General features: G+C 48.4%; 9 protein-coding genes, 1 long non-coding RNA gene and 1 other non-coding gene across 16 annotated transcripts; 5 read left to right on the forward strand and 6 right to left on the reverse strand.

Moving 5' to 3' along the window:
* Positions 1–291: 291 nt before the first annotated feature.
* LOC106488063 (uncharacterized) lies at positions 292–2,070 on the forward strand. The gene is made up of 3 exons (XR_001293149.2): positions 292–540; positions 734–833; positions 1,691–2,070. It is a non-coding gene; the product is annotated as an uncharacterized lncRNA (long non-coding RNA).
* LOC136993395 (small nucleolar RNA SNORA74) lies at positions 1,318–1,521 on the forward strand. The gene has a single exon (XR_010885664.1). It is a non-coding gene; the product is annotated as a small nucleolar RNA SNORA74 (small nucleolar RNA).
* A 3,118-nt stretch (positions 2,071–5,188) lies between the features above and the next one.
* Positions 5,189–34,068, forward strand: MATR3 (matrin 3). 4 transcript variants are annotated; one of them, XM_067304972.1, is made up of 15 exons: positions 5,802–5,843; positions 14,645–15,703; positions 20,489–20,550; positions 21,183–21,224; positions 21,563–21,666; positions 22,950–23,002; positions 23,505–23,630; positions 24,289–24,414; positions 24,648–24,818; positions 26,018–26,149; positions 27,626–27,669; positions 28,121–28,511; positions 30,205–30,598; positions 31,241–31,362; positions 33,002–34,068. In XM_067304972.1, the coding sequence occupies exons 2-15, from the start codon at positions 14,813–14,815 to the stop codon at positions 33,050–33,052; spliced, it is 2,709 nt and encodes a 902-aa protein (XP_067161073.1). In that variant the 5' UTR covers positions 5,802–5,843; positions 14,645–14,812; the 3' UTR covers positions 33,053–34,068. The 4 variants fall into 4 exon arrangements, with proteins under 4 accessions (XP_013802364.2, XP_067161073.1, XP_067161072.1 ...); XM_067304971.1 differs by lacking the exon at positions 5,802–5,843 and adding an exon at positions 6,172–6,257; XM_013946910.2 differs by lacking the exons at positions 5,802–5,843; positions 14,645–15,703 and adding an exon at positions 5,189–5,227.
* Positions 34,069–38,859: 4,791 nt separating this feature from the next.
* PAIP2 (poly(A) binding protein interacting protein 2) lies at positions 38,860–48,854 on the forward strand. Of its 2 annotated transcripts, none has more exons than XM_067305044.1 (4): positions 38,860–38,940; positions 43,663–43,822; positions 46,294–46,473; positions 47,781–48,854. In XM_067305044.1, the coding sequence occupies exons 2-4, from the start codon at positions 43,685–43,687 to the stop codon at positions 47,835–47,837; spliced, it is 375 nt and encodes a 124-aa protein (XP_067161145.1). In that variant the 5' UTR covers positions 38,860–38,940; positions 43,663–43,684; the 3' UTR covers positions 47,838–48,854. The 2 variants fall into 2 exon arrangements, with proteins under 2 accessions (XP_067161145.1, XP_013802370.1); XM_013946916.2 differs by lacking the exon at positions 38,860–38,940 and adding an exon at positions 42,678–42,891.
* SLC23A1 (solute carrier family 23 member 1) lies at positions 46,480–58,446 on the reverse strand. Of its 2 annotated transcripts, XR_010885659.1 has the most exons (16): positions 58,345–58,446; positions 57,552–57,629; positions 57,353–57,463; positions 57,093–57,250; positions 56,928–57,016; positions 56,772–56,839; positions 56,473–56,654; positions 55,699–55,819; positions 55,380–55,536; positions 55,030–55,177; positions 54,626–54,731; positions 53,943–54,072; positions 53,023–53,166; positions 52,190–52,285; positions 49,299–51,500; positions 46,480–46,601 (listed from the first exon to the last, which is right to left on the reverse strand). XR_010885659.1 is itself a non-coding variant. In XM_067305042.1 (15 exons), exons 1-15 carry the CDS (start codon positions 58,378–58,380, stop codon positions 51,253–51,255), a joined length of 1,872 nt encoding a protein of 623 aa, XP_067161143.1. In that variant the 5' UTR covers positions 58,381–58,446; the 3' UTR covers positions 48,940–51,252. The 2 variants fall into 2 exon arrangements, 1 of the variants encoding a protein (XP_067161143.1); XM_067305042.1 differs by lacking the exon at positions 46,480–46,601 and having other exon boundaries at positions 48,940–51,500.
* A 1,190-nt stretch (positions 58,447–59,636) lies between these two features.
* On the reverse strand, positions 59,637–61,497 carry MZB1 (marginal zone B and B1 cell specific protein). Its single transcript, XM_067304928.1, has 4 exons — positions 61,300–61,497; positions 60,430–60,551; positions 60,036–60,140; positions 59,637–59,823 (listed from the first exon to the last, which is right to left on the reverse strand). The coding sequence occupies exons 1-4, from the start codon at positions 61,495–61,497 to the stop codon at positions 59,637–59,639; spliced, it is 612 nt and encodes a 203-aa protein (XP_067161029.1).
* A 2,449-nt stretch (positions 61,498–63,946) lies between these two features.
* PROB1 (proline rich basic protein 1) lies at positions 63,947–68,416 on the reverse strand. Its single transcript, XM_067305087.1, has 3 exons — positions 68,085–68,416; positions 67,553–68,027; positions 63,947–67,486 (listed from the first exon to the last, which is right to left on the reverse strand). The coding sequence occupies exons 1-3, from the start codon at positions 68,414–68,416 to the stop codon at positions 63,947–63,949; spliced, it is 4,347 nt and encodes a 1,448-aa protein (XP_067161188.1).
* A 2,130-nt stretch (positions 68,417–70,546) lies between these two features.
* SPATA24 (spermatogenesis associated 24) lies at positions 70,547–75,372 on the reverse strand. The gene is made up of 6 exons (XM_067305088.1): positions 75,274–75,372; positions 74,833–74,898; positions 74,052–74,182; positions 73,063–73,133; positions 71,821–71,923; positions 70,547–71,167 (listed from the first exon to the last, which is right to left on the reverse strand). The coding sequence occupies exons 1-6, from the start codon at positions 75,370–75,372 to the stop codon at positions 71,077–71,079; spliced, it is 561 nt and encodes a 186-aa protein (XP_067161189.1). The 3' UTR covers positions 70,547–71,076.
* Positions 75,373–79,165: 3,793 nt separating this feature from the next.
* On the reverse strand, positions 79,166–92,443 carry DNAJC18 (DnaJ heat shock protein family (Hsp40) member C18). The gene is made up of 7 exons (XM_067304530.1): positions 92,305–92,443; positions 91,905–92,050; positions 90,535–90,720; positions 87,427–87,539; positions 85,957–86,066; positions 83,827–83,999; positions 79,166–79,700 (listed from the first exon to the last, which is right to left on the reverse strand). Exons 1-7 carry the CDS (start codon positions 92,340–92,342, stop codon positions 79,576–79,578), a joined length of 891 nt encoding a protein of 296 aa, XP_067160631.1. The 5' UTR covers positions 92,343–92,443; the 3' UTR covers positions 79,166–79,575.
* Positions 92,444–96,314: 3,871 nt separating this feature from the next.
* On the reverse strand, positions 96,315–120,841 carry ECSCR (endothelial cell surface expressed chemotaxis and apoptosis regulator). The gene is made up of 11 exons (XM_013946897.2): positions 120,728–120,841; positions 107,589–107,630; positions 106,888–106,938; positions 104,599–104,718; positions 104,001–104,048; positions 101,858–101,905; positions 101,148–101,246; positions 99,781–99,879; positions 98,923–98,959; positions 97,516–97,615; positions 96,315–96,971 (listed from the first exon to the last, which is right to left on the reverse strand). The coding sequence occupies exons 1-11, from the start codon at positions 120,783–120,785 to the stop codon at positions 96,963–96,965; spliced, it is 711 nt and encodes a 236-aa protein (XP_013802351.1). The 5' UTR covers positions 120,786–120,841; the 3' UTR covers positions 96,315–96,962.
* A 4,056-nt stretch (positions 120,842–124,897) lies between these two features.
* On the forward strand, positions 124,898–126,989 carry SMIM33 (small integral membrane protein 33). The gene is made up of 2 exons (XM_067304984.1): positions 124,898–124,913; positions 126,350–126,989. The coding sequence occupies exon 2, from the start codon at positions 126,366–126,368 to the stop codon at positions 126,786–126,788; it is 423 nt and encodes a 140-aa protein (XP_067161085.1). The 5' UTR covers positions 124,898–124,913; positions 126,350–126,365; the 3' UTR covers positions 126,789–126,989.
* Positions 126,990–136,748: the final 9,759 nt, after the last annotated feature.

Below are 136,748 nucleotides of genomic sequence, written 5' to 3' on the forward strand. Positions count from 1 at the left end.
AGCTCCCCCCGGAGCCCCCGGGGGCTGGCGGCACCGCGGCGGGGCCCAGAGCCGCGCGGGGGGAGAAGCCGCGAGCGGGGCCCCCGGGGCGGCGGCGGCGCAGCCTCGCCGCGGCCCCGCTCCTCCCCGCCCCGCCTCTGCCGCCCTTTCCGCCCCGCCGGGCGCCCGGCAAACGCGGCTCCTCCGCGGCGCCGCCCCCCCGAGGGGCGAGGCCGGGGCGGCGCCTGCCCGGCCACCTCGGCGGCCCGCCGGGGCGCGGCCTCTCTCGGGGCCGGCAGCCGCTGGGGGCGGCCGCGCCGCGCCGCGCCAGGCCCCGCCGCCATGAGGCGCGCCGCGCTGCCGGCCGCCATGAGGCGCGGCGCGGGGCCCCCGCGGGGTTTGGGCACAGGCGGCTCGGGGGCCTGAGCGCCTCGCCGCCTGCCTGGGCTCCTCGGGCAGTGGAAAACCCCCCTCGAGACGTTACTGTTATTAATAATGGCTGGAGCGCTAAAATCCCCGCGCAGCTGTTGCACGGCGGCCTGTGCGCCGCTCTGATAACCGGTGAGGCCGCGGGGTTGGAGGGGGGAGTAATTCGTCCAGGCTGTGCCCTTTAAAAGTAATTTCTCAGCCTGCTATTCGGTTTGATATATGTATTTCCCCCCCACAAGCCTGATCCCAGCTTTTAGCAATCTGATGAGATTAATACCGGCTTAATTGAGTATTGGAAGTGATGTTTCTCTTATGCTCTCTTTAGAGCTTCAGGCTGAAACACGGCTTAAGCATCTGCGAAGGGATCGCTGCACGTCCAAGGTCTCGGGTGGCAGAGAGCTCCCTGGAAGATGAAGCCTTTCCAGGTAACTCTTCTTCCCTTCCGAAGGCTCCCGAGTTTTGCCAGCTGTGGAGGCGGCCAAAGGAGGCGTGTGCGGCTCTGCCGAAGGAAACGCTGCTCTTGTGGCTGTGCCTTGGGAAGGGTCTCCCGGGCAGAGCGGCGGGGATGTGAATCATAAGCTGCACATCTGGGATGTGGAAAGCGTAGAAGCTCTTAAGATTTTATGGGTGAGCTTTCCACAAGCAAAAAGTGGAGAGGGGCAAAAAGACTATTTATTTGGCAGTATTTAGTAACTAAATGGCATCCGCTGGCCTATGAATGAGCTCCTTTAGCAGCCTTTGGTGCTCCATGGTGGAAATAATAATGCTAATTCTTCTAACGAAGCAGGCAGTGCATCCAGTTGTTACAGAGGAGGTGTTGGTACCAAGGCCTGCGTAACCACACGGACGTACTTTGGGGCCTCTACTTCCTTCTGCGCTTCCTGCAGTTCCTAATGGACCTTTATTCAATCCAGCAGTAGTCAGCTACCCATTGCTGTTCAGTGCCTGTGATAGTGTTATGCTGCTGGGAGAGCAATGTGCTGGCAAGTCGCTCCTGGTACCACTGGTGCTGTTCTAGTGCTAGATGGTGCCAGGTTTTGGCAGCACTCTGCATACTTGAGAGTGGAGTAACTCTTTCTCAGTAGAGTTAATCCTAGATTGGATGCAGACAACGCATAGTCAGAAAATTAAGGAAAAAAAAAAGTCTTGCAGACATTTTGTTTAACATTGGGTCTCTCATAAAACTGAAGGTCAGGTAATTTATTGGTCAATCTTAAGGGATGAATTTGGGGTCTTTAGGGACATTGCTGTTAATTTTTTTTTATTATTATTTTTATTACAGGCAAATGGATTTGCAGTTTTCACTGCGGGCAGGGGCTTGCTGGGGCAGCAGCTGTAGTTGTCTGAAGAAAAGGAATAAGCTGTTGGTGCTGCTTTGAAGATCCCCATTTGAAAGAGATTTGAGGAGATGGAAACTCATAATCCACAATTTAAATGGGACCACTTCTAGAGAGTGTTTGTTTTCAGGATTTGGATATAGTAACTCGAAACAGCAAAGGTAGTTGGGGGGCAAGATATAACAGGAATTGTATATACAATTTGTTAGTTGTATGTTAATCCCCTCCCACTGCTTGCTTCAAGTTGTGGATTTTTTTAAATGAACTATTTATTAACTCTATTTATTAAATTTATATTTATTAAATCTATTTATATTTAAACTTGCTTATTCTGTTTTTTATTATACCATAAATCTACCTGGTTGAAGTTACTTGTTCTAGAAATTGTATTTTGACTGCACTGCAGTCTACTCGCCACAAGCGTTTTTTAACAATGTTACCTTTCCTCCTGCACTTTGAAGGAGATTAGATGCTTAAAGTTTTCCATGTAGGAAATAAGGTCTGGAATTCTTATTTCTGCTGTGACAAAGATTATACAGCCTGTACAATTTCACAGGGTAACCTTTTTATACTTCAGTTCCTGACTTGAAAGGATTTTCTAATTATCTCCATTCCCTGGGCCTGGAGGAAGGAGAAAGGCCCCAAAACTAGAGGAGTTAGAAAAGGCTGCCAAATACATAAAATAAATTGAAACTGGTAGGGAGGGGAAAGAAGACCATCCTGGCTTCAGACAAAATTCTGTCAAATATTTTAACTCGAGTGATTCCTGTTGTCTGTGTAAAGGAATATATTGCTCTTGCCAAGGTGCCTGACCCATTTGGATTCGATACAGTCTTCTAGAAAAAACCCATGTTCTCTGAAATGTTTGGGGAATGATCCAAACTTGGAGGGTTTTTTAGGCTGAAACTTCTCTTTAGTTTTCAGCTTTTAAAAAATTATGTAATGGTCTTCAGGCAAACTATATTACAACAGTTGCCCTACATATGTCCTACTATAGCTATGGTGCTTGTCTATATTCAAATTAAACTCAGAAAAGCATTGATACTAGACTGCTGTTGTACACCATGCTGAAGTATAACAATGTATCTAGGTTGTCAGTGATAGGAGTTGGATACAACTCAGGCAGGTTTTTGATAAGAGAAAAAACAGCACATCGCAAGTTAGTATCATTGTTATTCATGGTTTATATCTAGGTAGGCGCTTCAGCCACATAGTTAGTTCTATATAAATAGATTACTTAATTTTTTTTTAAGGACTCTCCTAATTTTTAAATGGCCCTGACATGACTCAATTGTCTGTTAACCCTTCTGCCCCTCTGAAAAACAGTGATCTTTGAATATGTATCTGATATTCTCTATACAAAAATATTGATAGAAATATTCAAACAGCATTGAAAAAATGCTTTTCCTCAGTTGACGTATATGACATATATGATTCCAATTTGACTGGCTATATATGAATAAGTCCCACATGCAAAACTAATAACCTGTTTTCCCATGGATTTACATTTTGTGTCCAGTACTTTTTTTCCTTGATACTCACAGCATCCTCGCACCGCTTCAGTGAGCGAGAAGCAAGAACCGGGAGGGAAACTATGGGTGCACTTAGGCTGTCTGGCTGCCTGCTGCCCTCTGGGTGGACGTGGGTTTGAGTTCTCACTGCAAACTTCCATTCTGCTCTGTATCTACCCACTGGTTGCCAAAACCCAAACTTCCCCTGTCAGGGATCTCTACTTCTGTGTCAGATATTTCAAATTAGGATTAAAAGTCATGAAAAAGTCATGATTTCCTTAGTAGGCTAAAACACAACACATGTACTACTGTCAGTCATAATGTATGTGCTATACAGGCTCCAAATACATTCTGATGGGCGTGCTTCCTTGAAAACCTGTTTCTGTCATAAAGCTCTAGTATGTTCTTCTCAGAGCTGAACCCAAGACTTCTAGGACTGCTTGTACTATAACAAAAAGACAGTGAAAAAGGACAGAGAAAGTCTGTGTTGGGGTAGCCTCAAAACACAGCTGCTGCTGCTGGTGCTGATTACCTCATCCCAGTGACCTTGGGCAGGCTGCAGAGCTCTTCTCACTACACGTGCTTTACACACCATGAGACCTCTTGTCAGGCCCTGCAGTTCTCAGCCTCAGGCCTGCTCTCTCCTTTTTCACCCCATTTGAGGGGCAACGCTCTTTTCCCAGGTCCACGAGGCTTTGTCCACATATTGGAAAAGAGAACGCAGGAAAGCATCAGAAAAATATTCTGCGATGACCAACAAGAGTACAGGCTTACAGAGCTGGGGGCAAGAAAGAGTTTCCGAAGAAGCCACTGGAGTTTTGCATGTTACCTTGGTAGCTGTGTTAGCTAGGCAGTGGCAATCAGTGCTGTATGGCTCGTTTTGCCGTGCAAACACAGTCGATAAAGGTCAAAATCATTCACCTCACTGCCAGTTTGGTGCCTTGACCTAAGGGCATAAAAGGAAATAGAGAGAGAACCCATGTGGTATAAGAGGAACAAAATACTGGAGTTGAAATAAAGCCAGGAAAATGGAGTAAGGTCGTCTTCTGCGCTCAGGGAATGCTAGTGCGATTTATGGTTGTTTATTTAGCACTGTACGTTTATGATAATGCTGCAGAGAGATGTTTCCTATCCTAAAGATTTTGATGTCTAAATACAATTTTTACTGGGCAAAAGTGGATGGATTGCTTTACATTTCATCTAGCTTTGCTCTGCTTTCATTGCTCTGCAGCACCGCAGCACAGAAAGTATTATTAACTTGGATTGTTGTGTTTGTTTTTGAGGATTTAATTGATTTTTATTCTAAGCTTGATAAGAGAGCTGCATTTTGCGTGAATGCTCTCTGAGCACTTTCATATTATTTCAACATGTATTTTGCATCAATCCTGTTTTTTTTTTAATACCTCTGTGTTACTGTTTCATTGTGCTTCTCAGCCACATACAGGGAAGAAAAATCAGCCTGTGATGAATTCAAAAGGGAGATTTTTCTTTTCCCCTGGAGAGTGCATTCAGGTACACCCCTTCCCCTTAATAAAGCTGCCAGAACATAGCAGATTCGAAGATGTTGGAGAAACTGATTGTTTGGCTACAAAATTAAATGGGGAAGAAAGATACTGACCCCGAAGTAATTTTAAATCATAAATCTTCTTTGCCCAATTCTGCAAATTTTGGTCATAAAATAGAGCAAAGGAAAGGTGAACTTTCCTCATGCGAGCACAAGGTGGCAATACAGGCTTAGATAAAAGGGAACAGCTTGCACAGAAGCTGAGGGGTTTTTGCCAGAATCTTCTAATGAACCTAACAGTCATTGAGGGCCCATTGTCTTAAATAATTTAGGGATGGTAACATCTTCGTTCCGCTGAGGAAAGCGGCCCTTAGGTCTGAGCTGGCAGAGGACGCCTGCATGGGCTGCCAGCAGCCCGGCCGGGGAGCTGCAGGGAGGGAAGCATGCGGGTCTGCCCCGGCACGAAGGTAACGCCGCGGGCTCAGGACGGCCAAGCGGCAGCGCTGAGCCCTCGTCGTCCTGGGCGGATGCGTGCGGAAGCGCTCGGCCGGCGCGACCGGGCCGGACCCGTTTCCAGGCCCAGCCGCGGCGGTTGGGCACTTGGGGGCAGAGGGGAGCTCCCGGGGCAGGGCAGGGCCGGGCCGGCAGCGGGGCCTGGCGCGCAGCCTGGCAGGGGACAGGCCGCTTCGCCTCCAAGGGGCCGGGGGGTGTTTCTTCCTGCGGGCCAGGAGCTGGGGGCGCGGGCCCACGGGCCGGCGAGTCGGGGGAGGCGGCGGGGGCCGCGCTCCGGGCCTCAGGGCCCTCGGGAGCGGCTCGCTTTCCTCGTACGCGGCGGCAAATCAGGATTTTTCCTGCTCCCCTCAGCAGAGGCCGGAGGCGGCCGCGAACCGGCGGCTCAGCCCGCGCGAGGGGCGGGGACATGCAAACCACCGCGAGGCCCCGCCCCTGCGAGCCCTTCCCGGCCGCCCCCGCGGGCGCGCGCAGACAATGGGCGGGGGGGGGCCGCCGGGCGGGTACCGCGAGACTGCGGCGCAACGGCTCGGCAGGGGCAGCGCGGCGCGGCGGGCCTCTCGCGAGAGCACGGTGAGCTGGCGGCGGCGGCGGCGGCGGCGGCGGGCGGGGGGGGGGAGGAGGAGGAGGAGGAGGAGGAGGAGGCTCGGCCCTTGTGTCTCGCGAGACCCGGGGCGGCGGCCGCCTCCTCCACCCGTCCACATCCCCACACGGAGGGCGGGGCGGGGCGCCGTCGCCAGCGAGCCGCGCGGAGCGGAGCAGAGCCGAGCGGAGCCGAGCGGAGCGGGCGGCCGCCGCGCGCGGGCACGTGAGCGGGCGGGCCGCGGGCGGGCGAGCTCTCGCGAGCGCTGGGTGAGACGTGCGGCGCGGTCGCGCGTGAGGCTCGCGCAGCCGCCTCCCTCCCCCCGCCCCCCGCCGTGCGGAGCCGTTGGTGCGACAGCGAACGGGAGGCGCGGCGGCCCCTTCCCTGCAGCCGCGGGCCCGGAGGTAGGAGCGGCGCTGGGGTCCGCCCCCGTCCCGCCGCCATGTTAGGACGCGGCCTCGGCGGCCGCCGCTCCGCAGAAGGGGGGCGGGGAGGGGCCGTTAGGAGCCGCCGCCGCGGGGCCTGCGCTGCCTACGGCCGCGCTCCGCTCCGCGCGGGCGCGGCGGGCCCGGTGCGCGGCCGCAGCGCGCATGCGGGCCCGGCCGGTGCCGCGGGCGGCCCGCGAGGCCCGGCGGGGCGCGGGCAGCGAGCGCCCCCGCCCGCCGCCTGGCGGTGCCGCGGCGGCGCGGGGCCGCGCGGCCTCGGCCGGCCGCGAACAAAGCGCCGGGGCGCCGCGCCCGGCCGGCGCCCCCCTCGCTGCCCGCCCCGCCGCGGCGCCGGCTTGCGGCCGCGGCCCGGCGGGGGAGGCGGCGGCGCGCGGCCCGCGGCGGCTGCCCGCTCCCGGCCGCGGCGGCCCCGCGCTGCCATGTGGTCGGCGCGCCCTGGCTGGCGGTTGCATGCGGAGGATAAGGGAGCGATTTTCCCGGCGGCTCTTTGGTTTTTAGGCGTGTAAAACGCGTCCTCAGCGGTGCCCCCCGCCAAGTGCACGCTTACCTTCCTGATTGAGGCTGCGTGGCTGCCCGGCCGTCCTTGCTGGTCCCGGTTTAGGCCTCGTGTAAAGTCAGCACCTTTCTTCCCCGATGCGATCGTTTGCCAGCCTCGCAGACGTCCCTTCAGAAGCTAAACAGCACGTTAGTACGTGGGCCCTGTTAACGTCTCCGAAGCTGTTGCTTTTGAAAGCTCGCATTTGTGATATTTATCCAGCATAATGAATTAAGCGTTAGGAATACTGACAGTGAAAGCATCAATTTGATTCCCCTTTCTACTCAGTTTCACTTTCATATAATTTGGGCTGTGGTTACAAGTCATGCTGCAGGGATTTTTTTTTTCTCCTGTGGTGAATTAATAACGTACTGCACTTCTTCTGTACATATTTTGTATCCAGAATCAAAGTAATGATATAGAAATTCATCTAGGCTTAGGGTAAAGTGAAATTAAGAAGATCTCTCTGGTTACCTTAGGGATTGCTTTGTTTAAATAAATGAAACATTTATGACACAGAAAGAAAGCTGAAAATCCCTCTTTAGTGTCTTAAATGTATGTCTCTTCTTATCCACAAAGCATACTTTTGGGGAAAAATTAGCTAATATTTTTAAACAGTTAGCTAGTCTCCCTTTTTTACTCATCTTAAAATTCTTCAAATTTTTTTGAACTGTAGATGAAATAGGTGGTCTTGAGGTCTTAAAGAAAGATAAATAGTGGGCAACTCCTGTTCAAAACTGGACAGTCATATTTAAAACAGAATCTGTGTTCTGTGCCTCAGAAGACAGAAAGGTTGTGTCTTCTGATCTTTGTTTCTGAAGATTCTGTTGAAATGCAGTAATACATTAAAAAATGTTATATTAAAACATATATTTAATATATGTTTAATATATGTTAATAAATTAAGGTTTGAATGTATTACCCAGAAATTAATAAACTTCTGTCTTCAGTTTGATTTAAAAACACAGAAATAATTCATTACTTAATTACATAGAATAATTAAAATCAGTTTAGGGTATTGGCAGTTAAGCCTTATGCATATGCTTGTTCAGCGATCACCCAATATCTGTACTTCCATAGTGGACTAGTATAGTCAAGGCAGTGAAATCTGAATAGCAAATTCAAGAGCTTTGATCGCTTACTCATGATTCTGGTTAGGCTCAGAATGTCATGAGGCTTTTGAGTGCATTTGTTTTCGAGAAGTTATCTGAAGTTACTGTTTATTGAAAACTTTACAATTTCTGGTATTTTGAAATTATCCAGGTGCTATATGCATCCCAGCATGAAGGATGGGAGGAATAACTAACAGAAATTAAGTTAAGAAATTCCTAAATGGATCCTTAGAATGTGAATATGCATGTTCCTAAAGGTAAAAACTAAATAAATAAAGGGGAGGGAAAAATCAGTCTTTGAGACTCCAAACTAAATTAAGGAAATGGGTTATCCTGATCCATGTAACTAAAATACCTTTGCCACCTAGCTTGTTCAGGACTGTACTTAAATAAAAAGGCTCATTAACTTGGAGGAGGAGAAGTAAGTGTTGTCTAATCCCCTTCTCTGAGATACACGCACATCTGTATTGAGAATTTTGTTGAAATAGTTGCTGAATGCTAAGATATTTGTGGTGCAACATTTGACAGTGTTCTGGGTAGTTCATCAAATCTGGGGAGAAACTGTTGTGAGCAAATCTGGAAGGAAATGACTTCTGTACAGTTTATTTGTGAGTTTATTCTATTAGTGTGTCTGTGTAGCCTTTGTGCTACTTGTATTCTTCCTTAACTTTCTGTAAGTCAGCCAACAAGTCTTGAAAACAAATGCAACTCTCTTACAGTATTTCTGAACTAACTTAGCTTGCAGGTGTTTAAGTACAGCATTGTGTAGTCATAACTTAAACAAGGCAGCTTTTACTTTGGGTACTAAAACAGTCAAACAGTCCATTGATTCTTCTCTGCAGCTAGAACACATGTTGACAAACTCATGAGCAAGATTTCAGTCAGGAAGGAACGTTTTTTTATCCCAGCTCTAGAAATGCCTGGAGGCAGACTTGTATTTACTGGTTAGTCAGAAGGCTTTTAATCACTTACCACATCATGATACAGAAGACAAAAAATGAAGTAAAATTGTTTCTGTATTACACTGGTACATTCTCTGATTTAGTCTATTTTTGGATCACTTTGTGTATGAACATTTATTTAAAAAAATATAATTATGGTATGTTCTGTGCTTTTGTAAAAGTTCCAGTTCCTGTAAGACTATTCATCCCCAAATGTGAATTGTGAATGAATAGTGATTGTCTCCTCACTTTGGCAAGTGCGTGAGCATGTGGCGTTATTACAAGAGCTTCCAGTCTAAGATCCTAAATCATTCTGCAAGGTCTTTGTTGCTGGCAGACACTTTCTATTGTACAAAGTCTTAAAGGCTTCCTGGAACTTTGCATAGGTACAGGAATCTGTATGCGTGCATCTTACTGTAGGTGTGGAGCCTGAGGTTAGTCATAAGGAGTGGATTTACATATAGTAGGAAGGAGTTCATGGAAGCTGTAGATGTAGTTGGATTAGAGACCATTAGAGTCAATACACATGACTCTGTGTGTGTGTATAAAAATACATATATTTCTGGTCGCTTACATTTTCACTTTCTAAAAATACACGTTTTCTCCCTCTACTCTTTCTGTACTGTTCCTAGGATCCTTGGGTTTTTTAACTGTTGTTTCTGTAAAGGAATAAATAATTTTTTACATACAACTATGTCACAAAAAGAAGAGATGTTTGAATGTATTAAAATATATAATGTGTAAAAAATAGGAAGTCAGCACCTTATTTTTATAGTGCTCCTTTAGGCATTCAAATATTGAACATTGTGTAAATTTTTGTAATATTCTTAATTGCTAAACTAGTTATCTTCTTATTTGTAAATACCAGTCTTTGTAACATGTAATGTTTAGGTGTTTCGAAGCAATCTTCAGTTACAGTAATTTCAAATCTGAACTTGTGATGAGCTTCTCCGATCAAGCAAGTCACTGAGGTGAAGCTAAATATAATTCTCAGAAATCAAACTCTTAGTTTTGCAAGGCCTAAAAGTGATTGTCTAATCTGTGCATTAAAAGAAGCATCCCTCGGGTTTGACACTGGCAGGTTCTGGTTACGTTTTTCAAGTTGTGACTGTTGAAGATCGTAAATTGAACACGATGAGTTGTCTTTTTACGTGTAAAACAGCAATATTAAATATTGTGCTCCGAAGAAATAGGTGACAATCTGCATTTTCTGAATGCAGGGTTGCTTGATGATTTGATCTTGCTCCTTTGCCTTCAGAAAAACAGCAGCCTTTTCAGTACTGTGCAAGTTAAAGCGATCCCACGGACTTGAAATCCAGTACATTTGTGTGTTCAGCAGCTAGATAACATCTGCTCCTAATTTCCTTGCAAGTTCTTGCCTTTTTACTGCCATTATTTCTCAGAGCCGTACAGGGAGTCATCTATATTTGTCATATGGATTCTTCAGTAGCAAAATAAATTGCTGCAAAATGAATTGGCGCGCTGAGAATAACTCACAAGGGTAGGAGAAGAGAAATCGGTGGATTGTTACCCAGAAAGCAGAGACTGGGGATGTGAAACCGTTGTGAGGCGTTCGTTGCAAGGGTGTACGGTCTTCAAGAGTTGTATGCCCTTACAACTAAGGGAGTATTTTTTCAGCTTGTTGATTACTGTATTTCCTGTCTCTGTAATAACTGTTTGGATTAACTTGATTAAATTTAACGTGTTTTGAGCAATTTGGTTTTTGAAGTGAAAGTGAAACTGACTAGAAAGTGAAAACTTGGTTCTTTCTCATGCTTGAGACTTGTGAGTAGTGGAAGAGAAACATATAAAAGATGAGCTGTTATAAAACAAGCTATTAAAGATCTAATATGTATACACAGGTAAAGAAACTGAGGGTGGTGGAAGGAATAGGAAACAAAAATATTTTCAGCCTACTGATGTTCCATAAAGGGTGGTAATTTAAGATTATTATGGCCAACGTGATCAATATATCCCAAGAATTTTCTGAATTAAACTGTTTTCCGAAACAAAACTGATATTTACACAGCGCTTCCTCTGAGAGTGAATGGCATGATGTGTTTGTTAACACATTTCTAAACATATTCAGGAGTTGTATCTGTTTTATTAAAAACAATTTATTATCCCCTTTATATAAAAGAAAATCCTTCTGTAGTGTTTGAAATTCAGCATTATTTTTGCCTTTATTTGGCAGCTGTATATTCTGTAGGATTCAAATTTCTTATTATGTTGTCTGCCTTTACAGAAAACTCTCATGCAACTTCTAGAAATAAAGTGTTTTTTTCATTGTTCACATTTGTCTGTAAATCTAGTAACATTTTAACTTTCAACTTATTTCGAAATAGCTTTTTATTGTATATTTTCAAATCTTAATATGGCCAAATTTCTGACCACAGATCTTAAAAATGTATATCTGAAAGCCTGTCTGTTCCCAGTATAGCTGAAATTATATGAAGAATGTTTAGCATGACGCTTTCAACTGAGCTAAATCATATCTGGATCTTTAGACTGCTTTGTTCAGTCATAGTCATCTTGTTGCTGTGACTCAGTTGATGGCACATTTGCTTAAAAGCCAGCAGACTTTGGTCCGTGGGAACCTGTCTCTATCAGATACTGACATCAAATTACAATGTTTCATAAGAAATGTGATCTTAGAGTTACATATTAAACCTGACCATGTGGAAGTTAAAAATTCTTTGGTACGATTTTAGAGCTCTTCCCTCCACACCCCCCCCCCCTTGTTTTGTTGTCTTCTTGATCTGATCTTAAAGAATGGGGAGATTTGGGGGTAGCAATCGCAACATGGCAGTGATATGACAGATGGGGAATTTCTGAAGATAACCATCCAGAAACTGAACTTCACTAAGTACGCTATTCAGATACCTAATTAGGCGCAGGGCAGCTTAGCAGTTGGTGTACTAACCAGTAAGATAACACTTTGTCATCATCATTTGAATGCATTACTGTCCCCCTTCATGCTTTTTTGTAAGGTTGTCCCTATTTGTCCCTCTGTCTTGTTTCCCGCCCCTCCCCCCCAATCTCTTGTTTTTATTTTTTCCTGACTTACTCCTTTCTTCTCCCAGGATTTGCGGCAGTGTGGTAACACTGTGTAAGTGGAGTTGAACCATAGTGTGTAATCGGTTTCTCTGCAGCACAGTTCCCTGCGAGACCGGGGTGTGTTGGGTTTTGTTCTGTGATAATCTCACCGAAGCAGCGGACAATGAATTGCCAACTGAAAGACTGACAGGAGGATTAGTGAGCATCTGTTCTGAGAGAAATGGTATTTTTGAAGTGTAGAGAACTTTCCTGATTTATCGAAAACTTGAATAGTGCAGGTCCTCGCATTAACAGCGGCACGCACCGTGCCTTTCCTGATCACGTGGTTGTCTGCTGAGCCACTGGCAGGGTCTGGTTTGTAAAGCCCTCTGGTATATCTGAGCTTATAAAGGACCTAGTAAACCCAGCTTCAAACCATTCTGCAAGTGTGTGAATGAACTAGAAGGAAATTTATACATACAAATGGAGTAAGACGAGCTTGTAAAACTGTTCATAAAGTACTTTGAAGACTGCTGAATATATGTAAGATTAAAAAAAAAAAGAAAGATAAAAACATTGTACCCAGGTGAATATGAATGTTTCTCTCATGTTTGAACTTGAGTGAGCCTTCATTTTACAGTATAGTTCTTAAATGCTTTCTATTTAAAAGCTCTTTAGTGTTCCGTTTGTCCTTGATATCTCGCTTAGTAATTGCCTCCTCTGCTCTCCCTGTATTCTTGTCTCCCTGACTGTTCTCCTCTGAAGCTTTCTGCAGCACTTCTGTCTTCTGCCTTGGATACTTTTAAACCTGCTTTTGTTCCCATGTTTCTCAATCTCTTACTCTTAACCAAATGCTACTCAATTAAATTTGCTTTAAATGACCCCCAAATATGTATTTTAAAAGTGTAGATGAAATACGAGTTTAGAATGTACTGATAACAGAATACATAGAAAACTACATAAGGCAGTTATCTGTTGAAGATGGACTTCTGCGTGGGTTTTGTGCACTTTATACATCTCTTAGAGAATCCATATTTTTTCTGACTATGAATGTAATGTTGTAACACCTTGCTGTCCTTACAAGCAATATATGGGATCTTTCATCCTAGAGAATACCAAAGTGCTTTACAAATTACAAAAAGTGGAAAAAACCTCTCTGCTTTATGCACCCTGGAAACAGGGCTTTGGATTTGGTAGGCAGTTGGGAAATATATACACTCATAACCCTGGCCCTTTTTCCTCTGTTTCCAGGCAAGAGAAGCTGTTCTTGCCACAGGTGGTCTCTTCGAGGAGAGATCCTTGCTTCCATTTTGTCCCTTTTCCATTCTTCCCCAGATGTCCCTGTTCTCTTAGAAGTTGATTTTGTTTTGAGCTGTGCAGTTTGTGCCTGTTTCTTTCGCAAGCCAGTGTGTGTTCTGTGTGCATCCGAGTGGCAGCGCTGGAGAAGCAAAACAGGCCTGCAGAGTTTTGAAAGGGCTTTACTGCATCCGGGAGCCCAAACCAGCCTGTTCCTGGTGCAGTGTTTCTGTGTGTGCTGAACTGCTTTTCATTTTGTGTATCCCAAGGCTGAAGGAGTATGGAGGAGGCGTATTACAGTTTATTTCCCATCTGCACAAAAAAGTGAACTTTTTTTGAAGTATGTCCATTCTACTGTGAAAACAAATACTGTGGGCGCTGATGTATTGTTTAGTTAAAACTTTGAGTAAACGCAGTTGGGCCAAGTATTTAAATACTAGGTTAGGATTTATGTGGGACGCAGGCCTGATACCCATCTCTTGTGAGTATTGTTTTAGGATCTTTAACTACCACATGTGGTCACGGTGTCAGAGTCAAGTCAAACAAGGAAACGGTATGCTGGTAAGAGACATGAATACTGCTGTCTTGCAGAACTGGCTGGGGGGCACAGTGCCATCTACTGACTTACTAGTACCTCTTTCTGCAGCAGTAAGGTTTTCCTTGGTTTCCCATCTGAGTACTGACTAAGCCTGACTTTGTTTAGCTTGAGGTCTGAAAGTACAGGCTGATGTCCGAGCTGCCATATAATGGAATAAAGATTCACTTCATATGTGGTATTATCCATATAACTGCAATTTGAGCAAGAGGTCTTATTTACTTCCTGCAAATTTAAAACTTATTTTTCTTGTTCACATCTGTCTTCACATCAGTAATTTGATTTTACTGCATAAAGATTGAATATTATGTTTGGTCTTATTTACCAGATCTTACAGCAGACACTTGTTGCCCAAACTTCAGTTACTTTTAACTTCCTTTCGTCCTATTCTGTGGTGGTATAGGTTTCATTTTCAAATATGTATTATATGCCAAAGTCATCTTGGATTCTGTGAACTTATGTTTTTTGTGGTCTTCTCCTAGAATGTAGTCTAGTAATGTAGGGTATATACAAAATCATTAACCAGAGATCGAGGCTTATATACTAGTAAACTTTAGATGCTTTCAGACATCCCAAACTTCTGAAATTCACTTGTCTTCGGTATGAAAGTAGCTTTTTGTAGAAGAAGAGTAGTATGCATAGGAAACACTGCTGTATTTTTATCTGAAATAATATATGTAGGTTCTGGGTACATCTTGAGTCTGTTAAGTTATGTAATAAAAGCCTTGTAAGATTGAGATCTTTAATGTTTTTAGATCAACATGATGCATAAGTTTAAAACGGCATCTGTGTAAAGGGATTTATGACTAAAACTGCTTGTTTTTCTACAGAATTGTCTGGTGTTTCTCAGCTTGAAGAAGATCTGCAGTCATTATTGATCCTCTTTCTTGGCGTTACCATTTTCGAAGTGAAGTTTGCCTAGCTTTCTAGTGTGAGCTTTCTTTTCAGCCATCTTTAAAAAATTTTGATCCGTAAAGTAGACAAGCTATAGCTCTACAATGTCCAAGTCATTCCAGCAGTCATCTCTAAGTAGGGATTCACAAGGTCATGGGCGTGACCTCTCTGCAGGAATAGGCCTTCTTGCTGCTGCTACCCAGTCTTTAAATATGCCAGCATCTCTTGGAAGGATGAACCAGGGTACTGCACGCCTTGCTAGCTTAATGAATCTTGGAATGAGTTCTTCATTGAACCAACAAGGATCTCATAGTGCACTGTCTTCTGGTAGTACCTCTTCCCATAATTTGCAGTCTATATTTAACATTGGAAGTAGAGGTCCACTCCCTTTGTCTTCTCAGCACCGTGGAGATGCAGACCAGGCCACTAATATTTTGGCCAGCTTTGGTCTGTCTGCTAGAGACTTAGATGAACTGAGTCGCTATCCCGAGGACAAGATTACTCCTGAAAACTTGCCTCAGATCCTTCTACAACTTAAAAGGAGGAGAGCTGAAGAAGGTTATGGTAGAGATGGCAGATCATCCACACGGGAACCACCGTACAGAGTACCTAGGGATGATTGGGAAGAAAAAAGGCATTTTAGAAGAGATAGTTTTGATGATCGTGGTCCTAGTCTCAACCCGGTGGTTGACTATGACCATGGAAGTCGTTCTCAAGAATCTGGTTATTATGACAGAATGGATTATGAAGATGACAGATTAAGAGATGGAGAAAGGTGTAGGGATGAATCTTTTTATGGTGAAACTTCGCATAACTATCATAAATTTGACAGTGAGTATGAGAGAATGGGTCGTGGTCCTGGTCCCGAGAGATCTCTCTTTGAGAAAAAGAGAGGTGCTCCTCCAAATAGCAATATTGAAGACTTCCATGGATTCTTACCGAAGGGTTATCCCCATCTGTGCTCTATATGTGATATGCCAGTTCATTCTAATAAGGTGAGTTATGCACCAGATACTTCTATTTTCCTTTACGTTGTAGTATCTGTTCTGTTTTTACCTTTTTCTTTAATTATTTCTATATCCTGGTTGCTTTTAAAATGATCTGAAAGTTTGTTTGAGAGTGAAAAAGGCGCTTGGTTTATATACAAGGTAATTGTTAACAAACATTTTAAACCAGGGCTTTACATTAATGGTTTTTTTTTTTTGCCCAGATTGCTTAACTTCAGGTCAAACAGCTATCATCTACTGGGATATCTTATTTATATTTTACATCTACATGTTCTCTTAACCACAAACATCTGGCATTTAAGTAGTTTTTTGGTGGGTTTTTTATTTTTTGTTGGTTTGGGTTTTTTCTTTTTTTTGTGGGGTGGGGTTTTTTTGCAGTGTATCTACTGTGCTATTCAGGAAGCTAGTTTCAGCTCTCCTCCACATCTGTCTTGATTGCGGATTTATATGTAGTTAAGATGCATTCTTGCACAGTTCTGCTTTTTCCCTGTCCAAAGGGAAAGAGTTAATGTAGAGCCCTGGAACTTGTTTGCAAAAGTTAAATTCACGTTTTAGATTAGCTCATTCTTGCCTTTTTAATTTCACTTTAACACTCTATCTCATACTATGGCTGAAATTTGTCGTCATTTTTCTCCTTTTTCACAACTTTCTTAGACACTTCAGACTCACTTTTTATTGTCACATGTTGCATCTATCCCTATAGAATCTCCAAAAAAATCAGTCTGCTGCTGCAGTATCCTGCTCTGTGTTCCTAGTAGCGTTCTTTACTCGGCTCGCAAGTAGAGTGGATCTTCTGGAATATTCAGTTATGCTGAGACTTCCCTCTTAGTTTGTTCATAATTAGCTCAATTCTCTGAAAAGGGAGCAGTTTACTCAAAATGGCGTATTTACTTAGACGTTATTTTCAGAGCCTTCTCACTTTCAGCCTTTTCAATTTTACTCATCTTGCTGATTTTTAGTATACTAGGCAATTTAGCTTTAAAATTGGCTAATAACAGTGCCCCTCTCGTCACAGTTAGTGACTTATTAGCTTGAAGGCCTTCAAATGAAAAATATAATACATGTTACTGTAAAATTGACACAATTTGGAATTATTGTTACTAACCATTTCTTTACAGTTACCTCTCAAAGTTCTGGTTCTATATCTCTAATCTTTTTGAAACATATGAAAGCAGTGTTCAGTCCTTAAAAATAATCTATCAAAACAGCTTTAGAACATATGTGCTATATTATACCAACTGGTCTGACAGTTTATAACTTGTGTTGCTTTAACCACTTTTATATAAATTAATCACAGTAATTCAGGTTTCTTGTCTCCTATATTTTTGAAGTTTATTTTCATAAAAGGTTTAAGTATTAAATTAGATGCCACGCTCAGTTCTGTAAAAGGACTTCATTTGGTTAGATTGAAAACATTAACTTCTGAGGCCCTTGAAGATGGCAACCAGTAATCCTGTAAGTAGGGTTCTTTTTAGCACTTTATTTAAAAACCTTGCTGTTCTTAGTTTGCTTTGGTATGAAGATGTGTTTGAAGGATATCAGACCTGAAATATCTTTCCAAATATGAGAAATATCAAATTCTTTTGACAGCATACTTCTTCTGTAACATTTTAAACCATCTTTTTTAGAATCATGCTTTGACTTAAACTGCTGGTACACCATAAAATATTTGAGACTAGATCTTGTTTCTTATGACCCAAGTTTGGGCTTTGCTTCTAATTTTAGAGATCATGTCACAGTGGGAATTTTTCTCTTCCTCTCCTTTTTTCCTCTGCTTTGCATACCTAACAGTTACAGAATCTCCTATTCTGTATCCTGCCAAACCGAATCAAGTAGAACTTCTAAAGTTAATCTGATTAGAACCAAAATTTATGGAAAGCAGAAAGGGAATGCTTTTCTTAGCTGGGACGATGTAAACTTATTACTGCAGTATCAAAATCTCCTTTTCCCCATTCCCAAATAAAAACATCATAGAAGATAGGAAAAACAAAAAAGTGTATAAATAAAGCATTTAAGCCCAAACAAGGGGAAAAACACTCTTAATGTGACTTAAACAACCTGGCAGACAACCCCTCTATTTTTTTTTCTTTTCTAACAATGTTCTTAATTGCTTCTTTGATTTGATGTGCAATATTTTTGACCCAGTTTTTCTGTCTAATTATGCAGTAAATTCTACCCAAATTTTCTTAGGCATTTTGTCAATCTCGATCCCTTCCTTAACCAAGGAATGAGCCATTAAAGGTATAGGGATTGTTCTCCCTGCCAAAGAAAAAGGCTGATGCAACATGAGCGGCTGAATTTGGAGGTTAAACACTTGAGAAACTGTGATATACCTCAAAGGAAAAACATGGCTGTGTCTCTAATGAAGGGATATCTAAAATTAGGTGCTCAAGTTTGGCCTGATTTTCTAAAGAACAGTGTGTCCTCTCACTTGCATCAATTGAAGCGAAAGGTAATCTTAGTTTTAAGAAACTCAATTCAGAATTTCTTCAGGAGCTTAACTTTGGGCATCCTTGTTAATTAGTGTCTGTAAATATCTAGTGCCCTGAAACCTCAGAAGTGACGCTTCAGACTGGGGAGAGGAAGGGACTAACGGGAAGCCTAGAATAAGAATTGTTTTTAACAAAAAGTTAATGAACAAAGTAAACAAGCCATTGTTGTTTTGAGAACTTTTTCTGGGAAAAAACTCCTTGTTTATACATCAGATCTCCTTTTTGCCAACTTAAAGGCGTTTGAAGTATTATGAGAATCAGATCCCCAAACTTTGGCTCTAGTTTGCAGATGACTTCAAATTCAGTTTGCAATAATTTTAAAGTATGTGTTAAGACAGCTTCAAGTGCATGTTGTATCCAGCAGAATCAGCCATTGAGGCTTCACAGATTCTGTACTAAAATTTAGAGCTTTTTCAGTTTTTAAAGGGCTGCTTTCTGTATTGCTGTGATAAAACCTGTTAGCAGCACCTTTTAAACTGGAGATAACTTTGTTTTTCTTGAAATATTGGCTATTTTGTAGCTGAATTTTTTTCCTCTTAATCACCAGTGTATTTATTAATTGTAGAGCCTACATCTTAAGCAGTTAACAAGAAAAAAGTGGTGCCCTCATTTTACATTCACTTGATAAAATGAGTGAGGGTTTCATCCTTCTCCGTGTTACATTTTGTGTATCATGGAAGAACACTATAGTCTAGGTTAGTGACAGTACTGTATGGGAGACTTCAAATCCATTTTTTTACTCTTTTGTAGAAAAACCGAGATAGACATTTAGTATATGGCACACTACAGAAAGCTTCAGGAATGCCTCACTTAGCCAGGAGGATAGCTATAGCACTGCTGAAATTAAAAATTGGGAAAGATCAGGGGTTAGGAAAAATCATTTGCCAGTGTCGAGTAGAAAATATACATGAAATACGAGATGTATAAAACAGGCAGCCTATGCAGTACACGTGTTCACATTGGAAAGTACAGCTGATTAGAAGAAGAACCACCAGTTGCCAAAAGCCCTCCCTGAAAGGTTTGTAATTACTTTCCCCTTCGTTTCCCTCTGTGAACCCAAAGCTAACTTGTTCCATGTTGTCTGCTGCTGATCATCTGCTTGCTGAATAGCAGAAGAGTGGAAATAAGACTGTGGCTCACAACTGTGTAGCAGTAAAACTTCAGAAGTCGTGTCACTTCCTCCCATGCCCTTTACAAATGTGAATATAAGCACAAACTAACGCTGCTTTTCATAAGGATGTGAGACTATTAAGATCAGGCACTCAGTACCTTGATAAAGGAGGAGTTGTCCCCTAGCCTGCTCCTCTCATTAAATGTATTGGGAGGTGAACCCCTTCGCAGTCAAAATAGTGTGCAAAGAAAGAGGAGAAGGGAAGATTTGAAGGACCTCATTCCTTTCTAGCAGTAGAGCCAGATCCGGAAGGAAGTGTACACTTATTAGATGTTGAGCCTTGGGCTGATCAGAAGGATGGAGCTCAGGTAGCTTGCAGGGAGCAGTTACAGTCCTTTCTCATGAGCTGAGGAACTGGCTCTTCTGCAGTTGCTTCTGAACTCGCCCCGTGCACCCTCTGTGCTACTGACCACTCCAACTCCACTTAGTCCATTCTGTGTGCGATGGATCTTTCCGTTATGAACTTCACTCTGATACTGAGGTAATTTGGTTTAATTCCATTATTCCTCCTCTGTGCCATCTTGAACAGATCTCCTTTTCTTCTTGATACTTGCTCCCCTCAAATGCTCATACATTTTATATTTCATGTGTGTAATTGTAGTTTGTCCTAGCTACATGCTTTCATTTCTTCTAGTCTTTCCTTTCTGAATTCCTTGCAATTTCTTGGCTTCTTTCTGGCTCTAAAACCACGAGTGTTTAGTGCATATTAATCTTTGAAAATCTGAGGAATGAAGTAGAGAGAGTAGAGGAAATTCCAAAATTATTGAAGAAAAAGAAAAATCTCAGCATCCTGTTCTAAAATCTGAAATCAAGCCGATACGCATGTATACTGTAGCAGTTTTCCCTGGTAAGCTTTGCATATCTGAGGTAGGATCAAGCCCCTAGATCGCAGAACATTTTTCATCAGACACTTTTTCACCCAGGTTGTAAGTTGAGAGGTTGGTCCAATTTCAGTTTCTCATTAAAGTGCTACAAACAGTTTCAGTATCTGTATGCATCTTAGATACTTCAGCTTAGAAGAGAAGATATTGCGCTATACAACAACATTGTTTTGTTAAAGATGGTTTACCATACGTGGCTGTTAATTTTTAATTGTTTACTTTGCTGCAGGAGTGGAACCACCATATCAATGGAGCGACTCACAGCCGGCGTTGTCAACTGCTGCTTGAAATGTATGAATTTGAAATACGTTAAGCATTCTTGTGGCATGAGGGCACATACAACCAAATGTGAATTACATTGCATGGAGCAGGTTTAAAAACATGCTGTGCGTTGTAGGGAATAAAAACAGGCAACTTAAAAGAGCATCTTCAGGAGAAAAAAGGGATATTAGTTTAGATTATGGGTAGAAAAGCAGTTCATAACTTCTGAATTCTACTGATTTATATGTAAAGTTTTAAAGAGATTCAGCTCTTAAGAATTGAGGATCTGATGTATTTTTACAACACCCTAATAAGACTTGTGCTAGCATCTATACTTTTTTAATAAAAACCAAACTACTTGTGTGCAAATTATGTTACAAATTGCTGGATGTGTTATATTTAGTGTAGGAAGTTTCTCACTAAGGATAACACTCCCTTTTACTCTAATTGTCATTAGATTCTTCTCATTTTTCTTGTGGTGCTCCTGTAGTGGACAGTGTTACTATATGTGTTATATTTGTGTAATATGTAAAGGTATTGCTGCTTGTATGGAAAAACAGGTATGCAAATTATTATGTATATAGAGAATCAGAATTAGAAAGATGGTATTTTATTTTTCTTACCACTTTCTTTTTTTTATTTGTATTTTTTATTTTTTTAAGATACCCAGAATGGAATCCTGATAGTGATTCAGGACATGGAATGTAAGTAACAATGAATGATAGAAAATACAGATTGTATTACTGTTCTTCCAGTTTGAACAATACAGTTATTCTAATTCAAAATTTTGGTTGACATTTAATCGATACTTTACCTATAGTTTTTTCATTTGAAGGAGAGGAAGTTGTTAGCATTTGATATAAAACAGCACACCTCCCTGTCTTTAAATGGATAAGTCCCTTTGTTTTCTGCTAGCTGAAGAGCAACAGTAAAAGTAACGAAAATGGTTGTCTTACTGGATACTGTGCAGGAATTACATTTTTGGAGAATGAAGACTTCACAGGTTTTATTTAAAATTTGTTTGTTTGTTTTCTCTTTCTAGGGGTGATCCTTTTATGTTGCAGCAATCCACAAACCCTGCACCAGGCATTTTGGGACCCCCACCGCCTCCATTTCACCTTGGCGGACCCCCTGTTGGGCCAAGAGGTAATACGAACAGGCATTCTCAGTGTCCTTTTCTTAAATTTCTGCTCACACGAAGTATTAGAGTCCAGTAAATTGTGTTCCTAAGTATTTTAATACATCGTATATGAGTTAAAGTAGCTAGACAGTGGGTGGTCCCACAAGCAACACCAGCCTTTCCTTGTTACCCTTGGGGGTTTAGTTCCCCCCCCCCCCCCCGGCCTCGCGTTATAATAACAAAACAAAATGTGCAGTGTTCAAAGCAGCGGAACTGAAGTATTTCTTTTTCCATAAGTACTTATACTCTTATTTGCGCACTGCCACCCTTTCCTATCCCCTAACTACCAGCCACATTATTATGGCTGGTTTTTAAGCTGTGTTTGATTAATCAGCACATATTTGGGGGCCTTTCTGTGTGGTGGGAAAAAAAACATTTTTCTGCATCTGTCTTCTATTTAGCTATGTGTTGGTGGGGATTTTTTGTGAAAATTCAGTCTCCTGAGTCTCTCCCTCTTAGTTAACTTCAAATGAATTTGACAAATAGATTTGGATGTTGACTGAGAAATGGGAAGATAGATCATGTCATAGGAAGGCAGGCAAAAATCTAGTTCTTGCCTGAAGTTTTTTCTTCCTCCCTCTTTAGTTTTGCTCTTTCAGTCACTCAAACTATTAACTCATTTATCTAGGTATCCTGACAGAATGCAAGCTTTTCAGACACTTCCGAAGGAATTTTAAAAGTGATAAATGCTTTCTTAGTTAATTTCTTTAAAATACTGCTGTTAATATTTCAAAATGTCTCAAACTTAATTTTGAACTAATCTGAAAGCTTTTTTTTAAGGAATTCCCTAGTAAAACAGGCATTATGATAGAACTAGAGGAATTCTAGAACTGTAATTTAGATTCGTCTTGTGCACATATAACCTGAATTGTAAGAAGCATACCTTCTTAGTGAGAGATTTCTACTATAAAACAGGAGAATGGTTTTGTTTTGTTTTTTAAGTGGGTTTTACTTATTCTCTGGTATTTCTGTACATCAGGAAATACAGATCTTTGCACATATTCTTGTAATGCTGAATTGAACAGGATGCTCAGGAAGGACCTCAAGTTGCAAGAGCTCTTGAATACCCAAATTGACTTCCTTTTCAGTTGTTCAAAAATGAAATAATTAAAGCAGTTCTTAAAGCTTGATGTCATTTCATTTTGGTATTACAAGAGACTTTTATCGCTGAGGAGCTTCTAAAGGGAGGCATGTTAATAGGAGTCTTACAGGTTGAACTAAGCTTGCTTATTCTTTTAATTTCTTAAAGGAGCTGGAAATGGAAATATGCAAGGACCGAGACACATGCAAAAAGGCAGAGTGGTTAGTATTAAAAATTTCTTTCAAGAAACATCTCTGAAGGACATGAGTGTTTTTGTGCAAATATACTTTTTGTCTATTTTTGTGATTTTTTTTTTAAGTGAATGGAATATTTTTTAAATAGTGAGATTTTTAGGATTTATTTGTATGGGAACATTGAGGTGTTTTGGAGTAAGACTGGGGTTTCACTGTGTCGAATACTGTACAAAATACTTATTCCAAAACTGTACAGACCCTGCTTAAACATTCTATTATGATGAAGCCGTGGGGCAAGAACATAGAGAGGAGGCTTAGGCACAGCAGACATCTTCCTCTGTGAGCGTCCTTAGAGATTCTGTGCCTTTTCTATATGCATCTACTGTAAGTTACTGCTGAAGAAGTTAAAAAAACAAAAACAAAACAAAACTAATAGAAGTAGAGCAGGGCCTTGAAAGGCTTTCCTTTGAAGCTAGCCAATACACATTTTGCTTTTGTGCTGTATATACATACCTTCTGTCTTCAACAGGAAACCAGCAGAGTTGTTCACATCATGGATTTCCAGAGAGGGAAGAACTTGAGATATCAGCTGCTTCAGCTTGTTGAACCATTTGGAATAATTACAAATCACCTGATTCTAAACAAAATCAATGAGGTAAGATTAGGCCCTTTAGTAGTGTAGCTGGTACCAGTTGGTGTCTAGTATGCTTACTGTCTGAGCTTAAATTTTTGTAAAAGAACTTGCTTGACTTTTAAGTAGTTTGTCACCAAGACTACACGCTTGGAAGGAAGAGTAACTTGTGTGTTTCTCTTCACAAATGTTGTAATACTTCATTTTAACTTTAAAAGATTGTTAAAAACTATTCTTGTCAGCTCATAGCTTTCTTCGAAATACACCACACTTGCAAATAATGTTCTTGTTTTGATATTCTCTGGAAACTTATTCGGTTGTAGTTCGTACGGGGTGTCATATTTTGAAGTGTGAAGAAAGCCAGTACATAAAGGAGAGAGAACTTAAAAGGACGGAAGGAAACTATTGAATGTTTTGAATCCAAGCATGAGTGTGATGTAGCCAAACCTATAACCTGAACTCATTTTGAATGTGCTGTGATGGTTCTATTTGTGCATCTAAATATGTATGTGCAATTTAAGACTTAATTCTACAGATCAGTTAATTTTGTAATCAAAACTTCATTTTGATTCCATTTCTGATGCAAATACTTAGAGCAAAGCAAGGAAGAGCTTGAGATTCTAAACAAAATACTGATTTTTTGAAAGAGTAGTGACTAAATTCTTTTTCTGTATGATTTCAGGCATTTATTGAAATGTCAACCACTGAAGATGCCCAGGCTGCAGTAGAATACTATTCAACAACACCAGCACTAGTGTTTGGCAAACCAGTAAGAGTCCACTTATCACAGAAATACAAAAGAATAAAGGTAAATCGCTCTTGCTCTTAACATTGCCTTATTTTAAGCTGGGACAGTCAGTGTTATGAGGCTGTTGCATTAACATTATTGTTATTCCTTAATTTTATGTACATTTCAGCTGTACCAAATTAATCACAGGAAGGATGTCCATATAATTTATTTACTTGCTTTAAGCGGTACAGTGTTAAGTATATTTTATGTAGTATGTACCTAAAACACCCTTCATTAACTCTTCATTTTAGAAACCCGAAGGGAAACCTGACCAAAAAACTGAGCCACCAAAACCAGAACTTGGTCGTGTGATTCACCTCAGCAATTTACCTCATTCAGGATACTCGGACAATGCAGTACTCAAACTAGCCGAACCATATGGAAAAATAAAGAACTATATACTCATGCGAATGAAGAGTCAGGTAACTGACCCTAGAAACATATCTAACTACCGGAAATGCAAATATTTGAAACTCATGTTTTTAACTCTGAAGAAATACCATACATTCAATAAGTGTATCTGTAGACTTTCTGCTCTAGTATAGAAATTATGTAGGTGGTGTTTTGCTGTCTAGCTTACCTTGAAATGTAAATCTCTAGATGTTTTGGACTTGGTTTTAAAAAGCTAAAAAACACTGACTGAAAACAAATATATTCTAGTATTAAACATATTTCTGTCATTTACCTTTTCAAACACTCTTTTTGTTCTTGAAACCAAATATGATATTGCTGTTGCTCTCTGTGGCTTTTAAATAATGTTTGAAAAACATATTGTACGTGTATAGTAAAACACTTCACTATTTGTGTACATGATTTGTATGAATACATAAGAATTTTAAATATTTAGCACATAAGATTTTTTTTTCCAACTTTGCTGTCCCAGTTTGTTGTTAAATAAGAAATTCCAAGGCTTTTCAGAGATCAGTGCCAGAATCCCATAATGCCACGCTTGTGTGTGGAATTAAAAATGACTAGAATCTATTGTGTGACCTGTAAGAAGTTCTCCCTGACCTTATTTCAGTGGGAAAATACAAAACCTTTCCCTCTGGGTTTGGTGCAGAAACAGCTCTGATTTTATCTGCTGATGATACTGTAGCCCAAATGTGTTTTCAAAGGTTTGTTCAGCAGACTTAGTGTGTCATAGAGACTCGATTTTTGGAGAAGCATTTCACGAAGCACTGCTTTTGGACCAGCAGTTGCTGCCTTCCTCTTTCAGACCCCTTTTTCTCCTTTCTCTCTCTCAAAAAAAGGAGTATTTCAAAATTACCCCAGAATTCCTCGAATCTTAGCACCGAATAACTGATAAGAGTTTCATATTCAAGATGCTCTTTATTTGAAATCATATGTCACCTTAGGGTGATGTTTTTTGCAGATTATTTAAATACCTGTTATTTAATTTCAGAACTTTCTACAGGACAGACATTACTTAATTCAAAACCTAGGGACTTTAGAGCACTTTGGTAAATATTAAAACACAATTAGTTTGGAGAGGATGGATAGAGCTGAACCTCGTAATTTGGTTTCGGCATTTCAGAATGTTACGTTCTGAGTTAAATAGCGTTGCCCGTGGAAGTGCTGTGTATATAATAGGGATTTTGAATGTGTATTTTAATCTTTTCAGGCTTTCATTGAAATGGAGACCAGAGAAGATGCTTTAGCTATGGTTGAGCATTGTGCCAACAAAGCTCTTTGGTTCCAAGGCAGATGTGTGAAGGTGGATTTGTCTGAAAAATACAAGAAACTGGTGTTACGGGTAAGTAGGTCTTTTTAGTTAGAAACTGATGTTTTTAATTGTAGTTGAATGTATAAAGTGAATTAAAAGGCAACTGTCACTTCCTGGTTCAAAGCCACTTGTAGAATAAAAGTATTCGGTTTAATATTATCTGGCTCTTTAAATGCAGTTATTTAGCATGAGTGTGGTGTTCTGAGCCCTAGAATAAAATAAAAGGATTTTCCTTTCAGATTTCTTAAATTTTAGAATTCAGATTACAGAGTAATCAGACAGTGCAAATTTTAATTTAAAAATTTCTCTGTGTAGAACATCCTGTAATGTGGATTTTTCCCACCCTCTTCTGAAGATGATTTATGATAAAATCAGAAGCTGGGTGGCAGGACTATATACTTATCCACTTGTACACTTAATTCTTGACTTCCTTCTTCCTTTTCACAGTAGGTGACTGGCTTGTCCATTTTGTTGTACACTTATTCCTGTTTAAAGACAAAAGCATTATTAGGGATTTCTAAACTATGAAGTATTATAACAGAATGTGTGTATTTTGTGTTGGATATGATCCAAAACTTTTGTACCAGAAAGCTCTTTAATCACTGGTGGTGTTGCCGTTAACCCCAGCTACCTAGATAGGTATTTATTCTCACAATTTAATTTCTAAGAATATGCTTTGTCAAAATTTATGATGTAACTGCACTTTTGTGTGTGTCATTCATTTTCTATACCAAGGAGAAGGGTTGGCTGAATTATTTTAACTTACAATTATCATTTTGTTATGGCGTAGCCTGCTTTCATTTGAAGGCTAACACTATTGCAATTGTAAGACTTTTCCTCCATTGGACTAAGGCACTTAAGGTAGAAAAGTGGGAGAGATCTGAATTGTCAAGCTGTCTCATCAACCACAATTTAAAAGAAAAAAAGCTTTCTATTGGGGAGTATGGAGAATCCTTATTATTGCACATTATCATGCACCAAAACCAAATAGTTTGTGGCAAGTTCAAATACTTAACACCAATGCGTGAACTTGTTTTCCATGTTAATACTTTGTATAAATGAAAGTTCCTATTCTGTAATTCCTAATTAAGTGAAATGTCCTAAGTCTTTAGAAGCTTTCCTTGTAGCCTGCCCTTCATGGTAAGGAGAAGAGTATAGTTTAAGATTAGGTTTGTGCCATTATTTGCACCACATTGAATCAGTTTATAAACAAAAGATTTGTTGTATGTGACTTTCTGCTGCAGGATATCCCATTTATTTTTGTATTGGGTAACTGCTAATTTTGGTGAAGAAAGAGTGGGGATTTCTAGGTTAGTAAGGCTTGAGACAGCTTAGCAATGAATTATTTGGTTGGTAGTGGGCACAGTATAATAGTGCTTGTGGAATAACATAATTGGAAGAGCTCGGCTAGAGTGTGCTGTCCTGTCTGAATTCATGCTGTAACACTTGTATAAATAATACTCTACTGTGAATTATGAAAGCTATTTATTTATCTCTTTATTTTAGATTCCAAACAAAGGAGTTGAACTACTGAAAAAGGATAAAACTAGGTAATTCCTATTATTATTAAAACAGTGTTGTTTAAAAGAAACATGAAAATACCTTATCCAGAGCGCAGAAATTACAGAAAAGAGGTCTGGCAAGCTCTGGGATCATCTTGTCCATTGTTTTGTGCCCTGAGATGTGGCCTACCCTCTTCCTCTAGTGATGGAGATTTCAGAGCCTCTTCAGCCTCCTCAAGAAATCTGTTCCAGCCCTTAATTAGCCTTGCCTTCCTGCAATTTAAACCCACCAGCAGTTGTTCTGTCCTGTAAGGACAGTTCCTCCTCGCAGCAGCCTTTTGCATATTTGAAGAATGGTATCCTATTTCCCTCAGCCATCCCTTTTCTAAACTTAAACAAACACAGTGTTGTCAGACCTGACTAGAAAACGTGCCCTACTTTTTTCAGTTGTTCCTGGGCTCTCTTCTGATTTACAGCAAGTATTTTTTCTTCTTTACAGAAAGAGAACGTATTCTCCAGACAGCAAAGATTCTCCAAGCGATAAGAAGTCTAAAACAGATGGTACTCAGAAACCTGAAAGTGGCGGTGCAGAAGACAAAGTGAAAGAGGAGAAACCAGAGGATGCTGCTGAGACATCGGGCACTAAAAGTAGTGAACAGGCAGACCAAGATGAGCCTAGTTTACTCCTTGAATCTGAAGATGAGCTGCTAGTGGATGAGGAGGAAGCAGCAGCACTGTTGGAAAGTGGTAGCTCGGCAGGAGATGATGCAGATGTTGCCAATTTAGCTGATGTGACTACTGAAGAAAAAAAGGACACAGCTGATGATGTGACCATAAAAACAGAAGGCAATGTTGTGGCAAATCCAGCCGCAAAGAAGAAGCTTAAAAAGGTAATCGTATGGCAAGGTACCCGAGTTTGGGAAAACAGTCTAACTTGAATAATTTGCCACAGTGTTCTATTTCAGATCTTTTTCTGCGGGTCTTTAAAACACATGCATGTCACGCTTACCTGAAGAGAAACAGGTGTTAAACTTCCTGTGAAGAAAATGAAAGATCCCATTGGCTGCAACTTGCAAATGAAATCATATATAAATCAGTCTTTCTGTTTTGACAGAAACTAATATAATTGGGCTTCCACTCACGTCACTTCCCTGGCTGTTTTGGGTTTTGTTTTGCTCCTTGTTGGACTAATACTAAGCAGCAGCCAGGAACTATTTTCTCCCTAGCAGTTTCTCATGAGACTGGAGGTAGTTGGCCTTTTGAGCACAAAGCAGAACGATGACATTTAAAAAATGATTTATTTGAGACTGCAGACTGTGTTAGACTGGACAAAATCATAGGTATGTCTAGCCTTAGCTAGCTAGAAACCTCGATAAGTACATTTTGGGTTAGCCAAGACCCATTTTCAAATGAAAAAAATTAGTTTCAAGGTGTTTCCAGTCATGTGCTATTTACCATAATCTTCCTTTTTTTCTCACCAAATGTTCACATACACACTGTCATGGTTGTTTATCTCCTACCAGCTGCTTTTTTTGTTTCAAGCATACTTGCTGTGTGGAATAGCATGCAAAATGGCCAGTATGCAGTGTCAGTAACTTTAAATATTGACTGGAATATTGTTTTGTAAAAGAAGTAAGGCACAGTCCTTACTCTAATGAATGCAGTGTGCATGGCTTTCAATTTTGGGGATCCCTTTATTGGGAAGCTAGTTACGTGAAGTTGGGATTAACACTGCCTGGTGAGACTGCAGTGGTTGTTTCTTGCTGTGCGGGTATCCTTTTTGATAAACTGCCTCAAACCCAAACTTTTTTCCTCAAAGACCTACGTTCTTAGAGCATAGTTTTAAAGCTAGTGCTACTTCTGCCATGTCTATTCATGATTACTGTTATACATGTGAAGTATTGATGTCTGTCCATATCAGCAGGAATGCTGAAAAAATCAGATTTTAGACTCATCCACTATCTTTTATCGAAGTTGGATTTTAAGAGACCTGCACGGTTTTTATGGTGGTGAGGTTGGTTTGGGGGGAGTGGCTTTTTTTTTTTTATGGGTGAGGAAAAATCCAAATGGCTGAAAAGAGTTTCCTATATTTTCTTTTATAAACTTTCATTTTATTAAGTTGGAACAGAAATGTTCTGGTAAGGTTTGACCTTTTATTTGAGTTTGAATTTGAGGATCTCTTAGACTGGTCAGGAAAAAAACCCAAAACTTCTGCATTCCAAAATGACATGCACTTAAATTAAAAAACTCATGTTTGGATTTACAAAGTAAGGAGAGACCAAATGTACTGAAACTTTCAATTTGAGTATCACATGTTGACATAGTAAAAGAGTGGGCATACTAATGGTACTGAAATATTTACTCTGATTTGAATGTCCGCTTCCTGGACAGGGGGTACCTTTAAAACGAACTTGTTGCACTTCTGCATGTTTGAATAGCATTTAGAATGAGTGAGGTAAGTCTTGAGGGAAGAATTTTAGGATTTTTCCAGGGAGTTTAGAGATGTTTCTCTGCTGCAATTTAAGCCAGTTTGAGGGAAGCATTTAAGAATAAGCTGACATAAAGAAAACATTTTCTCAACAGCGCTACGTGGGTGGCTTTCCACGGAGCATGGAAGGTTTTGTCACTCTAGATGAGGTTGGTGATGAAGAAGACTCAGATCATCAAAAACTTCGCAAGTCAGGTTTGGCAGTAAAATCTGCTGGCAAAAACGATGATAGCTTGGCAGAAATCAAGGTAGACAAGATTGAGGAGCCAGAGCAGGAAAATGAAACGTTAGAAAATGGAACCAAAACTGAAGATAATTTGAAGACCGAAACTGTTGAAGCTTCTGATACCACAACACCACAGGATACTGAGAAAAACACCCATGAAAACACAGACACTCAGGATGAACAGGAAACAAAGAATATCCAGGAGAAATCTGTTATCCCAGATGAATTTAGGATTGGGCCATACCAACCAAACATTCCTGTCGGTAAGGCTGTTTCCGTTTCTTTTCAAATACATCTCTGTGCATTGCACTAGCATTTCTCATTTCATTTAACTTTTGTTTCTGGCAGTGCATTGGCTCTGAGCATTTGAAGCAAGGGCAAGGCTTACCATTTCATTTTAGGGCTTCCCACTCTTCTCCCCTTCTTCACTCCTCCCCTGCCCCTAGTATTTTCTTTTTTCTTTTTTTTTTTTTTATTTTATTTTCATACAGTTTTCCATAACACTTTCCTTAGCCAGAATTTAAACTGGAAGAGGTATATTTTTAGCAACACAAGTCCAATTAATAGCACAAATCGCAGTAGTGGTATTAGTTTAGATTCATACTAAATATACAAAACTCAAACTAATCACAGAACATTGTTAGTTCTCTTGAAGAAACTGATAAAATGGACCCTTAATCTGAAAGGTTGATTAAAAAAATAAAAATAATAATCTGCGCATATTTAGTTATTACTAGGTCCCTGGCTTGAGTAGACTAAAACAAGGACATTCAAAGAGAAAGCAGCTTTTAATGTAAAGTGAATTATGGTTTTAAGATTTAGCTTGAAATGACATATGACATTTAAAAAAAAAAAATGATGTAGAGTAGATCTCTTAGTTTATTTTGTGGTGTTTACTTCTCTAGGTGTGAATTATGTGGTACCCAAAACAGGGTTTTATTGCAAATTGTGTTCCCTGTTCTACACAAATGAAGATGTTGCAAAAAAGACCCATTGCAGCAGCCTTCCTCATTATCAAAAGTTGAAGGTAAGGCAAAAACTTGTTCATTTTAACTGGCGTGATTCTTTCCTGGGGAATAGATCTGAATGAGACTGGACTGAAAAAGAAAAAAAAAAAAAAAGTTTTCAGGCAGTGGAAATTGGCTTATTCTATAATTTTTAGTTCAAGCTCTCCAAAATTTCATTTTTTGAAAATAATATACAAGATAGACATTTTAAAAGATGGGCTCCAGGATTTTTTTCATAAATTTGGATTCGAGAGGGCATTCTGATTTGAGTAGAGGCCAGCCTTAGAATTAGTGGTGCAGAGTAAATACAAATGACTCAACTCTCTTCCATTTGTCCCTTTGAGGGTATTTTTAATCAGTCAACAGCACTTAAGCTGAAACCTTACATATTTATCTATTTTTTAAAAAATCATATTTGCAACTTCTGATTTTGTGAGCATGTTTTACAGTTTCTAACTGGATGAGGTATCACATGATTGCATGGCATGAATGATTATGCTGCTGCTGCATTTTTGTGTATTGCGAGCTGCTTTTAAATATCACCTTTGAGAAAGGGAAATCCTAAACAAAACTCTAATAATGCATTGTTCACATCAGCTGATTTCATATCAGTTGATTGCTGAGCTGCCAGCTAGGCCTGGGGGCTCCACAGAAAGGAAGAAGCAGGCATCTCAGGCTTGAAAATTTGCTTTCTTTTTGCAATAGTGAAGCCTGAAACAAACACAGGGCCCCTGAAAGCAGATGGCACAAATGATTGTCACAAAGGAAAAAACATCAGCAAGGAGGGACTAGATCAGAAAATCAACTAGCACGCAGAACCTCGTAGTAAAAAAACCACCTCATCCATCACCCATAGCTTTTTTTTTTTTCTTTTTTCCATTGAGGTGTACCTGGTTACGGGACTTGAAATACTTGATGTAAACAGGGGAAGGGGGGGGAAATGATCCAGAGAGTTGTTAGCAATTTATTAGTTTTATCACTTAAATGAAACGTGATTTGCTTTGCTTTTTCCATGGCACAGGTGACTGGTAACATTAGTAGTATGTTTGTAGAATCGGGGGAGGAATGGGAGAAATCCAGCTTTTGTTTCACAAGGGCAAGGCATTTCTCTATCTGGCAATCCATTTTGGCTCACTCTGAGAGCAATAAGATAAACAGATGACTTGGTATCACTATCGGATATTATTAAAGCTATTACAAATTCCTCTAATTTCTACAATGACCCTTCTAAGGGAGGGGAGTGTTTTGTCCCTGGCTGTATAGATGGCAAACTTGGACCAGGTAAGTGGCACAACCACTGTCAAAAGTCCATGACAGAATGGAAAGTGATTTCTCTTAGCTTGCCAGGTCACGCAGCCTCCTAGCAGAGCATTAATGGCAGGGCCAGGTAAACGCTTGTAGAGGCTGCTGTTTTGGTGTTTACCATTGGTAAGCGGCACGTTCAATGACTTAAGGATAAGCCTGATGTTTCAGAGGAGTTCCATGTCATTTCTGTATGTGGACCGTGGAGAAGTGCCAGTCTTGTTTAAGACCTTTGCAGTTAATATTCACGGGTTTTAAAGCCATCAATTTAAAATTGGATTTATGTTTGAAGTGTTAATGTTGCGACTGCAAGAGACTGCTTAATGTATCCAAAATATGGTTGTTTTCTTTCGACAGAAAATTCTGGATAAAATGGCAGAAGACCACAGACAAAAGAAAGAAGCTTAAAAGGAAAGAAGGATGTGAGGAAAACAGTGGCTTTGTTTTTAATGTTAATCTTTTTTAAAAGCAGTACAAGTAGTAGATGAAGATACTGTATTCTTTTTTTTGTTTTGTTTTAGTGAAATACAGTAGGCGTTATAGGTCTGTTCATGTGTTAAATGTTGTAGCAAAAAGCATATGCAGTTAAGTTAATGACAAAAATTTGTTCTTAATGTGGGAATGGCAACAAGTTTTCGTTTTGACACTTCAAGCTATTAAAGAAAAAATCTTGCACCCTTGTGAAAAGCTCATTTATGAAAAGTAAACTTCATTTAAGTGAAATTTACTACTTTCAAGCTTCAAAAATTGTCTTTCAGTCCCATTCTCAATAAAAAATAAAAAGTAACATTGTATTTTTATTTCATCTAGAACATTCCATATCTCAGTCTGAGCCTAGCAGATATTTAATTTGGAGTGTAAGGCTGTCATTGCATTTCACTTTTGAAGTCTTTAAATGTAAGTTGCATTTTTAAATGTTGAATTGCAGTTTCTTTTAATGTCATTGCTGTTATCTAGCATATAGGAAAATTAGTGATTAGTCAGCTTTATAACTTTGTGATTTTTTTCTAAGCTCTTGATAGACTTTCCTATTCAGCTATTCTGTGTATTTTTAGTGAAAAGTAAATGCCCATTCTCCTCTGACCAGTATTATTTCCTTGAGCTCTTCCTGCTTTTACTTGAATCTTGTAGCTGTCGTACATCTCTGGTATATTCAAAAGCAGCATTTGAGTCCTGAAATGTAAAAAGGTATCTTTATATTCTTCACATGTAATTTTCATACCTGCATTTTAAAATTGTTTTTGTTAAAATCTGGTTTCGTCAGAATCTTTAGAACTGTGCTCTTAATGTACCTGCACATGTGACATGTGAACAGGAATTTGCATGTGTAACCTGTGTTTATCTGTAGTTTTTGTTATTTACTGCTTATTTGTGAATTCAGGTTACTAAAGTGATTTACCAATAAACAAAGCTAGGCAAAGTAATTTGTTCTAGATGTTTGGCATGTTAACCAATGTGTTCACTGAACTTCTGACTCCTGTGTTCATGGTACCACACTGAAAGTCTAGCTCTCTTTTTAAAATTTGCATGTTTTAACACCTATGATTTGGCGGCTTACTACGTAACTTTTCTTTCTCTTTTCTAAAACCTCTTCCATTTCCAGACAAATTAAAATACCACTTGTTCAACCAGCTAGGTATATTCTGCTGATGGTTTTATCTTTGTAGATTTCATGGCATTTTCATCTAAGCTGAAGTTCTGTCGGACAAAAATAATTTGGGACAGTAGTTTCACCCTGACCCTTTTTGCCTAACAATGAGTCTTCGGTGCTAAGAAGGGTTTACAAAGGAGGAGTCTGAATCCTGATGAAGTTGAGTCATTGAAACAAGCAGATACATCTAGCAGACACAAGATGGTGTATTTTGTAAAAGGACAGTCCTAATAACTTGACTCCACACTATGTTACTTTTGTTGTTACATCTTCAGAAAAAGAAGGGATACAATCGCTCTTAGGTGAGAATTAAGTAAAAATGTAAACATTTTCTACACTGATTGTAGCAGTTGCTCTGGGGACTAACTGTATATAGTGGTGAAATGCTAATCAACTAATGCGCAGGTTTTTATTTAAACAGCATATCCAGATTTTTAAACTAAAACTTTTAATATGCAATGATTCATTCCTGCACTACTTCTAACAAAATAAGTTCCTGCTTTATACATGGCATTCATTAATATGTAAAGTATTGGTTGTGTTTTTACAAAACCGATGAACAACGTAACAATTAAACATAATGTGGTGAAGGTGTTTAGTCTTAGAATACTCTACTGCTTATCCAGGCCTCGAAAAGAAATTTACAGTGCATGCAACAGAAGTCTTGCAGTAGGACAATTTTGACCATAAGTCACAAGGAGGTACTTGGACCAGCTTGCCTATACTGGCACTTCTCATTCATCCATCTCCAAGAGGCTGTTTAGTTTATCAGTCAAGCAGAGGACTTGACATCAAAGCATTTATTTAATCTTTGGCAGTCATCCCACTTCTCTAAAGATGGTAGATAAGAATTTATTTTGAAGGGGAAAGGCAGAATTACAAGGTTCCCTTTCTCTCCCTCCCCCTGACATTTTAACATTTCCTTACAACATGTGCATTTAAGATTAATATATTAAAATACTACTAAAGCTCTGTATGCTTTATTTTTAAAGTAGCCTTTACTTACCTATTACACACATCTTATAGCTACGCAGTTCAGTGATCTTGCATCTGGTGTCCTCAGTCTGTGGTAAACTTTAACCTGTGTAACTGTCAGGGATTAAACTGTAGTAAGATGTTGCATCATGTTAAGTGTCTAAACATAAAGAAGCCATAGGCATAAAGTAATTATGGCATAGTCTGAATTCAGAGATCAAAAATCCTTTGCTTGCTTCAACCCTCAGTTTCTGAAATCACTGGAAGTTAGATGCCCATCATGTGCACTTTCAAAACCTTAACAGGCTGCATATAAAAGCCTTCACAGCTATACACATGTAAGATGACATTTGCATACATAAGGAAAAAATAAGTCACAACAATTAGACTGCTGATACGTGTCTTCTGCTTACACGTTAAGGACATGGAATGAATGTATGCATTACACTTCTTTCTGATGACAAGAAGGCTTCAGCAGAACTTAAGCTGGAGGGCCGATGCCAGGAACACCCTTAGATGGCAGAGTGGTATGCAGCCTTGCCATGGACTCCCTAATCTTTGGAAATTACTGTATCAGTTTGCACCTTTAAAGGGGTGGGGGGAAACTGAGTAGAACATGAGCCTTCAGCATCAAATATTAGATGTTGGCTGCGTAATTTAGATGCCATTTCAGCTTAGAAAAATAACTCTAGATGCTGTCACCTCTTTGTGTAGAGCGTATTTCAGCAGAGATGCAACTAGGCCCTGGGCCTGCTGAGTACTGGGGGAAATTAATAGAAAAAGAAGGCTCCACTATAGATCAAAAAGCCAATATGTAGGTGGACATTGTGGGAATAAGAACAGAGTGGCTTTGATTTTTAGAGAGGATACCTGCAGGGGTGTTTGAAGGTCGTACTTGGCTAGAAGGCAAGCATTTAGCGAGCGTAAGAATGATAGGCTGTAGACAAAGCTCTCAGGCAGGCTCTGTTAAAGAAGTTGCTAACGGTGACTGAAGGACAGTGAAATCGGTATAAATGTTTGATCCGAGGGAGAAATTTAATCTACAGAAAATCTGAGAAACCCCAAATTTTAAATCCACTCTGGGAGGCCAAGTATTTATGTAGAATTGGTTATTCCTTGCTAAAATTTGGAAGGGAGGAAGTAAGGGGCAGAGCAGAGGAAAGATAATGAAATTCCGTTATTCTCAAGCAGCCTCTTTCCTCCTTAAAAAGCAGCCTACATGAATGTTTTGATAGCACAAGAGGCTTTCCAGCCTAACAGGTGGTAATGCAAAGAGCTAAATTTATCAAGCTGGTCTGTACATTGCTAGCTCACTAAATGTTCTTGCTGCCTGAAAAATTCTGTTCACATTTGGTAACTTTTTAACCACTTTAATGGCAATTTTCCTGTTAGTGCAGAATGACTTTGTAGTTTCTCTGCAACTTAGTCCTCAGTTACATACACTTTTGGGCTTTGCTGTTGTGAGCAGAAATGTTCTCTGCCACGTATTTCCTAATTTGCTGTTGGACAGGTATTTTGCTCTTTATGGCAGTTAGCTTATGAGCCTGCAGTAACAGAACTGATGTGAGTGGAGATTGTTTTCCTGCATTGCATTTTGATTCCAGATCAAGTCAGAGTATACTGTGTTTATCAGTGGCTTGAACGGCAGTCTTAACGTTGGAACCAAGAGTCTTTAACTCAGTTGGTGGTCGTCTTTGATCTTGAAGAGATTGTGCAGGCTAGAGGACAGCAAAAGCCTCTACTGTAAAGGGTGGGGAACACCACTAGCAGCACAGCATGGCTCTGATCTTTGTTGAAACCTCTGTGTCCTCTGTAAGCGGGAAGTGTCTGAAGGAGAGAGTCATTTCCTACTGCAGAAAGTTTGCCACCTACCTTTAAAAAAGGGGGGGAGGGTTGAAGTTCAGGCGCTTAATGGAGGTTCCAGAAAAAAGATCTCTGATGAAGTTGATTATCTCCTAGGGCCTTAAAACTCATGACTCTTGTGCAGAAAGATTGGTTTTAAAAACAGCCATCATGTTAAAAATTGTTAGTATTAAATTCCTCTGCCCTCTGTGAAACCCAGGGACCAGTTCTTTGCTGACGTAGCCTGATGCCCCCAGTGAGACTGAAAAGGGGTTGAGAATACTTAAGCTGCAACCCGGCAACTTTTTCTAATTAACGCTCCCCCAAAGCCTTTTCCCACTCCTGCTCTTTCAGAATACATGAGCTCTATGCTTAGCCAGACGGGGATGCAAAATTGCAGAAGCCAAGCGTTGCATATGGCCAGCTGTATTTGCTTAAGCCGCTGCGTTTCCCTCTCTGTATAGCAACACCGTACTAGGCCCCTTGCAATCAGAGCAGCTTGGCAGGTTTGCCCTGAACTGGAAGAGTTTTTAAGGACTATTCATTTCTTAGTGTGATTGATACCAGATTAGATCCTCGGTGCTTGTCTAGACAGTTACAGGATTTTCCTTCTCAGCAACGTCTCATCTTTCAGGCAGTAATAGGAGCTGTAGTTACTTACAGTAAGGAGCAACAGAGCAGCATGCGCTAAACCAGTCCAAGGCGGCTGCGCCTTGCCTGGGCGATTAAACTTGAGACAGGAGGCAGCCAGCCAAATTCTGCTCTAGCAAAACTGCAGCGATAGGAAAGGCGATCCTGCAGCCTCTGAGGCGTGAGGATCCCGCGACCAGCCGCGATTTCACACGGTCTCGGGCACTGAGCGCACACCTGGAGCCCGGGCAGAGGCAGCCCAGCTCGCGTGAGCTGCGCCCTGCCGCTGCTGGCTGCGCGTGCAAGGCTGCCTCCGGCGGAGGGTCGGCTTCGTAATGCTCCGCTTGTAGCGTAGGCCGAAACATGGAGAAAAGCATTCCTGCCTGGCACGGTGCCCTGGGATGGAAGATTCCTTAGGCACAAGGTGCTTTTGCGCACGCTTCTCTGGGAATGTTTCTGCTCCAAAATTTATTTTAGAAAAACAGGTCCACGAGGATCATTAAAGATCAAGGCAGAGTCTCTATAGTAGAAATAAATTTTAGATGGAAGTCCTGACTTTGTATTTTATTATACCTTAGCAGTGCAAGGTTCGTGCAAAGCCGGTGTGCGGGCAAGCTGACAACGGCAGCTGTTCAGGCCAAGCCTGTAGCGGCCGCCTGCCTTCGGGACCGTGTGCGGCAGCCGGGCCTGCACCGCGCGTCGCCTCCATCCCAGCCTGGCGCTACAAGATGGAGGCTTGCCGTCCTCCTCTGGGACTACGAGCCCCGGCATGCCCCACGCCAACGCGCAAAATGGCAGGTCGCGCCGCCGGCCGCTCCCCAGGAACTACGAGGTCCGGCATGCAGCGCGGCCCTGCCTTCGCGACCAGCCCGGAATTCCCAAGATGGCGGCACCGCTCGCCACGGACTACAGCTCCCGGCGTGCAGTGCGCCACCTCCCGGCCCGCCCCAGGCTGGAGGCTGGGCGCTCCGCACGCTCTGCTGGCCGGCTTCTCTCCTCCGTCTGGTTCCGGGGGAGCAGGGGGCGGGGCTTGTGCGGTCACACAGGTAGCGGAAGTGACTTCACGTCCGGCCGGGCTGTTGTGTTTGGACAGGGAGCGGGGTGGAGGGAGCGGAGCCCGAGCGAGAGCGGCGACGAGGCGGCGGCAGAGCAGCTCGGAGCCGGCGTGCGCACCCGCGGCCCTTCGCTCTCCGCGCAGGTAGGCCCGAGCGGCGGCGGGGCGCGCTGGGGGCCGGGCGGCGGCGCGGGGCGGCCCCTCCTCGGCGGCAGCGGCGGCGAGGGGCGGGCGGCGCCGCGGCGCGGCGGGGGCGGCCCCGCTCGGCGACGGGCCGCGCGCCTGGGCCGCCCCGCGCGCCCGCCTCCATTGTCTCCAGTCTCCATCCGGGTCCTCGGGGGGGGGGGGGCTGGCAGCCGCGGGGGCCGACGGGATAGCACCCCCCGCCGCGGCGCGGGGGCGGGCGCTGCTGGCGAACAAAGCGGGGGGGCGGCCCCGGCCCCGGGCCTGGCCCCGCCGCCGCCGCCGCCACCGGCCCCGGTGCTCCCCCGCCGGGGCTCGCCGCTGCGGGCGCCCTGGGGCGCGACGGGCCACGCTCGGCGCGGCCGAGCCGTGAGCTGCGCGGGGAGGGCGCCCGGGCCTGCGGCGGCGGCGCTGGGGGAGCGCCCTGCGCCCGCGGGGTGCCCGCGACAGCCCTCCGCCCGCCCCACCCGCTCGTGGAGGTGCTATCCGCGCAAAGGCGGCTGGCGAGCTCAGCGTACCCCCACGCCAAAAAGCAGGTTTTCCCTGTTCCAGCTTAGGCGGGGAGATGCCATTAATGCCGTTGCTCAACGGTATCTGGCAGCGTAGGCACTGGGAGCGGCGCTCGGCGTTTTGGGAAGTGAACTTTCTCCACCTGCAAGAGATTTCCTTAATTGAGTCGATTGGCCAGTTCTCCGCAGAGCTCTTCGTCCCTGCGACAGCTGTGCTGTTCACGGCCAGCTTGGTTTTGGTCTTAGTACTAGCGTACTGTGAAATGAATGGACTTAAGTGCAGAGCTTTCAAGTGTGTGTTTGTATGAGGTGGTGTTGGCATCCTTCATGAAGTTGATTAAGAAGCCTATTAAACACAGTATAATCAGTTTGCTTGATAACTGCCTGTTGCTAATCTAATTAGATAACGAGAAACTTGGCCAGCACTCCTGAGTCAGAAGAATATTCACCACTGAATAAACAAATAACACTTATCTTCTGCAGAAGTATAAAGTATTCCCTACTCTACTAATACATCTTTTTTTAAAACTTCATCTGCTACTAAAACCTGAATGTGCTGCTTGCTGTTCTGCATTGCTTTTGGATGCTTGTGGGGAATTTCTTGTTTTTTTTTCTTTTTAAGGGCATGGAGACCTAGGTTTTGCCGAATGGAGTTAGACCGATTGACCTTACCTTCTAAAGGAGGTGTTAATCATCCTCTTCTGTGGTTGGCATTTAAACACCAAGTGTTCAATCACAAAGCTTTGTGTATTAATGGTGGTTGGTCTAGATCTTTTCATTGCTATAAACACAGCAAAATTCAGAAAAGCAGATTAACAGACCTTAACGATGTTCTGGAGTAATAGGTTCCTGCCTTTATTTTGTGCAGAGAGCAGTTTTCCTTTAGTTCATTCACTAAAAGTGCTGTTGCTATGGGTGTGGGACACTTAGTTTCTGACTCCTTTCCTAAGATAAATCCTGTTTTTTTTTTTCAGTCTTTCATTATACACTCTTTTTTTTTTTCCCTGCTCTCTCCCTTCATGCCTCATTCTCCCCCTCCCCCCCCCCCTTGAATTCTGGAATAATTTGAGACTGAGTGAGCACCAAATGCCAGGTCAGTGTTCAGAAGGAGGATATTGTTATGGTAGTATATTTTCTCCATATCCTCTCTTTGCCAGCACTGCTAATGTTATATTGCTTGTTTTACTGTAAGGAACCTTGAGGCTGTCTACTCTCCACCTAGTCACAGACTGAAAATTGATTATTTTTATTCTTGATCATCGTGTTGCCTTTCACTGTGTTTTATTTTCCGCAGCAACCTTCGTTTGGGATTGTGACTTGTTGCAAGACTAAACTGGCCTTTGGCTCTCCGTCTTTAGAATTGCCTGTAGCTCATCACTAAAAGGACTGTATCAAATGCTGGTGAAACAGCTGAGACTAATTTTGTTCTCACAAATGAGCATAGAAGGCCAACTGATTTGTACCTTGAAATGGTGAAATGAAAAGTTCCATATGCAGTGTATTTTATTATGAGTTGCAGAAAATCAAATTACAAGGAGTGCTGTGACTAATGCGCTGGCCTGGGGCTTGCTTACTATTAATGCAGAATAAATGTTTGTTTACACATTGTCCTATAGAAAACATTAGCAGGCTTAGGGTTTCATCAGATATCTTTCTGGTGGCATAACATATATTCAGGTTAAAGCCTCATATCTTTCTCAAAAATAACCATCAACATCGTTCTTGAGCAGTAATGGAAAAACTTGTTTCAGTCAGAAAGTGAAATACTGCACTTCCCCTCCCTTCCTTATAAATCAAATAGGTTGTGTTCTGTTTTAATGTCTAGGAATTTGGAGAACTAGCCCATGATTCAACAAATCAGCCTTTTAAGCTTTTACAAAAACAAGGCTTTGTCACCCTTTTGGAATTGTCTGGGTGCAGTGTTCTTTGTACAGACCTTCCCTGCAGCTGGGCCTGAGTACTTTGCTCTGTTAATGCAAAGTTGATCACCTGTGGTGTAAATTGTTGATGTGCAGAGAGCCCTGTGGAATATTAATATCAATATTCCCTCCACAAAAGAAAACGTGAAAACACTTGCCAGTAAAAGAAGAAATTAATTAGGCATTTTAGACTTTGATGTCTTTTTCATTTAGGCCTGTTATCTGCAGTTGTTTAAAACAGTTTCATGCTTGAACTGGGGTGTTAAATGCAATGTCTCTTCCTGTTTTATGTTAAATGATGTCTGTACTCCTTTGCAAGCTTGTTTTGAAAGAACATCAAAAATAACCTGTTTTCTGTTGCTAGAGTTGTCTAGTTTCTGGTCTCATTTGTGGTATTTCCTAGGGAGTTAAACTGATTTCCGTACTTGGCTTTGCCTTTGATTAAAAACCTTAAATAGAATAAACCAGGAAAGTTCCTTTTTTTCTTCCCTCTGCTTTTCTTAACTGATCATTTGGATGTAGCAGGTCTTTGACTTGGTGTTATCAAGGACAAGGTATTGAGCCAAAACTTAAATTCATCCTATAGCTAATAGGATCAATCGGAATATGAAGAGAAAACATGAGCTGCCGTGCATTAAGCTCTGGTATTGTAGTAACAATGGAGGCTGTATTTTGATATCCTCTTCTACTGCATTTGGACATGCCGAGTAATAGCTAAAAAGTTGACTGGGTGATGAAACAAAAATATTTTTGCTTACTGCTGCATTATCTCATTGCAAATTTTTAGCAGTCTTCGGTCCTAAATTTGAAATTGCTGTCAGTTGCAAATGAGTAATGTTACAGAACAAACTTGACCTCATGAATACAGGTCGCAGGAGAAGTTGGGCTGCTGGAAGTTGGCACAGCCTCCCCCCCTCCCCTCCCACTTAGAATATACCAAAAGATATGAGAAATGTTTGAGTTTGTTGGGCTTCTTTGTTTTTTGGGCTTTTTGGATATCGTTGCCTCACATCTTGCTTACTCTGGTCAAAATATTCAGCATCTCCAATATTAGTGTCTGTACTTAAACATGGTGTGGGAGGGAAAAAAACAGGGCTATCTCACTTGGATCACAACACAAAGGGGATTTTTTATTTTTATACATGTGTGTATGTTTATATACATATATGTATATATACACATGTATGCACTTGTGTGTATGTACATATATATAATATATATAAAAAAAACTTGGATATGAAGAGGCTTGGGTATCTGAACTTGTATTGCTTACCAGCCTTATGGAAAGGCTTCAATATCGTCGTTCTGACAAAGATTCAGACTGCAATTGAGACTTGTCCTGGTTTGTTTTAGCTGTGGTTAGGTGGAACTCTACCTTCGTTCCTCGAGTTCAGGACGTTGTGATATCATGTACTGTGGACACGCAGAAAAGTTGAGCGCTCTCCAGATGTGACTCAATCCACATTAATGAAGTGGGATGAGAGGCAAGCATGTACTGTCTTCTGGTTCATTCTGATGTTGTCTTTATCTGAAATGTCTCAATCGGGGGCTTTTGCTAATGGACTAGCTACAAAACCTGTAATGCCAAATTGCCTCTCTGAAGAATTGGTGCATCATAGCTTCTGCCTCTGAGGGCTTGCAGGATTTCTGAGCAATGAAATGTCCGTGCAAGTTGGTTCATGCAATCACATGTAAGCTCTTGCAACTGGACTTGGGTAGTCTAAAAGTTGCACTGAAGTTTTTCCCAATCATGTATTTCCTTGGAAATTCCCCCGAAGTGTTGCATGCTGTCTCTGTAACAGTATGGACACTGGGCAGTTTATTTCCAGGGAAGCTTGCTAAAACGCAGGTGAGAGTTTTAAATGTATTTTGAAAAGCAAATTTTCCTTTGTTCCCTGAATGTTGCCTCAGATACTCTCCTCCTATTGGCAAGTATGCATCCTTTCTATTTTTTCTGCCACTTTTCATCAGCCTTGGTGCTTGGCTCTTGCTGATTTGGTGAGGTTTAATTTGGGGAAGTCGCTCTAATCTGTACACAATAAAAACCGAGCTTATGATGTTCTTCCACTTGTTATGATGGTTGGCTTATTAGCAGAACTCAATTTCGTGTGGTTTTTACTCACTCTGCTACTGCCATGTCAAGGCTACCTGGAGCCCTGAAATACAGGTGCAGCTTTCCCTTGGGCGGCGTCTGTGCAGAAGCAGGGTGATGAGTGAATCTGCACATCTTTAATTACTGCATTTCTTAATTGTAGACGTCAAAACAAAGACGCAGCCATGAAGGATCCAAGTCGCAGCAGTACTAGCCCAAGCATCATCAATGAAGATGTGATTATAAATGGTCATTCTCATGAAGATGACAATCCCTTTGCGGAGTACATGTGGATGGAAAACGAAGAGGAATTTAACAGGCAGGCAAGTTGTTTCCCTGTGTAGATGTGTTGTGATGTGCCTTGCTATTTTCTAGCTTAAGGGAGAGGTGCTGCGGCCTAACAACCAGTGTACAGGACTGGGAATCCTTTAGAGCCAGGGTTTCTAGGTAGGCTTGCTAGAATGATTCTGGGGGACGGATATAGTTTCTCTAACAATAAATATTTGTTTTCTATGAAATTGTTGGAAAATATAGGAAGTGCAGAATGTTTTCATGCATCCATTAATTCCATACTTCTTCAGGATGGAGGAAAAAAAATATAGTCGACAGGCTTAACATGTGGCATGTTGGAAAGCACTGATCTTGCTAGGGCACTGAGCTGTTATGATTTTTAGCTTGGGCAAGCGTGCCAGGTGTGGTCGTTTCAAATTGGATAAGTTCAGGTGCAAATGTGCCTTATCAACAGGGCTGTTAGTAAGGGAGTTGGTGGACATAGTTGTTGAGTGACAGTTCTGTTTGGGTTGCTTAATACTTTAAAGCTGGTCCTTGCAACCTCATTGGAAGGAAGCTTTGATTTCATCTTCCCCCTTCTATCTGGATGCAGTTTTCCCTCCAGCGGAGGTTGGGGAGAGCCCCCTCTTTCCATTCCCCTTTTCATAATAATCATTGCTTCATCTTGTTGCTCAGATTGCTGCTTTCTCTGTACTGCAAAAGCGTGGCAGTGCTGAAGGCTCAGAAGTGTAAGCTTATGAAATGTAAGTCTCCTGCTCTCTCTTTAGAGCTCTTTATTGGGTGCAAGTAGGTACAAAGCTAGTTTCAAATTCAGGTTGCTCGCACAATCTATGTTCTCTTGTGCATACGCCAGGATGGTCTCAACGTTGTTTCCTGTTTGGTGGGTTTCTTCCTCCTCAGGGACTCGACTCTAGTTAGCATACAGGATGTGCAGTGCTTGGGGTATGAGCTGAGTTGTGCAGTGAATTAACTATTTATCAGATACAGACTCCATTTTAAGAGAACAGGGATGGGAGCCTGAGAGGAGAACGCTTTTATTCAGGCAGGCAAATACCGTGTGAGATCCTGTTCCCTTGCCCCTGTAGGCACATCTCTCTGTGAAGCTGAACGAGTCAAAACTTCGGCTGGGAATACAAACTGTGGCAATATTAATTTCAAGCCATTTGGGTAATTAAACTTTACTTAGGACTCTTGGAACCTCCATTGGAGGCACCTGTAGGTGTGCAGCAATGTAACAAAACACCTGGAGTTGGGCAACAGCTGTTGTAATATTAACTTGTGACTGTGCCCACGGTTTCCTTTACCCCCACACAGGAAGGAGACGGTGCCTCAAAAGAAGGATTGGAAACTGGAGCACTAATCTGCCTGTGCTGGGGTGCTTTGCACTGGGTTTTCTGAAGAAATTAGTAAGTCACTGCTTCATGCAGGGCTTGAATTGTCTGGACAGTCACTTAAAGCGTATGGTAACGAGTCCCTGTCCCCCAAGAGCTGCGTACTGTGTATCTTAAGTACTAAGGGAGCTGGTGAGTGCGCTTGCCGCAAGGATAGGGGGCCTAGATTTTATGGGAATCCTGAACTCTGATGCTAACTTTTTTGACTTTTTCTGGTGTGTAACTATTTCCATCTCAGGATCTAGTGCATGTTTGATTTTCAGGGTGAAGGATAGATGGGAAAACTTGCTGAAGCTTCCATTAAATGCACTTAATCTGTTCTGATCTTTTTTTTTTTCCCCCCTCCTCCCTTATGTCTGGCAAATCATTCATGTCATCATCTGTTTCCATGCTTTCCACTCTAAGTACTGTGACGCAGGACACAGAAAACCTGTCAGGATCAACTCCTTCAAAACTTGTTTACTGAACAACCAAGCAAAACTTTCCTTTAATCTATGTTCCTCAATGCATGTCAGTTCTGCGTCAGCTGATTTGTACTGCAGGTCAGTGGTCTTAATGACTGCTGTGATTGTGTGGAGTTTCTTACGAGAACTACGTTGTGTGAAAATGTAATCTGTGGCCTAGGAGATGCTTGTTATTCCCTGCTCCACGTGACAGGCAGTAATTTTTTAAGTCTTATGGGGCATTTTTCTATTGAGTGTACATGTTGCACGGCTGCACACATCATCCCTGGTTCCCTTCCTCGTACTTTACCTAGGTTAAATGGTGGGTTCGGTCCAGACTAGGTGGCACAGCTGAGATTTTGACTTAGAACCTATGTTCTCCTTCTCCTTGAGCTGGTAACAAGTTCTCTGCTGTAAGCATGTGGACCAGACAGCTAGGACTGATGGGTTGTCCTGCCATTCTCATCTTACCGCAACCTGAGTTCCTGGGACAATGCGCTTTTCCGTGCGAAAGAATCAAAGCTGCTTGCCTTCCTACAGCAGAAATAGGGTGTTCTGCCAGAAGTCCTAGTGCAAGTGCTAGAAAGATGGTCAGCTGGGTGCACAAACCTGAAATAAAGGCCCAACCTCTCAATAGCTTTGATAAAGCCATTTCTTCTCATTGTGTAGATTGAAGAGGAATTGTGGGAAGAAGAATTTATTGAGCGCTGTTTCCAAGAGATGCTGGAAGAAGAGGAGGAGCACGAATGGTTTATTCCAGCCCGTGATCTCCCACAAACAATGGATCAAATCCAGGACCAGTTCAATGACCTTGTTATCAGTGACAGCTCATCACTGGAGGATCTGGTGGTAAATTCAGTTTCTCACCATATTTCTAAAACTTGACAGCTCTCCTTGTGCAAGGCTGGTTTCTGCTTCTGGTAGTGGCAGTAGAAAATCCTTTGTAGGTAGGCCAGCGACTCTCACACCGTGCATAGCTATGGTGGAGGGGGAAATACGGAACAGTTGGGTAAGGTCTGTTTCCTCAGATGACATGACCAGTTCGGTGGTTTTGTTCATAACTGCATGGTGCCTTTCCTAGGCCATGGCATAAATTCACGTGTGTTTGGGTGCGTGTGCTATATTATGAATGAAGGGCAAAGAGCGAATCGTGCTGACTTCATGAAGTGCAATTCAGTGGCAGGACTGCAAAACTTTAATCCAGCAACTTTCAACGCTTACACGTACTGGGTAGGTGCAAGTCATGTTCTAAGATCCGATTTGGATTGTGTGAACTACAGCAGATCTTTTTGTAGAAATTCTAGGAAGAGGAAACCAGCTAAACTGTGATTGTTATTTCCCTGGTTCTTGTGTACGGCTTCTCAGTCCAGAGCTCGACTAAAAGGAAAGGGCAGTCTGTACGTTTTTGCTTAACAGAATATGTAATGGAGTTATTGGTAGTACAAAACCCACACAGATAAGCCACATAATTCTGTAAAAATTCAGATGCAGAACTCTATATTTTCCAAGCTTAAGGAGATGAAGGCAGCAGTTTCTAACCCAGCTAAGAACATATAAGCCTAATCCTCCTTTTCGTTCCTAACAATAAATAGCTCATTCTGGAGATGCTGGTTGCCCACCTGTATCTGCTACCAAAATAACTGCAGAAGACTGTAGAGCAGCTGCTTGCCAGCTGGGTGGAAAGGGCACTCGCGGGCATAGGAGGATTTAACATGAGAGCATTGTATTTGTTTTAATTGCCAGAAGTGGCTTAACTTCCTTGAACGAATCTCTTCTTGCTCAAATAAGCAAGATCTAAAAACCTTGTGACACACTTAACAGTTCAACCTCAGGAAAGGCCTTCAGCAATAATCAGAGTTGCTGTGTTTGATGTGTATATCCGTGTTCTTGTTTCTTATTCACTGAGCCCTCATCAGATTGAAACCTCCAGGTGGTGCTAATGAAGGATGAATAGTGCAGTTAGTAGCATAGAGTGGGCTTTTTGATGAGTATAGAGACAGTACATGTAAAACCCTGTTATATGCCTCAATGTTATTCTAAATCTGTAAAAAACAAAAAATTTTGTTTTACTGGTGGTGTCCACCTAGAATTGTATTCAGCTTAAAAGTGGAAGATGAAAATGATTCAACTAGACTTCTGTTTTTTCCCTTCCTTAGGTCAAGAGTAATCTGAATCCAAACGCAAAGGAGTTTGTTCCTGGGGTGAAGTACTAAATATTTGAGTAGACTGGGCCCTCTTTTGGTGGATGTAGCACAATTTCCACACTGTGAAGCCAGTATTAGAAGATTTAATTGTAAAAGCTCTCTTCTTGTCACTGTGTTACACTTATGCATTGCCAAAGTTTTGTTAGTCTTGCATGCTCAATAAAAGTGCTGAGACTGTTATTAAGTAAATCTGTCAAAAGTTTAATGGAAACATAATTGGACCCTGGCTCTTTGCAAAGGAGACAGTGAGGTAAGAAGCACCAGTCAAGTTGAGACAAAGTACCACATATAAAAACTTCCGCAGACTCTGTCTTTTTAATAGGACTTGGAATTTGCTAAGGATGGTCTGTTTTTAGCTAAAGATGTGTTAACTGGTGCTGCTTTGCACCTGATAATGCCTTAACTTTAAAATGAAAGCAAGGTTATCTGATTGTTATGCAAATTAGCTAACTTTCCTTTGAAATATCAGTATTGTTACTAATGTTAATTTTTCCCCTTAAAAAAACTTCATGCTGCTTAAAAGCAGCATGAGCTTTAACGGAAGTCTTACAGACCTGTACAGAGTCCTAGATCTCAGCTACTGAACTAACATCCAAGTGATTGGAAGGAAGAAATTTCCTATATTTACAGTATGTTATCATGTTAGAAATGTTTCACTTCCTAATTACATTAAAGGAGATGTGAGTTTCATCACAATTTCTTCCAAGAACCCAGATACATAGCACTGTCTATGTAACTTTTAGCATACAACTTTAATATAGCTGGATTTAACCAAGAAAACCCTAGCATTAGTGATTTGAGTGGTGCTTTTCCCTTGCTTTGTTTAATCATCACTACACAATAGTCTACAGCACAACAACTTTTTTCTTTTAATAAAGCTAGAACAGTTTTGGCTTCTTAAACTTCATATTTGGGTAGGTTAAGCTGCCATACGTGTTCAGTGTGAATAGTGTTTAAGTTGAAAATATTGTAAAAAAATTATATTTTTTCAAAAATATTTAAAAAAATAAATAATAGTAGAACTGACTTGTGACCGTCTCATGAATATGCATCTTTACATGGTAACCCTCATTTGGCAACACGAGATAAGGGGTAACGTTAACACTTCATGTCAGATATGGTGCCTGTAGTACTGCTTGTAACAAGCTCATCCGAAATAGCGGTCTGAGGTTGGGCTCTTGACTACTCCTTTTTCCTCCTATGAAGCCTTACTGCTTTATGTGTTTCCCTGAGCCTGTTTTGCTGAAATGTTCCTTCTCACTGCTGCTAATGCTAGTTCAGCTCCACTGCTCCTGGCAGCACGGGAAGTCCTAGTTAACAGCTGATGGCACTATATAAAGCCCACAGCCTGCAACGTGCTTTCAGGGGCTTTGGCACGGTAGCTCTTGGAGCTGGGGCACTCTGAATGACTGTTCTTGCCTGCGTAAACTTGACAGAGCTGCAGGGAGATGTGTCCAACATGCAACTTACCCACATTCAATGGCCCCCAGCAGTCCCTAGATGCAAGTTCGATCTGCTCCTCCTTCATAGTTTTGCCGCGCCTCACTGTTAGTGTGTTCTGTTTAGCTCTGGGTAAACCAAATGGAAACACTTCAGAAACGACGTGGTGCTGTAGTACAGGAAGACTGAGATGATGCCTTTACGCAGATGGTAGTCTGCAACGTACTGCTTTGTTTTGGCAGTCTTCTTTGGAATGGAAACCTCTAGGTCTTCCTAGAAGCAGCCAAACTATTCTGGTGTTTCTGCTGGCTTTGATGTAGTTTAAACGCAAGCACCTTGAGACTGGAGATCAGGAAATGACATACTACCATGTTACAGCTTATTCTTAGCTGGAGGGGGAGTCTTACCAGGGGTTCCCCTGTCCTGCTGCCATCAGTTCTTGCAGCCTTGGCCCTTGCAGTGAACTTCCTCTTGGGGTTTTTGGCCCAGATGCGATTAACTTGGGATGACTGGCAACTAAATACCTTAGCTAGGAGACGGCTCGTTGTGAAACAGCCGAACTTCTCTCACTTTTCTCCTGTGCTAATCTAGCTAACCATATAATATGGAGAGGTTTATTAAAGAGGTGAACTTACTGAGAGCGATGGTGATGCCTACAAAGAACTCCTGCGTAGGTCACAAATAAGATGTTAAATAGGAAGGTGCCTTTCTTCCGCAGTCTACTTAATGAGGTGTTTTGCATGATCCCTTGCTAGGTATCTGTGCCTGTACCGGAATCAGTGCAGTAAAACCAGAGCAGTGAGCACTTTGCTTTTTAGGGGTTCCTAGGTATGACTTGTTTCCTGCCTAGTGCTTGCAGACTAGGACAGGGTAATACAGTGCTTGTTTCAGCTTTGGGGTTTGTTGCTAACCCCCACACATCAGAGCCACTGCAGAAAATGGGCTTGATTCTGTTAGCCCTTGTGTTGAGGCCATCAGCTGTCTTGTGCACGCTACTGAAAACTGTCCAGCTGCTCAAGTCATGAGGCAGCGCTTAACTGGAACAGCTGGGGATCAAGCCAACTTTCTGGCATCCTCAGCAGCAGAACTGGTTTGCCAGAAGCTCTTGCTTTCCACCTCAGTCTCTGGATCAGAGTTCAGAGGGAAGCTCACTGAATAACAAGGGTCAGCTAGAACTGAACAAACTTCAGCTGTGTTGGGTGTCTGGTTTTTTGGCAGTCTAGAAGAGGATGTCTGCTGTGAGCTACTCTGTGCAGCGGTCCCCATCTGTAAGCTTCTGAAGCCTTCAGAAATGCAGAAGGGATGAGGAAATGATCCAGGAGAAACCAGTGAAAACAAATGTGGCAAATAGGCTTTTTTTTTAATGCATAATCTTAAAGTAGACAATACTAGTGCTCTATAGTGGTTGGTCTGAATACTGTGCTCTGCACAGAGCCAACTTAATCCACAGAGTAACCTTGCTGAAGTCAAGGGTATTGCATGAAAATTCTTGGCCCTGGGTGGCTATTCGTTATTCTGGCTGGTACTAGTGGCCTTGCAAGTTCTAGCTAGCTCTGACCATAGTTAATGAGCTTCGTCAAAGCTTTGACCAAATCTTAAACCAATTTAAGCTTGAGTTAGAAATTACACAGTGGGTGGCTTGTTCTGAAGCCGGTATCTGGGGAGCACTACTGTTTGTAGGAGTTCTCATTGTGGAGTTTGTGCTCTGTTTTAGCTTAAAAACAGGCTAACGATGTTCCTGAGAGGCAACTGAATGTCCCTAGCCTTGTTTTGGAGACAAGCAGAAGCAACCTTGGCTTTGGACTTGATGGGTTCTAGAAACCCTGCAGCAGTGCTGCTCTGATGTGACCTGGGGGGAGCCCTACCCTGGCCCCTCTCAGGAGTTTGGCTTGGCCTTTCTAACCTGGCCTTCCTTTAGCAATCTGTGGGAGAACTGAGATGCGAGTCTAGTGGCAGTCCAGCAGGAGTTCATCCTACCCTGTGTTCAGACCTTCGTGCATACGGAGAGGTTGTCTGTGTTGTCTTGTATGTTTTCAGTTGAATCACAATTTCTGTTTGTTCTTGAGTTAAATCCTCGGAAGACTGGGCAAATTGGCACGTACTTCAGCCACCAGATTCGTCTCACAACGTTCATCCCAAAAGGAAAATCGTAGCTTTTCAAGCTTGCCGTTGTTGTGCTGTCTGAGTGCGCTCCGGCCTTCCACTGAACCAGGCCCCGCTCCTCTTGTGTCCCTGCAAGGGGAGACAGAGCTTTGGCTGCACAGCACCGCTGCCAGTGCTGGGGCAGGACAGCAAAATAGGTTCTTGTGAAGTAATCAGCTCCTGGCTGCCCCTCAAGTCCCTTACAAAGGCACAACTGTGGGGACAGGATTTTCCCCTTCCAGAGCTGAATGCCGATGTGTTTGCAAGGCTGCATTTGATGAGCAGCCTCAACAACTAGTGTTTATAAATGCATCATCTTCCTTAAAAGAATAAAAAATTCTGTCGTGGCAGTGACCCAAACGACCTGTGGTAGTGACCTGCTAATGCTTGGCCATCTGCTGCGATTGCAAAGATCTCCGTTACTTGCTACAAACCCTAGTGCTGTTTCGCTTAGTGACCTCTGGTTGTCCCAGTGCAAGGGCTTAGAGCAGGGAACGATAGTTAGCAAAAATCTAGTTAGTGGGGATGCTCTCTGGAAACCCACCCTTACTTACACCTGCCGAAGCGTGGCTGTTAGGGTCTCTGGGGTAGGGCTTTGCTAACTCTGAAGGTACCTGCAGCCTCGCAATAGTCTCTTGCAGCATTTAAAACAAACAAAAGAGCTGGCTCCAAGTACTTTAGAAGGGAGGGGACCTGGATGCCAGCTGGTCTGGCAACAGCTGTTAGTGCACTATAAAACCCTCCTGTTTTGTCCCTATGGCTTGGGGGGGGGGGGTTACCTGGAATGGTGTTGTCCAGTATGAAAGCGATGGTCCCCCCAACAAACATCTCCGTTGTTAATAGCACCGTCAATATTTGGTCCAGTTCGGGGACACCTACAAGAGTTCAGACAGGTTGTTTACTGCAGAGCGTGGGAGGAGAAGGAGGAGGAGGAGGAGGAGGAGGCAGAGGCGGTGGCACTGTCTAAAAGGGAGAAAAGAGAAACAGGGCTTTGCAGAGAGGCCTGGCTGCTCCTGAGTGCTCGGCCTCATTGACACTGTTAGGGTCCTCACCAAGACATGTTCATGGTTAGTCCCAAGTCAATCAAATGATTTTTAAAGATGTCATCATCTACTTGCAAGAGCTTCCTTACCACTTGTATTAGATGAGTTTGCAGGCGCAATAATTCACTGTAAACCTTACCTTGTAGCTGTTGTCCCAATTTAACTCACATTCTGCTTTATAAATGTTCTTAAAAGTGTAGTTTACTGAGCATGGCCTTTGCTGAAGTGGCCAGGGCTGTTTAAGGCAGGCATCAAAGCAGGAGGAAGCCAACAGCTGCAAACGAAAACCATCTAACGAGGGCTTAGATCTAATATTGGCCATGGCAAGAGCTTTAAATCCCCATGGTGTTCCCATGGAAGCTGTGTGTTATTCCTAAAGTCATTCTATAGTAATTAAGATTTGCCTTATTAATCATTGCTTACCCAGGGTGCTCTCATAGTGCCTGAGAGATCTGTGCTCCTCTCTCGCTAAACATTATCGAACCAAGAATTTGGTAGAGGAGGTGATTCCTGCGGTGGCAACAGAAAGCGTAAAATACGTTCTGAGGCTTTTAGCGGAGGGGGTGTACCTGTGTTAATGGCGTTGGGGTGAGAATCCAAGTAGTTCGGCAGCGTCAGCCCAAAAAACATCGCAAATCCCAGAACAAAAAGGTTGCGGGAGGAGTTCATGTCAACGAACTGCAGGTTGGAAAGGCCAACAGCTGTGATCATGCCTGCAAGCAGAGGAAACGCAGTCGCGTAGCGGCCGCGTGAGGCAGGGCAGAGCAGGCCTCCCAGAGGAGGCCGATGCGGCTGCCTACTGATCCGTTGAGACCGGAGCCTGCCTCCGTCTCTGAGGTTGTGCCGAGTGCAACGAGGCTGCGGTTGGGCAGTTGTTGCAGAAACAGCTTATAGTCGTGGCCTGCTCCCCTCCACGGCTGTGTCACCGGCTCTCCGCTGGAGGTGAGCGTGCCGTGGTGGTTCTGGCAGCCAGACAAGCCAGTGCTCCTTGTCTGCTCCAGTACAAAGGCGGCAAAGTTCGTTCTGAGCCTGGCGGGCGCCCTGATCCCAGCTCAGGGTGCCGTCCCCTCTGCCTGCGGGTATTGCCTCGAGCCACGTGTGTGGTGCAGCAGCACGGCAACAAAAACCGGCTTCCGCTAATGAGAATGTCTCTGAAGTCAGGAGATAAACTTGAGCGGAGTGATACGTGTGGACCTACCTGCCCTTGCCTATCCCGAGGGGGAACAGCGGTTCTGCAGAGCAGTTTCAGTGACTGACGAGGGAAGGCAACAGCTCACCCTAAGACCCTCCCTGACAGTTTGAATGGGTGCCAGATGGCCAAATCTCAAATGCAGGTTTACATGTCTCAGGTTTGTTGTACGAGGCTGCTCCATCACTTACCAGTGTGGCCCAGCAGTGCCTGAATCCCAGGGGAAATGACCCGTCAGAGCACTGGGATTTAATGGTGGTTTGGGTTTGACGTACAAACAGGTACTTGTGGAGAGGTTACCAAATAACGTGCAGAACATCCCTCCGAGGATCGGGTCTGGGAGCGAGGCAAACAGAGCGGTGAACTTGCCGATGGTTCCTAAAACCAGCATGATCCCGGCTCCGTACTGTATCACTCTTCTGCTTCCCACCTGCACAGAAGAACCTGCAGTGAACTGAGGCGAGCTGGCTGCTGGCCATCCACACTTCATCACTGCAGCTGGCTCCTGCGGACCACTGATGATCCCTGGATTTCAAAGCACTCTGCGAAGAAAGGTCTTGTAGAAAGGCATCGGCTGGGGTCATGGTGCTCGGTGTTTGCTGCCCCTTTAGCGTGTGAGCGAGCATGCAGAGGGCTGTCGTATCGTGGCTTCTCTGACGTCCTTCAAATAGGAAGAGCCTGGCGCTCGGAGAGCAGGCAGCTCCTCTCTGGGCCGGCCGAGCCCCCATGCCGCTCTGGGTGAGAAAGGACCTAAACCCTCCTGACAACGTAAAGAGGAGCAGCAGCAACGGGCCAGCCCTAGGGAGGACTGCGTCTACCAAAGCAGACACGTGGGAAGGGGCTTACAGCCACAGCGCCCCGGTGCCGAGCGGGAAGCAGCCCCTGCCCTGGGGAGCTGAGCTCTGAGTGAGCGCCCTGCGGCAACCCCTCCTCCCTGGGGCGTCCCTGGGGGGACGCAGCGGCTGCCCGGGCCCCGGCGCTACCTTCGTGATGCCCAGGACGCCGATGTTGGGGCTGGAGGAGGTGGAGCCGTTGCCTGTTCCCAGCAGCCCAGCTATGATGCAGGAGATCCCTTCTGTGAAAATGCCCCTGGAAAACAGATCCAACAGGCGGGTCCATGCCGCTGTTTTGCCACGGCACAAGCAATGGCGACGGACGCGTTTGAGGGCTGGTGGGGAGGTGGCCAAGGACGCGGCTCTGGCCGAGCTCGTGGGTGGCTGCGCTTGCTGAGCGCCTCCAGCCAGGCTTGCTCGGGCACCGGCCAGGCCCTGACCATCCGGAGACGAGACCCAGGCGTCCTGCTCCCGGAGCGGTGCCCTGCCGCGGAGCAAAGCACCGTGTCCCCATCCCCGCGGGGAGCGCAGGCCGGAGGGGCGCTTGCCCGTACCTGTTAATGGCGTGCACAGGAGGGGCCGGCGCTCCCGCCAGCCGTGCGCAGGAGTAGTAATCCCCGATGGACTCGATGATGCCTGCCAGGGTGGCGCTGAACATGCCCAGCACGGCCGCGGCGGTCACCGTGGGCAGCCCCCACTGACCTGGCGGGGGAGCAGAGCCGTGAGCCGGGGGGCTCATGGTCGCCGCTGGGGTCCCCGTGTCCTAGAGCAGCTCCTGCTGCCGCGGGGACCCCCGTGGGCGCCCCCGAGCCCAGGCCGTGGGGACTCCCACACGGGGCTCGTTCCCGCGGCCGGGCAGGGCAGGGGTGGCGGGAGAGCGGGGCGCCCGCGGGCCGGCACTCACACGGGTAGGGGACGCGGAACCAGGGCGCCACGGACAGGATCTCCCCCCGCGCGTCCGTCCGCGCCTTGTAGCCGTACGCCTCGGGCTGGCTGGGGAAGACGTCGGCGCGCGTCAGCAGGTAGCAGAGCAGCCACACCACCATGATGGCCAGGATGATCTGCGGGGGGAGGCTGGGGCTGAGCGGCTCCGCGGTGGGCACCCTCACCGGCCGGCCCCGGGAGGCAGCCGGCATCGCTTGGTGCTGGGCCACCGCGTGCCGGGGCGCCGTGGGCACCGCCGAGCCATCGAGTCCCCGGCTGGGCCAGGCGACGTCCCCTACCGGGAACATCTTGAAGATCTGTACGCGGAGCAGCACGAAGCCCCTGCCCCAGCGGTAGCCGGGCAGGCGGAGGGTGATGTTTCGCAGGTACTGGGCAAACAGCACGATCAGAAAGATGGACCTGGGGAGAGAAGAGGTCCCTGAGGGCTGCCCGGCTGCCACCTCGGCGCGGAGCGGGTGCTGGTGGGATGCTTTTGCAGCGGGACCAGGATTGTGCCTAAATCTAGAGTCAAACTCAGGGAAGAGTTTCAGCAGGAAAAGCTGGGCCAAAACAAGGGGAATCTGTCCCCTTCCGTGCGCTGTTTATTTAAACAAGTCTCATTTGATGATCTCTGCCCAGTTTTCATCGCCAACTGCAGCGTTAGCGGAAGGAAAAAAGGGTTAAAAAAACGCCAGGAAAACAAAACCTGTTTGGAGCGGCTGGAAATGAAGTTGTTTGCGCCGGTTGCTGCAGCAGCACGAACGGACGTGCTCAAACATGCGCGCGCAAGACGCGGGGAAACGCGCCTGCCTCCCGCCGGGGCCGGGGCGCGGGGAGCCGTGGCACGGGCCGGCCCTCGCACCCGCCGCTCCGGGGCCCCGCGCGGCATGGACGGCAGCGCCTCTTCCCGCGCGGGGCCGGCTCCTCCTGATTTCCCGCGAGCTGCTTTTTCGCAGGGAGGTTGTGGTTTCTGTGCGCGCCGAGCGAGCGCCTCGCACCCCTTTGCCTGCTCGCGGCGGGGCCCCGCCAGCCCCGCGCCCGCCCGCCCGCCCGCCCGGGAGAGCCCCGCGTACAGCGCCGCGATGCCCCAGTGCGATCCTGCCCGCTCGCCGGCCGCCTGGAAGACCGAGAGCCCGATGAGCGACACCGTGGGGGTGACGGTGAGCGGCCCGATGTAGCTGAGCAGCGCCCCGGGGAGCCCCAGCAGCCCGATGGCCACCTCCACCAGGCTGGACACGATGATGGCCCCTTGGATCTGGCGTGCGGAGGGACAGAGAGAGACGGGGCGGTCAGGCGGCCGGGGCGCCCTGGTGCCGGGGGCGGCCCGGGCCCGATGGGGGCGGCAGCGGCGGCGGCGGCGGCGCGGCCCTACCTCTCTCATGCGCGGCTGCCAGATGTGGGAGGTGTTGAGCGGCAAGGCCCAGTTGCCGTAGATCTGCTCTGGGGACCAAGGCGGCGAGGTGAGCGCCCGGCCCCAACGCCACCGCCACGGCCCCCCGGCACCCGCGAGCCCGCCGGCTCAGCTCACCCTCCGGCGGGCACTTCCACTTCTCCAGGGCCAGGATGGATTTGGCGGGCACGAGGAAGGCCAGAGCGCTCGCCTGGAACAGGGGCAGCCTGGGGAGGCGAGAGGGGAAGCCACGCGCCCCCGGCCCCGGCCCCGGCCCCGCGCCGCCTCCTCGCCTGGCCCTACCTGATGCCCACGGTGGTCTGCACGAGCGTGGTGATGCCGACGCAGGTGAAGATGGTGCCGATGAGCTGGCTGACGGTGAACTGGTCCTTGCCCACGCACAGGCTCTCGGCCAGCAGGAAGGGCACGGCGATGGTGCCGCTGAAGCAGGTCAGGTAGTGCTGGGGATGGCGGGGCAGCTGAGCGGGGGCAGCGGGGATGGGGACGGGGACGGGGGTGCTGCTTTTGGGGACTGCCCGAGGCACCTCCCAGCCCGGCCTTACCTGGAAGCCGAGCAAAATGCAGAGGTACCAGGGGGGCACGTCCTCGATCTTGTAGATCATGTCGAAGCCCTTCTGCCCCGTCGCGGGGCGGCCGTCGGCCATCGCGGGGCCCTGGGCGCGCAGGGGCAGGGCTCAGCCCCGGGGACGGCGGCGGAGCTGCCCCCGGTTCCGGCCCCGCAGCGGGCAGCGCCGTACTCACCCTGGGCGCCGGCGGCAGCTCCTTCCCGCGGGGATGCTCACGGCTGGCCAGGGTGCCGGCGGGAGCCGTGTCGCCGTTCTGGTGCCGGGGGAGAGGCGGGAGCCTGAGCCGGTGTTGTGCCGGGCGCGCTATGGGAACGGGGCCGGGCTCTCCCGCGCTCGCCCTCCGCGGGCCCCGGTGACACCCGCGCCGCCGGCCCGGCCCCCTCGCTGGCGGCGGGGCTGTGGTGCCGGGCCACGTCTGGGCCCCTGCATGGTGACACCGGGGCGCTGGGGCCGTGGCGCCGAGCTGGACCGCCAGTCCCGTGGCAGGGAGGCTGTGCACGTGCCCCCGGCCCGCGCGGTGCCGCCGTCGCGGCTCGCTGCCAAACCCTGCGCCCCCGCGCGGCGCCCAGCCCGCCCCAGGACGCCCCGCGCAGCCGCAGCACGTGTGGCCGCGTGGCGCAGGCAGCCGGCCTGCTGCCGCCGCACGTGGGGACACAGCCCCAGTGCCGGCACCGGCCCACGGCAGCTCCCACGTCCCTGGAGGTGCCACCAGCCTCCAGCCCCGTGGCCCCGGTGGTGGCGCCTCCCTGGAGACACCTCACTACTTCTGGCCGCTTAATTCAGCAGTGCCTTTAATTTGGGGCTGATGCCCCGCTTTCTGCCCTCGGCTGCCTGCCTCCCTGCCCACCGCCTCCGCGGAGATGCCCTCCCGCCCCGTCCCGAGGCGCCTGGCGATGGGCAGGCGGATGTGGGCGAGGAGGAGCAGACGGGGACAGGGCTGGGGACGGGGACGGGCGCGCCGGGGTCACCTGGGGCTGCGGCAGGTCTCCCGAGCTGGTCCCCATCCTCCGGCAGAGCGGCCCGGGCCGGGGGATGTCGCCGAATGGCGGGTTTTATGGCCGCGTGGAGGACTTTAGTCAACGCCTCGGACATGGACCGCGATCTGGAGCGCGGCCATTGGCTGCCGGTTGTGAAAGAGGGCGAGCTCTGCCTCTCGGGAAGATCAGCTATTAACTCCTTTAATTAGGCCTGGCATCACCCGGGGGGCCGGAGCTCTCCAGCGCTTCGCAGCACATTCGTAAAACATTAGAGCGGCTGGTTAACACGGTGGTTACGGGATCGATGGGCCAGGGGTGCTCGTCTGCGGGTGGCCACGGTGGGGCCGCGGTGGCCAGTGCCGGGCGCGAGGGAGGCGAAGGGCCCGCGGCTCCTCTCCGGGCGCCGTCGCAGACCTGGCGGTGCCGTGCCGGGGCCGGGGAACGAGCCCATCCTCCCGGGCCTGGCTCCGGAGCGAGTGGGGAACGGCGGCTGCGGGAGCTGCTGGAAAGGTGCCCACCGCCCGCGCACCTCCCCGCGCCCGGCCCCGCTCGCACGTGTCCTCGCCCCTCGGTGACAACGCTGGCTCCAAAGGTCGCTGGGGCATTAAGCATTAACCGCGCTGGCAGAGGCGCCGGCACGCTCGCCCCGGGGGTGAGACGCCCCGGCGCTTGGTGCCTGGCACGGGCAGGAACGCGGCGCCGGCGGAGGCCGAGGGGCGGCCCGGGAGCTGCCGCCGCATCCGGGATGCTGAGGGCAGCGGGGGCGGCCCCGACAGCAGTGTGGGGCCACGGGGCGCCCACGGGACCCCGCGTTCCTGGCGCCCTGCTCCCCGGCGCTTGGCGCCCACCAAAGCGAGCGGGGCACGCGGCTCGGGCAGCTGAGCCTGGCGGGCACCAAGGCTGCAGGTTTCCCCAAACCACCCGGGAGAAAACGCTGCCGGCACGGCCGCTGGCTGGGTGCTGCTGCTGAAACGCCCTTCAGGCCGGGGCGATGGCACTGGGACACGGCAGGGACATGGCAGGGGCAGGGACATGGCCGAGGCCGTTGGCAAGCGAGGGGTGCGGGATGGCGCGGGGGGCCCCGCTTTGCCAGCTGGCCCAGGACGACTCCCGGAGCCCCCCGGACTTCCCTGGAGCGGCGCTGAGCCCTGGCACTTCCGAAAGAGCCACACGTTGACCGAGGGAACAAGGAAACCTTTGTTTTCCAGGGTGCCCCCCCCGCGCGGTGGTGGCGGCGGCGGCGGCGGCGGCGCGCTGGGACCCCCCTCGCCGGGGCCGCGGGGCTACAGCTCGTTCTGCAGCGCCTTGGCGGGGGCCGGCGCCCGGCCCTTGGCGCCGCGCAGCCCGGCGCAGGCGCCCTTGGCGCCGTGGCAGAGCAGCTCCTCCAGCACGGCGGGCCCGCTGCGGTGCGCCCAGTAGAGCTGCTCCTCGCCCAGCTCGCCCACGTAGCTGTGGCACATCTTGTGCAACCTGCGGGGGGGGGGGTGAGGTGAGCGCCGGAGCGCCGTGCCGCGCCGCCCCGCGGGGGCCGGCCGCCCGCGCGCATCCCGCGGCTGCGGGGCCACGTGAGCCGGCGGCAGCGGCGGGCGCCGGCGGTGGAGCCGCCTGCGGGCCGGCACCCGGCCAGCCCGGCACGGAGCGGAGCGGTGCGCGTGGCACCCCGCGCCGTCGCCCCGTCTTACCTGCCCGGCCACGGTCCCCCCATCATCATCACGCTCATGGGCTCCTGGCTCGGCAGCCCCGGCCCCGCGAGGCGCTTCACCCCGTTCACCTCCAGCACGCCGTAGCTGCGGAGAGACGCGGCGTTGGCGTCCGGCCGCCCCGAGGGAGTCTGAGCCCGAATGGGCAGGGCCCGGTCCCGCGGCTCAGCCCGGCCCTGCTCCCTGCGGCTCCGCTCTGCAGGCCGCCATGGGGCCGAGCGCTCCGGCCTCGCTCTCCTCCCGGCCCTGCCGGGTGCCGGGGCCGCGGGGACCCAGGAGCCCGGCGGTGGGAGGCAGCTCGCCGGCGCGTCCGTGCAGCGCAGGATGGCCGCGGCCGGGCGCCACCAGGGCAGGCGGGCGCCCTTCGGTGACTCACCCGTCCCAGCTCTGCGAGCAGCTCTTCTCCAGCGCCTCCATGTACTCGGACTCGCGCAGCTCGACGCTCGCCTTCTTGCTGGGCGACCGCTTGGACTCGGCCTTGCTCAGGTGCTCCCGGATCTTGGGCACCAACGAGAGAGAAAGCGGTCGACGAAGGCCGCGGGGGCCCCCAGGTGCTGCCGCCCGCGGCGCTGCCCAGCTCCCGGGGGTGCACCCGCGCCCCTTCTTCCCACCCGCCCCGCTCGGCCGGCCGTGCCCCCGGGACTCACCGCCGGGAGGCGCAGGGGGTTCGCACGGCGCCGGGGAGCGCCCGGGAGCTGGGCGGCGGGAGCCGAAGGGGTGCGCGCGTCCCACGCTTTCCCATCATTAGGTGCCGGGCCACTTTGCTGACCCAAAACCCTCCCGGTTTCCCCCCATGCTGGCAGCGGCAGCTCCTGCCCGGCTGGCCCCGCTCCGACCATCACCGCGCCACTCTGGCGCCCTCGGACCAGGCAGCTCCAGTCCCACTGGCGTACGCCAAGGGCAGCCCGCGGCCCGCCGAGACGCCAGCGGCAGGAACCGGAGGAGGCCCAGGAGCCAGCAGGGCTCGCTGGAGAGCCGGCGAGGCCACCGGCGGCCAGGGCTTTTCGGGACGGCCGTGCACCTGCAGGCCCCGGCCCCGCTGCTTTGCATGATCCATTTTTACTCTCTAGCGGGAGGCAGCTGGGCGCCTCCGGCGGCGCCTCCCCGGGGTGCCCCGTCCGCCCGTGCCACGGCCCCGGACCAGGCTGGACGTGGCGGCGGGTGTCCCTATGGCGTCCCCTCCCCACCAGGACCCGGTCCGGGGGCGCGTGGGGCTCCCCCTCGCCCGCCGCGGCGCGGAGCCCACCTGAAAGGCGATGGCGCGGCAGGCGTCGCAGCGCAGGTGCTCGGGCATGTGGGCCGAGTGGGTCTCCTCGGCGCTGAGCCGTGGTGAGGACGCCGAGCGGGCCGGCTCCGCGGGCGCCGGGGGGCCGCCGCACATGCCCTCGGCCTTCCTCCCCGCGAGGAGGCTCAGGGCCACGCAGGCCGCCAGCAGCGGCCTCATCCTGCCTGCCGAGGAGCCCGCGAGTGGCTGCGAAAGTGCCGGGGGCAGGCGCGCCGCGGCTATAAAGCCCCGCGGGGCCGGCGAGCAGGCGCCGATGCGCGGCCGTGGCACCTGCATCCGGCCGCCCGGCCCGCGCTCCTCCCCGGCGGGTCCCAGGGCGCCGTGCCGGGGGCGTTCGTCCCCGCGCGCCGGCCCGCCGAGGTGCGGGGGCGAGGGCAGGCGGCGGCGCCCCGCTCCAGCGCCGCGGACCACCCCCCAAACCAGGGGCTGCCGCTCTGCGTCTGGGCACCTTATCCGCCTGCCAGCTGCCTTCCCTCTCCGGAAGGTTTTTGGTTTAATTCAATCCCGCAATGCCTACTCGCGGCCTCGTGGCTGGCGGGATCCGGCCCTCCCGGGGGACCGCGCTGCTGGGGCCACGCGCTCGTGCTGCAGGGCTCAAGGTGCTGAAGACAGACAGCACCTGCCCCAGGGACCCCCTGAAGGGAACGAGGGACGAGGTGACCCCGTGCTCCCTCCTTTACGGACAACACAGACACGTGCTGAATAACATCTTTCAAAGTTATCACATCTCATCACTTTTATTGCTTTTTTTTAAAAGTCTGCGTTTTATCTGTGGTGGAGAAAGGTGCCTGTGTTCGAAGAAGCTGGCGGTGGCATCGATGCCGCCGTGCCATCGCAGTCCCTGTGTAGCTTTGGCGTTACAAAGCAAACGCCGGCACAGCGTTGCTGCCTGGCTGATGGTCTGAAGCGCGTTCACCTTTCCCGGCGGTACGGGCATTTCCTCCGCGCACGAGAAAAGGGCAGCGCAGACGGAGCCAGGGAAGGGTTTTGCCCAGCTAAGTGGCGTGTTCGATGCCCCGCTCGCAGGCCGAGCCCCTCTCTCGGCTCGCCCAGCCCTCCCTGCCTGCGCTGCCCCCAGCCGCTCTCCCCAGCCCTGCGGAGGTCCCAGGGAGTCCTGGGGGAGCGTGTCCAAGTAATTGGGAACGGGGGGAAGAGAGCAGCAAAATGAGCACAGCGGGGAGGGAGGAGAACAGCAGCACTGAGCGGGGCGAGAGCCTGCCACGTCCAGGGGCTGTGCACCCTCGGGGTCGCGGGAGACCTGCAGGCCCCCGGCTCGCCCCATCCCTCTGCCCCCCAAAAGACAGCCCTGGGAGGCGCCCAGCTGCCCGGCCGGGGGCTGGCGAGCCAAGCTGAGCTTTCCCCCGCGGCTTTGCAGCGGTTTTGCAAGCGGACTCCTCGCAAGGGAGTTCAGGGCTGAGCTGCGTTAGAGGTGAAGCTCTGCCGAGCTCCCTGGGAGCAGGCATTTCCTTGCCTAACGCAATGAACTGGCGAAGGGAGGCTGTAAGGCTGCTTCTCCCGGGACGTGCTTTCTGCCTTCCCTCCTCCCGTGCACCCCCTTGCTGAGCTCTGTGATGCACTTCCAAATACTCATGCATGTTTTCCCCAGCAAGCCACCGGGCCTCCTCCCGGAGCGTCTCTTAGCAGGCAGCAAGCAAACACGCAGCACCCAGCCACCCCCTTACCCTGCCTGGCCCTGGCCCTGGCCCCCACCCATGGGTGCTGAGCCTGCAGCGCTCGGCCCATGGCCATCAGCACCTCCCAGACCAGCCCGACGTGGAGCGTCCTTGAAGGGGGTCACAGCCTGGGGTGTCCTTGGGAGGGGATCACAGCCTGGGATGCCCTTGGGAAGAGGTCACATCCTGGGGTGCCCTAGGGAGGGGATCACAGCCTGGGGTGCCCTTGGGAGGGGGGGTCACAGCCCTGGGGGTGCCCTAGGGAGGGGATCACAGCCTGGGGAGCCCTAGGGAGGGGATCACAGCCTGGGGTGTCCTTGGGAGGGGATCACAGCCTGGGGTGCCCTTGGGAAGAGGTCACATCCTGGGGTGCCCTAGGGAGGGGATCACAGCCTGGGGTGCCCTTGGGAGGGGGGTCACAGCCCTGGGGGTGCCCTAGGGAGGGGATCACAGCCTGGGGAGCCCTAGGGAGGGGATCACAGCCTGGGGTGTCCTTGGGAGGGGATCACAGTCCTGGGGGTGCCCTAGGGAGGGGATCACAGCCTGGGACGCCCTTGGGAAGAGGTCACAGCCTGGGGTGCCCTTGGGACAAGGCGGCTGTACGGAGGAAAGCGGGTGCCATGCATCCTGGTCCCTTTGCTGGCAGCAGCCGAGCTCCCGCGACTTCAGGACCCCCAGGGCTGCCGGGTGCTCATGCTGTAATAGATTGGAAAAATACCTTTTTTTCCCCGTTCTGCTTAGAAATCGGTCAGGTCCAGCTGGTGGCCTGCGCCCCCGCGGGTGTGCTGCGAGCTCAGGCATGGGCAGGGGGTTTCTCCCTCCAGGGCATTTCCAACCACAGCTTGGGGACAGATGCTGACTTGCATCAGGTTCAGGTTTTAAAGTACAGGCACTTGAGGGTTAGCGTGCCACGTCCGTCCCAGAGGCACAGGCCGTCACATCCGGAGCAGCTTCTCGGGCCCGGCCGGGCTGCCACTGGTGGTGGGCTGGCCGGGGCCGGGGCTGGCCCGCATCCCCGTGGGGATGTAATACAGGCTGTCCAGGTAGCCGCAGTCGGGGCCCGCCGCAGCTGGGGGCCCCTCGCCCTTGGGTGCCGGGCTGAAGGCCACGGGGAAGGCGGTGTTTTCGGCTGCTGACGGCTGGCTCTGTGGGTCGGGGTATGCTGGGGAGGCGGTGGCAGGCGGTGGGGGTGCCGGGAGCCCTGGGAAGCCGGCGTAGGGCACATAGGGTGGCCCGTAGACCCCTGATGTCATGACCAGCGGGTTGAAAGGAGCCTGGTAGAGCCCGGCGTGGGACGCCAGGGGCACTGGTGGGATCAGTACCTCGAGGTACTGCCCTGTCTCAGGGTCGTAGAGAGTTTTCAGCTGGGGCTGCCTCGGTGGCTCCACGTAGTAGCATTTCCCGCTGTCAGGATCAACGAGCATTTTTCGGTGTGTGGACAGATGGGGAGCAAAGGGCCTGGTTGGGCTTGGCGTGCTCTTACTGCTCGGCGATGCACCGTCGGTCCTCCTTAGGAAATGGGGAGCATCCTCAAGGTGAGGCTGGGACTGGACCCCAAGACGTTCTGCAGTGGCCTGACCTTTGGGGGCCTGGGGCAGGGGTGGCTCAGGGCTGGGTTTGCTCCCTGGGGCTTCCCCACCAGGCAGGAGGGACACACCACCCACTGATGGAGGGCTGGTTGGGTTAGGGGCCAAAGGGGACCCAAAGGAAGCAATGGTGGGGTTAGGGACCAAAGGGGACCCAAATGAAGAGCTGACTGGGTTAGAGACTGATGGGTGCCCAAGGGAAGTGGGGACTGGGTTTGTGACCAAGGGGATCCCAAAGGATGTACTGGATGGGTTGGGCACCAAGGGGGTCCCAAAGGATGTGCTGGATGGGTTGGGCACCAAGGGAGATCCAAAGGAAGCACTGGCCAGTTTGGAGGCTGATGGATGCTCAAAGGATGTGCTGGCTGGGTTGGAGACCAGGGGTGTCCCAAAGGACGTGCTGGCCAGATTGGAGGCTGATGGATGCCCGAAGGACGTGCCGGCTCGGTTGGGCACCAAGGGGGTCCCAAAGGACGCACTGGCCAGATTGGGGACTGAAGGCAGCTTTGGCACTGGGGTGGATTTTGGGGCTTTCACAGGAATTGTTAAGTAGTTTGTATTCTCCACTGGGGTAGCTGTAAAATACTGTTCGTTGGCTCCTGGCTGCTTCATTAAATGCTCCCAGCTCTCCCTCCAGTCCAGCAGTCTGCCAGTGAGCGGCGCTGGGGTGACAGAAGGACCTTTGGGCACCCCGGCCTCTTCACGGACCTCTCTCGCTTGATGCGTGGTGGTGGGGCCAACGCCATCTGGAGACACGCTGGTCCCTGCTGAAACCACCCAGCTGCCTGGCTGCTTCACCGCGTCACGCCTTTCCCTCTCGGCCTCCCGGGGACTCGCGATGCTCACGAGATGCTCATTTGTGAACGGCTTTGGGGCACTTATTGCTGATGGCTTCATGGGTTGCAGATGTGTGCTGCCTCCGGGGGGTGGTCCCGGTTCAGAGACCCTGCTGGCCCCCAGGCTAGCCCGAGGTGGCCCCAAACCACCCTCGCTGCTGAGGGGCTGCTGCAGCGGTGGGTCGGGCCCTTTGGCTGAGGTTGCGACGTCGCGGTGTCCTTCGGCTTCCTCCGCGGCACTTGCTGGGGGTGGGAAGAGGATGGTCTTCTCCGTCAGCAGAACCGCGCTGCTCGCTACGGAGCTGGGAGCAGCCTGAGCTGAGGGGTTGTCCCGGCATGGCGCAGCACCCCATGGGGCCGGGCTAGGTCCTGCCGTGGGGCCGGGCACTGGTGCCGACGGCGGGTTGACCTGGATGTGGAGGTGGGACTCCAGGTGCGGGGCCGCCCTGGTCACCGGCGACAGGGTCAGCTCGCTCCGCTCGCGACGCGCGGGGGCGTCTCCGCCGCGGCCCGGGGGCCCCTCCTGCCCGCCAGCGATCCTCCGCATGGACTGGATTTTCGTGATGTGCATCGGGGAGTCCCTCGCTGCCGAGCGCTGGCTTTCGGGAGGCTTTGTGGGGCCGTCGGCACGTGCCTCGGCTGGCTCTCGGCCGGCAACTGTCAACACGTCTCCGTCCTCCGGCTGTTGTGGGCTTTTTTTACGAGCGCGGCTCACGGCTGGCACGGGCTCTTTGCGGCAGACCGAAGTGCAGTGTATGAAGAGGGGGGAGGCTGCGGCGGGCTCCCCCGCCGGGGGGCTCGGGCCGCCGGCGCTCCTGCCTTGGGCGGCGGGTGCCGGGGTGCCCGCCGGCTTGAAGCAGAGGCTGTAGGTGTTCTTCACCAGCTTGCGGACGTCCCGGGGCTGAGGGATTTGCCCCTTCCCCTTATTTCCAGCCTGGGGGGTCCCCTCCGGGGATCGGGTGGCGGGGGGCTGGCGGGGGACCGGCGGGGCCCCCCGGGACACCCCTGCCACGGGACGCCCCTCGGAGCCGCCCTCCGGCGGCAGCGGCTTCTCCTCCCGCCGGCTCTGCGGGACCAGCTTCACCTCCCGCGTCCTGGAGGTGAAGACGCTCCGGGGCGCCGCCTCGGCGATCCCCAGGGCCTTTGGCTTGAAGGGGACCATTTCGGGCTTGCTCAGCCGGATGGCTCGCTGCTTTAAGCTGGGCCACGGCTTTTGCGGTTTCTCAAATTTTGGGGCAGCATCCGGTGCCTTCCCATCACCCTGCTGCGGTTCGAACACGGCGCGCGCTCGCCTGTAGTCCTTCCTCTCGGCCACCGGTTCCCTCCTGCCGCCAGGCAACTCCTCCACGGGGCCGGTCACCGCCGCCGCCGCTGCCACTGCGGGGAGCCGCTGGCACTGCGTCACCTCCTGGTACCTCATTCGCTCGTTGAGCTCATTGAAAGTCGTCTTCAGCTTGCAGACGTTTTCCCGGGTCTGCTCGTTGAGCACCACCCCCTTGGCGGGCCGGGCAGCCGCCGGGATGGGCCGCTCGCCGCCCGGCCGGCCCCGCACGTCCTCGGCCAAGTAGCTGCAGTCCGACTTGGACAGCGAGCTCGACTTGCCCTCCAGGCAGTCGCCCGCCAGGTCGGTGCCCACGGACGAGGGTCCCGACGAGGTCGAGCTGCCCCACAGCGCTTTCTGCTCCATTTTGATCCTTTGCTCGTACTGCATCTTTTTGGCCAGCACGTTTTTAACCAGGTACGAGGCCATCCTGGTTTCGCTGTAGGCGTCGTCCAGTGACGCCGTCTTCATGAACTGCTTGTAGTTTATCCTGAACTCGTCGCTGATGGCCCTGCCCTTCGCCAGCGGCTCCTTTCGGGGTGGCGGCGGGGCCTGGCGGGCCGAGCAGTCGCCCCAGGGGAGGAAACCCGCCTCCTTCCTCTCCTTCCTCTTGAGCTGGATCTGGCGCTTGGGGACGGTCCTTTTCTTGCAGTGGCCCTTTTTAGCGTCGTTGCTCTCCACCTCCACGTCGACGCACTCGAACTGCTCCTTGCCCGGCAAGCTGCTGAGGAGCTCCTTGTCCGGGGCCTGGCCGGTGGCGGAGAAGGGCCAGGCGGCCCCGGCGTGGAGGGCCAGCGCGGCTCCCCGCGGCTCGCTGCACGTCGGCCACCGCTTCACGGCGCTGCCGTCCTCCGACAAGGAGTTGGAGAGGCTGGAGGAGGTGTGGGAGCTGTACATGTCGAGGTAGCCACCGTGGGGGCCTGAGAGGCTGCGGAAGGAGCGCGCCGTGAGCTTCTGCACTTCGTCGTCGGCCTCGTCCGAGTCGCTGGGAGCGCCGCGCGGGGCGCACGCCGCCTTGCCGGCCCCGGGGGCCCGGCCGCTCTTCTTCGCTTTGTGCGCGTTGCAGAACATCACGCCGGGTCCCTCCGCATCGAACGGTGACGGCTGATCCGAGTACGCCGAGGCGGCGGGCTGCCGTTCCCCTCGGCCGGGACCCATCCTGCCCCCGTGCCCGGCCGCCGCGCTATTCTTAGCCGTGACTGACAGCTGAACCTGTCGGGTCCTCTCCTCCCGCGGGCGGCTGCCGTCCCCGCTGCCGGGAGCGCCGGCCGGGCTGGTGGCAGGACCGTCCGGAGCCCAGTGCCCCGGGGCAGCCCTGGGGTGGCCCAGCGGCCCCTTGGCAGGAGCGGGGTAGCCCATGTCCTCGGGGGGCGGCGGGGCCGAAGGGGCCTCTCCCTCCTCTTCCAGAAACTCCAGGCAGTCGCCGAAGGTCTCCGTCCCCTCCGAGCACAGGGCGGAGTGGTAGGAGGAGACGGAGGAGTCGGACATGCTCTTGGGGAGGTCGTCCCTGGAGAGGCCGAAGAGGTGGCCGTCCTCCTCGCAGGCGGAGCGGGGGCGCTCGCAGGCGCGGCAGGGACCCTCGCCGCCGTCGCCGCCGGGGAGCTCGGCGGCCCGGCCGGTGTGGGACAGCGCGCCTGGGTCGCTCTTCCCGCAGGGGATCATGCCGGCGGCTCCGCCGGGCGCGGGCGCCACGTGGAGCCGGACGTGCGGCGGGATCCTCCTCCTCTGCGCGGAGCCGCTTCCCCGGAGCCGGGCAACTTGACCTTCTGGTTTGCTTTCTGTCACCACGGCTTAATGCGCTCGTCCCACGCAGCAACCCCTCAATCAATCAATCACACGCGCCTTGGCGAGCGCCGGCCCCAGCGCGGAGGGACGCCAAGTGCCCGGCGCCCCGCTGGCAGCGCCGCGCACCCCCCGCCTGCCCGCGAGCCCCTCGCTCCCAGCCCGCGCTTGAATTAAAGGAGGAAATACTGAACGTGGGGGCAGCCGCGGGCTCAGCGCGCAGCCCGGCACGCTCCCTGGCCAGAGGAGCGCCGCGAGGCGCCGCAGAACACCAGCATTGCCGGTCCCCCCGCAGGCACCCGGTGCTCCCCCTGGGGCGACCCGGGGCCGTGCTGTTCCGTGGCGCGGAGGGAGGCCGGGGGCCCCACGCTCCTGCTACGTCCCCGCCGCGGCTCCCTCTGGCCTGGTTCTCTCCATCCTCGGGCCGCCCAGAGCGCTGCAAGCCCGGCCCCGAGCGGCAGCCACCCAAGGCCACCCCAAAACTAACAGCAAGCTGCCCAGGAGCGGATTCAAGGCTTGAAATCAAACCGGGCATCGAACACCTCCAGGTCTCGCGGAAGCTGAGCGAAGGGCGGTTATGATTTGCCTTTTCGGGGGGCTCAAAGCAAGTGAGGGGGCCGCTGAGCGCGGTGCGAGGGTCTCTGCGCGTTGCAGCCAGCAGCCCCGACGGCTGGCGGTGCAGCTCACCGCCTGCCTTTGGAGGGATTTTTTAAGCAGGAGGCAGCGAAGGAGCAGCAGCAGGTGCTCCACGGCGCTGCCAGCCCCACAGCAACTTGATGCCCGAGTTGTTTGGGTTCATACGGAGACTAAATTTAAACCTTGGCAAGGAAAAGAAAGGCATGAAAAACTTTTTACTCAATAACCGCCCTGCTGTTTAACCCTTTGCTGCTGAACGCGAGCTCCTCTGGTGCCGTGGTTCCTAGGCAGCATTTGCGGCCTCCTGCAGCGGTGGGGAGCGGGGGAGACCTGCCGTGACAACGCAGCGCTCGCCGGCACGGTGGCCAGCGTGGTGGCTTTGTGCACCCCCAGCAATCGGGGATGGGTCTTGCAGAGCAATCGCCTGGTGCCAAAGGGCTTTACCAGCGACCCCCATGCGCAGGGACTGGCACTGGGGCTGCCGGCTGGGAGCACGCCAGCTCTCAGCCTGCGGCTCGCCGGCATCGCCCAGCCCGGCGGGGCCGGCTCCCTGCACACCCAGGGCAGCGCAGGCCTGGCCGCGCTGGCAGGCGCCTGCTGAGTCACTGCTCGCTCCGGCCTTGACACGCCGCCAGGCGGGACGCGCGCAGCTGGCGCTCGGCGGGCAGCGGGCCGAGCCGCCTGCGCTGCCGCGGCCTTGTCCTGCAGCGGGATTTGTGCTCGGGGGGAGAGGGGGCGCAGGCCCTCCTGCTGCCTCTGTTTCGCCGCACTGCTCTCCCTGCCGAGCTGCTCTGCAGCGGTGTAAAAACGCAGGCTGCAGCGGTTGGGGAAGGCCTGGCAGCTGGCGGTGAGCAGAGCCCGGCGCGAGCTCCCAGCTCGCCTCCCCGGCCCCTCACTGCCAGCCAGCCCAGCTCAGGCAGGGTTCGCTGCACAGACCAGACCGTGCTTTCCTATAATGCTCGGGCAGCCAAGTGTCCCAAGCCAGCCCGGACACTTCCTGGCAAGACGAATGGCGTTTGGGGCAGCGAGCAGTGCTTGGACCTGAGGGACCCCTTCTTGGGGGAGGGGGGTCATGGCAGCAGGGTCTGCTGTGCTCTCCGGCAGAGCCGGGGTGAGGAGGGCAGACCCGCTGCCAGGTTTGCTTTCCCGTGGCATTTGGGGCGCTGGAGTCGTCGATGCCACTAAATCAGCAGCCTGTGGACGCTGGTGGAGCTGGGGGGGCCTGCTAGGGTAAAGGGGTCACAGGGGCAGGCCCTTGGGCTTCCTCACCCCCAAAGGCAGGCAGCATAACTGGTGTCCTCCCCAGCCTTCGGCCTCCTCAGGGCGCAAGGAGGGCACGCACGCCTTGCTGAATACCTTCAGTGCATCTGGGGTACCACTACTGAGGGCAAGGGAGCGGAGGAAGGGAGCAAACTGCAGAGAAGGTACAAGGGAAACAGGCACTGGGGGCTGGCGAAGGAGAAGCTGCTCCGGATAAGGTAAAACCATTCATTTGCAGTGGCACCACTAGTTCAGACCCAGTGGCGCACACTAAGCCCTGCAGCCAGCTGGGCTCTGTCCAGGACAGTGCCAGAGGTGAAATACTCAACCTCTGCTTTTCAGCGCCTCGCACGGAGTCAACTCCTCCAGGAGTCATGGCCACAGGGGGAATGAACGCACTGTGACTGAAGATCAGGTCTCACTGGATGCGATGCACCTGGAGGGAAGACCTCTGGGGAGAGGTGCCTCCAGGACGCATATGTAGCTGGTGGTCTGCACGGCTTGCTGGAGCAGGAGGCTGTTCCAACAGTCAGCACTGCTGGGCGAAGGGAAAGGTGCTTGTGTTGTTAGCTACAGGTCCTGGCGTCCTGACAGCGGGTGCGTATATCTCAAGCTATGCAGATTTAGAGGAACTTCTTGTGTAATCACTTGAAACCTTTCCTCTGCTTCTTTTCCAGCACTTGAGCTATGTACAGTTCTTGCTGCTTCTGTATCTTTAACTCTGACACTTGGGTCCTGCCAAAAATGAAACAGTCACAGTTTAAACAGCTGCAACAAGTGGCAAGAAAATACTGGAGGCTGCTAGGGTGGCTGGAAAGTACCACTGCATGCTCAGGCTTTCGCCTCCTTCCCAGGCACCCACTCTCAGCACTGATGGAGACAGGATACAGAGTGCCTAGCCCAGTACACCCCAGGGTTCACTCTTTGCTCCACAGGCCCATGCTAAGGAAAAACCTGGTTCTCCTACCAGTATGGCAAGGAATTTTCCTGAGGGGCCATTTGCTACAGAAGTGCTGCCTTTCAGACTGGGCCTGGGATGAGAGTTGCTAGCCCTTCTGACTTGTATGCGTAAAGCACGTGGGTGGTTCAGCACCCAAACCCATTCCCTCCCCTGTGTTCTGCTGATCTGAGATGGCCTCTTGCTCAGCTGGGGAGGAAAAACATCCCATGAGGCTGATGTGCCTCTTTCCAGAGAAGCAGTTGCAGTGAGGATTGCTGGGATAGCTGGTTTCTTAAAACAACCCAAAGGCTGCCACAACCCACCTTTCCGGGTACACTGTTAACACATGGCCCAAACAGGCTGTCTTGTGTGACCGCCCTGGCACCCAGGACAAGCTCCTGCTGGCTGCAGCGTGAGGCTGCCAACAACCCATGGGCAAGATACGCACTTGAGTGTCTGCTTCTGCTGGGCGATGCAGCGCTGCAGTGCCTGGATCTCGTTCTCCTTGTCCTTCAGCACATCCTCCTGCTTCACGATGCGGCTTTTTATTTCTACAGAGAAAAGAGGGAAAGCCAAGGCTGAGATCCTTGGGGTCTCACCAGCTTAGCTCATCCTCCTACAAACCACTAGGGTACAAAGATTTTAGGGTGACAGCCCGTAAAACTGCGGCAGAACAGTTGGGGGAGGGTGTGCATTTGCCTTGGCTTTCAGCGGAGATTAACCCCGCAGATGGCACAGCACAAGATATCTGCTCTAGTCCCGCAGTTTGCATGTTCACCTGAATTACTTCACGTGTGAGGTTTTTGTTTTCTAGCACAGCTGTTTGCAGGCCCCACATGAAGCCCATATCGGGGTGCAGAGGGGAGCAGCCCGTTAAAGCACACGGTAGAACAACAGACGGATCAAGGCTGAGCTCTCCCGCCACCAGCCTCGTCCCGGTGGGAGCTGGTTTCACGGCTCCCCCTGCAAAAGGCAGGGCTGGGTGCTCTGCAGCCCAGGCAAGCTGACACAGATGGTGATGAAGAGCTAGGTCATTGCTGAAACCTCCCCATTTCAGATCACCTCCGAGCAGCTCCCAAGCAGGCCCTTTCCTTCTCTCGGTAAGCTCTGGGACTGCACATCATGGGCAGAGCTGAAAGGGGGATTCCTGGTAGCAAGGCCTGGGCCCTCACATCCAGCTCCCCTGGAGAGCAGAGCACGGCTCTGCCTGGGACAAAGCACACGGCTCAGCGTGCCTGACCAGGAGCCTTTACATCTCACAGCACCTTCACCAGAGTCAGCGACGTTACGCGTCATGTGCTGCCTCGCGAGGCCAGCTCTCATCAGCTGCAACAGCAAGACTGGCACAGCCTCCCTGAAGCTCTTTTCCCAGGCAGAGAAGAGCAACCAGCCTTCTCCTACCTGCTGGCCTGCGTACTGGTTGGCCTGGGAACCCAGACTGCATCTCCACCTCGCACTTTCACTGGGAAGGAGGTGATGACCTGAGATGTGGTGGCCTCAGGCAGAGAAGCATGCCCACGTGCAACCCACCCTGTCTGTGCCAGCTGCTGGAGGCCTGCTAAGGAAAATGCCTGCATGTGCCCCTCTTTTGGCAGGATGCGCTTAAATCAGAGTCAGACTTGCTAATCCTGATTTAAATCCTGGTTTACATTTATACTTAAGCCAGCGTGATAGTGCCTGGTAGACTTACCATTGCATTTGTTTATTAACTTGTCTTTTTGTGTCAGTTCCATAAGTGCTTTACTCTTAATGCTGTCAAGCCTGAAACAGAGGCAACAGAGAGGAAGATGAAGGCTATCAGAGGCTGAAACAGAGGCAACAGAGAGGAAGATGAAGGCTATCAGAGGCTGCTGAAGGCAGAATGTGCCTCTCCCAAGAAGTAGCTACATTTTGCAACTCCAGAAGAGTAGGAAATACAGGCCCAAGTTGGCAGAGGCTTTCAAAGCTGCCTCTGAGGTTCACTGGACATCCGAAACATGCCAGCAGCTTTGAAAAAAATCTTAAGCACTTTGATACCCAAGTATTTGAGGTGCACTCCTAGGGCACATGCAGATAGCTTGACTGGGCCAGGCTGACCCTGCAACGTGATCTGCTTGGGCAGGCCTTTAAGTCCATGCAAGCACTCAAGGACTTCACAGTGACGCCTTCCTGTCCACCGCATTATCACGTTACAAGGCAGCGGCACTGGGAAGACGCCCAAGCCATGTGCAGACTCAAGGGGATGCGCTTCAGGGGAAGCCTAAAAGGTCTGATCTTCTGAGACTTCAGTTTCAACCTCCAGCTCTCAGAGCATGGGCCCGGGTTCAGTACACCCTGGCGCAGGAGGAGTGCCGCCAGCAGCAGCATCCGGCCTGCTGAGGATGAATGTGCTTTTCTTCCTGCCGTAATACACAGGGGGTCTAGTCCTACTCCAAGATCTCTTTGTGCAGGGAGTGGTAGAGAGACACAGTGAAACGCAGGCTCTGTCTGCAAGCTGTTTTCTGAACCTGAGCCAAAACCCCACAGAGCTGCACTCAGTCTGAAACCTCTGATCTCTGCTAAGTTCAGGTTAAGGTGGTTTGCTCTGTCGCCAGTCCTGTTGCGTGCCACCTCCCCCAGCCCAGCTGCAGGCAAGGCAGCACTCGCTGTCTCTGCTAAAGAACCAGGGACAATTCCAGCCTGCCCCAGCCCCGAGCTCACGTTTTTTCAAAGATCTGTTCTTCTCTCTTGAGCTGCCGGGACAAAACCTCCACTTCCCCCAGCGCAAAGTCCAGCTTCTCCGATTCCTTGGTGAGCAGGTCTTTGGTCCTTGCGTGCGCTTTCTCCTCTTCCTGTAACACACATACCAGCCTCACGTGCCAGGCCAGCTTTAGGTGCTCTCCCTGCTCCAGGCACGCACACGAGTACGGTTTCAGCTTCCTCTCTGTTTCGCTGGAGGGGCCGGCAGCACCTCGTCCCCAGCTAACTCCAGCAGGAGCGGGCTGCGCCCCCCACTCCGCAGGCAGATGGGCTCCTAAATCCCTCTGCCTCCTGGCAGCTGCCTCTGCTCAGAGGTCCGACCCACAGCCCTTGGAGACCCTCCACTCGTGCTACCCACCCCAGAGAGCAGGAGGGCAAATTGCAAAGGGGCTGAGTAACGACCTTCCCGAAGGTGCTGCACGAAGAGTTAACCAGCCCAGACAAGATCCTGCGGCTTACTTGGCCTAACGCAGCAGCGTCTTTCCAGAAACTTTTGTTTGGATGCCCCCCAAAAGCCCCAAATGCTTTTTGAATGTTGCTACGTAGAAGCACAACTAATCCCAAAGCGCTGCTGCAGCTTTGGGCTATCTCACAAGGCAGATGGGCCGCTTCGTGCTGATTTCTGAAGGAAAACCACCCGCTCAAGCTGGACCCCAGGCTGCTGGGGAGGACCAGGGCTCCACCGAGCCACGCCGCCGCGCGGCTCCGAGGCAAGGGCCGCGGCTCCGAGGAGGCGTGATACCTGCAGCCGCCTCACCACGCCTTCGTAGTCCTGCCTGCTCACCGAGCTCTCCTCCTGAAAGGCAAGCTGCCCCAAGGCCTCAGGGCCGGCCGGGCAGCCCCGGGGGGGTGCCGCTCGTGCTGGGGACCCTGGCTCGCAGGACCAGCCCCCAGCCCGGCCCAGGCCACCCACGCGCCAGGTCCCGTAGCCCCCGGGGCCCAGGGCATGGGGGGCCCATGGCCATGGGCAGGCCCCTCCCACCCACACCAAGCCCCGCCCCGTACGGCCAGAAGGGGCGTGGCCTCTCCAACCGCCTCTCTCCCATGACCCCCGGTGCCAAGGAGGGGCGTGGCCCCCTCAGGCCCCTCCCCCCGCGGTGCAGGGAGGCCCCCCCCCCTTCAGGCACCTCCCCCCCCCCAGGAGGAGCACTCCCGGTTTCGGCCCCCCCCCGGGCCGCCGCACCCGCCGCCGCAGCCGCTCGATGAGGGCGGCCTGCGCCTCGGCGAGGCGCCGCAGCTGCCCGGGTAGCAGCGCCGCAGCACCCGCCGGCTCCGCCGCCATCTCCCGCAGTCCCGCGGGAAATGGCCGCCGCCGGGCCCGTCTCTTAGCAACGGGAGCCCCCCCCCCCCGCTCCTTAAAAGGGCCGGCGCCTCGCCCGGCCCCCGCAGCGAGCAGAGGCGTCACGTCGAATACAAAACCCTTCATTTTCTCGTTAAAAGCCGGGGCCGCGCACCAGGAGGGCGGCACTGCGGGGACTGCGCCCGCGACGGGCGACAGCAGCGCAGCCGTGCGGGGACACGGCCCCGGTCGCCCCCACAGCGCGGCCCCTCGCGCTCCGCGGCCGAAGCTCTAGCTCCCCCCGGGGCTGCGCGCTCAGGCAGCCGCGTCGTTACCGCGGGCCCTAGCGCACCGGCCGCCCTCAGCGCTGCCGCCGCCTGCGAGCGGGCGGGCAGCCAGCCCCGGCGCCCCGTCAGCGGAGCGGCCGCGCGGGAGGCTCCGCCGGGCAGGCGCCATCGGCCCCTGCGAGCCCAGGCGCGATGCCGGGGCGGCTCAAGGACGGGCTTTGCCTCCTGGGGTGGGTCGGGTGGGCGGTTGGCGGCGCCGCATGGCCGCGGCCAGGCCTCAGCCGGCGGCGTCGCCCGCGGGCCGAGCGGCCGCCCCAGGAGGCCGGCAGGCCGCTTCCTTCGCTTCCCCATCACCGCTGGGTCTGTAATTAATTCTTCATTACAAATCTCTGTGGAGGCTGCTGCATATTGATTTCACATTTAAAAAAAAAATTCCCAGGCTGCACAATTATTTCTATTTCATATTCAGTCTTTTTACCACAGTACAGACAGAGAAATGTCAAATCTTTCATTTCAAAAAAAAAATAATATATATAAACCTATTTGCAAGTCTACTGATATTCCCAAAGAAATAACAGCATCCTACAAAGATTCAAGCACTCTCATAAAAGTGATGAATATTCTTAGACAAAAACCACCGCTATGGCAGGAACCATTGGAAGCCTGGATCAAAGTGAATAAGACCTACTCAGAGCTCAGAGAACGTATTTTCTCCCTTTAGAGACCAAGAAATCATTAGAAATCAATCATTTTGGTGAGTAACTTTTGCTTAATAACAGTAACGCACTTTAACAGTCATGGGTATGTTTTTTCTTTTTTTTTCTTTTTTTTTTTTTAGTAAACAGGATGCCAGTGCTTTACAAAAAAGTATTACGTCCATCACTGAAGACATTTTAGAGAGCCAAATGTCCTTATTCGCAGCCTAGAAAACTGGCACTCAAAGATTCACCTGTAACATTCTTGCCCACAATTATGTGTAAAGAACATCTTATTGCTTTTTGAAATATTTTTACCTTTTGATCTCATTTTCCACCTAATGCTGGCCTCTTTCCTAGTCCCAGAGAAGTTGCTTAGAATTACTGTGCTTCTCACAGGTAGTCTCCCACCTCTATAAAGCACTTTGAGATCTTTGGATGAAAGGTGCGATATATTAAGTGCAAAATACATGTATTCAAGTTCTATGCAGTACATCATCAGTCCAATAAAGTCATCATGTTTGGTTTCCCCACCTATTTCACTTTATAGTAATGGGAGTCAAACAGAAATGACAGGGAAGGGGAGGAAAAATAACAAACCTGGAATGAAGTCCAACCACTTTAATATAATTGAAATATATTCTACAGACTATTTAATATATAAAAAGCAACATTAAAAGAATGTTGCTTTTTATACATACACATATTAAGCACTCAAAATTGGTTAATACCGGAATTAAGGCTGCCTATCCTACTTTCAGCCACGTTATCAATCTGGAACAACAAAATCAAACATTTTTGTCCTTACTACACACAATTCACAACAACTCACTAGTCCAACACTAAGCGCCTTCTTTTAAAGGCACTCTTGCTGTCTCGAGTGGTTGAGGAGCACTGCTGAACTTATCCACGTGCTCCTACAGAAGCTCCCGATGGGGGGCTGGGGCACAAATATTAACACCAAAACATTCGCTATTTTAAAGGGCAACTATGTGATTTCTTTTTAATTCTATTTCTTTAAACACCACCACCATTTCATAGCAGCAATGCTGCTGTAGTTGTGATGGTCCAAACATACATGGGATGTGCATATAAGGGTGCTGCTGCCAAACTTTTGTGTTTAAAGCACTTATCTGTCTGCAGATACGAATTCGCACAACTTATGCAGATCAGAGCACAGTTTCAAAACCTAATACAAGCACCAACCCTCTGTTCTCGATCACTGGAAGAGCTTCTCTTCCTGCAACTGCCAGCTTCATTTGTTATACAGTTCCAACTGCTGTAACAAATGCAACAAGTATACCACGGGGACAGGTTTTGGTATCTACAGTCCTGATTCACTCTCAGTACCAGCTATCTTGTACGCTATGTCAAAAGGACATCCTCAGCACATGCAGAGAGTACTAGACTATGATTGCACCTTAATGCCCAGGCACATGGAGACTGAAGTCTAAGTTTTAAAGGCAGTTTTAATTCTGGCATTTTTTTTTTTAAAACCTTTGAGCACTTTATTTTCTAGGTTTAAGCAAAGGCAATCTGTGGCTTCCTCCACTATTTGTGGGGAGCTTTAGGAATAGGGGCAGCAACAGATACACTTGTTCAGTTCTTTGCAGACATGTACTTACATGTCACGGAGGTAAGTACTGCTTCTGCTACTACTACGCTAAATCCCCACATTAGGGAGGGAGGGCAAAAGCCTGTCGCATTGGTACCTCTACTGCTTGGAGATATCATTCTTTAGAATACTTCATTCCACAAGTTTTGTAGGTATCTAGTACATCAAAAATGTGAAAACAAAAGTGCCTTCCTCCTACTATTTTGAAAAGAAGTACAGAGAATGAAATTTAGGGTGCAGCTACATATGTGTGCGTTCGTAGAGAGAGCAGGTTGAGACTCCCTGTGCAGAGCCCTGATCTTCCAATGTTCTGTACAAGCTTGTGTACTGGAATGGGCAGAACTAAGACTTCTCTAAGTTATGCCCAAGTAAAAAGGATCAAAAATTCAACTGTTGCACAGGATCATGGCCATGCCCATTTTCCTCTCATCTCACTGGCAAGAGCACGATCCCACAAGCGGGATTGTTCAGGTGGGCTCATTTTAATCTGATCCAGGTAAACTAGATGCTGCTGCTGGTATGGTACATACCAGTGACAACATCAGCGAAACTGGCTCAGAAGCTTAATGATGCTTAATTGGAATAATACTCTGTTCTCTGCTGCTTACAAGCATAACCCATCCTCAACCTTCCTGTAAACATCTGGCTTTGTAAAGGAGGATTCAGAAAAAACAGGTAACTACTACATAGATCTTTTTCTTTGCAATACTAATCTCTACAGTGAAACATTCATAACTGCTCAGAGTAAAAATATGCTACATCAAAACTGCACCAGCAAGCAGAACCCCTGTAACAGCTGGAGAAGAGTTTGCAAATAAAATCAGAACTAAACAACCAGCTTAAAAATATGCCACTGAGAACATGAGAAAAGAAATACGGTTGTCCTTTCTCTACAGTTTGGCAGACATTGGAATCAGTCCCATTCACAGACTCTCCTCTTCTTGTTCCGTGTTCCTGCTGCAATCGCAGCTTGTTTCCTCGCTAAGGAATCGATCAGGCATGGATCTTCAGTCAGACAAGCACCTGGTTAAGTCCCTTTGACGTTAATGAGCTAGGAACGTGCTCAAAAGCTTACCTGAAGCGGGTACCTGATACTTCTCAATTAAGCATCAAGTATTAGACCAGAACAAGAAATATGCCCTCTTTCAATCTAAATTCTCATTACAAACCACTGTAGAAGCAAGGACATCCGCGTGAGATCAGTATGAAAAGGCTAGCATACTTTAATGCTGAGAACTACACTGTATGATCAAGTGAACTGCAGGTCCATATAAAATACAGAAAGCAGGGGACATTATGTCTACTCTCCCGGGAAGTATACGCTGTTTGGATGGCAGACAAACTACCATGAAGACAGGTTCCAAACTGAATAGCATTTCCCAGGGAATTAATTTACACTAAGTGCCACTGGTCCTTGGAACCAAACGTAATGTACAGTATATTAAAGCAAACACTAGCTCTACAGCTCGTGTTGGCCCATCTCTGCATTATATGAAGGAATCAAGTATTCAGACTCTTTACAACAGACTCCTTCCCTTTTTATACAAAGGAAAATAAAAACATAAGTTAAAACAGCAATAAATAAAACCACAGAACGTGTATGTCCTGGTCAGCCCCCTTTGTGCATTCCAATCAGACTGGAGAGCTTCTCACAGTGCTCAAGTTTCAGTGATTCTGCTTTCTGTTTTAATCGTTCATCTCTGTATAACTTGGCCAAATTTGACAAATCAGATTCTGAAAGATGAAAAGAAAAAATATTAGGACAAACTCTGTGAGCCTACTTCAAATAACTGTTTCTCAATGCTTTATAATCCTCATGACATGCTTTTTTATTCATCTTATTTCAGTGATATTAGGCATGTTAAAAACCTTCTTTAATGAGAGGCCATGAGGTTCAACTAAGCTAGCTACCTAAGAAAACAGTATTTTCATAATTGCTTGAAAATTCAAACAATTAAAATAACTCAATTAAAATAACCCAAACACGCTACCAGTAAAATGGAGGCAATTCTTCCGGCAGATCCATTCTGCAAGGGCCCAGAATACCCATCCAAACACAACTTCAACGGAACAGCTCAGAGTGTAGTATTTTACTTTAAGCTGTTTGGATTTTTTTTTTTTTTTTGATGTTGTGCTTCTTAAAATTCAAGCTCTGTCTGGCAAGAGGTTTGCCCAGAAGGCATTATAAATTAGGTGGGGTTTTTTTGGTAATGATTATGGGAAGGTGAGCAGCTAGATCAGGGACTTGTCTGGAAGGGCTGTGCGCCTTTTCATTAACAACATAGTCTCAAGTGTACTCCACTTATTTTTTTTCTTCTCAAAAGCAACATATATAACTGAAAGAAACCCATTGTTTGAATGTAACTCAGAAGTTTCTTTTGCTGATTAGCTAAGGATGTCTTAATATAGCTTTCTCCCTAAAGAATAATTTAGATACTGGATTAGATGCACCTATGAGAATAGCAGTAATTCATTTCTGAAAAGGTCAAAATTTCCCTAAGCACAAGCTACCTGATGACATTCAATTTTTCTAAGAGCTTTTATACACCTTTCAAGTCCCTCAAGTTCATCATTCGGAGTGGCAACAACATCTCAACAGGACAAACAACAGGACATCCCAGCAAAACCTTTCCAGCCATAGGTCCTCTGTCCCACTGAAATTTAAAGGCATTTGACTCTCTAGCTATTTATTGAAAAGCTTTTACAAACTGAGAAGCATGAACATTTTTAGATCAGGAATCAGTTTTCCAGTTCTTTTAACTAAAATACCACTCAAGTAGAGTGGCAGGCATGGTGGACACAGCCTTGACAAGCCTTCAGCAAAACAGGACTCAGGTGATTGCCTTTAAGTCCAAAATGCCTGGAGTACTGCAATGAAGAATCTCAGTTTACAGCTAGTTTCTTATATTTTTGAATTTTTCACACATAGTTGTCCCTTCATCCTTATTTGACTGAACCTTTGCTCTTTAAGGAACTCTTTCGGCTTCAGAGCTCTTTGCAGAGCTCAGTCTCACTTCACAATTGTGCTACCACAACCGAACAGTCATTTGTATTTGTAGATCTGGGACCTGCCTTCTGTGCCGAACTGTATCAAAGATTTCAGGAGACTGCCAAAAAACATAGTGTAAGCAGTTTTTACACTCTATTCTGCTGTGAAGGGAGAAACACTGTTTACAGTAGCAGTATAAAAGTCACCAGCTAAACAAAATACCGAAGTATTAGTTACTTTTGAAGTTTTCAGTAAGATAGTTGGAGATCAGGTAACACTTAAAAATCACCAAATCAGTGGCTGTAAACCTAATATTTTGCTGGTGCTGAAGAGAAATGCAACTCCAGTAATAAAGCAAACATACTGTTAACAGACATTCAACTGACAGGGAAAAAAAAAAGTCGACCACGTGAAGTTAACGCTTAAATAAGAATTAATGGACCAAATGTATGAAACAACAGCTGATTAAGAAATGTCTCAAGGTCTCCAGAGAACCTTCTCACCATCACTCCATCTTGTATTCAAAGTTTATTTTTACAAACTTAGCTGTACTAAAGTTAGCGCGGTCTCAGCCTTATTCATTACTGGCTTGCTGGCCCAGATGGCAATTGTTCTGAAAACGTTTTTCCACTTACAGTGGTATCCTCAGGCTACTGCTAATTGTGGACACTGCAAGTGTATTTGCAGACGTGTGACTAATATATACGGCAGTTAATTTTGCGAGCGTGTATTTCTGCTCCTCAGTTAACTTAGGACCTGAAGTGACAACGTCACAGGTTCATTTGCTAGATGCACAGGGATTTTTGAGAGCAGCATTCCTTCACGTCACTACGTGTGGATTATACAGGATGTAAAAACAGAACCTGCATCTGGTGGCCTGCATGAAGCGCTCAGCTGTGTAAGGGCACGTTTACCAGCGTAGTCAGCGGCACGAGAATCAGCCGAGGATGTAGCTCCAGTGAAGCAGCCGCCTTTGCTGTCTTGTGAGACACGCACAACTGCTGGATGCCACAGCCCCCGATGTGCACGCACTCTGTGGCCACCGCTGCCGGTGGCTGCGGTCACTGTCCCTCCCTGCCTCTCCGTGCAGTTGTACAAATAGGGATGTTCTCATCCATTGCCATTCCCAGTGAGGGCTTCTCTTTGGCACGTACCGTCACTGGGCGCACGTGACAAATGAAGCAATTTGGGCTGAAAGTTTTAAAATGTACAGATCTGAAGAGGAGCGTTATTTGCAGGCATTCCTTGGCATTCGATGCTGGATCGTTTCCCTCTGACTCTCAGCCCCTTTTAGACTCGCAGGCCCTGCTGCCCTTTCTAGGGCAGGGCACTCTTTAGCTCAAAGCCTACATGAAAGAGCCAACACAGCAATTTTTAGTAGCACTGGTAGGTCAATTACCAGGGTTCTCCTCTAGATTTATGCTTATTAACAGCCATATTGTACCTAGAGAGTGCTACTGTCAGCTGCAGATGCTCAGAGATCACAAGTCAAGCACACCAAAAATTAAGGCATTGTTTGGATCTTTCCGGTTTTATGTTTTGGGTTCTTTTACTTTTATAATGCCAGAGTCTACATTTGTGTATTTCTCTTTAAAAGCATGAGTGCTAATTTTTATGTAAAATAAACTGTCTCTAGATGAAAACAAAAATATCCTTCTCATCAAAAATCTGCACATAGTTTGGAGTCAGCAACACTACTGTTACCTCTCACGTTGGATTAAGCGAATCTTGTTTAGACAAGGCGCATACTACCATGTTTATGCTATAATGATTCGATTGGTAGAGAAACTGCAACCCAGTGCAAAGTCAGTTTTTAAGTGTGCTGAGGAGTGTTTTTACACAGAGCAATTTAAAAAGCCCTACTCGTGTGTGCAAGCAGCTTACCTCCTACTACTATAATATTTACACAGAAAACAACTTCTTCCAGTTTCCTTCATGCACGACAGTATTTTGTGTTTACTCATTTTAAGGTGCTGAGTACTTTAGCTGAAAAGAGTCAGGCACAACATCCCAGCTTCAGCTAGTCTTGTAATTTGATTTCTGTCATTTTTGCAGGGTTCTGAAAATGGGAATATTCCATTTGCAATGGTATGCTGAATTAGATGGTAGTAATTAACAAATAATGCAATATGGGGTTAACATACATGCCTTTATATGTTCAACCGATGGCATTAGAACTGACATGAGAATAATGATTTTTGAACGCTCGGATTTCTGTGTTCCCACTTTCTGCATTCAATTCTTGTTTTTAAAAGACAGTCTCGACTATGGTGAAACACACGATCTCAAATGCAACTAAAGATAGAAAATGCAAATAAGTGCATTAAATAACCACAAAGTACCCTCTCTGAAAACCGATACCAGTAACACAGTCCACTGCAAGATTTCCAAAAACCACCTGAATAGGCTATGGACTCTCCTTCTCAGGAAATTTTGAGGAAAAAGTTAGATAAATTTCTCACAGAGATAGTCCAAGGCATATATGCTTCTGCCTCAGTGAAGGAAGGGTGGAACAGGTGATCCCTCAAGATCTTTTCTAGCCCTAACAATCGGTCAGAGATAAACAAGTGTGGTGGATTATATGCTTAAGACATCATCAACTAAGAGTTATTCAAGCATAAAAACTCAGTGGAAAAAAATGTCTCAAATGGTGAAATCCACTTTCCACTTCTCTCTCAGAATCACCTAAAATGAACTTTGACAGACTCTTAAAAATAACAAATTCGGTGTTAAGACCACATGTGAGTGCAAGGTTTTTTAAAGTTACATGCTTCGGAAAATAAGGCTAAAAATGGCAGCGCTCTGCGAAGCATAGCCATGATGCAACTACTGATGGGTTGTATGCACACGCCTGTAACAAAGATAACTTACTTTGCTGTTTCTCCTTCCAGCAGCTGGTCTGAATATAGTCTATGTAATCTTTCTCAACAGTTTTTTCTAGCTCTTGAAGCTCCACACCTTGATAATTCTTTTCAAAGTTTTTATCAACATAGTAAGGCACCTGCAAGTTCTCTGTTTCTCTACTAATAACGTGGCCTACGGACCTGTGAAAACAGCATAGAAAAAGAGATTTTTAAGCAGCTCAAATATCCAAAAGAAAAAAAAAAAATCAAGAGATGTTTCCCCATATTAGTATTTCCAGCAGAAGATATTTACAACTTCTCCTCTACGGTAACTTTCTGCAAGACTATAGCTCCCTCAACCATCCAAGAAGGCAATTACAAGTCTCAGGCACTGCAAACTTCCCTACAAACAGAATTCACTCAAAAAACCCACGGTGAAAATATCGAATACTTAGAGGTATCTACAGAGAACTGATTCAGAGTTGACACTGTTCTTTCCAAATGCTGTGTTTGTTCTCAACAGCTCAGTCGAGACGCTTCCAAAGTGTAAGAGCAAATTTTATCCATAAAAAGAAGCTCTACACACTTTCTTCTGTTTACTGATAATTTTTGGCAAGCTATGTACAGAAATCCATGGGAAATGATGACAAATTTAGAGATTATAAGAAAGGTGCATGGCCCAATATTGCTTAGGTACAGTGCAATTAGACTTGTTTTTTCCTGACTTCTGGATCCTTCAATAGCAATAGGAATCTGCAGGGGAGATTCGAGTAGCGCTTCCTTTAGGGTTTTAAAATTATCAAATAAGCAAAGTGGCGTATGGATTATCCCAAAGTACATCCTGCATGTTGAACTAGCCATCCTGACTCAGTCACTGGATTAAACTATTCTCTCCTACTGAATTTCCTTATTTGAGCGAAGATATCCAGGCGTTTTTCAGATCACTGCCCAGAGAAAGAGGCAGGCAGCCAAAAAACAAAGGTTACACTCTGTCCAGTGCAACTCAGTTTGTCCCTTCATCTTCTGTTTGATGGACTCTTTTCCTTCTCTCTACGTCGCAGAGGTGTATGCTCTCTTTTTATAAAAATGTTGTTTTAGTGGGGTTGGTTCTTCAAGGATACGATTTAGAGAAACAGCAGCTGTAACCGTATGCCAGGCTCAGGCCTGGCTATCTCAAATCAACAGGACAAGGGGAGGTAGTGGAGAAAAACAGGAGGGATTAGTTGCTTAGGGGCAGCGTGAGACATTTCGCTTAGCACTGGCAGATCTCAAAACGCTGGCTGAAAAAGATGTCGTATTAGGCTAGGCCTACACAACGACATCTTGTGGTAAAAGCAATAAAGGGCGCTGGGCCAACCAAACTGTGTGACACTGGACAGTAGACGGGCCTAAACCTAGACAGCTTTGCCCCTCAAAGGGAGCAAGGAGAGTTTTTAGAGCGCTCTGCTTACTGCTGCTGGTGGCCTACTAGAGCAGGCTTCTGCATGCTTCCCTCCTCCCAGCGTCGGATTGCGAACAGAGGAGCACGGGGGGTTTCCTCTGCCCGCAACCTCAGATTACCGCAGTCCTGGCATTCCTGCTACTTCCAGAGCTGACCAATTTAGTTTGCTCTTGCAGACCTGGGGATTCTGCTCCTTTGCAGATGTCGAACTAGGGCATTTGAAGACTAATAATTTGCGGAGCTCTGCAATTCTTCCAGTGGAATTCAGGCCCCAGTGCAGATAATTAACACTGCAAACAACAGGCCTGATTTCTTAATTACTTTACATGGGAACCTCAGAAGTTGTCCGCAGATCCTTCGGGACTGCAGACAAGAGGGCTGATAACTACTGCAGCTGAGCTACACCCACATTCCTGCTACTATGGCACTACGCAAAAACATTTCACAGCAGTTGGGAGAGCTCTCTGGCTCCATGCCTCTGTTTGTTCAGTACAGAGCACAGTAAAGCTCGCCACAGCTAATTTCATAATGATAATGCTTAGGAGAACTTGTCAATATAAAGAGATTGTGAGTATTTCCTTATTTACAAATTGATAACACTTTCTATAAAGAGCAGAACTGAACAGTAACATGCATTCTTCTGTCAAGTCCAACTTCTGTCTATCTCCTTAACCTAAGCACCGAAGACCAGAAAAGATTAGTTTTTAAATGACTTACGATTTGTAAAATAGACTGTAGGGTGGGTTAGTTGCCATCAGCTGAGTTATAACGGACACTATTATTATTATGAAAACTGGCATCAACTGAATAAATGCAGAATATGAGTTCTGAAAAGGACAACAATAATTAGCAGACAAGAAAAGATACAGGTGGAAAAGGATATATTTGTTCACCGAAGCCAGGCTATGATAGGCAGATCAACAATGTATCAAATGTAAACTGGGGGGGGGGGGAAGTACTTTTGAATTTTGAGAGGGATAGCATTTGAATTTTAAAATAACCTTTATTAATAATCTTAGAAAAGTCTTTAAAGCCATTTCTTCTAATTGCAGTTTCATGACAATTCTTTAATCTGCAGCTTCCTCCACAAGGCAACAGATGCCCACAGCACTGTGCCTGTCCCAGGACCGGCTGACAAGCCACACTGAGGGAACACTTCGCAATCCCTATCTGTGCTTATGGCTTTCTGTGCAGTTTCTAAAGTTTACTACATGTATTTTTAAAATCCTCATCTCTGTACAATCACTGGATAAAACCACTTAAATTTAAAGGGTTAAGAGACCAGAGGCAGGATGCAGGCATTTGGTTTTTTTTGTTTGCACAAATTTAATAAAGCAAAAGAGTGGGAAAAAAAGCTCTAAGGACCAAAGAGTTCTGCTAGTCATGGAACAAAACCAGACCCTTACTTCTGCTCTTCATTTTATTTTTAAACTGCCCTTCTAAAATTCCTTTTCTAATCAGGAGCAAAATGAAATACGCAGCTATTTAGGCTTTCCTTTCTGTCCTGGGATAGCAACAAGGACACCTGATTTGCAGTAGGTGGGATCTATCTGCCATTGCTTAGTTGTCTGAAAACTTACGGTCTTAAGTCCATCATCTCATCTCAGTTCTTTTCAGAGCTTGTGTTTAAGGAACTCACAGGGAAGAAATCATCTCCTCTGGAGAAAGATCTTGTTAGGTTAGATGAACTGCCTCCAGAGGAGTATTTTTCCAAAGGTAGGTGGCATGTGTGCATGCATGTGCATGCTAGCAACAAGTAACACGCTGCGTCTCCTCTAGGGGGTTCAGCTCGTAGGACTACATCCCTGCACTGGATAAAACCTGTGCAGCACCTGGGCAGGAACTGTGTGCCAGTTTTCTGAAGGTCTGAGTACACCATGAGGACAAGCCAGTACTTCCATATTTAATATCAGTCCACATTTGGACTAATAGCTGTCAGATTACCAAACCATTAGAACTTGCAAAAAAGCAAGCACCAGCAAAAAACCTGATGACACAAACTCTAGGGCCTGTGACCCTACCAATATGATGTATTTTGAAGGTAGTGATTAGTAAGAGACAAATAACGTGGTTATTTTTGAAATCATCCACTGCAGTTACAGCATTGCGGACATTGACTTCAGATGTGTAAGTGAACCCCTCACCCTGGTGGCACATTTAAGCCCACAGATCCCTTCTCCTGGCTACCTGTGGCCTGTTTTCTTCCTCTTCTTGCTCCTGTGTCCATGCTCTCTCATTTCGGTGCCGCCGTGGATAATAGTGAGCATCTCTAGCTACATTTGAGAACATATGGATATTTCCTGATAAAAGAAACCAAGACAGAGTCATGATTTTTATCCAGTTGCTGGTACTTACCTGTATTTCTCAGTTTCTGGTTGATTATCCAGACTTACACTACATAGACCGAATTGGGTATGAGACCTCAGACTGAAAAGGGCAAACGCACTTCAGACTTAGATACCAAAATAATATGACATTCCAAAAAGTGTTCCAGGGAAGTTGTAAAATTTTCTCCAAGACCATCTGAATTTACATCAAACTGCAGAAGCTTGCTATAATTTTTATTATTGTAGGTCATACTTTAATATTAGTTTTATCATATCCGTCTTCAAGACCACAGTTTGTGTTGCATTCCCAGGATTTAAGCAGGAAAACTGTTTTGCTTCAAACACAGTCCATGAATTACGGCTTCCCATAATTACTAAATACGCTCTATACATTTCTACTTTGTCTTCCTTCAAGCTTTTAATACATTCATTCACTTAATGATTTTATAATAAGGAAAGACATAAAAAAAGGTTTTTTTAAGAAAAAGTACAATTCAGACTTTCCTTTCTTGCACGCTGAATGTAGCTGATTTTTAAAAATTCTAAAATGAGGAAAGAATTGCAAATGCTGTTTTCATTTGAAGCTTAAACTCTGACTATATCATCATATGAATATCTTTATAATAGCTATGCCCTCTTCTTTTGAAATTCAGAACTTCTTTATAATAGAGAATTGAAATTTACAGCTGTATGACAACAGAAATGCAAATCTATTTTTAAGCCTTGGGAAAAATGACACAGCATTTCATGCTCATATAGCATCCTTTCTCTGACTTTCTCAATGAATTTTGCAAGTATTGTCAAATTATCGTCGTATCAAGAAACTTGGGGGAGAAAAGTAACTTTTACTATTGTGTAAAAATACTTGTTTCTTTGCTTGTTTAATGACTATACCAAGGGTCTAAGCACGTTTGCAATCAGAGCTCCAACTGTATTAGCACTCTAACAAATGACAGCAGCCAGCCAAACGATGCTCAGGAAAAAGAAAGTTTCTTTCTATCATCTGATGCTGCTCAGACAATATTTTATAAAGCTGTGAAAAAACCAGAAGTGAGTGCGGGAGGGTAGGAGTGGCTTTTGCAGAGTGCCTAGCAGAACATTTCCCAAGTCCTAAGTTTCTCACAGAACTTCTGCCAGCAGTTTCTTTCCTTCCATGCACATTCTTTTATGGGAAGGGAGTCCAACTTGTAGCTTCCACCAATTTGAATTGCAACAGTATGCCACGCGGAGCGTCTCCTTGCAGACTTACAAGCTGATATTTACAAATATAAATTTTATATACTTTTTTCACTGAATTTCCACAGAAAAGTGTAGGGTAAAAACATAGCAACAAAAAGCCACAAACATGTCCATAAGCTATTAAAACAAGTTTAACCCAACACCACCATTTTTCATTGGGAGTTCCAGAAAGCCTGGTGATAGCAAGGTGTCACAAAACGCACAACAGCACAACACTGTAGCTTAACACAAACTTCAGTGTATACACACAAAGTCCTACTTCACTTTAGGTCAATTTTAAAAATATTCTCTTTATTTTACCCATCTGGGCACCCTCTTACTAGTAATTCTCTTGCTAAGTAGAAATTGTGCGGATTTTGCTTACTCGGAAAACTACTGAACTGATTTTCAATAAATAAAAAGTCACTTTTAGGTTAGGAAAATTTCCTTAAATTAGGACCCAAACACTTTTGGGGGAGGAAACTACTGTTTACTACTAATAGCTATTAGCTAATAGCTATTTTCATTTACTTCTTCATGCCATTTTACCTGCTAGACCTGCCATCCCTAGTACCCAAATTCCTCCTGCCGTTTGTCAGCTACACAATTTCCTGTCCTCAGCTCCAAGTGTCCCCACTGCTGGCAGCAACACTGCAGCCACGTTCCACCAGAGGCCGTGTCTCATTAGTGGTCATGCCTCGTTAGTGGCCAAAACGACCGGCATATGCAGGTGCCACTTCTTGCAAGTTCAGAGGCAACGATGTCAGGCTGAGTTTGGCCTATGTTGCACATTTACTAGTAACACTTTTAAAACAAATTGAGATCCCCTTAGCTGCAAGATGCTATCACACTGACTGAGGTTATGAGGTGCTTGTAAGTAATTACCTGTATCTCTTGCTTAAGGTTTTAGTAATTGGTGCGCGTGTTGGTTTATACTACACACCTTGGAGGCGTGAAACAGTACGCAAGAGTGCTAAAGCAATTTGTCATCAAAGATTGCTAAACAAAAATACTGGCAAGGAAGATGCTTGGGGCTCACCATACCTTTCAGAGGTACTTTTAATCCAAACCGGCATTCCATTAATCATGAAACATCTTGCCGTTTTTACTACAAACCCAAAAGCCAAGGTTGGACCAAGACATGCCGAGAGCTGCTACAGGTACAGACGCTACTCTTCTGCATAACCAGTAACAGACAAAGTGATGCCTCTCAGTGAAGGCTAAGATAAAAAGTTTTAGTTTCTTTATGGTACATCAGCTGGCATTTCTGGTTATAGGGGCACTGGGGCCACAGTGCCAGGAACTGCTGCCGTGCTGAATACAGGACAACACCATGAGCAAAGATACCTCTGATCCCTTCCCCTTCACACTTGTTTTTTTTTTTTTTTTTTTTTTTTTTTTTAAAAAAAACCCAAACCACTTCTGACTTCAGACAATGGACAGCGGGAAAGGGGAAAAAAAAACAGTCAGCTACAGCTGCTGTTAAAATGTGGCCCACTCAAGAATCACACTGCCTAAACCCTTGCTGAATTAAAATGCTCCTATCTTAACAAATAAAAGTTAAACTGTGCATTAAAGGAGATTCTCCAGGTATAAAAGCTAGGGAGGGAGAAAAGAGTAAATGCAAACAGGTTTCTGCTCTTTCCAGAGGTATAATCAACTCACCAAATAGTATTAAGAGAACCTAAACTTCATTTGTGGTTTAGTATCAGCTCCTTACATTTCAAGAACACCACAGACAGATACTAACCTGTAGGAAAGTGCCCACCAAAAAAAACATTGAATATTTCTTCTGGTGTGATGTCTGCTTCAAATTCTGTGTAATAATTATAGTGCCTGGCCTGGCCAGTGCTGACATTCTCTTGGTCACTTCCAAATTCATCATATCGTAGTCGCTTTTCAGGGTTGCTCAAAACTGCAAAAGCATTGCCTATTGCTGCAGAATGAATAAGAGAAACGTTACACATGCATATCATGCAATATCTCCAGATCTAGCGACTTTTACAAGCAGAGTAGCAAAAGGCCCAGACAGGCACAGAAGATTTGTGCTTGACCAAAAATTAACAATTTGTTTTTGAAAACTGCCTTTGCAAAAGACATGTTATAATACTGACATTAGCTGTGATGGAACCTATTTCCTGCTATTACTGACAGCAGAAGGAAGACAAAACATTAAAGTATATGGAGAAAGTTCAAATACTTAAAGAACTAAGGCAAGAGAGTCCATTTCAGAATTCTGTCAAGAGACTGAGTGAGAACTTAACTTTTTATCACATCAACCTAAGTACTGACACAGGAGAAGTGCACCTCCAAATACAATATAGCTAATACAAAGTTAATAGCTGCAGAGGTTGATTAAGATGCAGAACCATATTCCAAGTTTTTCTGTCAGCAGAGATTGTGAAGCTGTACCTGCATATTTATTTTACAGTGAACCTCAAACCACCCAGAAGTAGTTCGCTTAGTTCATCTTCTTCCTTCGTCTTTGAAAGAGCACAGCTGTAAGTGAGTTTATACAGAAATACAACTGTAACACAAGAATAAAGAAAAACCCTTCGCAAAGTCCTTATTCTAATATACAATGAATGCAAACCTTGTTTTCCTAGATCTGCCTTACAATGCTGCTGCGTATACCTGCAACACAGCAAGGGGAAGGCAGAAATGTAATTACAAGTTTAGATGCTAACATTGTTGATACAGACTTAGACTGCAACATTACTGAAAAATCCAGAATATTAGACTAAGGTTTCACAGGTTTGCATAATTTTTTTTTGCTTTAATTATGATACAGAGCTGTTACTGATTGCACAACTATGTGCTCTCCTATATGGCCAATGCTACTTCCAAGCGTTATTTTGAAGCAGCAGTGGTATCTAGGAATGAGACTGGGATGCCCCTTCCTTTGCTTCTCATGTATTTTGCAAATCTGCCTTCCAAAGGCAAAGCTTGCTGAGCAGCTGCAGGATTTTATGAAGATATCGCGTGCCTGCCTAAGAAAAGGCCGGGTTATGTGAGCTTGCACGAAGCTTTCATATAAGGTGCAAAGCTGCAAGCCTGAACCGCTCCTTGCTTCTTTTAATGTTGCTTTGTTACTTTAAAGCTGGACTGCAGCCCGCATACCTTTAAAAGCCTCCGTTGCTCCAGGAGCGCGGTTCTTGTCAGGGTGAAATTTCAGGGCCAGTTTGCGGTAGGCTTTCTTCAGGTCCTCCTCGCTGGCGTCTCTCTCCACCCCCAGAATTTCGTAGTAATTCCTGCACCGCTTTATTCTGCAAACGAGCACGACAGCACCGTTACTCGCCCGCCTCCCCCCAGGCCCCGCCGGGCCCGGGGCGGCCAGGCCGGGGCGGGGCCCGCGGCTCCCCCGGCAGCGGGTCCCCGTCCCCCCATCCCCCCCCCCAGGGGCCGGGCTGCCGCCTGCCCTGCGCCTGGGCCCGGGCCTGGGGCCCGGCCGCCCCGCAGGCAGCAGCACCGCCCGGCGCGGCCCGAACCGGCGTGGCGGGGGCCCCGCGGCCGCGCTCACCGCCGCACGCCGTCCAGCTGCTCCGCCGTGTAGGTCATGGCGGCGGCGCCGGGCCCCGCGGGGCAGCCCGGCCACCCTGCGCGCCGCTCACCGCCCGCTGCCCGGGCCTCGCCGCCCCGCCATGTTGTGCGCGGAGACGGTGGCGGTGCTTGGGGAGGGGGGGTGCTGTGGCGGCGCGGGGCCCTCTGGGTACCGGAGTCCTCCGCCGGCCCGCGGGCGGCGCGCCGGCCCCGCCGCGGACTACACTACCCAGAGGGCCCCGCGCGGCAGGAGAGGGGGCGGGCCGGCCGCCGCCGCCTAAGGGTGCCATGGCGACTCGTGATGCAACGCAGGCGGCACCTCGTGACGTCATAGCGGGGCTCCGTGATGTCATAGGCGGCTTCCTGGGGCGGGGCGGAGCGGCTGCAGGTGGCAGAGGAGGGCGGGGCGGGGCGGGGCGGGGCGGGGTGCTGAGCGCAGCCTCGGGTGCTGCTGCCCCGTGCGAGGGAGCCGGGCCCTGCCGGCGCCTGGTCGGCCACACAGAGCCCCCCAGGGGCAGGGGCAGGGGCAGGGGCAGGATGGCCCCCGGCCACGGCAGCCGGGCAGCAGCGCCGACCTCCCGGCCGTTCACCGGGGGTTTGTTTTTGTGATCTTTTGCTACCGACAGCAAAACTCCAAACAGGACGATCTTTGCACCTGTATGACGGGGAAGAGAGTAGGGGGCTGAGAATAAGGCATGGGCATCGCTCGTATCCCCCTGTTGCCGGCGTTGCGGAGAAGCGGCGGCAGCCGTAGCGCGGGGGGGAGCGACGCGGGCCTGCGCTGCTGTATGGTGAGACCCTGCAGCGAAAGCACCTCTGCCCTTTTGCCTGGCAAGTCAGTGCTGCGTGCAACAGCAAGCCTGCATTTGACGCCCCGAAAAGGGGATGCAGAGGGAAAATTTCAGCAGTCCCCCTGCTGGGTTTGGACGATGATGCTGGTGGCTGTATTTGACAAAGCTCGGAGGCCTCCTGAGTGCTAGGGGAGGTGGCAGGATCAGTAATATTCTGGTGGCCCCTTCAGATGGCATAGGCTGGTCACATTTGACCACTGCCTTTGCCAGAGTCGCTCAGGAACCATTCCCTCTTGCAGACCTCAGGCCTCATTCCACCCTTGCAAATGCTGGCTCCTAGCTGCGTATTCAAGGGATGGGTGATTCATGGGAGCCAGCGATAAAAAGATAAAGCCTTTTGTTGTTGTTGTTTTGTGCCTCAAAGGCTTTTTATGGCTAAGTGAGAAAAGGATGTTAAATGCTGGAAAGAATATTAAATGCTAGTGAGAACATGCTAATTTGTCTTGTACGTTTTGTCTTGTTTTTAGAAAAAAATCAAGAAGGCCTGGTGCTGCTCTGGAAGCTGTGGGTGTTTTGCGGGGGCCGGGTCTCCGTCAGCTGGTTGTCTCTCTATGTCAGCACGTTACCGGCCAAACCACTGTGAGGTCAATACTATAAATATAGAACGATATGTTCAGTGGGTGATACTGCAGTGTCGATACTGCAGACTTCTTTCTGTCGGTAGGGTGACGGGGGGCTGTCATCTCCAACCAGTGCTGTTAGACTGGTAGAAATCTGAAGAAACAACTGCTGTGCATCTTCTGACCAAACCTGGTAGCCCAGACCTCATGACTGGCACTCCCTCAGTTGCCTCGTATCTCAGTTCCTTACAGCTGGGCTCGTGACACTTCATTCATCCATTAGTAGTGCCGGGGCTTGTTTTCCCTGATCCCACGTGCCAGTTAAAACCGGACTAATGAGCTGTGGGAGAGAAATCATGGTGTGCCATGGCAGCTGATGGTGTGAGGGAGTTAGAAGAACGTCTCCTACCAGCATGATGTGCAGGAACAGTGCTTGGCACGTGCACGTACGCGGCAGGGTCGAGCTCTCCCTCTCATTTATGTGAGCAGTTGCAACTGGAAGCTGGGGGTCACATCACTTCCACTGTGTATTTCAATTCAGTCTTCCTTCTGAACAAGGTCAGAATCAGAATTTTTGTTCGCTTTTGAATGTGGATCAGTTCTAGAGTGGAAGAGGTTCTAGCTCTGTCAAGATCCTAAAGAGGATATGGGAAGAAGGACAAGGTAAGCCAGTGGGCTAAAAAGCATGGGAAGGGGAAGATGTCAAGAGGAGCAGATGATGTTGAACAGCAGTCTAGAAAGGTGAGAACGGAATAAAGGCCCTGAGCCCTATCTAGAGGTTATTTAAGGCACTAGTAAGACTAATTTCAGCTGAGTAGAAAGGAATAATAGGACGGCTCAGAGCTGGAGGAGAGAGTAAATGTCTTGATTGTAGACTTTGCTCAATGAGTTCAGAGTTAAAAAAGCTACAGAAGTGATGAGATCCTAGGGACAGTCTTTTAGAGGTCAGTGTGGCTTGTCTGGAAGACAGATTAGTTAAAGCTTGGCATTCCCTGATATTGTTGGCATTGCAAGTGCTCACAAGCTGTTTTAAGTCTCAGGAGCACATCATAAAAACCTACTAGTGAGACTCCCCACTGAGTCACAGGTTTGTGAGACTTGGCACTATATGGACCCATCTAGCTGGGAAGCACAGGGGATCCTGTGCTTATGCGAGCTCACTGCTCTGGTGCGTTGGGCATGGAGGGAGGGAGAGTGGAGAGATGCCATGTTTTACTTTTCAGGAATTTTAGCAGAAAGTTTAATAGGCTATTTAAAAAATGAGGCTTACCTGGTGTATATGCTAAAGATAGAAAGCCTGTTTAGGATCTTAGCAGGACTTGTGAAAATGTTGCATTCATTATCCCATACGCTTCATTGCCTGCTGCAAAACACAGCTAGCTTTAGCACTGCACATTCCAGCAAACCTCTTTTATCCATCCTATAAAATTAAATCAAGAAATTACTGTTTGATTGAACTGTGCAGGGGAATGTGTGCAATGACGCATATTTTGAGTGCTTGGGTAAATAAAATCTGTTTTTCCTTGACTTCAAGGTTTATCTCCAGGGTCGATAGATTTTGATGTTCATCTTGGGAGAAGCCGGTATCTCATTGTGGTGCTGCCTGTTAAGTGAGGTGCTTTGAAAGTCTGTCTTGACTCTGGAGCTGGTGAAGTTTGCAAGCAGGCATTGTGGTGAAGATGGGCAGAGAGGAAGATAGTTGTGGAGTTAGGGCTTCAGTATATTACACTGCTGAATAAAGCAGCTGAGACCTCCAAAACCACCTAATAGAGCCAACTTCAGGTTTCTATCCCAGTCATATGGGAACTGGGTATTGATGTCTCCTTCCTCCTTAGCTCCAGCATAGCTCAGCTTATGAGGATGTATTTGCTGTTGGTGACTTAAGTGGCTGGAAGCACAACCAGCTTGGGTCTTGAACCAGCTGGGTCCAGGTGTGAGCTGTTGCACTGCGCAGCCTGGCAGGGGACTGTGTCTTTGTTATTGTAGTGACTCAGGGACACAGTCATGGTTCTTGGTGCTGCAGTAAGGCAGACTGCTCGGACTGAACTGCTGCAGAGGGCGTCTGCTTTTTTGGTGCATCAGAAAACTATGGGAAAGCAGTGGAACAAATGATTGAAGGTCTCCCAACAAACTCGGACTACCAGCCTTCATGAAAGTGTCTTGTGATCTCCAGCTGTTATCCCAGAAGGGGTTGCCTAACCTCTGCTGAAGATATTGTTATTCATCTGGAACAGAATGAAAGTTAAGGCAGTAGGAGCATCACTGTTAATGACACCTTGAAGACTGTGAATATGGTAGGTTATCAAAAACAAAAGAAAAATCTAGTGGTCATGTGAGCTTCTGCTATTCCAGGTGGTTGTCTTTTCTGAGATGCTGTTGCAGTAGACAGAAGCAGCTCAATATTGGCTTTGCTTGTGGCCACTCCATTTCACGGTCAATCAAAGCCCTATCAGGGCAGGAACCTTGTTCTTTATGCTTAAAACAGCGAGTCTTCCTTATTGCCAACATGATGGACCTGTGGGAAGTTGATCTGTCTGGCTGAAGTTCAGTTATTAATAACAAAATACTTAAGATGGCAGTTTGCATTTCAGCAGCACCTTTAATTCATGGCTCTCCAAATGCTCTACAGACATTGATTAACGTAGCCTCACAACACCCCTGTGAGGTAGGTGAGTGTGATTATCCCCATCTCTATGGGGACACTGAGGCAACAAGGATAAAAGACTCTTGAGCAACTGTGCTTTGATTTGACCCAGTGCTTGGGCATATAAGTCCCATTAGGCCTTCAGCTTCAGAACCATGCTTTTTAATGCATGGGTTTAGCGCAATCAGGAGCCGTACTGATTAGCTATGTGGCAAGCCTGTGACTGTCTGGCACAGACTGTAAGGGCCATTAATCAAGGGCAGCAGTTTATCAGCCAAGCAGATAGTTCCTTAGTGCTCCTTACTGCTTGGATAATCTGAGAGTTTGAATGCATATCAAAAATACAGTTAGATATCAACCACTGAGCGTGGCAGGCTGTAGCTAGAGACCCCTAGACCCCTTAGACCCCAGATGGGGAAGCTATGTGGGATGATACAGTAAATGTATTGATCAGAAAGGGCAGAATAACTTATATATTAAAAAAAAAAAAAGCCCACCACTGCTCTTTCCCCAAAGGACAACAAGAACCTAGAAAGTCACTGCTGGTTGTCAAATGTCAGCTTCTAGCTCTGGGTCATTGTCTTCATAGCACCTGCAAAAGGAAAAAACCATGATGCATCGGTAGCCTGTTTGGGCTGGCAAAAGAAATTAAGCGAGGTGTTCCTTCAAACAAAATCCAATTTCTAGTTTAGCTTTCAAACAACTTATCAAAGTGATGTGAATTACTTTTTTGGAATGGATCTTAGAGTACGGACAAGAATGTACTGCATCATCACAAACAACTCTACAGAGCAAGAACACAGGGAGCTTCAACTAGAAAATGAGACCCTGACTTCAGAAAATCTAGCTTATTTAATGACAAACCACTCTAGCTCTGGCTAGCCCTGGATAATGGCACCTACATACATGAGGAATACTTGACCCCTTCAGAGTTTAAGCAGTTTGGATAAGCTTCGTAGGCAACCAAACTTTCACCAGGCTCACTGGAACCAGTTTGGATCTCTACAAGTTTGATGGTGTTTAACGCTTTTTATTGTTTTTCTGAAGGAATAACAGAGCAAAGGCAATACCTCAAAGGCAAGCAAGAGAAATAATCCCCAGCTAACTCTATAAAAAGCAAGACTTAAAAGGGAAACCTTTTCTGATGGTGGGTAACTTATGCTGTTGTTCATGTTGATGTTCTTCACGGAGATCAGAGTGATGCTGTTATCCTTCTCACTTGTGCCTGCAGAGCAGCTGTCAACAAGAGAAGGTATTAAGAGATCTGGAAAATGAGAGAAGGGAGTCTCTTCGCACACAATTGCAGGCAAAAAGGCAAGGCTGAGGCAGGCTGGCACATTGGACCTGGGTAGATTTGGGAGCTTCCTACCTCCAGGTGACTGACTCAGATGCAGCCCACGCGTAGAGACAGGTTCATCCAAGGCCTAGAATAGCATTGACTCCTACTCTGGATTTATGGTCCTGGCTGCACCCCCTGAGACTGAAAATGTGGACCTGCTCTTTGATCTGTTGCCATAATTCAGGCACATTCCTAGTAGCTAAATTCCCCATGCTGTGCCTGTGTTCAGAGGTCTCTGGAGAAAGAAGCCATGCGTTCAGATGAATTCTGATACACGACCAGTTTGCCTAATGGAAAGCACCATTGGTGGGATTCCCCTTTCTCCCTAGCCTAAGGGCTAGGATTTGCATTTAGTGCCAATGGAGAGTGGAAGCTCTTGGGGATTAGGTTGCCTCTGGGCACAGTCCTTTGCTGATATGTCCTGCCTGAGTGGCTGCAGGTCGCTTAGGTCATGATCATTAAGGGTATTTAGGAACCATTAATGTCAATGCAAATTTAGCACCTAGGGACCTTCCTCCCTGTGTCCCTTCACCCTTTCTAAAGCTGGATTGCTACCTTAGTAGGAAATTATCAGATAGAGGAGCAGGAGCGAGAGCTTTTGGCACTCAGTTACCCTTGCTCCTCATTTTAGTTTCCTTGCAACTTCTGTTTCCTGCTGCTTTCCCACCTGCAGCCCCTCCTCCTGGGTAGTGGTGATGGGCTGTGAGGTTCAGGCAGACCATCCTCCACTTGATGTTTCTCTTCCAAAGGCCTCTGGAGTGGGGTCCCCCTTCTCCCACACTTGCTGATAACTGGAATAGGGATCTTGGAAGATATTTTTGGGGACCTGATCTCCTCTCACTGGGATTGCTTTGAGATTCAGAAGCCCAAGTTTGGACCTCAAGTCCAAGTCCAAGTTTGGACCTCAAGTCCAAGTGTATCTAGGCAAGGCAAGCAAGTGAACTGCCCTTTTGGAAGGTGATGAGCCTGAAAAACAGCTCTGAAATCAGTCCCCTAAATAAGTGACTGAATTTCTAGCTTCGACTCCATCAGACACAGGATGAGACTGTCAGCACTTTTTTTTTTCTTAAACCCTTCTCGAGTCCTGAAACACTTCCTTCCACGTGATATAACCAAAGGCTCCTCTTCTTGCTAAAATTAGTTCTGGAATAAAATACATGCTTTCAATAGGATGTGAATAAGTGAGGTCACGGGGCAGCCTTACCTCTCTGACACCATGACGCTCCCTGGCTTCTGCTTATCTGGGGGGGAGAAAAGTAGCTGATATGTAGGTGAGAACGTCACAGCTAAGCAATAAAATAAATCAAGTTAGCTCTATTGAGAATTGCATTGTAAAGGTTTATAAATGACATCCAAATGAGATTAGAGCCACCATCAGATACTTGAGAGTTGGTTAGAGAAACTGCTGCAACTAATTTTGCATTTTTACAGGCAAGAGAGAATGTTTTGCTGCTTACTTAATTGCTGGCTTCCTTTGTGCTCTTGGTAGTTCTCTGCCTTGCCGTAGAACAGCCTTGCCCTCTAGTGGGCAGTGCTTAATGAGAATTGGGATTCTGGGGAAAATGAGTACCAAACTCCACAACCGCTTTGCTGAAAGCGCCACATACGTGCGGAAATTTGCAATTTTTAACTGCAGCAGGCGCAGCAACCTTCCTTCTGCCTCCTTGTGCAGATGGGTCTGGTCTGGGACTCTAAAGAGCTGGTCACACATTCCTAATTGCTAAATCTGTATTCCAGTTTGGCTTTAAACCTGTCCCCCTTGCCCCCCGGCAACACATTTCATAAGCTTTTAAAAAGGAACCCTTTCATCTTTTAAGAATTGCCACATCAGTGTAGAAACTGGTAACTTGTTGACTAGGAAAGGAAAGACAGCCACAGGATATACTCAAGCATGAAGAGTTCTGGCTCAGGTATAATGCTGATATAGAAACTATTTTTGTACTCTTTAAGCCCATCTTCAGCTGAAAAGAGGAGCATGAAGTAGTAAAGTCTGCTGCCTCCTAAATGAACAGCACAAGGATGTACCTGAAATTCCTAAAACCCCAAATGGGCAGGCAAATACCTTCTGAGTCCTTTGAACGGTTACACTTGAACCTCAGGCTGACCGCGCTGACAAGGATGATCACAACCACTATCAGGATGACTATGAAGCTGATGACACCTGGGGATGGAGGAAAGAATCATCTGCTGTTGATATGGTAGTGTGCCTGCCCTTGGCCGCTGGGGTAGTGGAGGGACTTTGACTCAGTGAAAATTAGGGTCAGAAAACAATGAATGATTCATCTCTGTTAAAATGACACATGGTATGTAATATCCAGAGAAGTAAATAATGACTAGAGTGAATGGATTTATCTTAAGTTTTAGCCTCAAAGGACTTTTGATGAATATCTAATTGATAATACAGTGCCAAGAGGGCAGAAGTCAACTGGATTACATGAGGGACTGATTTGGGCCAGTATGTCTCTTAGTTGAGAAATCTTATCTTAAACATCTGTAAAGTCAGATAAATACATAATGTAAATGGGAAAGACAAGCTAGGGACTCTGAACAATTTGTTATCAGTCTCATAAACCAATGGCCAAACACAGGTTTGATTCTGACACCTAGCCTCTATAAATTGCACAGGAATCTTGCTTCAGGACTCATTTTGGCTCTCCTTGGAGGATATAAACAAATGATACTTATGATTTTAACACTTGTTTGTTTTATGCTTCTGAAATAAGATTTTTTGTATAGTGCACTGGAAATGTGCAAATTGTTTTTGCTCTTGGGGAGGCAGCAGAGCCTGGGAAAGAGTGGATGTCTTAAGGCTACCCCATGCCTATCTTCAAGGCAATTGTCAGATTAAGGTATGGCATCTCTTGCTCCATCCTTGCACCATCTCTGAAGGATGCAGAGGACTTGGTTGTTCCCTGCCAAGTGAGACAAAATGTATGGGTGAAAGCAGGAAGGCAGGGCTGGGAATGCAGTCCCAGCAGGTTTGCGGGGGAAAAAAAGATTGTCTAAGCTTCAGGGCAGGTAGCTTATTTATTCTGCACCCTGTTAGGGAAACCAGGGCATGGCATGGGATAATTTGTGCCTCTTGCTGTAACACAGAGCTGGAATGTAGCTAGGGCAAATACTGGTGCTGGGAGTGAGATCCCAAGTTCAGGCATGCCATGACGGACTTTCAAAATGCCTATCCATGGTATTTTAGGCATGAATGGGAGTAATTGTTACTTAGATTCTTTACTGCCTGATGACAAATCTTTTTTTTTTTTTTTTTGGAGGGTTTTCCCTTGCACTCAAACTCCAGAATTGGGCATGCTGAAGAGGAAAACTGAGGAGCTGTTCCCCAGGGAAGCCTAACTGCTGAAGCTGGGTGTCCAAAACTGACTGTCTTGGCAAAACAGAACTCCCCTCCTCTCCCCAGATCACAAAAGACCTTACCAAAAGCTGCCACCATCAGTGGTGATTTGGCATCTGTAGGAGTAGGCATGGGCAGGTAGCCAGAGGACTCTGGTGTTGGGGTAGCTCTTTGCGAGGTGCCTGTGAGAGGGGAGGGAAAAGTAGCTTTATATAAAGGTTTTCTTCCAAGGTGAGAAGACAATTCCTAGCAAAGTTACAGGGCTTATCACTTCACCTTACTGAAGAGAATAACAGTGGATCCTAGACCAGCCCCATCAGTATTTACAGCAAAGTGACCAAGACCTAAGCAGGCATCAGAGATTGCCTTAGTGAGGCCCCTTTTATCAGCAATCTCTGAGCAAGTGATATTCCCATCCTTAGTGTCTTCTGCTGGGGTAGCAATGAGGAAGCTGAGCATGGTAGGTAGAGGGATTGATCTGGTGGTGTATTTGAGGACGGGGCCTGTCCTGTCTCCCTCCTTTTATAAACCCTAACCATACTAGCACCTTTCCTGCCTTGACTAGCCACCAGTCTTCTCAGGTTGGACAGATTGCCCAAAAGAAGTGCTGTTTCTGTGCAGCTTTTCAGATTTTTTTCAAGGACTAGATGGAGCAGCCAGTAGCCCTCAGGTGCTCTGGTTAGCTCTTCACCATGCTGCCTTAAAGAGAGCAGTATGATGGCATTGCTGTTGGCTGTGAGAAGGACTGTAAAACTTCCAATGTTGTTTATTTCTCTGTGCAAGGAGAAAGCACCTTGAATTGCTGATGTTGTAGGAATCTTGCTTCTCTTGGGCTCTTGACCTGGACAGAGGAAACATAGAGCATGAGACTTGTCCTTGAAGACAGTGTAACAACCAAAAGAATTAATGGATGTGCTAGAGAGAAGAATAGATTCGCACTAATGATGGGGATATCCAGGGAAATAGGGCATTCATTTTCAGAGTGAAACCTCCCCACCAAACAGACTTTGTTCTATTTGCCATACCTAAAGAAAAATCAGGGAAACAAGGGATTAAAATATCTGTCACTGTTCAGATTCAGTTTCTGCAATCCCAACAGTTTTCAGGCAGATACAGCAATTAAATACTGGAGCAGTGAACTGAGAAGGTTACAGATTTGCCCTTGCTCACAAATTTTAGATGAGACTGGGCTTTCTCCTCCCCTAACCAGATGATATTTTTAGAAGTTCCGCAGTATATGGGTGTGGGTTGACTGGTTGGCTTGCATTGCACTTGGAATTACTGCATACCTGCAGACTGCATGTTATCTGGAAATATTTAAGCTACCTTGAGGTGAGCTGATTTGGACACCATATGTAGTCCTAGCTGTGGCGGTGTAGAGGCTTGTTCAACCAAGGACTCCAGTTCTCAGTGGGATGAACTGGCTTCTGTGAAGCTCTTAGGCACTGGAAGCAGCTGTCACAAACCAGTGTAAGCAATTTTAAAGCCAGCCTGTGTATTTCACTTGTACAGTGATACATCCTTTGCTAATTATTTGCCTTGACCTTATTGAACAGCTACAAGCATTGTCAGGATGCTAAAATTGATACTTGAGGACTTCAGAGATCATCTATAGATAAGGCAGGATCTCCCTTCTTCCTTTCCCATCCCCTCCTTCCCAAAAGCAAAATTGGCCACAAGTATGTGCTACCTGAAAAACTGTAAAACAGCTCCTGTCGTTCTGAGTGGGAGTGCAGCTGTCCTATGGGCTCCCATAGAGCTGACCTGAAACTGGATTTCCCATCTCGCAGAAAATATCAGCATTTTAAAATGTCATTTTGTATAAAGTCAGAAGAAAAGGTGGAAATATGAAATCAAGATGTGGAAGAAAGCTACTTGCAAATATAGGAATAAAGCCTTCCAGCACATTTAATAAAATATGGATTCAAATTGACTTCTCTCTGGATATGAGGAAAAAAAATTCTTGCTGTTAATGAAGAATCTTGGCATAGATGAAGCATGTTCTCAAACAAAATTTTTTTTGAAAGAACAAATTTAACTTGTTCAGAAACCGGTAAGCTCATGGTGCAGAACAGTCCTGAAAAATGGTGGCTGTTTATAATTGCTGCTGTATAACATTTTTTAACAGTTATTAAACCCTTTGTTTCATTCTGAAGTTATTCTTTTAGCTACCGTGAGTAGATAAAAGCTGCAGTTTGAGCCTGGCCTAGATACCCAGTTCTTGGGAAATACTGTGTCTCACGTAGCAGGGGCCTTATTCTGGAAGCATCAGCAGCATTTCTGTAGTCAAAAATGTATTGCGCTTTTCAGATAAAGCAGGGTTATAATTAATATTAATCTGCTCTAATTAAAGGACTCTTGGCTTAGCTGGGCACAGACATGCTGGTTGGACATCTGTGCAGGCAGAGCTGACCCCAGGATTTTAACCTTGCATGAGTGAAACTTGGGGAAGATCTGGGAGAGAGGCAGAGAGGCAGAAGAGTTTCTTGTTCCTGATCAGTGCAGATTCTTGAGTCTGAATCTTTAAAATGAAGGATCAGTGCAGTTATCAGGCTTAAGGCTTCCCACTGACTTTCCTGGATTCTGCCCTTATTCTGGGAAACTCGTACTGAATTCTTTTTTTTGCTTACAAGCAAGGCTAAGTGCATTGTCAAAAACAAAGGAAGGATTTTTTTGAGGGTGTTAAAAGGGCGACCTTGTTTCTAAATATAGATTAGTCTTTCAGCTGTTCATCTCAGTCAGAGGACGTTAAATGGATTTGGTCTTCTGTTTTACTGACTGCTTGTAAGGATACTAGAGATGATTTTGAGTGTTACTGATGGCTCAACCCCAAGATAAATACTAGTGCTTAAATAACCTGCACCATGGAAATGAAGTAAGTTAATTGCAATGAAACCTTGTCTAAATTTATCATTCCTCTTTAAAAAACAGAATACCTTGAGTTGATGAGGCTACTGTGTTTCTGCTTCCATTAGACTTTTCATCTGGATAAAGAAAACATAGGAAAGGAGACTTAGCATAATTAATAACAGTTTCAAGAGTTTTGGAGAGCTGTTGCGTTCCATGGCAAAGAACTTTGTTTCTAGGCTTGAAACTTCCCCTCCAAGCATAAATAAAGCCATCCAGCTTGCAAGCCAGGTCCTGCTCACGCAGTCATTGGAGAGAGCGTGCATGAGACGTGAACTTTGGGAGAGCTCTACTGGGGACTGCGGAAGCCTGTAACTCCTCCTGAAAGCATCACCTGGTGCAGAGTGCCATCTGGCTTTCCTGATGTGGGCTTGCTCCGGATCACGGCTGCGTCCAGCCCTGTGCTTTTGGGGAGCTAGAACAAGTGGCTCCTGTCAGCAAAGACAGCGAGACCACCTCAAAAGAGTGCTGCCACTGAGCAATTCGTGTGGCGTGAAGTAGCTCAGACTTTCTGATGAGCCAGGCTCACTTGGATAAGGAAGGGTTCACAAACAGGAGCGCTGGTCCTGCATGAGCAAAAATTTATGTTTTTTCCATAGTTCTGTGAAGGCAGTGGCGGGCACTTACCTGGCATGGATGATGTTAGTGTTGTCGTAGAGGTGGTAGAGCTTTTGGTTGTAGTAACCGGGTCCAAAGAGGTGAGATTCAAGGCAGCTGTTGTTGCTGACTTTGCTGAAGTTGAAGGCTCTGTAGAGTAAGCACAGGGTTATTTGAAATAGCTCTCTGCACTACGGGTTCTCTTCAGAAACAGCTTGGAGGAGGACATGTTCTTTTTGAAGTGAATTCTTGGGCCCCTTGGGGATTATGGAAAATCTACTGGGAGAAACATTGAGTTGAACAGACAGGGAAATATCCTTAGTCCTGCTCAGGGAGACAGCTTTGGTACTTTGGCATTAACTTTTGCCTTTTTGGCAAGGCCAGGCAGGGGTGTACAGAGGTGCTGAGCTGGCAACTCAAGAGGTGCATGGCAAAAGTTCAGCCTAGTTTTGCCACCACTTTTTCACTTTTAAAATAAATATTTTCATCACTTTTATCACTTCATCACTTTAGCTAGAGCTGCCTGGCATCCACATGCTGGCTTGCTTGTTGTAAAATGCTAGCTTTTATGTTTCATTTGACTGGGAGTCCCTAAACTGCACAAATAGTTCATTTCTTGCAATGGACTGAAGGCTTTGGCATCTTTTTCAACCTGATGTTCAAAGCAACGTGGTGAGAACATGAACCCCATGCATCTAGAACAACATGGTAGGGGGGGAAAAATCTTTTGATAAACCCTCTGCAAGGAAGAGTGGATCAGCAAGTTTGGTTTTATAGGCAAGTTATTTCTCTCGATTTCTCATGGCTTTCCAGTAAAAATGAAAAAGGAATGAAACCAGTTCTAAGTTTTTTACTTTTTAGGGTTTTTTTTCCCCTCCTTTCAACAAAATGGTTCACCAGAATACTTGCATTTAGGAGTAAGTTTATCTTTTTTTGCAAGGCGTAGGAGTAGAATCTCAAACATGTCGAGTGCTGGGCAGATTTTTGGGAACTTAACTTTTTCCTTTAAATTTTGGGGTCTCTTTGAAGGGAAAGTTGTGTTTAGAACAGAATTTTTCAGACAGAACAGGAATTACACCTCCAAAGATCTCTCAGTGGAAGAACAGATCTGAGTCTGGAGTTGGAGAGATCCCATTGCGTCTTATTTGGGTTTGGTATATTTGTAGACTGAAACGTGTAACTTTTTGCTTACAACTCACTGCTCCCACTTCCAGGGCTCCTATGTGACCATGACACATGGTGGTGTCCTGAAGCCAGTTGCAGCAGAGTGGGAGAGCAAAAAAAAAAGAGAATAAGGTAAGGGAATTCTGCAGAGGTTCATGCTACTTTTTAAATGTCATCTGCCCTTGTGAGTGATTTGATTGCTGTTTCCATGGAAATAGATAACAAAGCAAAACAGTCATCATTAATGACTGAATTAAACCTAAGGCAGTGTTCAGTCCTTGCACTGTCACAAACATTGTGCTGTTTAGGGCAAGTCTCTTCGTGCCTCCCTTTTCCTCTTAGAGAAAGGGGGAACACATCAGCCTGCTTCGTATGTGAGGTGCTGAGGGGTGTGCAAAGCACTGGAAATTGGTAGTTATTTTAAAAAAGTGTAGTCAGACTTATCAAGAAATCAATAACAATAAACAAGCAGTAAATGTAATGTGGGGAAACGCATAACAATGGCTTTATTACTGTTACTTCCGCTACAACGCTCAAGAGCCAAGGGCAGACCGGGTCCGTGAGGCGCTGTGCATGCACATACCGCACTCAGATCGAACTGTCCTTGCGGTAAAGAGCCGCTAAGCAAAGTGTATGATGACAGGACACAGTGACGCAGATGCAGCCCAACCTGCCTCCTTGGCTGGGCGCAGGGGTGTGCATCCCTTGCACGGACAAGGCAGTAGCTCCAAACCCAGGGTTTGCCCCTCTCCGTGAGGATCCTCTCTGTGTTGTGACCCTGCTTCTCCCCACTCAATTTGGTGATTTTTCCCCCATTCTTACCCCTGTCCCGTGATCCTTTTGGGGTAAGCTGGCTGGATCAGAAGCCCTTATGCCACAAAATCCTCTTCTTCCCCAGGACAGAATCTTCTTCCTCCCCACCACTATACTCTCCTAACCTGCTTCTAGACAGCCCAAAAGGACTGATGTACATACAGACCCTTTACAAGCTTCCCAGGATGCCCTCAGGGTCCAAAAGCAGTGTATATCTGCACTATCCGCTCTTCAGAAGAGCGCTGGTAGTCCTGTTACCGTCCACTGTCACGGGGTGTCTGTAACAGCCCTTGGAGAGAGGAAGAGGAAGGCACAGAGTACTTCTCCTATAGTATGCATTACCTGAGGTATGGTTCTTTAGTTCAGGGCTGTGCGTTGTTGTTTGAGACTGACCTGTAACAGAAGCAGAGAGTCATGGAGGTGACATCTTCTATGCATGTGCTCCTTGTTGGTGGGGTCCCCTTAGGGAGGTTTGAAGGATGGGACAGAAAGAGGCCATTATACCCGATAAAGCTGAGAGGGTGACAGGAGCAAGAGGTGCAGAGGAGAGCATTTGTCACTGATGCGGGTGTAGAAGCCTGTGGGCAAAGGGAGCGTGGCTCTGAGGATCTCCAGAGGAAGGCATGTTACCGGAGAATGGCTAGGAAACATCTGAGAGGAAAGGGGGAAGCAAAGGCAAGACAGGATCCCTGCCTCATCTTCCTCCCTTCACTCCCTCTGCTTCTGAGAGGCCTCCTGAAATGGGGTCCTCCTCCCTTCCAGACAAGGCTGGGCAGAGAGAGCAGAAAATGGGGAGCAGCCAGGGTCATGTATCCAGGGTTAGGTGTCTTCTCCACAGGCCCTGGAGACTGAGGGGGCACTGGTTATAAATGTGGCATGCAGAACTGGGCAATGCAAGCTCCCATGAAAAGGCACTTTAGCAGATGGGAGGGTTCTGAACCTGGTTCCCACTTGTGAACCTGTGTTCCCATCTGCATCCACACATGGGCATGCACGCACACATCCAAACGGACTTTTTAATAAGATCAAAACCCAGGTCGTACCTGCTACAGCATGGACAGAGGGTTCTGTGGAGGTTGTAGTACCTGAAATGAAACAACAACAATTTAAACAGTGCTAATGTCTGGCACACACCAATGCATCAGTGTTCTTGCTGGTTGTGTGGTTTGGGTTTTCCCCATTTTCTGTAGGGACTGACTTTGAAATGCATCAATTTTTCCAAGAGCATTAGCTAAGAAGTAGTAATGAACACTCTGAGAGTGTAAAGCTACTTAGTTAAATATGAGATATTAGGTTTGTTCTGAGCAAATTACTACTGGAGTTTATTCAGCCAGGATAAATGCCTTTGTCTGCCCATCCCCTCCCCAGAGCGGAGCAGGGTGGGGAAGATCCGCCTCTGAGAGCCAGGCTAGCTGGATGTGGGAAGAGGGGTTGAGGGTGCGTCAGATGAAGCCAAACCCTTTAGGGAAACGCAAGGCAATATAAGTGGTGTCATTCCTTCCCTGTGAGCCTCTAGCTCTTTCTTGGCAGAAAAAGGCCATTTGAATTGGTTTCTGAAGCTGTTTAAAGAGCTAAGACACTTGAATGCTTTGTTTCTTTGAGGCCTTGATGGATGAGATTTGCAAAGGTCTCCAGACTGTTTTTCTTCCTGTCTCCTACCTTCTGTCCCCTGCAATTGCCTCCTAGGGAGCTGGCTGAAGCCTTGTGGCTGTGTTAGTCCTGACTTGGTGAACTGGTGGGTGGCTGCAGCTTATGGCCTGACTCAGAGCTGCCTTCCCTCGTGGGCAGAGTTAGGCTGGTGTTTGGAGGAGCGTATTGCATGGACTTTTGTATCCCAGGACTGTAGGTGTTGCAGAGAGTCTCTGGTTTCTCAGCTGAATTTTTTTTGGTTTTGAATTTATGCTGAGGCATCCCAGCAGTGATCCTCTGTGTTGTCAGCTCTTAGGCTATCTGGTACTTTTCTTTAAGCCTCAGCGCCTGGAATCCTATGATAAGCTGAGATTCCATTTAAAAGCATTGCCATTTAAAAAGGAAAAAGAAACATCTAGTTCCCGTAGTTGGGACAAAAACTAGAAAAAGTGAGCAAAATATACTTTAAATGCTCAGAAATCAAAACCAACTGGTTTAATTTTGAAAATGGGACTTTGAGTTTCCTTTTTTTTTTAATGCACATCCTAATTAGCATTTTAATAATTATTGCTGGTGATACTGACACTGCCAAAAGACTCGTCAAAGAAACTACATTAGAGCTAAAGAAAGCGGTTGATACTGATCCCCGCTGGTGATCCGTCTCACTGGAGTCCCGTGTGAGCTGACGGGTCCTAGCGGGTTCAGACGAAAAGGGACAGCAAGAAACACTGAATCCTCCCAGCTCGCTGTCCCCTTGTAATGCCGTAGAGCGCTGCGTGTTTGAAGGAACGGGCTGGTCAGGTACGGTGCCTTCGCAAGAGGCCCGTGGGGCAAGAGGAGGGAGAGATCCAGCACAGCAACACCAGCCGTACTGCTTGCCCTCCTGTTGTTTTACAGCCCGATTCTGCAGCCTCTACATGCAAGATTCGTATCAGCTACTGTTATACCTCTGTTATGAGCGGGTCTGCAAGAGAGCTAATCTCTAGGCTCCCTTTCTCCTCAAAGAGAGGATCAGGTACTTCTAAAACCTTACTGATCTGATCTATTTTAGATTTCTGCCTTACAGTGAAAGGAGCCGCAGCCTGCAACATCCTGTTTCTCACCCGGAGCTATAGAGGTAAGGTAAATAAGCTTAGTGGTAGGCGCCTACATTGTGTTGTGGATGTCTGGAAAAGGTCAGGCGAATCCCACCCTGACAGCGGCAGAGGTCTGGAATGGGAGATTTCTGCCGCTATGAGCTAAGGCTTGTTTGCCAGTGTAAGCAAGAGCAGGCTCAGGCTGGAGGAGCCGTCGAACGCGGGGCTGGTTTTGCCCCTGCAGCCCGCGCGAGGGAGCAGTAGAAGTCTTTAGCGCACAGTGTGTGCGGGTTATTGCAGCTTGGCTCGGCGCCCACCCCTCGGGGGACTGTCTGGGTCTAGCGAGCTTCTGATTGATTGATGTCATCTTCCTCATGTAACTATCTTGGAGCCCTAATTGTTTTTTTCCTCTAAGGCTTTATGAAAAGGATCCCAGCCCAACCGGAATCAAAACAGTGTGTAAACCACTGTGAATGCATAATAAAACAATCTTTCCAGATAGGATTTGCCTATAAAAATCACACCTGACTTAAACTCTTCCATGCCTTTCTGTTCTAGCTTACTGGGCAGCAGGCTGGCAAAACCTGTTTGCATAGCAGCACTGGTACTGGGGAATATTCTTTCTGTGGATCTCTCCAGGGCCGTGCTCTAGATAGCTTTCACTCAGACGCCTGCAGAGAAGAAAGAGTGAAAGGACTGGACTTGTTTAGCCCATAGGTAAGACTGAGAGGAGACATGATGGCAGTCTTTAATAACCTAGAGAGGAAGGGGCTAATCAGTTCTCTACATCCACTGCGAACGGGCCAAGAGAAAAGTGAGCTGAACCTGGAGCAAGAGAAAGGGAGGTTGGACAGTAGGAAACTTTAACACAAGGATCGTGAGTTGCTACGCATGACTGCATAGGAGGACTGTGGGATATCCTTCTTCGGAGGTTTTAAAGAGCAGGTTAAATGTACATCAGTCTAAAAACATAAGCAGGGTTGTGGAGAGAAGCAACGTTGCTTAGTGAATCAGCTAGTATAACTGAAAAAGAGTCCTTTGGGCACATGGTCTTCCTTCTTAAAGAGGTAGAGATGCTTCTTTTGGGAAAGGGGAGTGCAGCCCTGTCGCGTAGGATGCTGTGGGGCTCTGTCTGCTCCCCAGAAGCCCAGCTGACTCAGGCAAGAACGCACAGTAACTTGGGCAGTTTGCATCCGTTTGCCAAGTTTTCTCTCTTGCTTTGTCACTGGCCTTCCTCTTCTCAAACAGCATTACAGCACAAATGTTCTGGATGTAGTTTTGCAAATGCCTTGAGAAATAGTCTGTATACGTTCAACACACAGTAATGTATCAAAATCATCCTGGGGCAAATATCTAGTAGCTGCAGAATTCAAGCAGCCCCTCTGTCTCCAACATTCCCTTACGGAAACTGAAGCCATCATCCTGTCACTTCAGTGGGAGAAGTAACTGCCTGCAACAGCGTATTTTCTTCTTGAAATTGTCATAGTTTTTTGTAGTGCCCATGTTACGTGAAAGCACCAAGAATCACTCAAATAGCTATTGTCTTCACTCAGTAACTTCCAGACAGCTTAGCTGGTGCTTAATATACTTCCTTAGAGGAAAAGGGAGCTAAAGAGACTTCTCAGCTGGCAGTTTATTCATCCTTTTTTGGTGTAATTGAGAAATCCGAAAGCTTGAATTGGGCCTCTGGGGAACAGGAGGAAGCTGAGAGAAAGGAAGATGACATTGACTGCTGCCCCATACTGTTAGACCTGGACGGGACTATCCCATGAGGCAGCTCAGGTACCCCCAGAACTAGTACAAGAGGAAGAGGATCAGCCCTTTGCTGAAGGCCAGATCAGAGCTCTGGCTTCTAAGCTGATATCACAAAACGATTTGCAAAATTAAACCTTGGGGTTATTATAAATAAAACAAGTAAGCAGGTGTTCTCCATGCCCAATCTTCTGAGGTTAACTTAGGTTTGTTCAACAGCCCTGCTGCTGTGTCCTCTCTTGTGCTAGCATAAGTTTGCTTGGGCATGTAGTGCCCTGGATCATGGCACTAAGTGGCCAAAGAACAGCTCAGTAAAGATGTTTGTGTTTTAGCTGGACCAGCTCCCTGCACAGCTAGCACAGCAGGAGGGGCCACGGTGGGGAATGGGAAGAGCCTTGAGGAGACCCTGCTGCCCTGGAAGGGGGTTGTGGAGCAGGATGCCTGGCCTCTCCGAGCTGCCTCTGCCAGGCAGGCAGGACCGGGAGGGATTTCTCCCCTCACTGCTGACCTGAACTCACCGATCAGTCCAGCTCCTGCTGGAGGGCACAGCTCCCCCTCCCTGGGGAGAGGGGATGTGGGAGGAACAGGAAACCCTGAAAAAATATGATGCCAAAGAAAGCATCAGATCTCCCCCGTGTCACAGGCTCTGGACTTCATCTGGCCAAGTAGATGCGGACCCGTCTGCTGCCTTTGTGCTTTGTATCCGTTGCAGAAAAGTGACCAGGCTCGCTGTGAAGAGGTGAAGGGATGGAGATCCCTCTCTTGGGTCTTTGTTCTCCAGTAAATTACTCTGGCTTCTATAAACACAACAGCACATTATTTCTAAATGGAGCATGTCTGGCTCTGGCTCCTGGCCGCTGCTTCTTGTTGTGCCTTCTCTGCCAACTTAAATAATCCAGAGTCCTGTTGTGTCAGGTGTTTTCTTTCGGGGAAGGTGCTTAGCGACCACAATTGAAACAGGCGTGCACAAAACAGGAAGAGCCCCAGCGCGTGTTTTGTGGGGCTGGGCAGCAGGATGGGTAAGTACAAAAGAAACGCCACGTGTCGCAGCTCCCTGCGGGCTGCCCGGGGGACCCTTGTGCCGACAGTGCCGTGATGCTGACAGTGGCACCTGGCCATAGCGCCGTCTCCTCCCTGCGTTTCTGGCAGCACAGCCCTGGTCCCTGTGTGGCAGGCTCTGGCCGTGGCTGCTGTATAAACAAGTAACAATAATACTCAGGACGCAGCCAGCACGGCTGTAATTGCTATAAACATCAAAGCCATTTAACTGGCTTGCCATTGAGTGTGAGCACTGCCGAGCTATTTGTTGTTGACTGTTTGCGTGCAAGTGATTTACAGTTAGATTGTGCAGTTTTTAGGTGGAGACTGGGAACTTGCTGAGGGATTTACGATAGGAAATACTGCTTTATGCTCTTGCTGTAATGGGAAAGTCCTGATAACCGATCAGAGCAATAGGGCCTAAGAGAAATGTATCACAACTGTGGATGCGTTTCAGTTCTCTGACTCTGAACTAGGGTCTTTTTCAGTTAATTTTTTGCAGAGGGTGAGGGACAGGGGAATTTTGGATTTCTGTTATTTGTGATATTCCTTTTCTGATGTTAGATGCGAGTGTCGCATTTGAAAGCAGAGGGGCCCTTCCACGTAGCCTGTTCTCAGCGGCCCCAGCAGCTGAGAAGTTCCCAGAGCTGGCTTCTCGCCCCGCTCTGTGCACCACCCCTCAGTGTTAAATGAAAAGAGACTAAGCGAGATTCAGATATTTCTGCTTTGGTGTCTTATTCTGGCAGTTTTAGGCATTTAAGGAGTTGTTTCTTCAGCTCCTGACCAAAGAGAGGCACTTGTTTTAAAAAGACTTTATGACACGGCCTCAGTATAACAGCATAGCTGCACATTTTCCCTGCTGCAGGAGAGACCTGGACCGACTGTTGAAAATATTTCAACGGGCTTGTGTTGTCCAGTCTGTGTGTTGATAGACTGATGGACTCACAAGGGAGGATCTCTGGGACCAGTATGAAGGCTCAGAGACTGGGACTGATCCCATCACGCTCAGAACTGGTGAGAGAGGCGGACCGTCTAACCCCCTTGCAACATGTAACACTGGACTCGCTGTGCTCTTCTCCTTCCCCAACAGCCTCAGAAGGAGAAGTGATGTCCTTCTACCTGTTTCTGCATGGTGTATTCCCTGGCGGGGAGCGCTAAAGCCTGTCTGGCACTGTACAGGCTTGCTGCACCAACATCACCCTTTGCTGTTAGGTTGTATAAACAAATGCTTTCAGAAAAAAGGTGGATAAAGGAGTTTTTTTCCTGTAGTACCTTCCAGCTCAACCTCTCAGAAGCACTTTAGCTAAGTTTTCCTAACAACCTAAAATTAGGTTTTTCAATTCATATATTTCCACTTCAGTAAAATGACCCATGACAAAATTATGCTGACCACTTAGCACAAATTGCAGCTGTTTCCTGGGTGGAATGCAGCAGCTGTTGAAACAGTGAGAGCAACAACACCACGTTTGACTTCTGTATGAAGGAAGACCCTGTGTTAGAAGCTCTGGAGAGCAGCGAGCCTTGCAGAAGTCTAAATCCCGTTTTATTAGGCACCTGACAGGCACAAAAGAAAAGATGCCTCTGTCCAGAGGGGCTCACAGCAGAACGGGTAAGGCAGAAGATGCAAGGGAAAGAAGGGAAAGATCGCTATTCTTTCTATACAGAATTGATAATTGGCAGTCTAAATCAGATCCCAGATCGACAGAGGTATTTAAATACCTACTTGTCCAACAACATCAAGGAGTTTGGCAGCTCACCGCCATGGTTCTAGATTGAAATGACTTGGCCAAAGTTTTACGGAAAGTTTAGAGAGAGCCAGGAATTAAATCCGGATCTCCTGAATCATTAAAAACAATCTTATCCTTCCTCTGCCCCTCGAGGGCTGAAGCCGGGTCTGGGCATCCTCTGAGCATCGTGCTCTGTTCTCTCTGGTGAGCTGTTCTGGAAGCAGAGCACTGTTCCATCGGAAGGCAATTAAAAGCTACTTGAATGTTAAAAAACAAGCCAGAAGGCAAACAATGTGGGGAAACCACATGCACAGAATGGGCCCTGCCACATCACGGTGTGTGCTGAAGCCCTGTTTTCTCACAAACAACACAAAGTCACTCCTAGAAGAGTAAAATGGCATAGTTTTCTCCTGAATGCAACCCCCAAGCCTGGGCCATGCCTGTCTGGGCCACCACTGCTCCATAGTGTGTGGGGAGTAAATACGTGCTCCAAATAGGCTGCTGTCCTAGCTGCTGCACTGTGAGCCTCCCCGCTGTTCACTGGTTCCAGTTTCCTCCACAGCCTGGTTGTCTGAGAGCTGTACGTTTGCTATACTCTGTCATACTGGTGCTGTGGGTCCTGCCATTCTCCTGGCCACGCCGCTCTTAGGGTTTGTCGGTCTGTCTGGGAGTTTGGTGAAGGAATTGCTCCATGCCAAGTTCAAATGAAATAGCCTGAGGGGAGCAAGCTATCCAGGCTGACTTCTGGGAGCCGGAGCCCAGGATGCACTTTTTGCCTGCCTGTTGTTCTCATACTTTTTTTTTTTTTTAAGTAGTAGCTTTCACCAGCAGATCTCAAAGCACTTTACAGTGGAGTGGGATGGTGTTAGCTCTGTTTTGTTCTTTAAACATGGAGAAACGGAGGTGCTGAGTAAGTGCTATGAGTTGCAGGCTGGTTCAGGAGCACTGCTCTCGCATCTTAATTAGGCTACCAGCCAAGCTTCTGCCATTGTGCAGGTCACGCTGCAAGTCATCCTCATTATTTTGTAAGATTTTTGTTCCTCGCCGAATGTAATGTGCTGTGGGAGATCTGCTACTGAATTTGCTTATTCAGTATGCATCTGGACAAGCATCCACACAGCCTTATAACAGCACACAAATTACCATTCCCTGCAGCAGTACAACCAAAGTGATGGATTGGTGGTAGGGTGTCTCTGGCAGATACATTTATCACTTCTCCTAAAGTCATGGTTGCTCTTTGCCTCAGTTTTCATGTTTCTGGGATTCCCCGAGTTTATTTGGGTGGAGAGGATATTGCTGATAGTAGATGGTCTGTGTGGTGTTCGTGATATGCCCTGCAGCAATGTGGTCTGCTGGGATCTGTTCAGCTCCCACCTAGTGACTGAGGAAAAGAAGGTTCGTAAAGGACCAGTGGCATGGGGTATTCTTTTAATTCCCATTCATTTCATTTTCTTAAGTCTCTTAGCTTGAACCTCAGGGGAGCAGCTGAAGGAAGAGGTGAAACAGTCCCTGCTTGAATATATTCGTTTCATACAGCATTGCTGGGGAGGTATTTTACAGCTTGCTCCCTGAAATACTGAGTCTGAGTGAGAAGAAGCTGTTAAAGCTTCTTGACCTGGCAAACTTCATCTGGCTTCAGATTTTAGGTGAGTTACCCCACACATATCACCTAGGTTTTATCCACAGTTTTCAAAGCACACTACAGAGCAGGCCATGTCATTAGCCCCGTTTCACATACAAGGAAACCAAGGCATGGGAGTGTTATGTGACTGTCTCAGTGTTAAGTGGCAGATACAGAAGGCAGCACACTGACGGGCCAGTGGTCCTGTGTCCCCATCCAGCACACCAGCTATGACATGCTGCTTCCCTGATTTCTATTCACCCTAATGTCAGTGTGATTCTGAGATGTTTAGCAGCTCCAGAGCCACCTCTAGTCAACATCTTAGAGGAGCCTGCTGAATCAAATGTTTTGCTCCAGTATGTCACGGTTATCAGTGCTGGGATGGGCTGACAATGCCGGGTTCATGGCCAAAGCTGGGATGGTTCCTCTGCATTTGGTCAAGTTGCTGGTATTTGTCAAAATAGGCCTGATGTTTTCCAAGCCTCTTTACAAACCCATTTCTTGGTGCAGGGCGAGGCTGGGGCTCCTCACACTGTGACCCGAGTCATGCTGCAGGCTATAGGGCAAGCAACACTTCTCTGTGCTGCTCATGTCTCCCCTGCATGGTCCTTCCTTCTGCTGGGCAAAACAGGGCCTGAGAGAGTTCAGAGTGAAGTTCTAGCTTCCCTGAGATCAGGGAGGCGAGATCCAGGCTGTCCTGGGCATGCCCGGGGAGCCTGGGAGGTTTTGGGAGAGCACAGCGGTTGTGTCAGCCCTTGACTGGGTGCCATAGCTGAGCAGCAGTGTTGGGCCAGATCAGGCCCAGCCTTTGCCTCCTCCCCCCTCTTATGTGGGGAGCCGTTTGCCTGGAGCTGTGCTGCCCTGGGGAACATGCAAAGCCTGCAGTTGTGCCGGATCTCGGTGTGGTGGGAAAGGCGAGGAAATCCGATGAGACAAAAGACTGCTTGCATCTCCTTCCTCACCCAGTGGTGGCTGGTCCCACCACTAGAAAGGTTTGCCTAGCTTGCTCTGGAGGTGAGTGGACATGTTCCACACGTCTGCAGCCTCCTGTTCCACATTGCTGCCACAAACAGCTCGTCATGAGCACTCTCTGCCTCCTCTTTGCATGGAGTGGTAATCCGTAGCTGTTAGCTTGACTGCCCAGAGAAGGAGATCTGCAGTGTCCCAGTGGACCTGAGGGCATTTGGACTCGTCACTAGTGGGGACCATACCTTCCCCCCTCTGTCTGTACATGATGTGGAAAACAGGGCTCAACACTTGAGTTTTTCAAGGTGGGTCTAAGCTGGTATCCTCAGCTGAACCCTCAATACCTAAGAGCATTTGGGTTTGAATCTTGCTTCTCTACTATGATGTCCCTGTCCCTTCACTGTGTCCAAGATAAGCAACCTTGATCTTGGTGGACTGGGTCCCAAACCAGTGAGTTGCAAGTAGTCAGAAAATTATCCTAAACTGTGAAATCCAGCTGTTAGTTAGGCAGTGGCATTTAACCACATCCCTGGTTTCACCAGGTTTCTAGCAAGTTTCACCATCTAGAGACATTGAGGGTTTCCTTGAAACTTTAACACCTCCAAACACCACCACAGCCCGAGATACTGGAAAGGGCCTGGCTTTTCATACTCCCTTATCCTATACTAGAATGATTCAGTGGAAAGGTAAAAACATGCCTCCCTGAGTCCTTAAGTCTGCTGAGCAGACTAAATGAGAAGTTCCTTCTCATAGCTGTGGTTGTATCATGCTGAAGGGGCTCATCTGGTAAGCAGGCTCATTTTCATGTCCCTTGAAACTGGAGTAACTAGACCTTCTAGCTGAGGCTTGGCAGTAATGCCCTTTGCTACTGTTAAACAAGGCATTTTCCAGGCTTGGCTTAAGAACCAACATTCACTTTCCAAGCAGGAGCATCCTCCATGTTGGAATACCAGCGCTGTCTCCTCCAAAGACACCTGCTGTTGACTCACTTATTGTAAGAGAACATAATTCCTGGAAACAGCGTCCAGCCGCTTGTATCAGCTTTGCAGAGAATTGTCTACAGAATTACATTTTACTAGAAGCGAGTAGTCTGCTTTGTGAGCAAACATTTCTCCTCAACGCTCCCTCCTTTGCCGTTCTCTTGCACACTAGATCAAGGTCAAACTAGCCTCTTCTGTTTGGTCAAGAAGGGTCAGGGAAGGATCTTGGGGTTCCTCTCGGGCATCATCTGATATGGTCAGGGACTAGCAAAGGAAACATCTGTCCATACAGACAGAGGAGACTTATGCTGCAACTTAGTAGAGTAAGAGGCAGGACCCGAATGAGATGCCGCCTTTGGCACCGCAGTGAGCACTCAAGCTGCTGAATAGCAGTGCTCCATCACTTTGGACTTCTCCAGCCATGAGCTTTATCTGGTGAACATGAAAGGGGTGAAGCTACCCTGGCATTGCACTATGCTGCATCAGGAGGAATTGCTTTCTGACTGTAGTTCCTCCTGACACCCAAGGCACTAGTGATTTTATTCCCAGCCTTTACTGTGAAAACAAACCAAAAGGGTCTGCATTAGGGTCTCTGCCACTACAGACATCTAATGTCTCCTGTCAAATGCATTTTTAAAAGCACTGTATTTTGTTGTTATTGGTGCCGGCACAGTTTTTTTAATGTGATTTTTGCAGCTCCCTGGATGCCTAAAGAGAGGATGTATTCTGTCCTCATTTTCTGAGGAACACAGGCAGAGAAGCAACAAGAGTCAGTTTTAGGATGCACTGGTGTGTAAATACTGTGTCTGGAAGGTCTCCTGTTAGCTGGATGTCTGTCCTCTAGCAGCATCTTATGTTCTCAGTTACATGTATGTCGTACTTCTCGTGGCATTATCCAGTCACTGCCTCTAGTGCAGATAAGGAAAGCAGTAGATGGACTGGCAATGGGAAAAGCCTGCAGGATTCTCATTAGCTCCCCATGAGGATGTTTTCAGTGGAAATCTTTTGTCTGGAAAATGCCAGTCTGTTGTAATGGAAAGTGTTTATAGGAAAAGGTTTGTTTGGACAATTTTTTTGTCAAGCATTTCTGGGGGAAAAAAGGTTGGAAACTTTCAAGACTTCTCATTTCAGCAATTTCAAAATGACAGTATTTAATTATTCCCTTTGAAATAACTCTGAGCTTAGAAATTTAAAATAATGAATAACAAAACTTGCAAAACATAGAAAAGGCCTGTGCTGAAACAGACAATTACTAGTTTTCAGCCAGCTATTCAGCCCAGCTTTGGGACTACTGGCTTGTGATATTACTTGTGATTTTTGGCTTTTCATCTTGGTGCAGTTTGGAAGTTCCCAGAGTCTCCTGCAGCAGGGAAGTTTTCCCCACCCTCCTCTGGTCCTTGTCTTTCCTTGCTCTTACACTGCCCACCCAGTTTGTAACAGCTGCTCCAGCTCTGGCCTAGAAGATTGCACTGCCACATCAACACCATCTTCATGGCCTTACAGGTGTTCTGACTGTACCCTGTTGTGCTCCAGAGCAAATTCTTTCACTGCGTCAAGGCTACCTCCATCCTTCTGATGCATAAGGAGACCACTGAGCTCTTATGTCACGTTTAAGAGCCCCTAGCTCCCTCCTTTGGTTACCTATGTACCGGATAACCAGGAGCATCACTGATCGGTCCTCTGCCCCTTTCACTCAGCCTTGTGCTTTCCCTTGTGTAGAAATGTTTCCCCCAATTAGTGGACCACTGTTATGAAGTAAAATGCGACAGGTAGACCTGGGTGACTTTGCTCTAAAATTAAAAAAAAAAACCAAACCTCTGGAGCCATTTTGGAACTTCCTATCAGTGGCAGTACAAAAACTGAGACAAAATACATGAAAGTGCTGAAGGCCAGTTGCTTATCGGACGTCTGGATCGAACCCACAGTAGGTACAAATGTAGCACAGCAAGCACTAGTAATGCTGTTAGCACAGACTGTAGGCAGTGGCCCCACTGGGATAATCGCTAGCTGTTGGGCACACAGCTGGTGAAAACAGTCCCTGCCCCCAAATTTTAAGCAGAAGCAGGGGACAGAGTTACAGACAGGTGAAGTGAGTCATTGAGGGCTGACGGACAGGACAGTGGCAGACTGTCCTGACGACATCCTTGCCACCTGATCCCACGACTGCAGAGAGTAAACTGCTATGTAAATCTCTTGGGAAACGGGGCAATCAGTCAAAAATCCCGCATGTAGGCGGGAGGGGGTGGATCTTAGTATCGTGCAGATGATCCAGAAAAGGTACCTGAAAACCTGTGTGGCATGCTCATCCCATGCAAACCACAGCAAGTATTTTTATGGGAAAAGTAGCATTCTGGCCAGGCATTAAAAAGCCTAGTTGCATGGCAAAGGGGCCTCAAAGCCCCTTCTCTGATATTGGGCAAAATTTGCCCCTTTGCTGAAGCAAGCAGTATTGCCCTCTACTAGAAGAGAAATTTTCCAGTCTATATGCTCTTGCTCCTGACAATTATACCACTAGTAATTAAAGATTCAATAGCACTATTTTTGGTTGTATGGATTGATTTGTTTTCTGCTTTCTGTGCCTTTTAAAAATCCTGTTATTACCAACAAAGTGACTCTAATCCTTATGCAACTTCTGTGGTTTAATGATAAGAACCTTGGATCCAAGACAGACGGTATTATTATTTTTAGATTGCTATCTATTAGAAACGGCAATAATGTCACAGTCTATTCCTTTGAATGCTTTCAAACTCATAGCTACTACAGCCATCACCAACACAAGACATGCCTTACAATGAAAGAAAAAGTAACTGTCATACTTCAGAATGGGAGACTGAGTCCATGTAGGTACATTTACTTTATCCCGCATCATAACTCATATGTGAAAGAAAAGTTAGAATAAGAGCTATTACAGATTCATTTTCAATAAGAATGATAAGTGTATTGCATGCTGTATGTTCTTTATATTTACATCAGCAAGAGGAAAAATTAAAGCCAATCAAGGAAAAAAACACTTTCCAGGAAGACTATGTCTTGTACATTTAAAAGTACTGTAGTTCTACCTTTATCTATATTTGCACAAATGCCACTTACTACAAAATACCTCAATATCTCAATACTTCAACAGAAACAATCCTTTTGTTAACCAAGAAACTGTCTGTTTTATTCCACTGCATTCCTTCTTACGTAAATTCTGCAGAAGCTAATATGGCCAGATATTTCCAAACAGCCTCCTGCCACTGGCTCCAAATTTAAAGGCTGAGCTTTCCAATGGCAGCTACTACAAACTCGAATCTCCGGCCAGTTCTCTTTAGTGCATGTGTGGAAGATAAGCTCTGAAAACCTGCCTGCTCTGCACCACTGAGCCTTCCTTGGGATGCGACTGAAGCACCTTACCTCTGAAAAGAACACAGCCAAATAGCCACAAGAGCGGATGGAGAGACGTAGGCAGCATCTTCTCAGTAGCTTGTAACCGTACAGCCCTGCTAGGGCTCTGTCCATACTGAGAGTGAAAAAAGGGTGAGGAGAGATTTGCCTGCCTGGGTTGATTCTTTTAGAGCTTCCTGTTAAAGAATAGAAGGAAACAGACTGAATCCACAAGGGAACTCACGCCACGGAACTGTGTTTTTAGCCCATTATGGTTGAAAAGGATATGAGGCATAGTTTACCGAATGCAAAGGAAACCTTAGCATCATTTTGTTAGGGAATTCTGTTCTCATAGTGGGGGAGAACAGCAGCGCAATGTGCACAACGGTCCTGCCTTGCTTCAGGCCTCAGTTGCTTCTTTACGGTGCTGGTTTTATTGGAAACCATGTATTTGTGTTGAGGGTCTGCTGAGCACAAAGCTGGCACCTCGAGTTCAACTCTACTCCTGGCCTGGAGCAACTCGTGCCTCTGCTCTGCGCAGAGCAGTGAGGGCTACAAGCTGGCCTGGTCCTCCCTGGGAGAAAAGCTGCTCCCGGGTGCCATCGGAGGAGCCAACCTTCCCTCTCATGGGAGAGGGGACTTTCTTAAATCCTCTGAGAGGGGTTAGAAGTGGCTGCTGGAAGTATCTGCTCCTGGTGGGTACCCAGGACACGTCAGTTTTTGATGCAGCAGCAACATCGTTTCCCAGCAGGACATCCAGGCTTTGAATAACCCTACCCCCAGCCTAAGCACTGCTCCCTGCCACAAACGCTCTCTGTTAGGGGGCTGTGCCTGAGTTTGTGCTGCTGTTTTGCAAAGGGTTTATTGCCTTCCATGGCGCTAAAGCCTGGAGCTGAAACGAAGGCAGGCAGCACGCGTGGCTGGGCAGCTGACACCCCGTGGCAGCTTCAAGCGCATAGAAAACGAGAGCGGTTTTACTGAATTAAATCTGTCAGGGGACTGTAATTAGAGGAAAAACTCATCTGGCCTTTGTGTGGATATTAAGTTCAGCCTAACTAGCGGGGATTAGGGGGAGCCGGTGGGGGGTTGATTATTTTCTGTCTGCTAGGAGAGGAGGGAGACTCCTTCGCTTTCCTACAAGGCAGCTGGTCCGGCTGCTGTTGGGGGCTGAGTTGGTTCATGCCCAGGGAACCTCGGATTGCAGAGGTTTCCTTCCCAGCTGAAACAGAGAGACACACTGATTTAGACGTGAAAAAGAAAGAGAAACTCCAGGGTCTAGTTCTTCGATGAGGGGAGGAATTGAAAAATCAGTTCAGTCCTGCCCCACGTTCAGCTCTGCTAGCAAAGGAGTTCGGTGCGTTTGGTTTCTTGGCCCTGACTTTGTGACTGAGTGGTGGCGGGAGCAGAGCCTTTGGCTGGTAGCGTGCTTGTCCCCAAGATGAGATCCAGGCTGCCACGTTTTCTGCGTCTGTGCATGTTCTGGTCTGTCTCTGTGTCCCCTGCCAGCATATTTTGAACTTCAAAGATAAGGAGCTGCCATATGTTTGATGGAAATAGGTGGCTGGGGGGGGAGAAAGAGGTTGTCTCAGTGCTCCCATGATGGAAAGCTACAGTATTGGCCCATCTCAGAGGAGCCATGCTGGAGTTCCAGGTACAAATCCACAGGAACCGCAATGTCAGTGGCTTTAGTGCTGACGCCACTGCTTGTTAATGTGGCCAGCTTTGAGCTTTTAGCCCAGACACTGAGTTTACCTCAGATTTCATGGCATTTCCACATTATTTGCTGCTGTGCCCTTTGGATCACTGCAGCACTCCGAAGCAGGAGGCCAGTATGGTGGCAAGACGGTCCCAGCTGGGGCTGACTGGTCAGACTGGTCAGCTGTCTTGCCCCATGCCTGCCCCGCGGGGGTGGCTGTTGGCAGGGGCTGCTTCTCCCACCCTCGGGCTCTTCAAAGGCTGCCCGGACCCTCTCCACGCTCAGTGTGGTATCTCTTTGGGCAAGGAGCAGGGCCTTCAGTTTCTTTACAAGATGCTCTCTTTCAGGGGTAATGGGTTTATTTCCCTTTGGCAGCCTTGGGGTGGGAGAGGAGGTTGTATCACAGAGGGGCAGGTGTTTAGGGAGAGTCCAGGATCTGCCTGCCTGGCCTGGGCTGTCCCATGCTCCATGGTCGAGACCCATGGGTCCAGAGCTCTGCTCTGCACTCAGGTGACTCAAATTTCCCACCAGTCATGAGTAACGCATCCCTCTCTGTGGTGCTGCCATCTCTCTCCCCCTCCAGAACGCCCTGGTCACCCGCTCCAGCAAGCTGGCATGATCCACAGCCTGTTTGCCAGCTGCATCCGGCACGTTAGAGGTGTGGAGGACGTCACAGAGCAAGGGACACTGTCACACCGCGCTGTGGTTGACGTGCACCTCCAGGAGCTCACAAGGACCCCATTGGAAAGCGTGTGGCCAAGCCCAGCCTCGTGCCACAGCCCCTTCCCTGACTTCTGGACTCAGGAGGCTGCATCCAGCCCCCTTCCGCAGCCCTTGGGGCAGGGGGAGCCTGGGAAAGCAGGCAGAGCCCGGGAAAGCAGGCAGAGCCCAGACCGGGGGCAGTGGAGCTGCTCCTTCCCTGTTACTGTCACTGCATGGATGGCATCAAGGGGATGGTCTTGTGCCGCTTGCAAGGTCCTTGCTTTCCATGGCTGGAAGAAGGCTGCAGGAATGGAGGGAGAGATCTCTAATGCACCGTACAGCTTGTTAGATTTCACCGGGTCTCTTCAAGGACCTCCAAAAACCTAAGCAAACCATCAGGCCAAAAGGAGCCAGCTTCTCACAGCAGCTTTTGCTTTTACAAACCCTCTCTTAACATCACCCCCCCCACACACTTTTTTTTTTGTGTTTTGCACAGATGTGATGCCCAGAGATTATGCTGTAGATTAAGGTTTTACTGAATCCTGAAATGAGTACAAATTCCCAGTTGCAGCAGCCTTATCGTGCAGCCAAATCTCTTCTGTCAGCTTGCTTGGCTAAAGGGGGAAAGAGGCATTTCCAGTCCCGTCCTCCCCATGTATGTGAAAGACGGATCCCAAATATTCACCTAGGCTTGTCTGCTGAGAGGCAGCCACAAGGTAAGAGCGGTTTTGTTCTGGGAAGGAAAGGTGTGTGGGGAGAGATGAGGGAAGCTGGGGCGGTTTCATAAATGGCTTTGCAGAGATAGAGAAAGCTGCAGATGATCCATCTTTACCGTAGCTGTGACGTGCTCAGGGTCGCACCGGGTTGCAGAGGCTGCCTTATTCTGAAGGGGAATTGTAGTCATCCAAACTTTCACCCATCCGATGGTGCAGAGTGCTTTTCCCCGGTCCTGATGCTGCTCCAGCTGTGCACCCTTCCACAGCCCCCGTGGGACCAGGGTGATCGGTGAGGGGGCATCAGGCCTGCCAGGCACAGGCAGCAGCAGTTGCGAGGTGGGTGGGAGGGAAGACAGCAGCGTGCCTGTGCTTCAGGGCTGCGTTACACCAAGCGTGTCTGTGGCTGCTTGGAAGAGACACTTTCCCTTCTGCTGCGGTGGGACCTGCTGTTGTGCCCAGAAGGGCACATCCTGCGAGGGTGAGCGTGTGCTTCAAACACACCCCCTTAGTACGCACCTATCTATCTCCTGAACAGCCTCCTGCGGCAGCGGGCCAAAGGGCCTGAGCAGCAGGGTCCCTGGCAGAAAAAGAGATCAGCCTGTAGCTCTTGCGGCTGCAGCGTTTCACCGGGCAAAGGTACTTCCAGCTCAGAGCACTGCGCGTGTATGGGTTACGGGACTTTGCAAGGAGCTCGCACACAGAGGGATATTTTTACACTAGTTTTTTTTAAGCTCAATAAATTTTAAAGACAAGTCAATAAAAGAAGGGGAGGGGGGTGAAAAGATTTCCTCTGGGTAGGAAGGCTGGTGGCTTGCGTGTGCGCGTGTGGGTGTGCATGCGAAGGGGCAGTGAGGTGTTTGCTCCCGAGCAAAGGGCACTTGTGTTGCAGCAGGCGAGTGAGGAGCGGTTCCTGTGTGCATGTGTGGCAGCGAGGAGGAGGAGGAGGAGGAGGAGGAGGAAGCACGGATGATGTGGCACTCTGCTAGGTGAGGGAGCACCTCTGCGGAGCACGTGTGGGATGAGCAGGCATTTCCTCTTTCCCTGCCCGGGGTGGGGAATCCCTGGGGGTGTGGGTCTGAGGCATGACGTGGCGGTTTCTGAGGTGAGTCGAATTACGCTACAGCCTCTCCGGCCCCCAAATAACCTTCCAGGAGTCTTTTCTGCTGGTTCTACCCTGAGCTTCCCAGCGTCCCCCCTGGAGATAATGATTCCCACGGAGCTGGGATACCGAGGTACTGCCTGTGCCCCTCTGGGGTGGGGGAAGGCTCTTTCTCCTTCCTTTCCCTCTTCTCCTCCTGCCACCCCCCTGCCTCCCAGCTCTCAGCCATCCTTCCCCTCGCGGCTCACGCTGGGTTTTTGCTGCTGCGGCACCGGCCTGAATCACAAATACCTCCTGGTGTGTTTTGGCAGGGTTGACCTTTCCAGGAAGTTGCCTGCGAGGTTTGGTGTTGGATTAGCACTGCGGTACTGAGAGGAGGAAGGGCAAGTTGAAATCTCCCCTTCAGGATCTCTTAGCTCATGTAAGGCTGTAGCGGAGGGGCATGGTGTGGTGGGAAGGAAGCCCCACGACTCCAAAGGTGTCCGGGACAAGGGAACACAGGGAACAGTCTCTCTGGCTGTGCTCTGATTGCCACCTGATTGAATGCGTCCAGGGCACCATCCCTACAACCCCAGATATATCCCCCAAATTCTGCCAGTGGCTCAGCCCCACTCCAGCCCTGCTAGTGGAGACAGACAGCCTGGCCCAGGTGGCTTCTGCAGTGCTTCGCTCTCCTCTCGGATCATTAACTGTTTGTGGAGTAAATCAGGCGGAAGCGGGGTTGTCACGATGGGGTCCTTAGAGGATGCTCCTGCAGATCACTGTGGCTGGATTCAGTGCAAACAGGCTGCTCTGCTGCCAGCGGCCGATGCTGAGGAGTATGAATTCAACCAAAGTCCTGCTGTCCCTTGGACCAGGCTCCATCGGTGTTTGCAGCTGCCATGTGTTTGCCCTGCTCTGTCCGAAGAGCCCCAGGGGGTGACTGCGTACAGGACAGGCTCGTTCACCCAGGACCTGCCTGCATGTGTTCCTGCCTGTTGAAAGCACTTGCTCAGCCTCCCCTCCAGCCCCAAAGCCATCGTACCAGGCACTTATGTTTGGTCTGGTTTAACCCAAATAGCTGTCTGGGCACCTGTGCTCCCCCCTGCTGGGGGTCTGCAGAGTGCCTTTCACACTGCAGGGAGACTCCTACCCTTGCACAGGGCACTCAGGAAGGATGAAGTGCTCATCATGCCCATTCCCAGCCCAGAGAGCTGCGAGTCATTCAGGAGGGTTTGCTCAATGCCCAGAGTCCTTGTCCCAGGCCTGATCTTTTCCCTCGCTCACACACAGAAGAAACTGCATCCAGTGCCTCCCCCTGAGTCTCTGTGCCTGGGGAGCTGCAAGTGCAGATGGGTGACAGGCAGGAGCTGCGTAATCGAGGACAGAGGATGAGGGCACACATGAGACAGCCTCTGCTTGCTGATAACCCATTTCCAACCGGCATTTCTCTGTCACAGGTTAGCCTGCTGAACCATGAACATCTCTGCCCCCAACAGCCAGCTGAGACAGCCTGAGCCCCAGGACTCAGCTGGATTCACTCCCATCTCTGTTGTTAAGAGTGTGACAAAGAAGTCTGATGCGCTGCCCATGATCTCTGTAATCGTTGTCATCTTTGTCCTCTTGGCTGTCTTCATTATCATTGTGGTGCACTATGGTCCTCATCTCCGCACCATCCAAATCACCCTTTACCATGAGCCCATGCCGCAGGACTTGGATGGCGGTGTGTACCTCACAGACTGGAAGAAGCTGGGCTCCCAGAGGAAGCAGTCAGCTCAGTACTGCCAGCGAGAGCTGGACAGCAAGGACATGGCTGGGGTAAGCTACCAGTGCTCATGTAAGCACCACTTTCCCTGCAGGAACGCTGAACCTAACGTCATAGAGATCACGTACTTGTGACCAGACCATGGGCCACCCAGTCCAGGTGGGGCTCAAGGGAGCATAGGCCTGTTGGAAAAATGGTGACTGGAAGGCTGGGTTGGCTGGAGACTCACCTGAACCTGCACACTGAGGTTTTAGCATCCCAGAATTTGTGTCTCTCTCCAGGTAGACTTACTGAAGAAGCTGTGAACGTCAGCAGAATGACCCATCCTCTGTAGATTAAAGGTACCTTCAGAATAAAGAGGCTTGGGTGCTGCTGAAGTGTGTGTCTGTGACCGAATCGAAAGAGGCTGCTGCAACATTGGAGGGAGACTGGGGCAAACATTCAGCATTCGCCCAGGCAAACTGAGCCACCTCCTGTCCCCTCTCCACCCCCAGAGCAGAGACCGAACCCAGAGGGCAGCTGGCTAGATCCTCCGTCATCTCCTAGAAAATGGGGAAACCGAGGCATGGAGCAGCAAGCAGAGCAGCTTGGCCAATGGCAGAGCTGGGTATGGAGCCTCTGCCCAGTGGCCACGTCGAGGCACGTCTCTGGCGACCCGCAGACATCTGGCCACGGGGCTGCCATCCCCTGCACAGTGCGCAGCTCCGACCAGGCAGCGGCACTAAGCAACAGCTGGATCCCCAGCCCAGGCTCTGTGGCCGGGTCAGTCTATGTAGGCCAGCTTTAGGGTTTCTTCTGTTCTTTCTAGCCCTGTTTACCTCTGGGCCATCCCAGGTGCTGCCTGGGGATGCTCAGGAGCTGTCTCTGGCCCTTGCTGCCTGTGGCCGGGGAGCGCTGAGCGTAGGATCAGCCCCTTGGCAGGAGCTGAAAGTTGCGTTGTCTGGAATCACTTTCCACATTACGGATGTTTCCACACACACTGTCCTCGTTATTCTGTTTATACGGCACAGAAAAGCTTCCTGGGGCCTCCAGCCTCTTTTTTTCCTCCATGTTACAGCACCTTTCCTTCCCTCAAGGGCTGAAACACCGTCCTCCCTCCAGACAGGCCCTGGCCAGCCGAGACGGTGGGGCACAACCTGAACGCTGGCAAACAGCTTGAAGAGATGAGGCAGGACTTGAAACCCTTGGTGTTTCAGCAGTGCAGCCAGTGGTAGAGCACGAAGTGTCCTGCCCCACCCCAAAATATAGCCTTTATGGGTGTCAGCGTGGAACTCGCCGTTGGAGCAGGGACGTGGCTGGACTCGGAGGCAAGAGGCAGCATGTTGCTCCCTCTGCCCATCCCTACCTGCTGCTGTGCGGTCATCCAGCGAAGCCGGCCTGATGCCGTGGCTTCGCGCTTTCCTGCAGCCGCCCTTGCCTCGAGGCTGGCGGTGCGGGCTTGGGGCAGGGATTGCACTCTGACGTGCGCGGGGGCCTCAGCAGAGGTAACGAATCTGCAGCTCGCCGAGCCTTTCCTGCCTGTGGGAAAACAGGAAAGGAGCACCGGCTCTAGGAAAGCGCGGACCATCCCGCAGCTCAGGGCTGGTCCTCTGCTGAGCAGAGACGTGCACGGAGGGGGAAGAGCCGAATGGGACGGGGCACGGGGAGACCTGAGGTCACCTGTGTCGTCCCCGTCCTTGTCCGCCACTCCTAGGGACTGGCGGGCTTTAGCACCGATGGAGCAGGGCGCAGCCCAGGCGAGGAGGGAGCGGCGGCGGGAGCGGGGTAGCCAGCGACGTCACGGTGGACGTTCACGTGGCTCGGTTGCCCCGGGGCCAAAGCTTGTCGAAGAAGCGCCTCGGCAGCGGGTTGCAGAGCTGAAACGTCGTCCTTATAGCAGCAACGCTCCTTGTGACAGCAGCCCCCGGCAGCGGTGTTTGCTCAGTGCTGGGAGTCCCTCTGCCGCCGGAGGCGCCCGGGAACCTCTCTGGATGAGAAACTGGTCTCGGTTTCTCCTGCCTCTGTGAAAGATGGAAATTGAAACCCATCTTCAGTGCATGGGCCCTGAGGAAAGTCCCGTGGGGAAGCAGCGCCTCTGGGATAGGCCCCAAGGGTTTTGTACTGCAGAATAGTCTGGGAAATCAAAATATGGTTGTCGCCTCTGCCCTCCCCACGTGAGAACCAAAAAAGTCAACGGAGGAATGGCGAAGTGCAGGCGCCGTTTGCTGGGTTCCTCCCAGTGCTGCTTGTGGCGAAAAATACCGTGTTGGGTGGAAATTCTTCCCTTTGGCAGGGGAGAACATGGAACTTTTTTGAAAAACAGAGAGACTAATTTCAGTGAAAAAGCAGAATACTGTTTTTAATCCCTTCTGGGTGCTGTGAGGGTGCTGTGACCTACGCCAAGACCGCGTTGGGCAGGGAGCAGGTGGCAGGAGGCCACAAGCAGCCGCCTGCGTGTCCCCTGCCTGTGGCAACCCGGCTGTACGGCCGGAGGGCGCCTGGCCGCCCCGTGCCCGGGAATGAGCTCCGTGTCCTGGTGCGGACGGCCGAAGCCTTGTGCCATCTCCTGCAGCAGGAGGGCTGAACCGCGTCCTCCCGCGGGCGCTTGCCCCCTGCCCCGGCCCCCTCCGGCCTAAGCTGCATCCCGAGCGTGGTTTCTTCCAACCCTGCGCTATCCCGCGAAACGAAATGGGCTCTTTTACAAACGAATTGGGTTCTTTTACAAATTCCTCCTGCTGTCCAAAGGCATTTCTGACTCTGCCCATTATCCAGCTTCCTTCCTTCGTCTCACTTATTTCCAGTTTGTTTGCTCAATTACGCTAAAGCTAAGTAGCAGTTGACCTTGCAGAAAAGTTTTGGTCTTTGCAATAAATGTAATTTATATTACTTTTTTTTTTTGTTACTTTCTGTTTTCATTTTTTTTTCCATTTTTTTCTCCATCGGTTATAGTGCATTTCCAGCTTTCCCACTCCTGTGTTAGGGGGATGAAGTGTATTATTTTTGTTGAAAATTACTGAGATTATCATCTCTCTTGCTATGCTAACACATGCTTTTAAAAAATGGTAACATTAATTTTTAATTGTTAATTTTTCATTTTATACATCTGTAAGTAGCAAACAACATCTGAAAAGGTAATAACTTGACAGGGACCCTATCTTTAAATGATGACTTTAGGTTGTGATAACCCCACCAGTCACCCTCTTCGTAACTGAGAAGTCAAAGAGTTAGAGCTGAAGAAAAACTGTAAGGATAATTACAAGATTTGGATTAAAATCATGGGAATGGAGAAATAGTACCTTGCCTGGCTACGCTGTGTTTTGAGGCGCGTGTGCCTGGCCGAGCGCAGCTGTGCGGGGAGGTGGTGTCACCCAGCCGGGGTAAATTAGCTAAGTCAGCAGTCAGCTTGCTTGATCTTGTTGTTTCAAAAAAGTAACAGCTCTGTTAAAGGTTCAGCGCTCAATCTTTAATCAAAGAAGCCAGAAGCTTTCTTTTAGCTTTCCCTAAAGGCCAACAGCAGCAGGGAAACATCATGTTTGCAAAGAAAAGATTAGACACATCTAAATATTAATAAGCAGGAAGGTAAAACAGGTAATTATTACTAAAACTCATCGATTTTCAGCTGCTCAGGACTTTCAGAGGTCTAATTTATGTTATAGTGTGCTTTGGCCTAGATATATCAATTATATAGTTCAGGAGCTGGGGAAACGCCACCTTTTCAAAATGCTTTGCCATTCTGTAGATATTTCAGTTTGTCAAAGTAAAAGCAGACAAAAGTGCCGGGGAGCCGCAGTGCTACTGAAGCTCCGTTTCCTCCGGTATTTGCCCCGTGCTCCGGTCCTCTTTGGGGGACCTCCTCCCACCGGCCTTGCTGTTCCCAGCACCTTCTCGCCGCCCGGCCAGGCCAGGCAGTCACAACCCGTGGCCGTCATACGGACGTCACTGGCAGGTTATTCGCTCTTTGGGTGTTTGCAGATTACAGATGTAGGCTGTGAAAATAAGCCGGGTGTTACCATTTTACGAGTAGGCTGGCCTGAACCTGTGTGTCCCAGCTCGCAGTTAGGATGGGGAGGAAGTGAGTAAGAGTGACCTGTTCTGCAAAGATCTAGTATCGGCACTTATTTCATTTGTGAACACATATTTGCATATAGCTTTTAGAAATACAGAAAGAAAAAAAGAATTGCTATAAGACTCATAATAACAAACTAGCCCATATAAATACAAACAAATGACAATCTTTTCCAACTTTCTTCTTCAGAAGGGCACCAAGAGTTACTTTTGACTCGGCTTCTCATTGCTTTCTCCTATATGATAAAATGGCATTTTAACAGATTTTTCTCTTTTATATTTGGCCAGCTTTACTGTTATCTGCTTTAAAAGTTTGCTCTTTTCAGCACAAGACTTTAAAAAACACATTAGGATTCTTGGGTGGCAGAGGCTCTGCAGGCAAGTTATCACAACATTATTGCTCCTGTTCGAACACTAAGCTCATTCCAATTTATTCCATTTTTTTCCACCCCTAACAATCTTTTTATGAATGCAGAGCTGCAGTAACTCTGCTCCTCGTGCTGCATACGCTGGGGAGCTACTGGAGCCCAGCAGACGGGAGCAGCTGGCAGAGCTCTCGTGTTAACGTCGTAGTTGGTTGTTTTTCTCAAAGGTGGACTTCTGCTTTAGGTCGCCTCCAAACACTACCACATCTTCTCTCTCCTGGTAGCTGTGTCTGGATTAGGGATTGCCCACACCTCTTTCCTTCTCCTGCCTCCTGATGAGGAGGTACTCGCCCACTGCAGGAGGACAACCTATATAGCTCCCCGGCAGGAGGGGAGGTCACAGCAGCAGCGAATGGGGACTTCATAGACAGTGTTGTAGCAGTGCCCGGAAAGCCTGGTCAGGACTTAAAATGGTGCAACCATGGTGGAGATGTGCTGTGAGGGAGGTATGAGCGCTGGCTGGAGCATCTCCTGCAGGCGTATTAGAGGCTGAGCCCCAGAGGGGGGGTGCTGCTGCCTGGTCTGTGGCTGCCGGGTTGCCCCGTGCCTCTCCCTGGGGTGATGGTGGCCCCGTGGGCTAGCAGGAGGCAAGGCTGAGGCAGGGGGTCACCGGGAGCTGCGGAGGAGGTGAGCAGGCTGCTAGCGCTGGGGAGGATGAACAGTAGGATGGGGCTGGGAAGGAGGGACAGCGAGGCGCTGGGCTCCACGAGGGGCCTCCACGATGGGCCTTCAGGCTGGGAGAAGCTGGAAGCCAGCAACTTCTGGGCTCCTGCTGCGCCTGCAGAGCTGCTGCTACAGATCCGTGTATCCCGAAAAAATAAGCCCTGTGAAAGAGCGTGTCGGAGCCAGCTGAGCCTGAGCTGAGCGTCCACGTCGAGGGGAAGCGGTGGCAAGGCAACGTGGGCCAGAGACCCTCCTGCGAGGGACGGAGGCCCCGTCTGCTCGCCTGCCCTGGGAGGTCGGTTGCTTGCGGAGGGCTGGGGTGTTACGGACGAACCACAAGAGGTAGTGAGCGCCAGCGATGGCGCACGGAGGCTGAGTGTGTCGGCAGTGCGCACAGTAGTCAGCTGAACGTGAGCCAGCAGTGTGCTCTGGTGGTGAAGGAGGCCAACTGCACACTGGGTGCGCAGGGGGGCAGCCAGCAGCTTGGGGAAGCGATTCCCCCCCGCCTCCGTTCAGCATCGGTGAGACTGTGTCGGGAGTAAACTTGCGTTTGCAGTCATGTGCCCGGTTTTGGGCTCCCCGGTACGAGGAAGGCATCGGCAGACTGGAGCGAGTCCAAAGGGTGCAGGCGAATGGGTCAGGAGCGGGAGCGCGGGACGTGCGGGCAGAGGTGGGAAGATCGGGGTTTGGCCAGCCTGGTGGGTCCTGTCCCCTCCTACCTCAACGGCGTCTGCAGAAGCGATTGAACCAGGCTCTTCTTGGAGGCATCTGGAGAAGGATAAGAAGCAACAGGCACAAACTGCAGCAAGGGATATTCCAGTTAAATAGTAAGAGGGGAGAAAAAAAAAAAATCACTCTTGAGGGGAGTGGAGCGCTGGAAAAGGCTGCCAGGAGAGGTGGCGAACTCTCCAATGTCAGAGACAGTCAACACTTGGAAGGACAAGATCTCGAGTAACCCAATCTAAAACGGACCCAATTGGAGTGGGAGGCTGGACCAGGTAGCATGTGGAGGTCCCTTTCAACCAGTATCATTTATTTATTATTACTATGTTTTATTTAATGGAGAAAATGACCACAGAGAAAGGCAGTGGTCTCCCACAAGAGGGCCCCCGAGAGAAGGGCCAAGCCACCTCGAGCAGATTTTGTGCTTGCGCACGCATGGTTTGGGGCAAGTCAGTGGATCCTCTCCTTCCTCCTGAAGCAGGCATCCCTGCGTGCTCTCCCGCAGGAGCCTCCCTGGTCCCCATGGCCAGCCAAGAGCTGAGGGCAGGTCCTAGGCCTTCTTGCACTCCCGCATAGAGCTCTACTAGATCTCCCAGTGCGAATGACAGAATTCATGGATGGAGATGGATTTCGGAAACAGATTTTTCGCTGAGAAGGGAGTGCTACTTCTAGCAAAGCACAAACTGGCTGGGCTGCCTCTGCAGCTCTTCCGAAGGCAGGTCAGATATTGCCCCTATTACAGCAGCCAGGAAACAGCTGTGCTTCCATCAGCTTCTTCATCAGTCTGGCACCATGCTTCTCAATTTCAATGCAAACTGAACATAAACTGAACCCGATGCAATTTCAGTGTATTGATAGGTCCTGAAAATTGGGACAGACCAGAGAAGAAGCAAGACTGGTGATGCAAGGAAACTAGCTAGCAGGGGGCTGTCATGCTTTTCATTGCCCCATCTAAACCTGCCTGTGTACAGCTCCAGGACAGGCAAGAAAAAAGCAAAATGCAGCACAGTGCTCCCCCAGGGTGCTCGGGGACGCAGGGCTGGGTGCAGACCGCAGGGTGCATCCTGCCTCTGGGTGCGTTGGTGCATCACTGCCTGCCTCCTCTCCTGGGGTTGCACCAACGCCCCGGAGAAGACGGGAGCCATCACTGGCATCCGCGCTCAGCACGGGGTGACAGTGCTGCCCCTGCCCTGGGTCACTGCTGGGCTCTGCATCCGGCCCCCACCTCAGCCCTCGGGCACCGTCCCCACCCCGCAGAGCGTGGACGAGAACAAGTCCCGCTTTCCTGCCCAGTCCGTGGGACAAGGTAAGCTCTGAATATGCTACTGAGGCCAAATATTGGCCCAGACTCACTGGTCATGTTCATTTTGAACTCTTCTCCCTTGACATGATTTTTCATTATTAAATTTTAAAATATTTCTTTTCCCTTCCCGTATCTTCTATTCCCTTATGAGTAATTGTAACAAAAATTAGTTGTGAGACTGATACCAGCATTTCTTTACCTTCTTTCTGCCCCAGAGCAGTACAAATCCTGTCTGCAATCTGAACTGGTGCTGTGCACGGCAACAAATACGTATCACCAAGGAACGAGGAAGAAGCAGCTTTCAAGCTCTTCCTCGTTTTTCTAGTGAAGCTGGACTTGCTGTATCATTTCTCTGCGTCATAGATCTGCAAAGCTGGCAACTGCCCAGAAACGGCTTCCTCTTCCCAGGAGAGGAGTTAACGTGGTCGGGCTGGGAAAGGGGCCAGTATTTCTGGCTCGTGATAATCCCTCGCTGCCCTATGCCACCCGCCAGTGGTGTACAACGTAGCTGAGTGGTTCACGGCTCGGCAAAAAAACCCAAACGCTGTCTGAAAGCCTGTGGCTGTGCAGCAGAGACTGAGATAACGTGAGGGGCTGGACCCTGCGGCGCTGGGGTGGCCCTCACCCGTGGCCGTGCCCGTGTGCAGGTACGTGCAGCCTGCGGAGCTCGGCAGACGGGCTTCGGAGAAGACAGATTTTCCCACCAGCAAACCGCATTTACCTCTACTTTTAAGCATGAGCAGCATAACGTGATGGGCACAAAAAGAACAGTGCAGTAACTGAATATAACTGATGCTCTTTCTACGGTGTAGATGAAAGGCTGCAGAGCCTCCTAGGGGAGAAATCTTGTGCTGTGGCAGGCAATGCTTTCTATGAAGGTCTCGGAGCACCCACAAGTTGGGAACCTGCATGTGCATGAAAAGGAAGTGAAAGCTGCAGGAAACCTACTTTGTTATTAGCATCCAAGCTTATTTTGCTATCGGTGCTTCTTGCAAATCTCAGCTCATCTCCCACATTTTCTTTTCTATCTTTCTATTTCCTTATTTTATGTCAAGATAGGGCCTATATGGCTTGCAGCTCAGGAATACTTGCTCTGTATCCTGCAGCCACAATCTGCTAACTTCCTGAAGGTGCAGGGCCACCGGTCTAGCCGAGAGGGATTTATTCCTGGAGTGCTGTAATTATTAATGCATTAGCTTCCCCAGCTCCTTTTCCCTTGGGCAGTCCAGGTCTGTCACCAGCGGCCGTAGCTGTGCAGGCATTCGGGGACTGGGCACAGCCCTCTGCGGAGGCCGCGGTGCTCGCCCCAGGGACCGGCCCTGTTCTCCTGCCGGCACGGGGCTGCCACATCCGCATTTTCCTGCGGAGGCTGAGCCAGCTGGCGCTCCATCGCCTTCACCTCTTCGCCTTCAGGGAGGAAAAGGAACCTTTTGGGGCCCTGGCAGCCTAAACAGGAGGTGATGGGGAGGAAAAGGATGTGCCTTTTAGGGCTTTTGCAGGGGAAAACTTCCAACCTTTTTCAGGGATTGCATTTGTTTCTTCTTTTCATGAGATTTCCATGCAGATCTCCATTCCCCTTCCTCACCGTCCCTGGAAAAGGGGAGGTGTAACGAAGGAGGTGTAACGAAGGAGGTGGAAGGATGGGACCCCCCCAGAAGAAAGCAGCCTTCACTCCCACCCACCTGAAAGCAGAGTCTGTGCCGAGACACCCGTGTTCGCAGCCACAGGTCCTTAGCCAGCCCGCACACGAGAGCGCACCCCGCCAGGAGAGCCCACGGATTCGCTTTGTTTAGCCAAGGAGGAAGCGATAGCACAAAGAAGGGAAACGGCTTGGCAAAGGTCCCCCGGAGCGGGTGCCGAATCCAGGAATAGCACCGCGGCTCCTGCTGGCCCACCGCTGCGGCCATGCCGTGCCGGTGCTGCCGCCAGCAGCCGAGCGGGCAGGCGGGATGGGAGCCGCTGTGCCAAGCGGTGGCACTGACCCTGCCAAGGCCATGCGGCTGGTCAGCGCTGGGCTGCTCTTCCCCCAGAGTCCTTTTGCTGTGTTTATTGTGGTGTTAAGACGTGCTGTAAAAGATGATCCGCTTCGTGCGGATGCTCCGCTCTCAGAAACGGCCGAGGAGACTTCCACGACAACGTCCCCAGTCTGAACGCCGTCTGTGGCCTCAAGACCCAAAATACAGCCCCGTTCGGAGCATTTGACCCTGCAACCAGCCGCTGCCTGCTGCCCTGCCTGCCTGCATAGGTGGGGTTAGCCTAGGAGCAATACATGAAACAGTTTTGAATTGCACGTGGTGCAATGCATGCCCATACACAACTGGCCAGAAAACGGGTAGCAAAAGGTAGCAGCCCTGTGGGTGATTGTACGTAGGCCACATGCAGGCAGGAGCTTGGGGTAAGAGGCCGAAATGAAGCAGAGCAGGGATCTGGGCAAAGCTAGCGCAAAATCTGTGCTGGGTGAGAAGCAGCACCGGGGAAATCAAGGCAGAGCTGAAGGCAAGACAGCATGTGCAGAGCCAGCGCGGCTGGGCAGGATAAATGGACGCAGGGTGCTGGGAGCTTGCATCTGCCATCGCTGAATTGCTTTCCTTGTGCCCCGAGTCCACCTGCCCTTGTTTTAAGTGGCAGCTTTCCCAGTGACCCATTAAGGCACTAAGAGTCATTTTGGTTTGTCCAGATGAAAGTGTGACATAATCAAAAGCTGTGTACTGAAAAAGACAATGTGTGAGCGTTGCCCTCAAAACCAGCAGTAACAGGCAGAACAAGAACCAGGATTTACAGGCTACGTTTAGACTAAATTAAAATAAAGAATAAGGAGTTTAACAGTGCAGTGAACAAGCCTTTAGGATAAATACAGGAACAGTAGTTCATCATCATTTCTAGTCTTTACAGACATCTTTCTGAGATATGCATTTGAGTTCAGAAATGAATTAGGG

This window comes from Apteryx mantelli, chromosome 14, assembly GCF_036417845.1.
Source record: "Apteryx mantelli isolate bAptMan1 chromosome 14, bAptMan1.hap1, whole genome shotgun sequence".
In the NCBI taxonomy this organism is placed as follows: domain Eukaryota; kingdom Metazoa; phylum Chordata; class Aves; order Apterygiformes; family Apterygidae; genus Apteryx; species Apteryx mantelli.

Excerpts from the sequence above, each read along its gene's own strand:
- MATR3 (XM_067304972.1), top strand. The coding sequence starts at position 14,813 with ATGTCCAAGTCATTCCAGCAGTCATCTCTAAGTAGGGATTCACAAGGT. Across the intron at positions 15,704-20,488 it reads TGCCAGTTCATTCTAATAAG|GAGTGGAACCACCATATCAA; the intron begins GTGAGTTATGCA and ends ACTTTGCTGCAG. Across the intron at positions 23,631-24,288 it reads TTCTAAACAAAATCAATGAG|GCATTTATTGAAATGTCAAC; the intron begins GTAAGATTAGGC and ends GTATGATTTCAG.
- PAIP2 (XM_013946916.2), top strand. Across the intron at positions 43,823-46,293 it reads AAGAGGAATTTAACAGGCAG|ATTGAAGAGGAATTGTGGGA; the intron begins GCAAGTTGTTTC and ends CTCATTGTGTAG. Across the intron at positions 46,474-47,780 it reads CATCACTGGAGGATCTGGTG|GTCAAGAGTAATCTGAATCC; the intron begins GTAAATTCAGTT and ends TCCCTTCCTTAG.
- SLC23A1 (XM_067305042.1), bottom strand. The coding sequence starts at position 58,380 with ATGGGGACCAGCTCGGGAGACCTGCCGCAGCCCCAG. Across the intron at positions 56,655-56,771 it reads GGCAGCCGCGCATGAGAGAG|ATCCAAGGGGCCATCATCGT; the intron begins GTAGGGCCGCGC and ends TCCGCACGCCAG. Across the intron at positions 55,820-56,472 it reads CACTGGGGCATCGCGGCGCT|GTCCATCTTTCTGATCGTGC; the intron begins GTACGCGGGGCT and ends TTCTCTCCCCAG.
- MZB1 (XM_067304928.1), bottom strand. The coding sequence starts at position 61,497 with ATGAGGCCGCTGCTGGCGGCCTGCGTGGCCCTGAGCCTCCTCGCGGGG. Across the intron at positions 60,552-61,299 it reads GCCGCGCCATCGCCTTTCAG|ATCCGGGAGCACCTGAGCAA; the intron begins GTGGGCTCCGCG and ends TTGGTGCCCAAG. Across the intron at positions 60,141-60,429 it reads TGCTCGCAGAGCTGGGACGG|CTACGGCGTGCTGGAGGTGA; the intron begins GTGAGTCACCGA and ends GTCTCTCCGCAG.
- PROB1 (XM_067305087.1), bottom strand. The coding sequence starts at position 68,416 with ATGATCCCCTGCGGGAAGAGCGACCCAGGCGCGCTGTCCCACACCGGC. Across the intron at positions 68,028-68,084 it reads CCCGCTCCTGCCAAGGGGCC|CCCGGCCGGCGCTCCCGGCA; the intron begins GCTGGGCCACCC and ends TCCTGCCACCAG. Across the intron at positions 67,487-67,552 it reads GCAGCGAGCCGCGGGGAGCC|CTCCTCAGCAGCTTGCCGGG; the intron begins GCGCTGGCCCTC and ends CCGGACAAGGAG.
- SPATA24 (XM_067305088.1), bottom strand. The coding sequence starts at position 75,372 with ATGGCGGCGGAGCCGGCGGGTGCTGCGGCGCTGCTACCCGGGCAGCTG. Across the intron at positions 73,134-74,051 it reads GAACAGATCTTTGAAAAAAC|GCTTGACAGCATTAAGAGTA; the intron begins GTGAGCTCGGGG and ends CCTCTGTTTCAG. Across the intron at positions 71,168-71,820 it reads CAGCAGAAGCAGACACTCAA|GACCCAAGTGTCAGAGTTAA; the intron begins GTGCGTATCTTG and ends CATTTTTGGCAG.
- DNAJC18 (XM_067304530.1), bottom strand. The coding sequence starts at position 92,342 with ATGACCTACACGGCGGAGCAGCTGGACGGCGTGCGGCG. Across the intron at positions 90,721-91,904 it reads AGCAACGGAGGCTTTTAAAG|CAATAGGCAATGCTTTTGCA; the intron begins GTATGCGGGCTG and ends TTCATTCTGCAG. Across the intron at positions 84,000-85,956 it reads TACAGTCTATTTTACAAATC|GTCCGTAGGCCACGTTATTA; the intron begins GTAAGTCATTTA and ends CTGTTTTCACAG.
- ECSCR (XM_013946897.2), bottom strand. The coding sequence starts at position 120,785 with ATGCTGCCTACGTCTCTCCATCCGCTCTTGTGGCTATTTGGCTGTGTT. Across the intron at positions 104,719-106,887 it reads ACTAAAGAACCATACCTCAG|AGCCTTCAACTTCAGCAAAG; the intron begins GTAATGCATACT and ends CTTACTCTACAG. Across the intron at positions 99,880-101,147 it reads ACTGATGGTGGCAGCTTTTG|GTGTCATCAGCTTCATAGTC; the intron begins GTAAGGTCTTTT and ends CTCCATCCCCAG.
- SMIM33 (XM_067304984.1), top strand. The coding sequence starts at position 126,366 with ATGAACATCTCTGCCCCCAACAGCCAGCTGAGACAGCCTGAGCCCCAG.